Genomic DNA, 144,179 nt, shown 5'->3' on the forward strand with positions numbered 1-144,179 from the left:
TCTTTGTAGTACCCTTATGTAATTACCAACTTCCTTATTCACCTCTGCTTTACCTTCAAGTACAATGTGAGTGAAATTTATTTGAACACATATATATTACAGCTTTGGAGCCTGTTTAGAATACAAGTCACTGTGTTAACAAGAATATTTGCCACAGATTGTACCTACCATAGTATTTGGTTTACATATGCAAAGGTAACGGTGTGTCAAATAAAATAAAATAAAGCCTTAAGCAGCTTTCCATTTCAAATGCGCAACATATATTTATACCCTAGGTGTTTTTTTTTTTTTTTTTAAACTGGTTAAATTCATGATACATTCAGTTGATGTTATCTTGAAAAAGGTGTTCTGGCGTGAAAGCAAATTAACGTTTAGTGTCACGTGGGGTGGGGGACTTCAAGTGAAGAAGAAAGACCTTTTGCACTGAGTGCAAAAATTGAGAAAGTGGCAACTACTGTCAAAAAGAATTTGGTAGTTTCATTTCAAAAGCAAAGTTGCACTAAACCAGATGAAAGTTCTAAAAATTCTCGGATCGAATATAACAACTTAACAAGGCTTTTACTAAGAGCAGAGAATTTTACCTGCATTACAAAAGACAAACACATCTAATTTCATTCATAAAAACATGATCAAAAAGTTAATAGGTTCTATGAAGATGTCAATAACAGCCATTTGATGGATGGCAAAAAAGATTGTATCTTAATACCATTTTTTTCACAGAAAAACAGAGACAAAAATTTAATATTGTGTAATTTAAATGAACTATTCACTGAATTCAAAAAAGAAAATCCTGACATTAAAATTAGAAGGCCGAAATTTTGCAAGTTGAGACTGACATGATGTATTGTTGCAGGGGTGCCTGGCACCCATAATGTTTGCACTTGTTTGTATCACCAGAATGTAAGGTTGATAATAGATGGGGCCAATCTTAAAGATGACTATAAAAACCTTTTGGAAGTTCTGGTTGGCAATATTGACAGTTACAATTGTATGATCACAGAAAAATGTCAATACCGTCCAAACAGACAAGCTTTACTTGACATGGTTGAAGAACTGGATGCTTGACAATATAGAATACAAGAAATGGGTGACCAGACATGATCAAAACGGTGACAGTTACAAAACCATGAGAATAGACTTCTGAAGTGTTGGTAGCTAACCTTAAAAACTGAAAATGCATCATTTCATTGCCAAAGCTCAGGGTAAATTTCTGAAAAACAAAAAGCAAACCTTGGCACTTGACGAATGCTTAGTTCTCGCTGAGTTTTCTGAAAACTATTCCTTTGTTCGTCAAGATGTGAAAATGCATGTGATGGCGTCAGCGGTACAACAAAGTGAGCTGTCACATAAGCAAGTCTACAGTGAACCTATGAGAATCAGATCTTGACACCTCAAGAAATGTTTAAATTCTGTAAAGAACAGGTAAAAAGAGATTACCTATGTTTTTGTAAAATGTGAGGAAATACAAGAACTCTATGCTAGTGTCTTAGAGGAAAGCTCCAACACTTGCCAGATGATTAAAGGCATCCAATCTTTTCGTCGTTTTATACCTCAGTCACACAACTTGCTCAAATGTAAGTTCACATCAACATCCCCCGGTAGTGAACTTCATCAATGCAGAAAACTTGTATCGCTGACATTTCAAAGTAAGGACATAGTGGCTTGTGTTCATGGTGAACAGTGGTGGATTGTCGAAGTTGGTAATATTGATTGTCAAAACCAAGATGTGCATGTTATATTTTACCACCCACCATGACCAAGATCCTCATTTAAAAAAATTGAAAAGTATCAAGTCTGGATGCCTGTTAAAAATGTACTGAAGAAGCTGTCTCTCCTGGCATTTACAACAGCAACTGGCCAAACTTTTAACCTAATGCCCAAATTGGGTGAAGTCATTTCTCTGTTGCTCAATGAGCAATGTAGTAAAAACAAATAAGGTGAGAACAAGATAATGTAATTAGATGGCATTTTTTTAAGTGATCATATAATGTGTTTAAATTGTATAACTGATACACTTTATCCATTCGTGCTGATATTAAGAAATGTGTTTTTGGCTCATATTGGTATTTTTTTTTCGTAACTTCCCATTGAATCTCAAAGTTGAAATTTATACTGAAGTTTGATATCATAAAGTCTAGTACCTTCCGCCGCGGAAGTCGAACACGCGGCAGAACAAATGGACGTGGTCAGCCCATAGAGGACTCTGCCTCAGCGGCGGCTATTCCACGCAGTGGCTCTCGCGCAGCGAGGGCGCCACCGCTAAGCCACGTGCAGACAGCAGCCAATAGCCGCTCCCTCCGGTTTCGTATATAGGGACCCGCTCTGCCCTAGTCCAGTCAGTCTGGTACTCGCTCTGGATTTCGTTTCTATCGGCGGTACTGCGTTCTGGTCATTGCTCGTTGTTGACATTTGCCTGGCTCTGGTTCCGAGTGGATTTACGTTTGGTGTTGTGGCTTCCACAAACCTCTGTTGTTTATCTCTTCCTTGTTGTGTCGCTCATAGTCGGTCTCCGCCTGGCGGCTCCGATCCGCAGCCCGAGGTGTTCCCACTGTTGGTTGTGGTTACTACATAAAGGTCTATTAAGTGTGTAATTTTCAGATTTTTATCTGGTTCCCTAACAAAGATATTGCAGGTCAAAGAACAAAAAAATAAAAAAATTGTTTTCTTTTTATAAATAGTTGATTTTTTTTAAGTGTAAGCATCTCACCATCGATACTCTATAAAAAGTAACCATGCTGTGTAGTGTAATAGCACAAAAAATATTAAGGCTGAGAAATTATTCTGTTTTTGGAAAAACACTGTTCATGTTCAAAAAACAAGTTTAATTTGCAACCAATAACTCTGAGCCATTAAAAAATATATTAAGGAATTCATTCATTCAGCTAGGTGATCGTGATTTTAATTTATAGTCCAGTATGTGCTGAACTAAATGCTTTTTATTTGAAAAGTTTGCGGCATGAAACAAAAATGGCCACTGTTTCTAAATAATAACCAATAAATATGTTTTAAAAATATATTTGAGTCCACCAAACATGAGGGAATTTGGCCAGTGAATATCAATTTTTTCTGAAATGGTCAAGCAATCAGTGCTGCACAACTTGGAAAAGACTGACCCATCAGACTATTTCAGTGGAACAGTAAACACAACTGTATTAATGAAAACCAAAAAATGCATTTATTTCTGAACAACATTGAAACTGGGTTTAGTTCTACGACATTTTTTCTTGTAAATGAACTTGTTTCCATACTAATTTAAAACCAGTGTTCCAGTAAATCAATCAAAAATGATACCATTTAATTTAATATGCATGGGTGAAGTGTTCCTTTTACATGCATAATAACTGTGACTGAGACTGCACCATCTGTGAGCGCTGTATACGGGGCTTTACGCTTAACTTGATAGCCGCACTTTTAGGAAATTGTTCTTGCACTAACAGTAGGCTGATTTGCACACCTGTCCGAGAGTGGGCAGCACAGTTCAACATTTCTCAACATGCTTTGAGATTCTTGAGAATTTAGCTATTTTTCTCAAATTAGAGGCCAGACAAAGAACTTAACAGTTTCCAAATAAATCACTTTTAAATGCAAGTTATTATCATAAAATAATTTATTCACTTACAAGTGAATTTTTTACCTGTTCCTTTTTTTCATATTTCAGTACATGTACTTCTACCTTACAATATAAATTTTTAATAGGAACAAATATAAAAAGAGATTGCAATTTACAGGAGACAAAACCAAGCAGGTTTAACATCGCCTCCGTCAGGCATTTACTTTAGACATAACTCCAAAGAGCAAGCAGTTTAAATTAATGTTTCAGTTCACCAGGATTACTATTTCTTCCAGTTTTTCAGAATAGTATGTGCTTTCTGCAGGTTTTCATCTTTCTGAAAATTCATAAATTCACATTTATTAAATATGTACTAATACAATGATAAAGACTAAAGAAGACAGCAGACGACTGAAATATACCTTAATGAAACAGTAACGAACAAAGTTTTCAGCCAGGTTCTTGTGTTCATCAGAATAGAAAGCAGATGGTGGTATTCCTTGAAGCTTAACATTTTTCGTCATCCATTTGGTGAAACGATAATCCTTATATTTATCAGTTTCATCATTTAAATTGACTTTAGACTCTGCAATAAAAAAAATCTGAATTATTCTCACTGAACGACTTACATTACACAAGTTACAGATCAAAGTAGCTGTAGTTAAATACTCTTTATTTTTTTAAAAAAAAGGAAAAGAAGAGAGAGAGAGAGAGAGAGAGAGAGAGAGAGAGAGAGAGAGAGAGAGAGAGAGACCCACATTGTTCCAAAACACTTTGATATGTTAAATGAGATTTTACTGCACTTTTGTGTGTCCAAATTTTCAATTATTTTATGTTCTTAACAAAATATGTAACTTTAAGAGTATGCCTTGGTAGCTGAATCTGTCTCAGAGAAAGGATAACTTTTATCACTGGCAGTGCTTTGTGAATATGAGTGGATCAAGTAGGAATTTGAACCAGATTCCACACCAACTTGTAGATCCCTCTACATTCAGCTGAGGCAGCGAGGGCCAATCACCTTGAAGAGGAACACGAGCTTAATAAAGCATGGCGGTGTTCAAACAAACATTTGAAGTAAGAACTCCTTTAAAATCATCATCATCGTCCAGGTTGGTCTCCCTTAACCTTGGATCTGAGTTTGCTACCACTTGTTTCCCGTCTGTCCCTTCTTCCTCACAAAAAAAAAGAAGCTAATAGTTCTGAAAGCTATGTATAGTGTCTTTGTGCCTACTCCCCTTCCCCCACCCCATCTTCTTTCAATCTCTCTACTTGCAGTACTTGGAATTTCACTTCCAGAATGTAATTACTGATCAGCCATTCTGTCTCACAGAGACTTCACACTGTTTCTGAGTAAAGGAACAAATTAAATGATAAATGGTGAATTCCTAATGTATCCAGCTGGTGACCACAAACTTAATGACTTTTTAAGCTTGCAATTGCACATTGTGAACAAGCTGAAGACCTACACACATCAAAAAAAGTTTTGCAAAGTTTTGCATCACCTCAGTTGTGAGAGGTCCAAAACCTGTACAGGAACTTAAGACTAGAGATCAACATAAACATCACTTCTGCCCTTTTTATTGCTCATGAAAACCACACATTACATGAAGTACCACCATACAGCAAGACCTTCAGTGGTGGTGGACCAGATTGCCATACACATCAGTACCTCTAATACCCAGTAGCACATCCTCTTGCACTAATGCATGCCTGTATTCATCGTGGCATACTATCCACAAGTTCATCAAGGCACTGTTGGTCCAGATTGTCCCACTCCTCAACGGCGATTCAGCGTAGATCCCTCAGAGCGGTTGGTGGGTCACATCATCCATAAACAGCCCTTTTCAATTTATTCCAGGCATGTTCGACAGGGTTCATGTCTGGAGAACATGCTGGTCACTCCAGTCGAGCGATGTCGTCATCCTGTAGGAACTCATTCATAAGATGCACACGATGGGGGTGCGAATTGTCATCTGTGAAGAAGAATGCCTCGCCAATATGCTGCTGATATGGCTGCACTATCGGTCGGAGGATGGCATCCACTTATTGTACAGCCATTACGGTGCCTTCCATAACCACCTGTGGCATACATCAGCCCCACATAATACCACTCCAAAACATCATGGAACCTCCGCCTTGCTGCACTTGCTGGACAGTGTGTCTAAGGTGTACAGCCTAATGGGGTTACCTCCAAACACGTCTCCAACAATTGTCTGGTTGAAGGCATATGTGACAATCATCAGTTAAGAGAACATGATGCCAACCCTTAGCGATCCATTCGGCATGTTGTTAGGCCCATCTGTACCGCACTGCATGGTGTCGTAGTTGCAAAGCTGGACCTCGCCATGGACGTCGAGAGTGAAGTTGCGCATCATGCAGCCTATTACGCACAGCCTGAGTCTTAACACGACGTCCTGTAGCTGCACGAAAAGTATTATTCAACATGGTGGTGTTGCTGTCAGGGTCCCTGTACAAATTCAGTCACATGATGGTACCACCTGGGGATGTCAAACACAGAGCACTGGCCTGTTTGAGCCACCTTTATACTTCAGATTATTTCATAAAATCTCTTGCAAAGCCATGACCTGTAATTCTCTTAAATGACTCTTATGCTTTGGTATTGAATCTTTAACAAAATCTGTATAAGAAAGTGTTAAAGAGTTCTCTTCTTTCTCCAGTTACTTCCCTACTTGCCACAAGATAATAGGATATTACCTTTTATACAAGGTGTCCTGGAAGGAATGATCAATGTTCAAGGAAATGACAGGGATGCTCATGTGAAACAAGAAACATCATACGGACATACGCCCTATTGCAGATGGTATCCATCATAGCACACAGTTAATATACATATGTTTTGTCCTAATGGTGCACACACATACATGTCTAACCCTAATCACTGGATTGGGCTTCGTAGTACAGTTAACTGGTCACCAAGATCACCAGACCTTACACCATTAGATTTTTGTTTATGGGGTTAAATGAAGTCTGAGGTGTACAAACGAAAGGTGAATATGCGAGATGAACTGCCCGGTCACATCCTCGATGCTTCTGACTTCATTAGGAAGTGTACAGTGGCACTCTGACAAGCAACACGTGTTCTCCCAAAATTGTACAGATGCAATGAAGTTGATGGTGGGATATTCAGACATTTATTGTGAGCTGCACAACAGCTGTAATGTGACGCATACGATGACGCCTAGAGATGAATGTGTTAAAAGCATTTATTTTTCAATTAATACTTTGTAAAATGCATGTTGTAATGTTTACTAACTGTTTTACATGTGTAAACTTGACAATGTACTGAATAATACAGAAAATAAATAACAATTTACATTAAATATGTTCTATCTCACAAACCACTCAGTATAGGGCATACAGCTATATATATATATATATATATATATATACAAGCAGACATTGTAAAGGCAAAGAGTTTAGGCAGAGATGTCAGTCGAGGCGGAAGTACAGAGGCGAAGATGTTGTTGAGTGACAAGTGATGTACGAGGGGCGGCAACTTGAAATTAGCGGAGGTTTAGGCCAGGTGGGTAACGGGAAGAGAGGATATATTGAAGGGCAAGTTCCTATTTCCGGAGTTCTGATAGGTTGGGAGGTTACAGAAGCAAATAGCTAGAGCCACTTCCTCATCCCCTCAAACCCAGAACCTCCCAAAGAAGAACCCGAAAAGTGCCCCACGTGTGACAGGATACTTTCCAGGACTGGATCAGACCCTGAATGTGGCTCTCCAGCAGGGATACGACTTCATTGCGCGCGCGCAAGTGTATACCTGTCCCTTTTTCCCCCTAAGGTAAGTCTTACCGCTCCCGGGATTGGAATGACTCCTTACCCTCTCCCTTAAAACCCACATCCCTTCGTCTTTCCCTCTCCTTCCCTCTTTCCTGACGAAGCAACCTTGGGTTGCGAAAGCTTGAAATTTGTGTGTGTGTTTGTGTGTTTTTTATTGTCTCCTGTCAACATACCAACACTTTCATTTGGTAAGTGACACCATCCTACAACTCATACTCCCTGTCTCAACATACAAATTCACAGCTGTGGCATTTTGGTCCATATGACAAGCCATGTCAATGCATAGAATTACTATATCAGCTAAGTAATTTATTACTGGTTGATATTTCCATTATCTCGCAACATATTATTCACATAGCTTCCAAATCCCATATGTACACTAACAAACTTTGGTTAAGACCACAACTGCAGTCCTAGTTATGGAAATATGTATTGATCACTTGCTCACATTACAATGAACTACTACTGATCTACTGATGCACATCATTCAGTACCAATGAGGGCTGACCAACAAAGACTGAGACAGATTTTTTTTTCCATAGATATTTCTTACTCCGTTTCAATTTTACATGATCTTTTTTAAAGTACTACCCTCCCACTTGAATGTACTTTTCATAGTGTCTCTGTCAGCTCTCAAACACATGGTGTAGGCCATTCTTTGTCAGGTCCTTGAAAATCATTTTACTTCTCTTGAGCAATACGTCAGAGTTCTCAAATCAAATGCCCTGAAGTTTTGCCTTTAGTGACGGGAATAAAAAGCAAAAATCACTGGGTGCAAGATCAGTCCTATAAGGCAGATGCGGTACACAAATAATGTTGACTAAGCCAGAAACTGCCGGACTTAACTTCCGACATGAGGCCCTGCATTGGCATTATGAAGTTGCGACCCACTCATGAGGAAGTTCTTGTCATTTGCTTGCAATGTGCTTTCTTGGGTTAGCCAACATGTATGTATAGTATGCTGCTGTAACCATAGTATGCGGGAGGATTAGTGAGTATTTGATATGAGTTGTCGGCTTTGAGCAGTGACATAGGAAATATGTGACAAATGCCGTAAACAATATGGTGACCATTATATGATTTTATTGGCAATTTTTCAGACAGACTAAGCTACAGAGCAGTCTTATCACATTCATAGGCTTCACCAACTAACAACAGAACTGAGAATATATGCACCAAAAGGTAACATGACAGCAGCCATTAACATTATGTCACTGGTCAAAGCCGATGACTCATCTCAAACATTCCTCTTGACCCAATCATTCCATAATAGTAACAAAACTGATCATCATCACTTTTCCTGCAGATGGAACAATTTTCACCTTTTTTGGTGTTGGAAAAACTGGCGATTTCCAAACACTGTGTTGTCTCATTTTCCTTCAGGATCATAATGATGCAGCCATGACTTATCACCAGTGAGAAATCTATTACGAAACATATCCCCTCCATCAACAAAGAGACGGAGCACCTCATGGCTTGTATGAGAACGGAAAAGATACAGGACTCAGGAGATTCGTTCGGGTAAAGTATCACAACCGAGTGCAACCATTTTGAAATTGTCTCTACTGCGCACGAGCAGCTTCGTGATAGTTTGACCATCAGAACCCTTTGGCTTTAGTTGAACTGCTCGAACACACATTTGGCATGTTTCGTTGTCTGACCACCTGTACCCCTAGTTGACACCTCTGCTCTATTCACATTGCTCAAATGTTTCTCATTTAAATAATGAAACAGTGCACTGGGTACATATTTTTTTCATGCTTAGCACTATGCATTTAGAAAATTTATTCTTATTGTCAAGTGAAAATATATACATAAGTATTTTATATGTTGTTTGTATGTGTGTTGTGCATATCTAGCACTATATTGTGTTGTCTTTTCGATGTTAAGGCACTGTATTGTGACTGACTCCTACATTATGCAGAAAAACACACGCGCGCACACACTGAAATTTCACAAACAGTATGAGTGATGGTTTGCGTGTGTCTGGTTTTCTGCACAATGGAGAAGGCACAGCATGATATAACCATAAAAACACAGCTACGGTGCAAGACAGCAACACAAAAAATATTTAAGTAAAAATTTGATCATCACAAAGAGAAATTTTTGAAATGCATCATGCGAAACATGGAAAAACATGCAAGTGGTGCAATGTTTCATTACCGTATTTAAAGAATAAAATTTCCAAAAACATCAATTATGATGAATGAAATTGAGTCAAACGTTTCTGCTTCCCACTTGTGGTCAAAACTTCTTGGAGAACCACTGATACAAAACGTAGATGAGTATGTGCCAAGCAAGGTCATAAGAGATGGAAAAGAGCCACCTTGGTACAACAACCGAGTTAGAAAACTGCTGCGGAAGCAAAGGGAACTTCACAGCAAACATAAACATAGCCAAAGCCTTGCAGACAAACAAAAATTATGCGAAGCGAAATGTAGTGTGAGGAGGGCTATGCGAGAGGCGTTCAATGAATTCGAAAGTAAAGTTCTATGTACTGACTTGGAAGAAAATCCTAAGAAATTTTGGTCTTATGTCAAAGCGGTAGGTGGATCAAAACAAAATGTCCAGACACTCTGTGACCAAAATGGTACTGAAACAGAGGATGACAGACTAAAGGCCGAAATACTAAATGTCTTTTTCCAAAGCTGTTTCACAGAGGAAGACTGCACTGTATTTCCTTCTCTAGATTGTCGTACAGATGACAAAATGGTAGATATCGAAATCAATAACAGAGGGATAGAAAAACTATTAAAATCGCTCAAAAGAGGAAAGGCCGCTGGACCTGATGGGATACCAGTTCGATTTTACACAGAGTACGCAAAGGAACTTGCACCCCCCCCCCCCCCCCTTTCGTGCAGCGGTGTACCGTAGGTCTCTAGAAGAGCGTAGCGTTCCAAAGGATTGGAAAAGGGCACAGGTCATCCCTGTTTTCAAGAAGGGACGTCGAACAGATGTGCAGAACTATAGACCTATATCTCTAACGTCGATCAGTTGTAGAATTTTGGAACACGTGTTATGTTAGAGTATAATGACTTTTCTGGAGACTAGAAATCTACTCTGTAGGAATCGGCATCGGTTTCGAAAAAGACAATTGTGTGAAACCCAGCTCGCGCGATTTGTCCACAAAACTCAGAGGGCCACAGACACGGGTTACCAGGTAGATGCCGTGTTTCTTGACTTCCGCAAGGCGTTCGATACAGTTCCCCACAGTCGTTTAATGAACAAAGTAATAGCATACGGACTATCAGACCAATTGTGTGATTGGATTGAAGAGTTCCTAGATAACAGAACACAGCATGTCATTCTCAATGGAGAGAAGTCTTCCGAAGTAAGAGTGATTTCAGGTGTGCCACAGGGGAGTGTCGTAGGACCGTTGCTATTCACAATATACATAAATGACCTTGTGGATGACATCGGAAGTTCACCGAGGCTTTTTGCAGATGATGCTGTGGTATATTGAGAGGTTGTAACAATGGAAAATTGTACTGAAATGTAGGAGGATCTGCAATAAGTTGACGCATGGTGCAGGGAATGGCACTTGAATCTCAATGTAGACAAGTGTAATGTGCTGTGAATACAAAGAAAGAAAGATCCTTTATCATTTAGCTACAATATAGCAGGTCAGCAACTGGAAGCAGTAAATTCCATAAATTATCTGGGAGTACGCATCAGGAGTGATTTAAAATGGAATGATCATATAAAGTTGATCGTTGGTAAAGCAGATGCCAGACTGAGATTCATTGGAAGAATCCTAAGGAAATGCAATCCGAAAACAAAGGAAGTAGGTTACAGTACGCTTGTTCGCCCACTGCTTGAATACTGCTCAGCAGTGTGGGATCCGTACCAGATAGCGTTGATAGAAGAGATAGAGAAGATCCAACGGAGAGCAGCGCGCTTCGTTACAGGATCATTTAGTAATCGCGAAAGCGTTACGGAGATGATTGATAAACTCCAGTGGAAGACTCTGCAGGAGAGACGCTCAGTAGCTCGGTACGGGCTTTTGTTGAAGTTTCGAGAACATACCTTCACCGAGGAGTCAAGCAGTATATTGCTCCCTCCTACGTATATCTCGCGAAGACACCATGCGGATAAAATCAGAGAGATTAGAGCCCACACAGAGGCATACCGACAATCCTTCTTTCCACAAACAATACGAGACTGGAATAGAGGGAGAACCGATAGCGGTACTCAAGGTACCCTCTGCCACGCACCGTCAGGTGGCTTGCAGAGTATGGATTTAGATGTAGATATAGATATCTGAAGACATTCTTAATTATTCCCAACACCAATTTCCTCATCAACGTCTTGTTTTCTTTTATACTTTTTGATTATATGTGTACGATTAAAAAATTTGTTCAGCTTGTCTCATAGATTTTGGTAACACAAATTTTGTTGCTGATTGACAATACAGTGCAGATAATTAGTACCAATGTTAATAGACAACAATGTAGTAAATGCCCAAACATAACAAATACCAGAAATTACCAAATTTGAAGACAAATTATCATCGGTTTAGTTTGTAGGGAGGGGCCACAATGTACTCACTGGTTAAGAAACTGGCATGCAACACCTCCCCTCTAAAGTGAACCAACTTAATGTGCGTGTGTCATTTATAGCAGTGAGTATAGTATGTGACCACCAGTTATCAGCTCTTGTTATCGGATCCTTGTACAGAAGAGGGAAAATTAATTCATTTTGGAAGCAACATTAACAGAGAATAGTGAGATCCTTCTGCTTTTGATACCCCAGGCTTTATATATGGAATGCATTTCTACAGAAAAATCCCTCAAGAGAATAAAATCACATTAGCCACAACTCAAACAGCTTTCACCCAGTCACAAACCATGCGGATTGCAAGAATGCCTGTGTCGAATGCATCCACACAGTTTGCAACTGTATCTTGAACGAACCTAGGGTTTTTGCACTATCCCCACCACGCCATTCCAGGTCTAATCAAGCAAGCAATGAAAAATCAGAATTGGAAGGCCAATGGGAAAGCGCTGTTTCACCCGCGAGCATGTAAACTGTGGGGAAATTCAATTCGATTCGGGGATTTTGTGGGGATTGGCATTATGTGGGGAATATGCATGCATTTTAATATTTTACTATTTATTAATGCAGCACAGTTGTAACATCGATAATTTGATGGTTGCTGAGTTTGTTGCTGGTGTTGATTCTAATGATTTTCAAGACCTTAAGCTCAGAATGAGTTTCATGGAGATTTCAAGCAATCTTGTATAAACAGGGTAGATAAATGCTCTTTTATACACAGATATTACTTGAGTGAAACTGAACATAACAATGGCTGAGCGCATGCACAGAGCAAAGCATTGTTCTCCTTCCACATTCTGTTTGCTGGGCAATACTCTCTCGCTACTCTTCAGCTCACAGAGCATGTATTCTAACATATTCGACTGCTTACATTTTGTTTTCATTCCTTGGGAAATAAGAACAATTTTGTGCAAAAATGGATAAATGTTTGCTAAAAGTTGTAGATAAAAAAGAAGAAATTAATCCTAAGGTCGTTTACTAACTAAATTTGTTTGCATTCTTTAAAACATCTCACATATAACTTGTTCACTTTTTAATGATACCTGTGGTTATATTCCGATCTAGAGTCATTGGCGGTAATCCAGAGGTTTTCCTGCTACTTTCAAACTCCTGCCAGTCTTTACTACATATTGTTGTGTGAAGGTACATTATTAATTAATGCAGTGAAAGGTTTGTTGTTGTTGGTGGTGGTGGTGTTGGTTTTCTGGGCATTGCAAATGCACGTGATACATGATAGTGAAGAAAATGTTCATAGCACAGTATCACCATCTTGAACACCTAGAAGTTGTGTAATTCGACTGTAAAGGTTTAATAAATAAACTAACTATCATACCTATCTTACTCATTGAATATCTGTTTCAGAAATGGCTTTATCATTTTCCATGTTGCAAACAAGCACCATTTGTGAACATGACTGCCTTTGTACAGAATGCTTCCATAAAACCTTCTTAGTTCTTACTTCTGTGGATTACATAAATTTCTACAATCACAAGGCTCTTACAAATAAGGTTGGACAATAACAATTTTGCTCTCCCATTGGCTGGCTGCTATGACATCAGCAAGGAACTGTGTGTTCTAGCAGATGACACAGTCTATGTATTTATGCGGAGTTTTTGACAAAGGACTTTGTTTCCGTCAGATTACTTTGAAATGTTAAGTGCTTTTCTGCTGCTAAAATGTTACTGTTAAATCATCTATATCATTTTCGATTGTAGCTTTATGACTCACTCATCAGTAATATACCAGATCACTATCTATTCTGGTATCTTTTAAAATGATAATGTTTGGCCTTTGTCATCGTATTTGAACAGTGGACTAGTTGGAATCATAGATACTTAGGTTTAACTTAATGCCACAAGTTCCTTTTTAGATGCTCATATTTTCACTGTCATTTTCAAAGCACTTGGCAACTGTTCGAAGACGTTATAGTTAATTAGCACTACACTGTGTGCTGAGGACATCATATTGCTTATTTCCGATGTTGCAGAAAAATGGTTTGAGATCCCTGTTTTACAATGAAAACTATTAGCTTTTCACATGTGGGCAAAACTGTCTGAACACATGTTATTACTGTAGTAAACAGCACAGATCACATGAAGAATATGAGCATCATAAAATCAACTGGTCATAGTCAGTTACATGTAATTACACTTGAATACCAACTGTTACATTGAAATAAGTTCAGCAGAAGACTTTGACATACACTATGTGATCAGAAGTATCCAGACATCTGGCTGAAAATGACTTACAAGTTCGTGGTGCCCTCCATCGGTAATGCTGAAATTCAATACAGTGTTGGCCCACCCTTAGCATTGATGACAGCTTCCACTCTCCCAGGCACATGTTCAATCAGGTGCTGGAAGGTCCATTGGGGAATGGCAGCCCATTCTTCACGGAGTGCTGCACTGAGGAGAGGTATCGATGCCGGTTGGCGAGGCCTGGCATGAAGTCGGCATTCCAAAACATCCCAAAGGGGTTCTATAGGATTCAGGTCTGGACTCTGCAGGCCAGTCCATTAGAGGAATGCTACTGTCATGTAACCACTCTGCCACAAGTTGTGCATTATGAGCAGGTGCTTGATCGTGTTGAAAGATGCAATCGCCATCCCTGAATTGCTCTTCAACAGTGGGAAGCAAGAAGGTGCTTAAAACATCAATGTAGGCCTGTGCTGTGATAGTTCCATGCAAAACAACAAGGGGTGCAAGGCCCCCTCCATGAAAAACATGACCACACCATAACACCACCACCTTCGAATTTTACTGTTGGCACTACACACACTGATAGATGACATTCACCGGGCATTCCCGATACCCACACCCCGCCATCGTATCGCCACATTGTGTACCGTGATTTGTCACTTCACACAATGTTTCTCCACTGTTGAATCGTCCAGTGTTTCCGCTCCTTACACCAAGCGAGGCGTCATTTGGCATTTACTGGTGTGATGTGTGGCTTACGAACTGCCGCTCGACCATGAAATTAAAGTTTTCTCACCTCCCGCCTAACTGTCATAGTACTTGCAGTGGATCCTGATGCAGTTTGGAATTCCTGTGTGATAGTCTGGATAGATGTTTTCCTATTACACATTACAACCCTCTTCAACTGTCGGCGGTTTCTGTCAGTCAACAGACAAGGTCGGCCTGTACGCTTTTGTGCTGTATGTGTCCCTTCATGTTTCCCCTTCACTATCACATTGGAAACAGTGGACCTAGGGTTGTTTAGGAGTGTGAAAATGTTGTGTACAGTCATATGACACAAATAACACCTAACCACCTGACCATGTTCGATGTCCATGAGTTCCACGGAGTGCCTCATTCTGCTCTCTCACGATGTCTAATGACTACTGAGGTTGCTGATATGGAGTACCTGGCAGTAGGTGGCAGCACAATGCACCTAATATGAAAAATGTATGTTTTTGGCGGTGTCTGGATACTTTTGATCACATAGTGTAGTTGAAAACTACACTTCACAGGAAACAATGCTGGTTCGTATACCGTTTTTTTTTTCTTGTCGGTAAACCTGCACATCCATTACGTTAAATGTGAAAAAGTTGGCCATAGTCAGTTGTATAGATGAGATAATACCAAGAAATGTTGAGAACTATAGTTCAAACATGCTATTACAGTAACTATACAGCTTTCAATCCAGTTGCAACATTAATCAGAACTCCTGCACACATTTTGTCTATTATTAATTTTTTCAGCTCTTCACTACTGCGAAGATGAACGTCACTTTCTCGCTAATTGGCAGTGAGCTACTCAGCTTTTTGCTTTTTCTTTCTCCGACAGCTTGCGCAAATTGATGAATGTTTGCATTTTGATGCAATTTTTATTATTTCTCAATGATTCCTGGGGAAGTTCTATATGTATTATACACGAGTTCTTAAAGATACTCCTAATAAACCGTTGCATTTATGTAGTATCTGGACAAACATTAATTCGAATTTGCTCACCATTTCAAACCACATTTCTGAGGAAAAAAGGAACATTATGGTTTTGCGTCTCGTCAAACACACACATTTCTGAGGGTACAAGCATTACTGCAAGGCAAAACTTGGAGGTTGCCACTACATCGCATATGTCTCATCATGATCCGGTTGACAGAGTTTCCAGTCACATAATGCAACACCAACTAATACATATTTCTGAAACAAATAAATGAAAACGAAGAAACTGCCACGTTTGTTCCAAAAACAAAAAAAGGAGAACAACAAAGATAATGTGCAAGCCTTGTGGAGTTTTGTTACATCTTTGAGGCCGTTTTGCTGTGTATCATATGAAATAGAAATACTATGTACCAAAGACAATACAAATAAACAAATATATGAAGCAAACAAATTTTGTATTTATTTACGTATGTATATTTTCAAATTTTCATGAAAATAGGGGAACAGGGTTGAGAACTTATGAGAACTAACGATAAGATTACTAAAACTTAACAATCTATAATCTCCCAATAATGTCAAGAATGGCGGGTGACAAGCCAAGTACTCCAAATTAGTGCTGCCGGTGCCAAGCGAATAAATTTGTATGAGACGTGCAGACGGCAAAGCATTAATAGTGGCTCGATGATACACGTGTATATATTACCACATGCTCTGATTCAACCTATTGCACCATGAACAACTGTTAATTTGCTTGAATTCTGCCTGCAATATCTTGTGTAATGTGTAGTACCATAGTATAAACCAGCAGAAAAATGGTCCTGTTGGAGCACAAAAAGGTAAATTCGTTGCTACTGGAAAGAGTCTGACAGGATCACGGAAAATTTTGGCACGCAAACATATTCACTCTTTTAACACAAAGCATTCTAAAGCCAGTCCCCCTGGAGTGAAGGCTGCATACCCAGCATCTCCTTCTCATTGCTACTGACTATGTCTCTCTCTCTCACTGTCTCATTGTTTCCCACTCATTTACAGTATATCTCACTGACTCTGTCTCCTCTATCACTTACACTGTCTTCTTTTGTCTTTCTATGCCACTGCCAGTGTCTCCACCATACCCGGGCAGCTCAAAAATGGGTGGAGGGGGAGGGGGGGGGGGTGGCGGATCTTTTCCCCTGTACCCACCAGTTTAAAATTTCTCCAAGACTGTGTATGATGTTCACTGACCTCCTGCCTCCTGTCCTCCTGTTCTCATTTCCTCTGTCTCCGCTCTCTTTTCCATTCAGTGCTTCTATCTCCAGGCATCTCTCTTTTTCTTTAACTGCCACTGCCTCTCGCTGACCATGAACATTTTCTCTCTCTTTGGCCACTCACTGACCATGAATATTTCATCTCTCATTGGCTCCCACTGCTATGGTCTTCATCCATCTATCTCTCTCACACTAGCAGTTTCTCTCTCCCAACACCACTGCCTCCCCCCCCCTCTCTCTCTCACTCTCTCTCTCTCTCTCTCTCTCTCTCTCTCTCTCTCTCTCTCTCACACACAATGTCTCCTCTCCCTTCCACTGTTGCTGTCTCTCTGCTATTCTCTTTCAGCACAAAGAAGTGTGAATATGTTCACATGCCAAAATTTTTTGAGTTTGACAGAGCACTGAAAGACCTGAGTCAAAACAAGGCCCTGGGAGTAGACAACATTCCATTAGAACTACTGACAGAATTGGGAGAGCCAGTCCTGACAGAACTCTACCATCTGGTGAGCAAGATGTATGAGACATCTACATCTACATCCATACTCCGCAAGCCACCTGACGGTGTGTGGCGGAGGGTACCTTGAGTACCGCTATCGGTTCTCCCTTCTATTCCAGTCTCATATTGTTCGTGGAAAGAAGGATTGTCGGTATGCCTCTGTGTTTGCTCTAATCTCTCTGATTTTATCATCATGGTCTCTTCACGAGATATACGTAGGAGGGAGCAATATACTGCTTGACTCCTCGGTGAAGGTATGTTCTCAAAACTTCAACAAAAGCCCGTACTGAGCTACTGAGCGTCTCTCCTGCAGAGTCTTCCACTGGAGTTTATCTATCATCTCCGTAACGCTTTCGCGATTACTAAATGATCCTGTAACGAAGCGCGTTGCTCTCCGTTGGATCTTCTCTATCTCTTCTATCGACGCTATCTGGTACGGATCCCACACTGCTGAGCAGTATTCAAGCAGTGGGCAAACAAGCGTACTGTAACCTACTTCCTTTGTTTTCAGATTGCATTTCCTTAGGATTCTTCCAATGAATCTCAGTCTGGCATCTGCTTTACCAACGATCAACTTTATATGATCATTCCATTTTAAATCACTCCTGATGCATACTCCCAGATAATTTATGGAATTAACTGCTTCCATTTGCTGACCTGCTATATTGTAGCTAAATGATAAGGCATCTTTCTTTCTATGTATTCGCAGCACATTACACTTGTCTACATTGAGATTCAATTGCCATTCCCTGCACCATGCATCAGTTTGCTGCAGATCCTCCTGCATTTCAGTACAATTTTCCATTGTTGCAACCTCTCAATATACCACAGCATCATCCGCAAAAAGCCTCAGTGAACTTCCGATGTCATCAACAAGGTCATTTATGTATATTGTGAATAGCAATGGTCCTACAACACTCCCCTGCGGCACACCTGAAATCACTCTTACTTTGAAAGACTTCTCTCCGTTGAGAATGACATGCTGCATTTTGTTATCTAGGAACTCTTCAATCCAATAACACAATTGGTCTGATAGTCCATATGCTCTTACCTTGTTCATTAAACGACTGTGGGGAACTGTATTGAACGCCTTGCGGAAGTCAAGAAACACGGCATCTACCTGGTAACCCGTGTCTATGGCCCTCTGAGTCTCGTGGACGAATAGCGCGAGCTGGGTTTCACACAATTGTCTTTTTCGAAACCGATGCCGATTCCTACAGAGTAAATTTCTAGTCTCCAGAAAAGTCATTATACTCGACCATAATACGTGTTCCAAAATTCTACAACTGATCGACGTTAGAAATATGGGTCTATAGTTCTGCACATCTGTTCGACGTCCCTTCTTGAAAACGGGGATGATCTGTGCCCTTTTCCAATCCTTTGGAACGCTACGCTCTTGTAGAGACCTACGGAACACCGCTGCAAGAAGGGGGGGGGGGGGGTGCAAGTTCCTTTGCGTACTCTGTGTAAAATCGAACTGGTATTCCATCAGGTCCAACGGCCTATCCTCTTTTGAGCGATTTTAATTGTTTCTCTATCCCTCTGTCGTCTATTTCGATAATACCCTCAGACTTTAAGAAGAATATAATAATTCCAATCCCAAAGAAATCAAGTGTTGACAGATGTGAGAATTACCGAACTATCAGTTTAATAAGCCATGGCTGCAAAATACTAACACGAATTCTTTACAGACGAATGGAAAAACTGGTAGAAGCCAACCTTGGGGAAGATCAGTTTGGATTCCGTAGAAATGTTGAAACACGTGAGGCAATACTGACCCTACGACTTATCTTAGAAGGAAGATTGTTGTTGTTGTGGTCTTCAGTCCTGAGACTGGTTTGATGCAGCTCTCCATGCTACTCTATCCTGTGCAAGCTTCTTCATCTCCCAGTACCTACTGCAGCCCACATCCTCCTGAATCTGCTTGGTGTATTCATCTCTTGGTCTCCCTCTACGATTTTTACCCTCCACGCTGCCCTCCAATACTAAATTGGTGATCCCTTGATGCCTCAGAACATGTCCTACCAACTGATCCCTTCTTCTAGTAAAGTTGTGCCACAAACTTCTCTTCTCCCCAATCCTATTCAACACCTCATTAGTTATGTGATCTACCCATCTAATCTTCAGCATTCTTCTGTAGCACCACATTTCGAAAGCTTCTATTCTCTTCTTGTCTAAAATATTTATCGTCCATGTTTCACTTCCATACATGGCTACACTTCATACAAATACTTTCAGAAACGACTTCCTGACACTTAAATCTATACTCGATGTTAACAAATTTCTCTTCTTCAGAAACGCTTTCCCTGCCATTGCCAGTTTACATTTTATATCCTCTCTACTTCAACCATCATCAGTTATTTTGCTCCCCAAATAGCAAAACTCCTTTACTAATTTAAGTGTCTCGTTTCCTAATCTAATACCGTCAGCATCACCCGACTTAATTCGACTACATTCCATTATCCTTGTTTTGCTTTTGTTGATGTTCATCTTATATCCTCTTTTCAAGACCCTATCCATTCCGTTCAACTGCTCTTCCAATTCCTTTGCTGTGTCTGACAGAATTACAATGTCATCGGCGAACCTCAAAGTTTTTATTTCTTCTCCATGAATTTTAATACCTACTCCGAATTTTTCTTTTGTTTCCTTCACTGCTTGCTCAATATACAGATTGAATAACATAGGGGAGAGGCTACAACCCTGTCTCACTGCCTTCCCAACCACTGCTTCCCTTTTATGCCCCTCAACTCTTATAACTGCCATTTGGTTTCTATACAAATTGTAAATAGCTTTCGCTCCCTATATTTTACCCCTACCACCCTCAGAATTTGAAAGAGAGTATTCCAGTCAACATTGTCAAAAGATTTCTCCGAGTCTACAAATGCTAGAAATGTAGGTTTGCCTTTCCTTAATCTAGCTTCTAAGATAAGTCGTAGGGTCAGTATCGCATCACGTGTTTCAATATATCTACGGAATCCAAACTGATCTTCTCCAAGGCCGGCTTCTACTAGTTTTTCCATCCATCTGTAAAGAATTCACATTAGTATTTTGCAGCAGTGACTTATTAAACTGATAGTTCAGTAATTTTCACATCTGTCAACACCTGCTTTCTTTGGGATTGGAATTATTATATTCTTCTTGAAGTCTGAGGGCATTTCGCCTGTCTCATACATCTTGCTCACCAGACGGTAGAGTTTTGTCAGGACTGGCTCTCCCAAGGCTGTCAGTAATTCTAATGGAATATTGTCTACTCCCGGGGCCTTGTTTCGACTCAGGTCAGTCAGTGCTCTGTCAAACTCTTCACGCAGTATCGTATCTCCCATTTCATCTTCGTCTACATCCTCTTCCCTTTCCATAATATTGTCCTCAAGTACATTGCCCTTGTACTGACCCTCTATATACTCCTTCCATCTTTCTGCTTTCCCTTCTTTGCTTAGAACTGGGTTTCCATCTGAGCTCTTGATATTCATACAAGTGGTTCTCTTTTCTCCAAAGATCTCTTTAATTTTCATGTAGGCAGTATCCATCTTACTCCTAGTGAGATAAGCCTCTACATCCGTACATTTGTCCTCTAGCCATCCCTGCTTAGCCATTTTGCACTTCCTGTCGATCTCATTTTTGAGACGTTTGTATCCCTTTTTGCCTGCTTCATTTACTGCATTTTTATATTTTCTCCTTTCATCATTTAAATTCAATATTTCTTCTGTTACCCAAGGATTTCTAGTAGCCCTCGTCTTTTTACCTACTTGATCCTCTGCTGCCTTCACTACTTCATCCCTCAAAGCTACCAATTCTTCTTCTACTGTATTTCTTTCCCCCATTCCTGCCATTTGTTCCCTTACGCTCTCCCTGAAACTCTGTACAACCTCTGGTTTAGTCAGTTTATCCAGGTCCCATCTCCTTAACTTCCCACCTTTGTGCAGTTTCTTCAGTTTTAATCTACAGTTCATAACCAATAGATTGTGGTCAGAGTCCACATCTGCCCCTGGAAATGTCTTACAATTTACAACCTGGTTCCTAAATCTCTGTCTTACCATTATATAATCTATCTGAAATCTGTCAGTATCTCCGGGCTTCTTCCATGAATACAACCTTCTTTTATGGTTCTTGAACCAAGTGTTAGCTATGATTAAGTTGTACTCTGTGCAGAATTCTACCAGGCAGCTTCCTCTCATTTCTTACCTCCAATCCATATTCACCCACTACGTTTCCTTCTCTCCCTTTTCCTACTACCGAATTCCAGTCACCCATGACTATTAAATTTTCGCCTCCCTTAAGATTAAGGAAAGGCAAACCAACATTTCTAGCATTTGTAGACATAGAGAAAGCTTTTGACAATGTTAACTGGATTACTCTCTTTCAAATTCTAAAGGTGGCAGGGGTAAAATACAGGGAGCGAAAGGGTATTTACAATTTGTACAGAAACCAGATGGCAGTTGTAAGAGTCGAGGGGTATGAAAGGGAAGCAGTGGTTGGGGAGGGAGTGAGACAGGGTTGTAGCCTCTCCCCAATGTTATTCAGTCTGTATATTGAGCAAGCAGTAAAGGAAACAAAAGAAAAGTTCAGAGGTATTAAAATCCATGGAGAAGAAATAAAAACTTTGAGGTTCGCCGATGACATTGTAATTCTGTCAGAGACAGCAAAGGACTTGGAAGAGCAGTTGAACAGAATGGACAGTGTCTTCAAAGGAGGATATAAGATGAACATCAACAAAAGCAAAATGAGGATAATGGAATGTAGTCAAATTAAGTCGGGTGATGCTGAGGGAATTAGATTAGGAAATGAGACACTTAAAGTAGTGAAGGAGTTTTGCTATTTGGGGAGCAAAATAACTGATGATGGTCGAGGATATAAAATGTAGATGATGGTTGAAGTAGAGAGGATATAAAATGTAAACTGGCAATGGCAAGGAAAGCGTTTCTGAAGAAGAGGAATTTGTTAACATCGAGTATAGATTTAAGTGTCAGGAAGTCGTTTCTGAAAGTATTTGTATGGAGTGTAGCCATGTATGGAAGCGAAACATGGGACAATAAATAGTTTGGACAAGAAGAGAATAGAAGCTTTCGAAATGTGGTGCTACAGAAGAATGCTAGAGATTAGATGGGTAGACCACATAACTAATGAGGAGGTATTGAATAGAATTGGGGGAAGAGGAGTTTGTGGCACAACTTGACTAGAAGAAAGGATCATTTGTATGGCATATTCTGAGGCATCAAGGGATCACAAATTTAGCATTGGAGGGCAGCGTGGAGGGTAAAAATCGTAGAGGGAGACCAAGAGATGAATACACTAAGCAGATTCAGAAGGATGTAGGTTGCAGTAAGTACTGGGAGATGAAGAAGCTTGCACAGGATAGAGTAGCATGGAGAGCTGCATCAAACCAGTCTCAGGACTGAAGACCACAACAACAACAACAACAACAACATGGGAATACAATCCTCTGGTAAACTTGTGAATGGCTATAGCATGAAATTTAATATTTCTTTCCTTAAAGAGATTAATGTTCTGTAAGTCAAGAGAACAACAAAGATGGAACAACTGTCATTTTACATTTACCAGTAATTATTTAGCAGAACTAACACCTTGATGAAAATATATATTTAGCTCCTCCTGAATATATCACAAATGTGTTTTAGCCCTGCGTATGCTGTTACTTCAGACTGGTGTCAGATTTGTCATACCGTGAGTTAAACCAAAACTTAATGTAAACTTCTCAAAAAGAAATTTTGCACCACTTGCATATCTTCAAATGAGTGAGTGAAATCTTAGCTTCAAGGAGAGCACAGAATAAAGAATTAGCCCTGTAAAACTAACAGACATAATTTTATTTTAAAATAAAATCAAAACAATATGCAAAATAAAGGCAATCTGTTCAAAGTGCAAATCTATGAAATTAAAATCTGCTGCCGAGTTACATTCAGTACTAAGTTGCTCTCTCTATCAGCCTCCAGTGCATTGTAACAAGATTAGATACCCCTTAGAATGCTGTCCACAGGGTGGCTGATACACCGCTCCTTGAAACTGTCCCCCACTGACTGTGGCCCTCTCGATGTCATACAGCTTTTCTCCAACAATGTACTGCTAGTTTCAATTGGTCTTAGCATGCTCAGCTGAGTTTATGTCAGCAAGCCATTCCATTAAGCTGATTCCTGCCTCTTGGAGGAAGATGATGATGATGATGATGACGATGATGATGACACAGGCACTTTACGCTCACACATTGTCATTACAAAGACAAATCCAGTGCACAGATGTTGACTGTAGAGCTTGAGAATAAGTTAGTGGACACTTTTCCCAGTATCACACAGCCCTCAAATTACCTTCAATAGCTATGAGAAGCACCCTGAATCTGTACGTAATATTGACCCAAAACTTGACAGACCCATTCAGCAGACAACTTCCCATGCTAATACCCTTATGGCAGTACAGTGACAATGTGTGTATAGTCTAAGCTTGAAATGGTACAGCAAAGAATGTTGATAGACTGAACACAGTACTTAAGCCACTTTGTCCCATTCACATTTGGAGAGAGAGTGCTCTGCTGAACTGCATTGAGAATGTAGGTTTACTTTTACTTCCGCTACCTATGTGGTTGTACATAGCAATTTCCTGTGGTCAAAATCATATTGAAGATGGAAGTTTCCAATAAAAAACAATTATGAAAGTCATGAGGGTGATACAACACATTTTTCAGCAATTAATGTTTGCACAAAACCATAAATTAATTTACCCAAGGGTGACCAGTCAGCAATCATGAAGTATCCTCCTTCTGGAATAGTTGGATTCATACCAACTTCAGACAGGAACTTTGCCATATAGTCTCTCTTTGTTACAAGCTCAGCAGCAAGACTTTCAAAGTAACACTCAGGTGATCCCATTCGTTCAATTTCTATTTCAAATCCTTTTGCTACTGCTTCCTAAACATGCAAAGAAAAAGAAAAAAAGATGTGAGAAAAACAATTTTAGAGCAAACTATGGATAACAAGGTAGCAATTTAAGTTGCTACATATGCTGTTATCAGTCACAATTAAATATTTACAGAGGAAAATACACAGGTCATAAAATCAAAAAGCATATGCTTCTGCCTCCATGACAAAATTTATGTCTTTACTTTCCAAGGATAGTTTGGCTGTACTAACATCAATAAGAAAGCACAGTACTGAAAAATCAACAGATTTCAGAACATATCCAATGAAGCAGCACCATAGTTCTGAGTCCACATTAAACTGTATGTCCCCCTATAAATGGCTTGGTAACACATTTCAAAGGGCAGAGGTAGGCAGGGACGTATCACCTCAAATAGGACCATGCCTGTGGTGTCCAAATGAACTTCTGGGTTGATGGCAGCTTTGTGTACACAACAAAGAACTGTTACTGTGACATTAAGCAGTGTGACTCTCCATATTAGATGTGACAACGAACAGAACATTCACATTTGCCATTACTTACTGAAATTGGGTACTCAAGAAAAATGCTGATATTGTTCAGTGCAAATATTTAAGGACTGATAACAGATCATAAGTTAAAAATGTGTAAAATGAACTGTAACATGTTGAAAAGTGCAAATCATTTCATTAAATCTACTTCTACCAGAGTCATTGACATGATAATGAAAACTTCTCGATGAAATATGAACAATGGTACTAGAGCATTGACCACTAGATAGGAACACACAGACAACCACATGCACAAACGCATTATTCCTTTTTACCATGTCATGTGTGAATTACAGTTAGTTATTTTAAATATTACCTGCAGTGGTGTTGAGCAAGTGTATACACTGTTCTGATGGACTGCTTGGAGATTTTTCATAAGTGGGGCTGGACCATATGCCCATCCAATTTTCCAGCCCGTAACACTAAAAGTTTTTCCAGCTGAACCAATAGTAATTGTTCGTTCCCACATACCCGGAAGTGATGCTGCAAAAAGTACATATGAATAATAATACATTATTAACACCAACAAAAAATATGTAAATTAATGGATTGCATTTAGAGTAATATTTTCCGAAGTATAAAATTTCAGGAAAAATTTCTTCTCTTGAATTTTATCATCTATTTTGTGAACAATGAGCCCCAAAAAATTTTCCCCTATTTAACTAAATTTCACCAGCATCAGGAACAGATGTGTAAAGTCATTAACCCCTGGGCACAGAAGACCATTATTCAAACATGGAATAGAATCAATCATTTAGGCTACACAAGGAAGTCTATAATTTGAAAAATGGAAGTCTCATTTATCAAACAATGGAAACTCCCGGTACGAATATCAACAATGTAGGAAAAGACAGATTGCTAATTACAATAAAGAAGACACGTCAAGTTGCAGACAGGCACAATTAAAAGACACTTACATAAAGCTTTCAGTCACAGCCTTCATCAGTAAAAACACACACACACACACACACACACACACACACACACACACACACACACACACAAAAGCAAGCACACTTCACGCACACATGGCCACCAACTCCGAGATGCTGGTGTTCGTGCTCATGTGTGCATGAGGTGTGCTTGCTTGTGTGTGTGAATGGTGGGTGTGTCTCATTTTACTGATGAAGGCTGTGACCGAAAGCTTTATGTAAGCGTCTTTTAATTGTGCCTGTCTGCAACTTGATGTGTCTTCTTTAGGGTAATTAGCAATCTTGTCTTCCAATATTGTTGAAGTCTCATTTATGATACATTCATTAGGGATGGAACACTAGGTCAAATGGGAAAAGAAATGGGTTTCTGGCTTTGTTAAAGAAACCATTCTGACTATAGACATGGTTAGATGTCTTCCACAACAATGAGGTTCCAAGTCACAAATATAGCTTATACTCTTGATTCTGAAAACACTCAATCGATGTTATGCAAGCATGCCAAAATCGTGTTATTCCAACAAGTTGTAAAATGTTAAGGAACCAGATAGTAATAGTAAGAGCTATCTTTGGACATAGTGTCTAGACTTCTGTGGCATTCAATTTGAACACAACTGCCAGCAAACTGAAGTAATGCCTTAACAAAGCTACATGACAAAGTTACACAAGTATACAATACACATGCCACAGTGGTTCTTTCACAATGTAAGTCACTGACTGTTTTGTGGAATATCATCATCTTTAAGACCATGCACTTCTGTAATCACTGACTTATGGATACAATTCATCAGTAGTCAGGGAAGACAATGAACAGATAACACAAATGATATTAAAATGTTAAGACAATTAAGAAACTTTTTCTAAGATTAATTTAGTCTCCTGTCACGAGGAGCAATGTCTCTGAACATGTCTCGTCATTTTATGTGCACGATGAATTCTTAGCAAGTCAACTCAGTGCATGTCACAGTTACAGGAAATGAATTATGTGTAGCACTCAGCCATGGTTTTTTTCACCCAGTCATATCATCATTCTCATAGATCTATCCCAAGTTCTGTTGGATGCAAATATTATGAAATGTCAAAAAGGATTCACCTATCTTCTGAGACAGATGTGATGTTCGAATGACTCTGTGAGACTGCCAGAAAAGTTAATTTAAAAAATCTAACTTCCTGTGGGTTGTTTTACAAGGTAAACACCATAGTTTGAACTGTTAAAGCTGAATAAATAATACACACACACACACACACACACACACACACACACACACACACACACTCTATAAGTTGCCATTTTGTTGTACATTCTTCATTTATTTGTAATCAACGTGGAATGTAGTTTTTCAGTAAAGTGAATACAACCTTTTGAAATGGAATAGTTTGTGACAAACATCTAGGTAAGGTTTTTGATACTGAACTATTGCAGTGCAGTGATGTAGCATGTCCACATGCTGACCTTGTAAACCGTTCCATTCCATTGTGGTTTAATCACTTCATTAAAATTCAACCAACTGTTCACACAAAAATATTAATAATTTTATGTTATGAGCAAGTGGATCTTCATCTCTACACTAACAACAGTTTTAAAGCATAAAGAAAACTGAACACTGTACCAATTCGTATATGTTTATTTGGTTTGTAGACAAGCCACTCATAAACTTCATCAGAAATGCATAAAACATTCCATTTCTTGCACAGTTGGGCAATAAGTTCCAGTTCTCTCTGACTGAAGACCTTTCCAACAGGGTTATTAGGAGTGTTTAATATTATTGCTTTAGTTTTGCTATTGAACAGGCCCTCCAGTTCTTTTTCATCCAGCACCCAATCAGAGGAGCTGACTGTACCCTCAGCTTTTTTCTGAAGTGGAAAGAAAAGACAGAAAGAAAATGAATAAATAAAATATACTGAACTGGTATCAATGTTACTGGAAATTCATATTTTGGCAAATGACACACAACAGATACTATAAATCACTTAAAAGCATTTTAAAAGTAATCATCAGTAACAAATACATATATTATGTAAGTACAGGGCCAGCTCTAGGGTAGGGGGCTTGGGAGTTGGGGGAGTGAACTGTGCCACCATCCAGTGTGTTAGGTTTTTGGGGGTGGCTAAATCTTAAATTTTAATATGGTGCCTAAAGGACAAATTAAACAAGGCAATGAAAGTTTTTTTTTTTTTTTTAATAGATGAAGAAGTGTGAGGATAATTTGAAAACCGAAATCATTCACAAAATGTGTTGTCTTACTGGAAACCATCTACAATACTGTGAAACAAATGACAAACAAAAAGGAAGGAAGACTGAGTTTAATGTCCCATCAAATGACAAAGAAAGTGCTGGAGTTGGTCACCTTGGTTGTGTCTTTCAATATAGCAAAGATTTCTGCTGGCAGTGTTGGCAACTCTATTTCTACCATGTGCCTGTACAACAGTTGAAATGTCCTACATCTGCTGGGAAGCTATTACAGAAGCGAAAAAATTCGTAACATGGAAACAAAGATAGATGTCAGCATATGATAGCATACAATTTTTTTTTTTAAATATCTATACAAGTACTTCCAAGAAAAACATTTTGTAATAAAGAGAGAAAGAACAAGTGAAATAAGCACTGCCCATCATATGCCTTTGTCTTTTGAATCTAGTCATTGTGAGTAAGGGGAATTTATGCATGGAAAGATGTATGACATCCTTCCTCCACCACTCCCTCCCCTTTGAATATGCCATTAATGACATTTACATTGCTGTTCTTCTTGTAGATGTTAATATTTAAGACATTACGGAAAAAACCTGTCAAACTTTATATTGGAGCTGAAGCAACTAAAATGCATTGTATGAACTATTTATCCAGTTCCACATCTACATCTATACTCTGCAAACCACCGTGAAATGCATGGCAGAGGATACATCCCATTGTACCAGTTATCAGGATTTCTTCCCATTCCATTCACGTATGGAGTGCAGGAAAAATAATTGTTTAGATGCCTCTGTGCATACTGTAATTATTCTAATCTTATCCTCACAGTCCCTATGTTAGTAACATAGAGGGGGTTGTAGTATATTCCTAGAGTCATCATTTAAAGCCGTGTCTTGAAACTTCGTTAGTAAACTTTTCAACACAATTTACATCTATCTTCAGGAATTTGCCACCTCACTTTCCTCAGCATCCCAGTGAAGCTCTCCCACAATTCAAACAAACCTGTGACCATTTGTGCTGTCCTCCTCTGTATACATTCAATATCCCCTGTTAGTCCTATTCGGCACAGGTCCCGCACCCTTGAGCAATATTTTAGAACCAGTCGCACAAGTGGTTTGTTAGCAATCTCCTTTGTAGACTGACTGCACTTCACAAATATTCTATGAACAAACTGAAGTCTACCACCTGCTTTACTCACAACTGAGCCTATGCGGTCATTTAATTTCATATCCTTGCGAAGTGCTACACCCAGGTATTTATACAAGTTAGCCAATTCCAACAGTAACTCATTGATATTACAGTCATAAAATAGTATGGTTTTTTTTGTTTTGTGAAGTGCACAGTTTTACATTTTTTAATGTTTAAAGCAAGTTGCCAATCTTTGCACCACTTCGAAATCTTATCAAGACCTGACTGAATATTTATGCAGCTCCTTTCAGACAGTACTTCATTATAGATAACTGCACCAAATACAAAAAGGCTGAGATTACTATTAATATTGTCTGCAAGGTCATCAATATACATCACAAACAGCAAGGGTACTGTCACACTTCCCTGAGGCACACCCAAGATAACATGCTGTGCCCTTCCCACCAAAAGTCATCAATCCCATCCAAATTTTCACTTGATATCCCATATGATTATACTTTTGACAATAGGGGTAGGTGTAGTACTGAGTAAAATGCTTTTCAGAAATTAAGAAATACTGCTTGTACCTAACAGCCTTGATCCAAAGCTTTATACATGTCATTTGAAAAAGTGCAAGCTGGGTTTCGCATGATCAATGTTTTCAGAATCTATGGTGGTTGGCATGGAGGAGGTCATTCTGTTCAAGATACCTCCTTATGTTTGACGTCAGAATATGTTAATATGTTCTACAATTCTACAACAAATCAATGTCAAGGATATTGGACTGTAGTTTTGGGGATCATTTCTGGTACCCTTCTTGTAGATGGGTGTGACCTGTACTTTTTCCAAGAATTTGGCATGGTTTTTTGTTAGAGGGATCTATGAGTGATTAAAGTTACAAGAGGGGGATAACTCAGCCACAAATTCAATGTAGAATCTGAGAGAGATTCCATTGTCCTCTGGAGCTTTGTTCAATTTTAATGATTTCAGCTGTTTCTCAACACCACTGAAACTAATACTTATTTCACTCAGCTTCTTAGTGATACATGGATTAAATTGGGCCAATTCTCCTGGATTTTACATTGTGAAGGAGTGTTTAAAAACAGAGTTAAGCATTTCAGCTTTTGTTTTGCTACCCTCAATTTCAATTCCTACCTCATTAGCTAGGGACTGGACACTTAACTACCGTGCTACAAACAGCTTTTACACATGACCAGAATTTCTTTGGGTTTTGTGAAAGATCATTTGACAATTTCTGTTATGGTAGTCATTGATGACTTTACAAATTGTTCTCTTCACAGTTGAACACATTTCATTCAGCATCTACCTATAGCCCTATGCTTTGTTGTTCTGCTAAATAACATTGTTGGAATGCAAACCATGTTAGCTGCAACAGGCAGAAGATGTGCTTTGTTGGTGCTGCACATTTTAGTGATTTTGTCTGAGATAAACTCATCCTGTAATGTACTTCAGCATTCCAGTGTAGAAGTTGGCACAGAAACAGCTAAGTGAAAAGGTCATGTAATTCAAACATTTATGCAACAGTCTTTGTTCTTCCAGAAGTTTTTATACAGTGATTGTATATCAAGGAGGATGTCTCCCATTACGAACTGTTTTACTGGGTCACCTGGTGGGGGAGGGGGTAGGGGTTGCATTCCTCTCAATCTCTCACTGATAGTTCTGGATTTCCTATAGCTATAGTTATCTGGATTGGATGGAGAGTTGCCTAATCTAAAATACCCTTGTGTGCACCCCATACACTCTCAGCTACCTGAGTAGCAGCCTCTGATGTGTAGTGCACACCTGACCCATTCAGGGGGACCTTCTCAACCCTATGGAGCACATTCAGGAAGTCGCAGCCTAGCTTGTCATGGAAACTTCGAAGTCTTAGGTTCGGTCCTTCCACTCAGCCCACAAACTAAGGGCCACTATCACACCTGGGGACAATGCTGCAAATTGTAAGCTTTTTTGAAACTCTACATGCAAGGCTGGTCTTCTCAACCTCGTCTTCCAGTTGCTTGAATGACCCAAGTATGACCTCAGAGCCCAGGCAACAGACATCATTTGTTCCAACATGTGCCACAATCTGCTGTTTGTTGCGCCCTGTTCCCTCAATGGTAGCTGGAATAGTCTCTTAACATGTTGAATAAGGCCCTAAGGCATACGCCCTTAGTGCACCTGGTGTCCTTTCCTACCCCTTGCTGCCATTTCCCTAATGGGTACCACCATTCGTCATACGTTCGAACTGCCAACAGTTAAAAGATCCCTACCCATTTGTGTTTTCTTCCTCTTGACACTGGACAAAACATGTTTCCCCAAAACTGGTAAAATTAGTCCCACTGGCTCAGTTTCAATTTCAGTGAAAGATGACACCTCAAACTTGTTGGCCAGGGGGATTGGTACAACATCCTGAGTCCTTCCTGGTCCCTGTCCACCCTGTACACGACACCTAGCTCTATGACTGAAACACCACTCGCATTCAGGTGAAAGAGTAATGACAGATCACGTACTTCCTACAGAGGAGACAGGATCCACATGAGCGGATAGTACTTGAGGTAGAGGTACCTTTGGTAACACTACCACAGGTATATGACTCTGGGGAGCTCTTTCAACACGAGAACTCGCAGCAGCAGCTGCCAATCATTTGACAGTAGTCAGGATGATTTCCAAATGCTTACAAATGTCAACTAACTCATTCCATGTTCAACAACAGCATTCACAATGGGGCTGCATTTTATCTGGTGCAGATGTATTACAGGACACAGAACAAATAACTTTAAATTAAGCACCCAATTATCTTTTAATCTGTTGAACTAAAAAGTTGCCTTACAAGGGGAGACCCAAAAGTAACCAGAATCGCAATGCTGCACATCGTGTACTTGTAGTAGCAGGTTGCGCCGCCAGAGGGTTGTAGTAGGAGCTCCGCTGAGTCATTCTGCCACGCGGCGTCACCCAACAATAAGAAGTGTGGTTTCTTCGGCAATTCTTTGAGTGTGCATACAGTGCAGACGTGACACGAGGAAATGGCTAGTTCTTACGAACAACATGCGGCAGTGAAGTTTTGTTTCTTGCTCGGCAAGAACGCAGCAGAAACTGTTGCGATGATTAAGACAGCTTACAAAGACCATGCTCTCAGTAAAACGCAAGTGTACGAATGGTTTTCTCAGTTTAAAAAGGGAGAAATGGTGGTTGAAGACCAGCCCCGTTCCAGTCGACCTTCAACTGCTCAAAGCAAAGACAACATCGACAAAATCCGTGATCTCATCAGTGAAGATCGACGCAGGACAATCGACCAACTAAAGAACCTGTCCGGGTTGTCCTGGAGCTCAATTCAGCGCATCTTGACCATCGATTTGGCGATGCATTGAGTGGCAGCAAAATTTGTGCCGAAGCTTCTTACCAGAGAGGAAAGGGATCGTCGCGTTCAAGCCTGTCTCGAAATGAAGGACGCATTCAAAGATGATCCACATTTTTTCAACAAAATCATTACAGTTGATGAGTCATGCTGCTATGGGTACGATCCAGAAAGTAACAACAGTCATCACAATGGAAGTCACCTGGCTCATCTCGACCAAAAAAAGCTCGACAAGTGAAATCAAACGTGAAATCGATGTTGATCTGTTTTTTTGACATCAAAGGGATCATACACTCTGAATTTGTCCCTGAAAACCAGACAGTAAACTAACAATTCTATTTGGAGGTTATGAAACAGCTTCGCAGAAGTTTGTCGCGAAAACGTCCGGCTTTGTGGGATTCTGGCATGTGGTTCCTGCATCACGGCAACGCTCCCGCGCACACAGCTCTCAGTGTTCGCCAGTTTTTGGCCTCAATGAAGATGACTACCTTGTCCCACGCACCCTATTCGCCGGATTTAGCACCCTCAGACTTCTTCCTATTCCAGAGGATGAAAAGAGACTTGAGAGGGAAGAATTTTGTGGATGTGGAACACGTAAAACGCAATGTCATGAAAGTGCTAGCAGGTATCAAAGAGGATGAATTTAAAAGGTGCTTCGAACACTGGAATGAATGTTTGGACAAGTGTATTAATGCTAATGGAGAGTACTTCGAAGGAGAGTAAGGTTGTATTTGAAAACAATAAAGTTTCTTCTAGAAAGTTCTTTCTACAAAGAAATTCCGGTTATTTTTGGGTCCCCCCCCCCCCCCCCCTTCGTATAAGAACTGAAGCAAATACAGTTCTAGCAAACTTGAAAACACAGTTACTTTGCAATAAATGTAGATAATATAAAGGTCTAACTCTTCTTTAAAGGAAAACTAGATGTAACAAAATACATTAGTTAGAATATCTGCTACAACAACTAAATCAATGTTAATTTACTACAGGTTACATTATGCACAGGACAACGGTAGCTTCCGAAAATTCTCAAAAATGCATGTTTATTTGGGTTGATATACAATTAAATTCAGGTGTGATCTATTTTTTGGCATTAACTGTGAACGATAAAGGCTTATTTGCTATGAAATAAGTTACGTATCATAAACAGGTAACAGTACAGGTAACCTACGAAAATATAGTTCCATAAGCATCCAAAAATTCTCAAAAATACCACATTTTTCACATAATCATACAATGAAATTAGAGAATGATTGTTTTGAATGAGGACGGGCCTTCTGCTCTCATAAATTTTAAAAGTGCACAAATAAGTTTAACATTATGAGTTTACCAGGGCACTCACGAATGTTCAAAATTTCACAATATATCACAATACAAACAGGTACTGATAGAGGCAATGAAAGATTATGCAGAAGCGATGTGAACAGTAAAATTTGTGAATCTAGAATTTCAAATCCACACACAAATCTTTTACATATAATCTCACACAAAGTAAAATTCTGAAGTCGGCTTTTTGAGAGGTGTTAGTATTAATCGAAAGAAGAAAAATAAGTGCAATAAATGTGGGTCCAGAAATACATACTTTCTGTGATAAACTCATGTTTACAGGAGGTGTTCAATGTGACATCTACTCATGACAATGCACCCCTCTGCCCTCCGGCGTAAGGAACGACCCACCCTTTGAAGTATACCCTGTTGATGACGTACCTGGTGGCACGCATTGAAGACATGATCCTGTAGTGTCCATACCTCATTGATTGGCATGGCATATACCAATTCCTTCATATGTCCCTGTAACCGAAAGTCTATAGGATTGAGGCTTGGGCACAAGCAGGCTAAGGTGTGAGCCTCCCAACCACAAAAGTGTGCTGGTGTGCCACCAAGCATGAACCGCATTTGTATTTGTTGCAGCAGTGGCACAGCTTCCAGCAATGTAGGCAAAATATTAATGAGAAAGTCCACATAGTGTGTGCCAGTTAACCTTTGTGGTAGCATATATGGCCCTATTAATCAATTGCCATGTATGCCTGCCCATATGTTGAGTGAGGATCTGTTTTGATGCCCTATTTCCTGAATTGCTAGGGGATTTACATCTGACCATATACACTATGTGATCAAAAGTATCCGGACACCTGGCTGAAAATGACTTGCAAGTTCGTGGTGCCCTCCATCGGTAATGCTGAAATTCAATACAGTGTTGGCCCACCCTTAGCATTTATGACAGCTTCCACTCTCGCAGGCATACGTTCAATCAGGTACTGGAAGGTTTCTTGGGGAATGGCAGCCCATCCTTCACGGAGTGATGCACTGAGGAGAGGTATCGTTGTCGGGCAGTGAGGCCTGGTACAAAGTTGGTGTTCCAAAACATCTCAAAGCTGTTCTATAGGATTCAGGTCAGGACACTGTGCAGGCCAGTCCATCACAGGGATGTTATTGCCGTGTAACCACTCCATCACAGGCTGTGCATTATGAACAGGTACTCGATCATGTTGAAAGATGGAATTGCCATCCCCGAATTGCTCTTCAACAGTAGGAAGCAAGAAAGTGCTTAAAACATCAATTTAGCCAGTGCTGTGATAGCACCATGCAAAACAACAACCGGTGCAAGCCCCCTCCATGAAAACCATGACCACACTATAACACCACCACCTTCGAATTTTATTGTTGGCACTACACACGCTGGCAGATGGCATTCACCAGGCATTTGCCATACCCACACCTCATCATTGGTTTGCCACATTGTGTTCCGTGATTTGACACTCCACAAAATGTTTTCCCACTGTTCAATCATCCAATATTTATGCTCCTTACATCAATCAAGGCGTCCTTCGGCATTTACCAGCATGATATGTGGCTTATGAACAGCTGCTCGACCAGGAAATCCAAGTTTTCTCACCTCCTGCTCAACTGTCATAGTACTTGCAGTGGATCCTGATGCAGTTTGGAATTCCTGTGTGATGTTCTGAATAGATGTCTGACTATTACACAATATGACCCTCTTCAACTGTTGGCGGTCTCTGTCAGTCAACAGATGAGGTCGGCGTGTACATTTTTGTGCTGTATGTGTCCATTCACGTTTCCACTTTACTATCGCATTGGAAACAGTGGACCTAGGGATGTTTAGGAGTGCGGAAATCTTGCATGCAGATGCATGACACAAATGAGACCTAATCACCTGACCACATTCGAAGTCTGTGAGTTCCGCGGAGTGCCCATTCTGCTCTCTTACGGTGTCTAATGACTAGTGAGGTTGCTGATATGGAATACCTGGCAGCACAATGCACTTAATATGACAAACGTGTGTTTTTGGGGTTGCCCAGATACTTTTGATCACATTGTGTATGCTGGTTATGGAAATCCACAATACCAAAACTCTTGGGGACCCTGCCCCATCAGTAAATAAAATCTCGGATGTGAACAGTGGATCTGCGGCACACTTCTGCCACAGCCATTGACAGAACTGCCATCTGCCATGATGATCCTGTGGTGGCCTTAGGGCCTGAACGCACTGTAGATGACATAGTACAGCAATTGTTCATGAAGTACTCCCCCCCCCCCCCAAGATAAGAGAGAGAGAGAGAGACATGCCTTCTGCTGCTGCTGATGTTTGCACACTAGTCCCAGGGATTTATTTCACCAAACGTAGCACACGCTCCTGCATGTCAAGCGTGTGTTCAGTGCGGGGCCTTCCACTGTCAGCCTTCCGATGTGCAAGGCTACCTGTGTGTCTTGGATGGTAGAAAACTCTGCTGAACAGCTTATCAGAGGGCACTCTGTGCTGCAGATATTTTTCAGCATAGAGGGCATGGCTTGAAGGCAATGTACTTTTGGTAAACCATAGCAGAACATCATATCCGCATTTTCCCTTGTCGAATGGTAGGTTTCCATTGCTAACAAGTGGTGTAAGAGAGAAAATGCGAATGTACTACCCCATTTGTTCATACAAAAGAGCAATAACAGTAAACACGTAAGTGTATCTGCATTTGGAAAAAGGTAAAACACCATAATACATACTCAAGGTTGACAGTACTGTACAATAAAGCACACAAACATGACGAAAACTAACATAACCTACAACATGACTTGAACCACACAACCTATTGCAGACCAGCTAATGGTTGGCAAAGTACTGTGAGTAAGACATTGTAATACCCTGCCGACAAATTTGTCAGAGCATCAATGCAATGACTGTGCTAATATCTGAAACCGAGCATTGCACAACCCTTCCTATAAACACGTTTATCTCAGAAAATATGCGTTTCCAGACCCATGTTTAGTTGACTTATTTTTCCTGTTTCAATGAGTACTACCACGTCTCAAAGTATGCGACACTATTTTTTAACATGCTGTATACAAATAAATGTCTGAATTACATGGATTTTTCACTTAACTGTTTCTGTGCCAACTTCTACACTGGCATGCTGAGGAACACTACAGGATGAGTTTATCTCAGTCAAAATCACTAAAATGTGCAGCACCAACAAAGCACATCTTCTGCCGGTTGCAGCAAACACAGTTTGCATTCCAACAATGTTATTTAGCAGAACTGTTAGTTTTCATTACAGTAAATGAAACTGCTTTCAAAACTACTTGCTTTGAGCCATAAATCATTGTCACGGCATGTCAGAAAGCACACCTTCTTGATATTTGACACAGCCATTTTTCCTTTATGTACTATGGACATTCTAGACAGGCAATGGCAGTTTATACACTTCTTTACAACAAATAATGCATTTATATGTAAGTAATTCACTGTCGTATAACCTTCAACTTTTTACAGCATAAGAGACAATGGTACTGTTGACAATGTAGTACTCAGCTGTGCCAGTTGCTACAGGTCTCGCACCCCCCACTACCCTCTGCTCTGGGAGTGAAAAAAATTAATAGATTGTTGTTTTTGTTGTTGTTGTTGTCTTCAGTCCAGAGACTGGTTTGATGCAGCTCTCCATGCTACTCTATCCTGTGCAAGCATCTTCATCTCCCAGTACCTACTGCAACCTACATCCTTCTGAATGTGCTTGGTGTTTCATCTCTTGGTCTCCCTCTACGATTTTTACCCTCTACGCTGCCCTCCAATACTAAATTGGTGATCCCTTGATGCCTCAGAACATGTCCTACCAACCGATCCCTTCTTCTAGTCACGTTGTGCCACAAACTTCTCTTCTCCCCAATCCTATTCAACACCTCCTCTCATTAGTTATGTGATCTACCCATCTAATCTTCAGCATTCTTCTGTAGCACCACATTTCGAAAGCTTCTATTCTCTTCTTGTCTAAACTATTTATCGTACATGTTTCACTTCCATACATGGCTACACTCCATACAAATACTTTCAGAAACGACTTCCTGACATTTAAATCTATACTCGATGTTAACAAATTTTTCTTCTTCAGAAACGCTTTCCTTCCCATTGACAGTCTACATTTTATATCCTCTCTACTTCAACCATCATCAGTTAATTTGCTCCCCAAATAGCAAAACTCCTTTACTAATTTAAGTGTCTCATTTCCTAATCTAATACCGCCAGCATCACCCGACTTAATTCAACTACATTCCATTATCCTCATTTTGCTTTTGTTGATGTTCATCTGTCAACACCTGCTTTCTTTGGGATTGGAATTATAATATTCTTCTTCAAGTCTGAGGGTATTTCGCCTGTCTCATACATCTTGCTCACCAGATGATAGAGTTTTGTCAGGACTGGATCTCCCAAGGCCGTCAGTAGTTCTAATGGAATGTTGTCTACTCCCGGGGCCTTGTTTCGACTTAGGTCTTTCAGTGCTCTGTCAAACTCTTCACGCAGTATCATATCTCCCATTTCATCTTCATCTACATCCTCTTCCCTTTCCATAATATTGTCCTCAAGTACATCGCCCTTGTATTGACCCTCTATATACACCTTCCATCTTTCTGCTTTCCCTTCTTTGCTTAGAACTGGGTTTCCATCTGAGCTCTTGATATTCATACAAGTGGTTCTCTTTTCTCCAAAGATCTCTTTAATTTTCCTGTAGGCAGTATCCATCTTACCCCTAGTGAGATAAGCCTCTACATCCGTACATTTGTCCTCTAGCCATCCCTGCTTAGCCATTTTGCACTTCCTGTCGATCTCATTTTTGAGACATTTGCATTCCTTTTTGCCTGCTTCATTTACTGCATTTTTATATTTTCTCCTTTCATCAATTAAATTCAATATTTCTTCTGTTACCCAAGGATTTCTAGTAGCTCTCGTCTTTTTACCTACTTGATCCTCTGCTGCCTTCACTACTTCATCCCTCAAAGCTACCCATTCTTCTTCTACTGTATTTCTTTCCCCCATTCCTGCCATTTGTTCCCTTACGCTCTCCCTGAAACTCTGTACAACCTCTGGTTTAGTCAGTTTATCCAGGTCCCATCTCCTTAACTTCCCACCTTTGTGCAGTTTCTTCAGTTTTAATCTACAGTTCATAACCAATAGATTGTGGTCAGAGTCCACATCTGCCCCTGGAAATGTCTTACAATTTAAAACCTGGTTCCTAAATCTCTGTCTTACCATTATATAATCTATCTGAAATCTGTCAGTATCTCCGGGCTTCTTCCATGAATACAACCTTCTTTTATGATTCTTGAACCAAGTGTTAGCTATGATTAAGTTGTACTCTGTGCAAAATTCCAACAGGCTGTTTCCTCTCATTTCTTAGCCCCAATCCATATTCACCCACTACGTTTCCTTCTCTCCCTTTTCCAACTACCGAATTCCAGTCACCCATGACTATTAAATTTTCGGCTCCCTTCACCATCTGAATAATTTCTTTTATTTCGTCATACATTTCTTCAATTTCTTCGTAATCTGCAGAGCTAGTTGGCATATAAACTTGTACTACTGTAGTAGGCATGTGCTTCGTGTCTATCTTGGCCACAATAATGCGTTCACTACGCTGTTTGTAGTAGCTTACTCGCATTCCTATTTTTTTATTCATTATTAAACCTACTCCTGCATTACCCCTATTTGACTTTATATTTATAACCCTGTATTTGCCTGACCAAAAGTCTTGTTCCTCCTACCACCGAACTTCACTAATTCCCACTATATCTAACTTTAACCTATCCATTTCCCTTTTTAAATTTTCTAACCTACCTGCCCGATTAAGGGATCTGACATTCCACGCTCCGATCCGTAGAACACCAGTTTTCTTTCTCCTGATAACAACGTCCTCTTGAGTAGTTCCCGCCCGGAGATCTGAATGGGGGACTATTTTACCCAAGAGGACGCCATCATCATTAACCATACAGTAAAGCTGCATGCCCTCGGGAAAAATAACGGCTGTAGTTTCCTCTTGCTTTCAACTGTTCGCAGTACCAGCACAGCGAGGCTGTTTTGGTTAGTGTTACAAGGCCACATCAGTCAATCATCCAGACTGTTGCCCCTACAACTACTGAAAAGGCTGCTGCCCCTCTTCAGGAACCACACGTTTGTCTGGCCTCTCAACAGATACCTCTCCTTTGTGGTTGCACCTACGGTACGGCTATCTGTATCGCTGAGGCACGCAAGCTTCCCACCAATGGCAAGGTCCATGGTTCATGGGGGGGAATAGATTATAGTTATATAATCTGTGAGTGACACTAGTTATATAAGCTGTGAGTAACACATCTTTATTCTGATTGCATAATTTATTTTTGAGTTATAACTCAAAATGTATTATATGGTTTACGTTTCACTTCTGTTTCAGTGACTAGTAGACTATATTTGAAAATGTAAGGAGGGGACAGACCAGGGGGAGGTAGGGGGGGGGGGAGGGGTGACCTTGAAAATTCCGCATAGGGAGGCAAAATTCCTGGAGCTGTCCCTGCATAAGCACACTGTTGGCCATTAAACTGCAACACCGGGAAGCATAGCAAATAGAGAAATTTTACTCAATTTGCATATACAGTATAGTAGGAAGAAAACATGATCAAATTTGCACACAATTTGGGGGTAGGCAGGGAGCAAAATTCTGTGCACGGAGCTGTCATCTCTGGCAGCAACAAGGGCTCTAACTTTCCTGGGCATCAAAACAAACTGAGCTTTGAAGACAAATGTGTGTGTTACTCCATGCTGCTTCAGCACTATGCCAGAGTTCATCAATTGCAGTGGCTGGAGAGTAGTGGCATGCCAGTCTCTTAGAAATCCACAGCCAGAAGTTTTCAGTGGGTGCTAGATCTGGAGAAGGCACTGGCCTCGGTAACAGTCAAACACCCTCTGTATTGAGGTAGGTCACAATAGCATGAGCATCATGCCATCTTGCATTTTCTTGTTGAAAGACAATACAATGTCATGGAGGCCTTGAAGATAGTGCAATACCATGGCCTTTGCATACCAGAAATATAATGGTTGCTGTCCAAAGTACCAGCTATGTGAACAAGAGATGATCGTGTTATGTACAGAATGGCACACTGTACTGTCACGCCAGGTGCTGGGTGTTCGTTCTCCTTGGAACCTCCACGCAAGGACACATCACTCCTGATGCACTACACAGAGACAGGACTAAGACAAGATAACATGGTGGCACTTCTGTGTCCAGAGATGTCATTAGATGTATTACTGTGGACTGGTCCCTCACTGTTGCTGTTTCGAGAGAAGCCACAACAATGTTCTCCACACTCACAGACCACAGTGCTCCAGATGTAGCCGCATTGTCCGTGTGGACAGTTGTCTTGCTGCAAACAAGATCATTCCCTATCTCAAGGTATGTAATGTGGCTGTACAATCCTGCATCGCCGAGTAAACATTATGTCTGTCCTCTAGGGTGCTAGTCATGTAAAGCTATTAAAACGCTGCACAGCATATCTGAGTATGGCACTCGTGAATCCATCAATTCTGTATTAGCACCACAGTCATGGGATCTCGATCGATCCAAGCAGCAATATTGAGGAACAATAACCAGTAGTCTCAATAGGCCACAATCCTGTCACCACAGAATTCTGACACACGCTACTAGACATTTCTCCGTATTACACATGATATAACACAATCTTCTCACAAACAACCAACACTCTAACATGATTTATAATTGAGAAACACTCTGTGTAATTGACCATTGTGAGCAGAACATAGATGGCATTACTCCTGCCTACTTCATGTAGTTATGCTGAAATGCTTATCATTTGCATATCCAAACATGTAATGCTAATATGATGTTTGTTGCATGCTGTCTTCAAGGTGTTGCAGTTTCAATGGGCAGCAGTAAGTGATAGTGATTATGGGAAAGAAAACTAAAGTAGGTTTGCTGTATAATCACCAACAATACAGACAACATACCAGCATGTGTTTACACAGTAGCAATCAATCAATCTCTTTATTCATCCATTAACAATATACACTGTATGGATGTAGTCAATTACAATATAGTTTCTTATCTTTAATTTGTTTCAAAAACTTGGATAATAAATACAAATATTTTATATCAGTATATATAAATAATATTACTTTTCCATATTCAGACGTTCTTGAATGTTATAAAAACTACGTGTTGGTAAAAATTGTTTAAGGTCTACCTTTAATTTATGAAATTCTTTAATTTTCTTTATTGTAGAAGGCAATGCACTAAAAAGTATTTTGGGCAGGTGGTTTACACTTTTTTGGTAGAGTGCTCCTTTGTGGGTGTGTCTGCGAAATCACCCCTGTCCCTTGTTTCATAATTATGAACCTGATTATTTAATGTTGAAAATTCCTGGTGAGTTTTCAGAAAGCATACACATTCATAGATGTATAAGCTAGGAAGAGTCATTATTTTAAATTCTTTAAATATTTCCCTGCATGACTCTCTGCAGGGAACCCCTTTCATTATTCTAATAGCCCTTTTTTTGAAGTTTGAAAGCTTGTTTTGCCATACTTGTATTTCCCCAGAAGATCACACCATATCTAAGCAAACTGTTCATGTAAGCATAGTAGGCACACAGCAATGATTCAGTGTTGCAACATTCCCGAAGCATTCTTAGCACATAGCAGCATTTACTTAATTTTTTACTCAAAACTTTTAGATGCTTTTCCCATCTCAAGTGCTCATCCACCCATATACCGAGGAATTTTGTGTATGGAGCTTGTGCAATAACATAAGTTCCCTAACTCAGCTTTTACTCTTCTTCTAGCTTTACTTTTAATATTACTGAAATTCATCAATACCGTTTTATTCTTATTTATGATCACAGCATTATCACTAAACCATTTTCCTGTTTCATTTATTGTCCTAGAGACACTCTGCTGTAGATAATCCTCAGTGTATCCTTTTATAAAAATCTTAGTGTCATCAGCGAACATCATTGTTTCTGCAACTGTCAGATGGTTTGTCAAATCGTTTATGTACACCAAGAACAACAGAGGTCCTAACACGGAACCCTGGGGAACTCCATAGCTAGTTTTTTTGAAATCTGAAAGATACTCTTTGCCTTCATGACATATTTGTACTTTCTGTTGTCTATCAGAGAGATAGGACTTGAACCATTTGAAATCAAGTCCCGGACTCCATAAAATTCTAGTTTCATAAGCAATAAGTCATGGCTGATTAAATCAAACGCTTTAGATAAATCTAAGCATATCCCACAGCTTAATTCGTTCTTGTCCATGGCATTTAGAACCATTTTCATGAATTGGAAGACTGCCATTTCTGTGGATCTGTTCTTTCTAAACCCATTTTGATCATTAGTCAGTATTTTATTTTTATTCAGGAAGTCAGCTAACATTTCATACATTACTCTTTCAATTACTTTAGAGAAACCTGACAATAGTGGCACTGGCCTATAATTATTTATGTCAGCTGTACTATTCTTTTTGTAAATTGGCTTTATTATGGAGTTTTAGTTTGGATGGGAACACCCCCGTCCTGAAAGAAGTATTAATAATGTTAGTTAGGTGAGTATCTATACCTTGTCCGTCAATACCACAAGACATTTTATTTTTTAGTTTATTAATAGCATTTGTAACTTCACATTCTGTTGCTGGGTACAGAAACATTGTCTTTTCACAAGTTGGTACTTTTATACTTTTGTTGTTTGAGTTGCACAGACTTTTAATTAGGTTCGGTGCTATGTTCACATAATGTTCATTGAATATATTGGCTCACTTTTAATTTTGAAATTATGGGTCTTGGTTTTAAATTTTCCTATGCTATTGTTTATAACTTTCCAAATTGATTTTGATTTATTGCTTCCCTTATTAATGTATGAATCATTGCTTAGCCTTTTTGCTGCCTGTAAAACTTTCCTATAGACCCTTCTATATTTCCTGTAGTATGGTTTTATTGTTGTATTTATTTTAGCATGTTTGCTTAGGATTCTAAGGGTGGTTGCTGATATTTTAATCCCTTGTGTTACCCATGTGTTTGTCTTCTTACAGACTTTAATTCTTTTTAATGGGAATGCTACATCGTAGCAATATTTATAATCGGTGAGAAAACTGTCATACTTTTTGCCTGCATCATCAGTTTGTTCTATGGCCCACTGCACCCTTTTTAGCGTACTATTAAATCCCCTTATGTTGTTTGTATAAAGTCTTCTTTGCACATATTTTTCAGTGACTGTGTATTTCTTATTGTTCTCATTCCTTACATAATTTTTAAAGCCATATGGTCAGAAAAGCCTGTATCTGCTACTTCAACACTGTACTTACAGCATTGTTGGTAAATATCTGATCAAGTGTTGTTTCAGATCCATCCCCATATCTGGTAATTTCCTGCACTGTAGGTTGCATGTTGCATTTGTTAAACAGATTTAGTAATTGTATCTTGTTCTTATTACTTTTGTTAAAATTAATGTTAAAGACACCAAGAACTATTGTGCATTTTGACCTGCCTCTCAATTCATTTAAAACATCATCTATATAATATAAGAATTGGGTAAAGATACCTGATGGGGACCTATAGATGCAAGCAATGATAGTTTGACAGTCTGTAAGTTCACAAATACAACATTCAAAATCTTTTTCTGCGCACTTCACCTTGATAAGTTTTACCTCCTTAGATTTAGCATTACTTCTAACATAGATGAAACTGTTAGAGTTACCCATATTGCAACCTTTTCTATGAGTGTTGCAAATTAAATAAGATCTTGTCCTAAACCTCTAAGTACTTCAGTAATCCCCATATTGATTGTTTTGGATTTTTATCAAGCAAATTCTGTACAACAGTTTCACATGATTCTTGATGATCAGTGTAAGATGGATTTACATATCACACAATCAATGAAAAAAAAAGAGACACAATTTTTGGTAAACATGTTCTGTTAAAGCAACTTCCAAAAATACAAAACAGTTTCAATGACTTCTTCTTTCATTTGAAACATTAAATAACTCTACAATGGCAATGTGCATTACCTCATGCTATTTTTGAAATTATACACAACATAAAAAGTGCACACTACCTTAAGGGTTAATTCTCTCAAATAGTCTGACTGGCTGGTGGCCAATCACTGTAGGAAACAGACAGTACAAGGGTGAGTATAAAAGCATAAAGAAGTTGAAAAGGCCATGTGTGAGGCTGACCTACTGTTCTGGGGCAGCAAGGTAGCCAGTTCAATCTCTAGCAACATTTTATCTGTGGTGAAAACAGAGAGAGAGAGTGAAGGTAGAACAGCCTTAAAAAGACTAATATACATCGAGGTGTGGCAAGTGCACATGTCCAAAATAGATGCATGTCCCCTGAGGCTTGTCTTGCATTGCAACGACAGATTCCCAGATTCCATACCTGACAGGGAGCCCGCCCACCCGCTGTAAAAATGTAGAAGACAGGCTGAATACACAAGTCACAGAACACAGAATGGTAAAAAAAAGTGAAATGAGAAATTTTGAATGAAAGGATAAATACAAAATCATATTAAGTTTGAAAAGATCCCAAGTCAGGATGAGTGCTGGTCAGAACTAGACTGCCAGTTGAAAATTTAGGTAATAACAACAAATTCTAACAAGGAAGAAGGAGCACTCTAACAGTATACGGACCATCAACAGAGGGGCATCACAATGAAAACAGGTTAGGTCCCCTTCCCTGTGGATGTGCCCTTGAGTCACAAAGGAAAGACCAATACAGATCCAGTAAATCACATTAGGTTCTCTTTCGAAGGGGTACATTGTAATTGTGGCCTCTTTTATTGTTTGCAACTAGTTCATAGTGACCACAGCATACCACTCCCTGTTCCAAGCCTCCAAAAGCTAAAGATGCCATACCGCCCACTGCAAGTCTGATCCTGGTATCCCCATCTAAAGTTTTCATCTTTCTTAACCAATTAACGATGTTGTTCACCAAATTCCTGACATGACTTGCGGTCCAGAGAAATACAATAGAGCTCCCAATACCATGTACCATGGAGATCAGAAAGATCAAATGCAGCTGAAACCAACAAGTTGCGAGTATAGCGTTTGCTTGTGGTCTGTATAATGCTTAGATAGTGCACATTAGGAAACTCTTGTGAGCTCAAGTGTAAGTATAACAGAGGGCTTGGATGACAGCCACTAATTCTGCTGTAAATACACTACACCCATACAATAGGGAGAGTTGTTCATGACTGCATTAATGTGTAAAGGTATAGCTGATGTGAACGTTGATCTTTGAGCCATAAGTATCTCCATCTATATTCCAGAAGTCACTATATGGTATGTGACACTGGGCACTTCTGGTAGCACTATCATTTCCCCTTCCCTGTTTCACACAAGGTGTGTGAGGTAATGACATCAATTTGGGTACCTATATCTAAAGAATTCTTAATTTCATGGACAGACAGAGTGTGCTGTGTTTATAGAATCCACATTGATTTTTATAGACGAGATTTTTGTTCCCAAAAATGTTATAAGGCATGAGCATAAAACATTCCATAACTGTACAACAGACTGACATCATCACTATACACCTGTAATTAAGTGCATGTGTTCAACAAGCCTTCTTGGAAATGGCAATGACCTGCACAATTTTCCCATTTGATCAGTACCCTTCATTGCTCCACCAATCTATAAAACTGCCGCTAGAAGATGACTTTTGTACTACCAGATTCGCCCAGAACTGAGAGGAAAAAAAATGGCACAATGCAGAGTGATCTACTATTTACATTGGCCCAAAGAACAGATCTAGACAGACCTACAAGTGAAATACACACTTCAAGCATTTAGGCTCACTGTGGACATATACTGCATAATCAGTCTTAAGTGGTGGCACCAGATCTGTATGGAAGGCCTCCCAGCTTTTACCAGAAGACTTTCCACAGGGCTCGATTGAAAGGTATGAGTTGCAAGTCAGATCCTGACATGGTAAACCATATATAGTTGCTGTACTAGTGATGCAGTCACCAATCGATAAACCAGGCTCCCATACTGCAGTCAAGGTAGAACAAAGTCTTTGTAAAGATGCCACAGGGTAGAGTCTTCTGCAGGAGATGTTACTAAACCAGGGGGAGTTACATATTTCAATAGACACTTTATTTTAAGTTGGTAACAGATGGAGCCACATCAGCCATATATCAAATAAAAGTCCCACAAAATTAGACACCTACCATAGCGAGCAGTTTAGTTTGAAGGTAAAGTTTTGGATGTGGATGAACAGTTCTTCATCAGCAGGAATTAATAACAAGTTCTGGTAGTGAAAATTGGTGCCCTTTAGTAGGTATTTAACAACATGTAAGTTGAAGAACTGTTATAATAAAAAGGTCACTGACATATAAGGACAGTAAGACTGCAGTTGTAGGATGCATTGGTTCAAAAGTGAAATAACCAGAGAGAAAATTTCAGATAAAATAGCCGTAAAACAGCGTCTGAAATCCCACTCATACAGTGTGGGAAGGGTGTGGTAACACCATTACATGACAAAGGCCTTTCTTAAGTCAAAGAAGACAGGGATGATGATGGGCAAAACCCATTGTTATAACCAACTCCAAATGAATTAGGTGGTCAGTTCGGAGCAGCCTTTCCCTAATCTCAAGAGACCAACCCAGCCACCAGTTTACCATTAAAATATTTGTGAGGCTGATTCATTCATTCACCCAACCCCTCCCTTCTCCCTCGACACATCCCCTTTGGGTCCCTCCCCTTTTATTCTATTTGTTTGTTTATTTATTATACTTTATCTGCATAATTGCTTCCTTCTGCCATTTTATCCTCTACATGCTCTTTTCTCATCTTTGAGCTGAAGTTGGCACAGCACTAACTGACTTACTATCTTTGCTCCCTTTATCCTCATATCTTATGGGCCCTCCTTAACCAGGGTTCCGAGCAACCTGCTTCTGACTGCCTCTCCCACTTCCCAAACATGTCCCCATTTTCTCTCCTAGAGAAAGAACACCTGGTTCCTGGAAAGTAGGAGACCAATTTCTAATACAAAACAAATGGGTACATTACAGGAATGACTACACTGTCCTGGTGCTGCAGCTCAACTGTGAAGACCTTCAACATTTTCAGTCTTTCTTATATGCCTGTCAACCATTCAATGCCCTTACTATATGGTATGTGGTTACCTTTATTCTTTCAGGTATTTTTATTTCACCATAAACTTTGCAGCACTGTATTTACTAACGACTTGTTTATTCTTTTATAAGTGTTTCTATCATCTGTATTGAGAGTTTTCTGTCCTGAAAGTAAGCAATCAGCAGGCCTCCTGTCTCTCTGTAAATTTAATAAATTTCTGAAAGGGATTTCTTTTTTTCTTAGTTGTAGAATAGAAAAACATTAGAGAAAACATACCAGCATTCAGATAACAACAGACAGCTAGTTAGCAGGGGTGACTGAAGTGCAAAACCTCACCAGTACACACATGATTATTAACACTCAAGTTATTTGGAATACACCACACTCACAAAAAAAACATTGGTACCAACAAACCAGACACAAGCAGAAGGGTGGGTAGTTGGAGCAACTGTTGATGTTAAATGTTCCAGTTATTCCATTACTCAGAAAATTAATCTAACACGCACAAAAATAGAAGTATACTACACTAGTACTAATTAAGGGCAGTTACAACATTTATAGCATACTCACCGGCCTAAGAGGAATGAAGCGTGGTACACCACCTCCTGCACGCACCATTGGCACATAGCAGTCAAAATATGGTTCAATAATTATAACTTCATCACCAGGGTTTGTGTGGCCAAGTATAGAAGCAAACAATGCTTCATATGCTCCACATGTAACAAGAATTTCACTCTGAGCATCAATACTTCTTCCAATTAACTTTGAATACAGTTTGCTGAGAGCACTTATTAGACGTGGATGTCCCTTCAAATGAAAATTCACAATAAGCAACAGAAAATTCACATACTTTCATGTAAATGTAGTAAATTGTGTTCTATGGTATATTTATCGCAAATTAATTTGAAAAACACGTGATCTTTAAAAATAATGTACTGCAATATTTGCACATTATCAAGTAACAGAAATTAACCATCCTTCATAAAATCACAACCAGCCAGAAACTTTCATATTTCAGTAAATGTCTGCTCTCATCTGGTCATACTTGCAGGAATTGTTCCAACCTGTTATAGTTGGTTTATTTGCACAATCTAGTACACTTCACAGTGCCTCTCTTTCATAAAACTTTTATTTCAGTTTAATGCTTAGCTCTAGAAGAGATTCCCCTTCAACACTATATCCCACCTTTCTTCTTGCTCCACTTTTGTTTCAACACATGCTTCCATTGTACTTTACTCATCATCATCATCATCATCATCATCATCATCATCATCAACAACAGCAGGGTACCCGGAGCTCCCTCGAACTTTATGTTTCCTTGTTGTTACCTCCCGCAACAGGTTAATACAAAAACACCCTGAAGGAGGTCACTTGCAACAGTGACCGAAACGTCGGAAGTTTTAAATATAGACAATGCGGTCACAAATCCAGAAAAATTTTATTGACAGATTAATACATTGTTAACTTTACACTTCTCTCAGAAATCGAATACAATAGGTATTATAACTAACATTACTCTGGACTTTTATTTGGGAGGACGGCAGTTCAAATCCCTATCCAGCCATCCAGATTGAGGCTTCCACATGACCAATGTTCCTCAGGTGGTAGATAAATAAATACATAAACTCCATACACCTAAAGAGGACTGACAGCTTGCAGCACTATTGCCAGCTTTCTACTGTGATACCAAAATTGTGCGACTGTTGAGCTGCAGCAACATGGAGGCACTGCTGTAGTGACACATACAAAATTTTGTTACACGACTGGTAATGGTTGATGTGTGAAGCAGCCACACTAAGTCCACTTTAACTGTCAGTGCTCCTCTTCTGCAGTATGGACTGTAGCTCTTTAACTCCTTCAAGGTGGACTGGAAGCATACATGCTTCATACATGGTCTGTTCCATACTATCAAAGTGGTCCATTAAAAAATTAATTCATACCAGTGGTTCTGAGACGTTAAGGTATCTTTCAGATCCACAAAACACAATAAGTCATAGTGACAATTTGTGTAATAAAAGGTGCCCCAGTAATATTGTGATGTATGACATGATGATACTGATACATGGTATACCATAAAACAAGCCATGAGCAGTGGATGGTCTCTCTCCACTGGTGGGCATACATAACATCAATATGATGTTCATGTATGGTAATACTGGATGTACAACAGTTACCTATACTGGTAGTATGCCACTGAAGAGACTTATGGCAATGTCTCCTGCTGTTGAATAAGCAGCTTTGGATGGTCAGCAGTGGTCCATGGTGACAGTGTTAACTCTGCAATTCTTTAGTTCAGAGTGTCCAGTCTATGTTCAATTAAATTTAAGTCCACAGAGTGGCCTGCCATTGTAGACTTGAGGCATTTTTATATTTCATGTATTCGTCCACTTGGCCCACACGTTTTTGGTCTGGCACTAGCAACATTGCTAGCTTTCAGACGAATCCTTCTTCAGAGCCACTGAGTACACATAAACGAACACTCACAAACACACAAAAACTTACACCTGCACAATTATGCTGTCATAGCCATACAGTTGTATGTTTCACTTTTTGCCTGAAATTACTCTGGGAAACCAAATCAGAGCGAATGGATAGAGCAAACTCCATTCTCTTGAATATCTTTAATCCTTGAATTACTTATATTCCACCAATGACTTATTTGTAATATTCATACAATAAAAATGGAATTTTTACATTATAGGAATAAACAGCTTATGCATTTCTGATACTGTCATGCTTATACACTGTTTCTATTAATTCCTGATTCTGAAATAGTTTTCCATATGACGGCTTTTGCTCCATATGGAAGGAAGCAAGATTTAGATGAAGCTTGTGTATAAAGTGGAGTGGTGCCTCAAAGTGAGCAATGATAAAAACCTGCTACCTCTGCCTCCCCCCCCCCCCCCACCTTCCCTCACCCATGTGGATATCCCCCACAACTTTTTCCATGAATTGAACTGAGGCATTTTTATCCTTTTGTTGAAAAGTTCCCAGCAAAGGTAAAAACTTAACCAGGATAATATCTAATCATGGTATACTGATGCGACACACTCACCATTAATACTAAACTGTAACAGGAACACGCCCAGAATATTGGCCTCACTGACAACATCATACAAATATTAGCAAAATTCATATGCATATGAGGCAAAGGACATTCACCTTATAAACAATCTAATAGATATGCCACCCTACTGATTACACTGTGCAACAATGAAAATGTAAATCAAATTAAAATAGCCAATTCCTATCAATTCTAATGTGCTGATCGCGAATATCACAAAGACTATTCAAAAGCAGCTTTAGTTTTCATTTTACACTATTTTGTTACAGTGAGATCATTGTATAAGGATTTTATTTTAAGTTTAAAATCAAATATTATAATTGTTAAAAAAAATGGTTCAAATGGCTCTGAGCACTATGGGACTTAACATCTGAGATCATCAGTCCCCTAGAACTTAGAACTACTTAAACCTGACTAACCTAAGGACATCACACACATCCATGCCCGAGGCAGGATTCGAACCTGCGACCATAGCAGTTGCGCGGTTCCAGACTGAAGTGCCTAGAACCGCTTGGCAGCAGCGGCCAGCTATTATAATTGTTTGTCAAAGAATAATAACTAGTAACATTGGATTATATTATTGTCCCTGGCCTTACTTGTGTGCAATACTTTGGATATAAATGTTTTGATACCAATTTTAGTAATCTTTTTGTCTCCCTCCTCTTCAACTTCAGTGATTTTATTAATGCACATAATAATTTTTGCAAATTTGAAAATGCCATGAGTTTGTGTTAACAGTGCTGCCATATTTTGCTATGTGTGTGTGGAGAAGTGACATTTGCTTCACAAAAACAGCAAAGAACTCCATTTATTAAAAAAGCTTAAAGTTGTTATTTTGGGTGCAAAATAGGTGATCAGGATAGACCCTGGGCACCACATGAGATCTGCAACACTTGTGCCAGCAACCTCATGAATTGGATGCATGGGAAAGGATGTTCAATGCCCTTTGCAGTGCCCATGATCTGGCATGAGCCACCTAACCATGTCAGTGACTGCTAATTTTGTATGGTTCCTCCTATCAAGAAGGGAATATCTCAGAAAAAGAAGCGGACTGTGATCCATCCTAACATTCCATCTGCCATACATCTAGTTCTACATGGGGAAGGATTGCCAATACCTGAACCACTGACAGAGTACGAGCTTACTTCTGATGGGGATTCTGAATGTCCTGAATCATGTACATCACAAGATCCAGAGTTTCTTCTAAATATATCATAAACTGACGATGCACAAAACTCAAAATGAGTTAAGTGATCTCATTAGAGATTTGGAGCTCTCTAAAGCTAAGGCTGAGAGTTTAGGATCAAGATTGCAGCAGCGTAATTTTCTGGAAAGCAATGTAAATGTTTCATTCTACCACAGAAGAGAGCAGCAATTCATTCCTTTTTTTTACCATGCAAGATGCAAGGCTCTCAGAATTAATTACAACCCTGATGAGTGAAGACTTTCTATTAATTCGTCACAGTTGAGCTTAAAAGCAGTGCTTTTACATATTGGCAATGAGCTTCCTTCTATTCCAGTTGGGCAAAGTGAGCATATGAGAGAGTCATACCAAAACATCAAAACTTTACTAGAAGCCATCAAGCATAATGACTCTCAATGTCAGATTTGTGGTGCCTTGAAAGTGGTTGCACTGCTATTAGATATTCAGTTAGGGTATACTAAATATTGCTGCTTTCTCTGTGAATGGGATAGCCGAGCTCATGCATCTCATTACAGTAAACATGAATGGCCCACCAGAAAATCTCTTCAGCCAGGTATAAAGAACATTAAGAGTGAACTTCTGGTAGACCCTAAAAAGATTCTGCTCCCACCCTTGCACATCAAGTTGGGTCTCATGAAAAACTTTTTTTTAAGGGAATGAACAAAGATGGTGACATGTTTAAGTACTTAAGGCAAAAATTCCCTTACTTAAGTGATGCCAAACTAAAGGAGGGCATCTTTGTAGGCCCACAGATTCGAGAGCTTTTTGGAAATTGTATATACTGTACATATGGACATTTAACATTTGTAATTCTTTATATACATTTGTGCCCAGTTAATTTATATATTTTCTTTTGTGCTTTGCATAGTGTCGCAGAAGAAGCTGAGTAGCACAGTCACTGTGGTGAAGTGGTTATGATACTACACTGTTGCATGGAGGGTCGCGAGTTCAGAACTCACCTGAACTGTAAAATTTTAATTTCTATATTCGGTTCAAGTACATTCTAGAAGTATCCACAAATGTCAGGAATCATTGTACTGGAATGTTCTGTAACTGTATATATATCGTATGCATTCTGGCTGGAGGCAGTTTGCCCCGTGCTCTTGTATGTGCAAGTGCTGAATAAACCTTCGTTAAGTGAAGTTAAGTGTTCATCGTTCACCTTATTACACCTTCTTCTACATGACATTATTCTGGTGGAGGTGCCGGGTATTGGAACTTGTGATAGTGCACATCATCGACGACACAGTGGCTCCCATCAGGCCACGACAGAGCCATTTATGTGGCGAGAAAACTGAGTTGGAGCCATATTCATCAGATCGCAATCTATCAGAGACGGAAGAAGAAGACGACGTTACGATGACAGCAACTGTGTGCCACCACATGAGTCATCCTTCTGGGTTCTCCGGGGCCAATGGCCTAGATCCAAATAAGTGGCTGAAGGTAAACGGGCGTATAGCCAAATTTGACAAATGGGATGACACTGTGTGTTTGGCTCACATATTTTTCTACTTGGAGGGCACTGCCAAGCAATGGTATGAGAAGAACGAGGAGAAGTTCACAAGCTGGGAAGTATTCCAGGTGGAACTGCGAAGGTATTTCGGGGACACACAACGACAGACGCGCTTGACTGAAGATGAGTTTAAGTGCAGGGCACAGCGTCCAGGAGAAACTACAGCATCCTACATCCAAGACATCTTGCAGCTGTGTAGAATAGTGGATCCTAGAATGAAGGAGGAAGATAAGGTTGCACATCTCATGAAGAGTGTTTCTGAGGACATGTATCAAGCCCTATTCCTGAAGGAGGTTTCGACAGCAGACAACTTCAACTTCATAAAATGGTGCCAGTATATTGAGACAATGCATCAAAAAAGAATTACATGCAAGAAGTTTGGACAGCTTCCAAACATTGTATCGATGTCTGTGATGGATGAAGAAACTGATTTCACAAGTGTTCTTCAGCAGATAGTGAGAGAGGAAGTCCAGAAGGCACTTGGATTGCACAGCGAGCAAAAAACAGAGACGCTTCAAGAGGTCATAAGGGAGGAAGTGGAACAGACATTGACCCCCAATCTCTCGTCCTTCATTTCCCTTTAAAATAGTGAAAAAGTCACGACCCAGGTGAAGTTACGTTCCTACAATGCCGCATGAGGAACCTGTTTGGGCACCAAGGATGACTGATGTCTGGAGGACCCAGGATACCCAACCAGTATGTTTCCATTGCGGATGACGGGGACATGTGGTGTGCTATTGTCAAGAAAGGCAGCGGATATTTTATAATGCCTGCACCAGAAGACAGCAGACTGATCTTAACCGACGCCAACTCTGGGACAACGAAGATGAACAAGAAGATGTGGGTGCAGGATGACGTAGGTTACCATTGCCACAAGGTAGCCACTTGAGAGGCCGCTCCCCAACACGCTGATCAGGGTCTCCATTGCCATTCAGAAGCTCCAGTCGATCACCTAGCTGCCGCAACCTGGAAAACTAAAGGGTGTGACCTTCCTTGGAGGTGAGACCCGATGAGAAAAATTCTCTGCCGTCAATAACTACAAAAATGATAGGAAACTACGTCAATATCCTCATGGATGGCTGACCAGCCCAAGCTCTTGTGGACTCTGGAGCATTATATTCTGTCATTTTCGAGAAGTACCGTCGTCAGTTGCAGAAAATCGTATTCGTCAACAGCAAAACATCTCTGCTGAAGGTGGCTAATGGGAAATATGTAAAACCTACATGAAGATGTGTCAGTCGTGTGGGTATAAGTGGCCATACACTGCCCTTAGACTTCATCACCTTACAATAGTGTAGTGGTGGTGGTAGTTAGTGTCTAACGTCCCATCGACAACGAGGTCATTAGAGACGGAGCGCAAGCTCGGGTTAGGGTAGGATTGGGAAGGAAATCGGCCGTGCCCTTTCAAAGGAACCATCCCGACATTTGCCTGAAACGATTTAGGGAAATCACGGAAAACCTAAATCAGGATGGCCAGAGACGGGATTGAACCGTCATCCTCCCGAATGCGAGTCCAGTGTGCTAACCACTGCTCCACCTCGCTCGGTCTACAATAGTGTAGTCATGACATCATTCTTGGATGGGATTTTTTGAAAGCTTCTCAGGTAATTATAGCTTGTAGTGGCTCGAAGATTATGCTAGACTAGATGAGATACTGTGGAGAGGAAGATGCGCATCTGAGTGTGTGGAGACTGTGTGTGCTGGATGAAATGATCATTCCTGCAGTCAGTGCTAGAAAGGTAACTGTCACGTGTGATGCCATGCATCAACCCATGGATCTTGTAGTGGAATATAAGAGAAGCATGCCACTGAGGAATAACTTGGTCACCCCAGCCTCTGTCATCTCGTTTAAGAACAGATTCAGTGAATTGTGGATAGTTAACTGTTGCTGAGAACAACAGATCCTTCCATGATACGTGTGTAGCAAATGCTGAGCTGTTAATTGCCAAACAGCTGAACGTCACAAACTCCCCCCCCCCCCCCCCCCATGCCGAGTCTGTGGGCAAAATTGGCACTACCACTACAAAACAAGATCTTCTAGCTTGACTGTCACCAAATCTCATTAAGGAACAACAGAAGAAGCTACTTGCCATTCTTCAAGAGTTCTCTGAATGCTTAAATCCACAGGTGAAGAGCAAATTAGACACATTGACGGTGAAGCACTGGATGAGCACTGGAGACCATCAACCAATAAGCCAGAGAGCATACCGTGTGTCAGCAACGGAACGTCGAATAATTTGCGATGAGGTAGAGAAAATGATGAAGAATGACATCATTCAGCCTTCGCAGAGCCCATGGCCATCACCAGTGGTTCTCGTCAGGAAGAAAGATGGCAGTTGGCGCTTTTGTGTTGATAACTAAAAATGACATTTACTCCTTCCACGAACTGACAATACACTAGATTGTCTGAAGGGGGCTAAGTTTTTCTCAACCATGGACATGTACTCGGGATGCTCGCAAATCGAAGTAAATGAGGCTGATCATGAGAAAACTGCATTCATCACCCCTGAAGGCCTGTATGAGTTTAAGGTAATGCTGTTTGGTTTCGGTAATGCACCAGCAACTTTTAAATGGATAATGGATAATCTTCTAAGTCACCTGAAGTGGATGACGTGTCTTTGTTATTTAGATGACATTATAGTGTTCTCAGAGACATTTGATGAACATATAAAAAGACTGAGGGCCACTCTTAAGTGTCTCCAACAAGGTAGACTGAAACATAATCAAAGAAAGTCTCTCTTTGGAGCAAAAGAAATCAAAATACTTGGACACCTCGTGTCAAACGAAGGTGTGCAGCCAGACCCAGAAAAGGTGAAACCTATAATGGAATTTCCTATTCCTAACAGTATTAAAGATGTGAGAAGCTTCCTCGGATTATGTTCTTATTACCGTTGTTTTGTCAAAGACTTTTGTATCAAAGTCATGCCACTTCAAGAGTTGTTAAAAGCCAATGCTAAATTTATCTGGTGTGGTGCTCAACAAGATTCTTTCGACGTGCTGCGAAAAGCTCTGATGACTGACCCTGTACTTTGTCTGTATGATGAGAGAGCACCTATAGAACTACACAAAGATGCCAGTGGGTATGGGATCGGTGCTGTTCTGGTTCAAATTTCAGATGGAAAAGAGAAAGTTATAGCCTATGCTTCTAGGACACTTACAAAAGCCGAGAGAAACTACTCAACTACAGAAAGAGAATGTCTTGCTGTGATCTGGGCCATTTGCAAATTTCGACAGTATCTCTATGGAAAGCCATCCACAGTTGTTACAGACCATCATTCACATTGTTGGTTAATAGGTCTTAAGGATCCGACAGGACGACTCACCAGGTGGGCACTACGTCTTCAAGCACATGACATTACCATAGTGTACAAAAGTGTAAGAAAACACCAAGATGCCGACTGTCTCTCAAGAAAGCCTGCGCAAAAACATCAAGACTTTGATGAAGATAGTGACTGTCTCGCTGCACTCCAGGATCTCTCTGCTGAGCAGAAGAAGGACGCCAAGATATCTCAAATTATGCTTGCATTAAATCGGTCAGAGGATGTGAAAGGACAATTTAAGGTGGTTAATGGATTACTTTGCAAGAGAAACTTTGATCCGTTTGGAAAAAGGTGGCTACCAGTGATTCCTAAACACGTGCGCTTAGATGTTCTACAGAAATTCCATGACACACCTGAGGCCGGACATTTAGGATTTATTAAGACATACGATAGCATCCGCAAGAAATTTTTATGGCCAGGTTTATTTAGGAGTGTCCATCACTATGTGTCACACTGTTGAGAGTGCCAGAGGAGACAGGCAGTTCCTCAGAAACCACCTGGCCGACTCATACCAATTCCACTAGCCGAAACGCCTTTCCAGCGTTCTGGGACTGACCTTCTCTGACGATTTCCAACGTCTGCTAGTGGCAATAGATGGATTATTGTTTGCACTGATTATCTGACATGCTATGCCATTACAAAAGCCATGAAAACAGCCGAAGCATTCGAGGTAGCCAAATTCATTGTGGAAGACATTGTATTAAAACACGGTGCCCCAAGGTCGTTAATTACGGATCGAGGGAAAGTTTTTCAACCGAACCTTGTGACAGATAAACCATCGGTGCAATGTTACTCATCCACAAACTAACAGGCTTACTGAATGCCTTAGTAAGACCTTGGCTGACATGCTATCAGTGTTCGTAAATGTTGAGCAGAGCAACTGGGATGAGGTGCTACCTTTCGTTACGTTTGCCTACAACACCGCCAATCAAGACACCACACAGGATTTACGACATTTTTCCTAGTGCATGGGCGTGAGGGGACTACGACGATGGACACTGTGTTCCCGTTACATCCTAATGACGTGGATGACGACTACATCCAGGTGTTAACCAGAGCTGAGGAAGCTTGGCGGCACTTAGCTCGACTCCGCACGCTGCAGGCTCAAGAAAACGATCGCTGAAGGTATGACGCAAGCCACTGCCCTATTGTCTACCAGCCTGGTAACCTTGTCTGGATCTTCACTCCTGTTCGGAAGGTTGGTCTCTCTGAGAAGCTTTGGACCTTATAAGGTTGTAAAACAGTTGTCTGCTGTTACTTATGAAGTTCAATATTTCAACCCCGACACAAGACGGCGAAAGATCAGAGATACTGTCCACGTCCTTCGAATGAAGCCCCATAAGGATCCTGCAACCCAGGGTAAATTTGAAGCTCCAGCGACAGGCAACAAGCAGAAAGGTGACTAAGAGTATAGTGGCAAAGGATGTTCTAAGAAGACCACCACCAGGGCGAACATCAGTCATCGGGAGTCGAAGTATGCGGGACCGATGACTCATTCCTGGACTAGGAGGACGTCACACCGAGACGCTGTTCTCTTAAGGAGGGAGCAATGTTGCAGAAACTATGGTGTAGTAGGTATGATACTAGACTGTTGCATGGAGGGTCGTGAGTTCAGAACTCACCCGAAATGTAAAATTTTAATTTCTATATTCAGTTCAAGTACATTCTAGAAGTATCCACAAATGTCAAGAATCATTGTACTGGAATGTTTTGTAACTGTATATATACTGTATGTGTTCTGGTCGGAGGCAGTTCGCTCCGTGCTCTTGTATGTGCAAACGCTGAACAAACCTTCGTTAAGTGAAGTTAGTGTTCGTCATTCATCTAATTACACCTCCTTCTACGTCACAATAGTTCTGGTACACAGTAGACTTACAAAGTATTTTCATTCATGTAATATTATCTTCATTTTTCTTAATAGTTTACTTTTGTACTTCCAGAATGGCACTGAAATTTATCAATGCATAACACATAATATAATTCAAGTAATTATTCACTTAAAATTTGTTATGCTGAATCTTGGAACATGAATGCATATTTATTTAGTGAGTTATTTATACAAAAATGTAGACTACAATAAAAAACTAGAGCTAAATATTTATGAAGATGATGATTTTGTATCATTTTATACTGAAATAAACATAACTAACTCAAAATCATGAAATTTACACACTTTCACTTCGAATTTGTTGTTCAGTGTTATAAGTGTAAACTGGGAAAATTATCATGAAGAGTAAAAGAGATTTTTGACTTCTGCATATTTGCTCTAAAAACCCCAGCCATCTCACAAAAACCTGCTTAGTTACTTTTGAAAAAACTGTTTTCATATTGGAAGATAGGAATACCTCCAGCTCCAGTGTAGAGTTCTGAGAGGCCATCTTGATACATAATTATAATATTTCAAGTCACCCAAAGTATATAAGCAGTTCTTCTTACCATACTCTATCTAAAAATGGTATGGTGGTAGTAGTATTACTACACAGGGTGTGTTCTTGAATAAAAATTACACTTTGCTAAAAGTAAAACAATAGCTTGACAAATAACACAGTGTCCGCCATATCCTTAAATACTCTAGTAATTTAAGTACAGTTTTCGGGTGTGTAGCACCAGGTTTCCTTGTTGATCATAAATTTCTACAGCTTTTGGTCAATCATTGTTTTTTGCAATAGAAATCCACACTGGAAGGCAGTAACTAAAATGCAAATTTGTTGATATTTTCCGCTACGAAAACAGGAAAGGGTAAGGACAGATCAGTTGTAGAAAACAACAAAGTGTGTTCATTTATTTTCCAATAATTGCAAATATGTTTAGCGCAAAAGTCTTGTTTATGAAGTTCTAATATTTCTCTCCTCAAATTTAAGTCTTCATCGATACACACATCCAACAAATACTGAGGATTATGACTTACTTCTTAACTCTTGCCCGTGGTTCAAATACATCACAGGCACAGAATGTAATACACTGTACTTTTTCTTTTTTTAATGAGGAAGACCATTTACCACATTAAAGTTATATAAAGAAATTAGAACAATTCTGTTTTATGTGAGGTCATAAAAGCCTATCTTATAATACTAATTGACTACAACCATACAAGAAAGAAAAAAATAAATAAATAACGTTAAGGCTCAACAGCTCACTGAGGTTGCAGTTACAGACATATACTTTCTCAGTTAAGAAGGACAAAGAAATAAACTGGTCTTGTCTTTTGCTTGAATTAATCTGGTATTTGTCTGTAGTGTCCTACTGAAACTACAGAATACCTAAATCAGAATGGATGAACAGTGAATTTTAATCCTCCTCCTTCAGAATGTGAGTCAATTATCTTAACCTCTGTTATCTTAACCTCTTCGTAAATCACAGAGATACTAATAAGCTACTATTGACCATGACTTAGAGTTTTATTTTTCAATCCCAATTAATTTTGTCCAGAAATTACATTTTCTGAGCACTCATTACACAATATATTGACAAAATGATTTAAAAACAAACTTCAATTGCTGTCTGTAATATGAAACCAAACATTTACACATCTAAGAGTTTAGGATTCAAGTGAAGTCTCATGCTATAAGAAAGCTGTTTCTGATATATGCTTCATAGAAAGTTAAAATACCCCAGAGTGTACTCACCAGATGTTTGTTATGTACTACATCATTCTAACTCAAAAGGAGGGAAATTCTGAAAATTTGATCTCTAATCAATGTAAGCTATGCAACGTATGAACACCTCATGATTAACAAATGTTTATCATGAAATTACTTACACACCTTGTTAAGCCATAATTCTCGTTGTAGTCTGTTGGACATCTCAACATATTACAAATATTACTCAAATCACAAGATTAGAAGGTGGTATATAGCAATGATTTGGAAGAAAGCTCGAAAACTGTCATTTCAACCTAAGTCACCACATTAACCTAGCTTGTCCAAAGGTCAATAGAAAAATAAATGTTGGAGATAGGAATAAATGGATCACCAGAGATATCAAGAATGCCACGGAAGATTTGAGGGATTCATATGAAAGAAATAAGGAGAGAGAATAGTTAAACATACTGCAGCAAGCAAAATCGAGCTGTTATAAACATCAGATTGGTACATCATCAAATATTTCTATGACAGTATGCTCACATATAAATACAAATAGAAATGAATCAAATAAGAGAAAAGATTGGAACATAGTACTTACAGCATAAGGGAAAGAACTGACTGATCCATGTGAAATGTGTTTCACTTTAAATCAGTATTATGAAAATATAATTCTGGAGCTAATGAAACAAAATGAAAAATAGACTGAGAAGATTAAAGCCCCACCAGAAATAACATAATTTCTATTCCTATTTCCAATACATGAAACAGAAGTTACAAATATAATCAGATCACTGAAAAACAAAGATACAGCGAGCAAAGATGGAATATCTACAAAAGTAATCAAACACTGGTCACAATATCAACTGCAACCAAGCAGTTTAGAAAATACAAAAGCACTTCCAAGTTTTCAAAACAAAACAGAGAGTACTTAAAAACAGCATGTTTGTACAGTGTTTAAGAACATTTTGAGATAAATCCAAAAGAATTAGAAAGATTTTGCAGTACTAAAGCAACAGCTTGAGACCCTTGCAACATACACTGTTTCAGTGAAAAATAAACTTGAAATTTTTTCTTAGTCTCATCAACTGCAGCAGAAACAAATTGGTTGCCCATATGTAGTAAGTTAAATTAATATTAAAAACTTTGTTGTACTTGTTTTCATTAATTATTTACATATATGTGTAAGTACTGAAACTGCAATCTGCACTGCAGCTGAAATTGTAAATGTATACTGACATATCCAACCAGTGATCAAATGCTGAATAAAAGATTGGCTATTACTTAATTTTGTGTCAACATCAGAGGGTTAAATTACACATGAGAAGTATCTTAATACCGATAAGTATCTTAATACGAGTCGTGTAGTTTACTTACAAATCCTCTTGTGTACTGGTTTAATAAAACATTGTCACTTAGAGTTGCATCTGATAAAGCTTTCGTCACATAGTCTGGGGCGGCGAAATCTGGAAAACCTTGTCCCAGGTTCAGTGGTTTGTGCTCAAGTGCAAGCTGTATATATTCGACCCTGTTGAACAAAAATTGCAAAACATCTAAACGAACCATCGCCTACCGGGGAATCATTGCGGATGTGTTATAGATTTCCTTAAAAGCGTTAAATCAGGCAGTTCGGCCACGGACTCACAATAAATACACATTTGTATTAACCGCAAATGACAAATCTTAAAAAAAAAAAGTTAAGTTATGCGGGTATGCTTACCAAACGCTTTTTTCTGATCCGTGATATCGTGATGGCAAAGCGAACTTTGCGTAATCCATTGCTTTTCGTATACAAACTGAACTCAAACCGTGGAACGCAGTTTCGGAAACTCTAAACAGCTGATTTCCTTGTCTGACAGCAAACATCTGGAAGACGTTAAAAATGGTTACTTTCACATGTACAATATTTGCTAAGTTAGATGGAAAGTACACTTCGCAAACGAGTGAGTGAAAACGTTTATCAGTTTAGGTTATGTTTGATTCACACAACATCCGTACATCTCTTATTTTTCGCGAGATAAAAAGGGCTTTACCCAGGACACGCAGATCACGCGTGTCTCTGACGCAACAGGCAGTACAGTTTCAGGTGTCGCTTGTGTACGGTGCAGTTTCCTGTATTAATCCAGGAATGCCTAAGTAGTTTTGTTATTTAGCAAACTGTTTCGTTGTAGCAGACAAATCGCTACAGCATAGTTTAGGCGAGTTTCCGAAACGTAACGGCACAAGGACGTACAAGTAAATAATTCTATCAAAAATGCGTAAAATGTAGCACGAGAGTCTAACTCCCACCTTATCAGGAATCACTCAACAGTCAACACTACCAATAACAAAGGGCATACAGTAGTATAGCGCACCTCACCATTATTTCGCGGCCGTCAAGCTACAAGTGTCTCATATCTAACATCTGCATTATGATTCTGTCTTTCTCATATTTTCCAAACTTACACTGATATGGCACTTTCAAATGCAAGACCGTCAAACGAGGAAGTTATGTAATTGCAACAGAACATCTCACTGGCTAGTTGTAGACGCTGCCACGGTTTAATTAATTAAATGGTCTTATCAGATGGATGCCTGTTTACTGCGTTAACGTTAATAGGGCATGAGATCTAATCTTCAATAAACTTTACTTTTAGGGTCTCTTATTGAAACCAAGACTTTTTTTTATTTTTTTAAACGTGAACTAGCGGTATAGCCGAAGTTCTTTCGTATTCCCATGGATCATTAATTCGGCGTCTGAAAGCGTTACACACCGTACTGTATCTTTCAAGACAATATATCTCTTTAATACATTATTGTGTTTCGTATTTTACAAAGAGAAATCGTTTCCTGTGTGATTTTCTTTCCTGGTTATGTAATTATTTTATTTCTGCACTCTCTACGTTACTTATTTCATCTGGAATTTATCGAAGCGTTATTTCCTCGTGTTAAAGGAAGATTATTTTTTAAGGTGATTGGTTGCCGTTCAGTTTATATATATACACAACAAAGGCATTTTCGAGGCTCTTTTGCTTCTGATACCGGTGGATTTCTTATGTTAAACCGCACGATGCCCCTTCCCTAGTGCGTAATCGCAGACGCACGGGAATAAAAACGCATGCTCAAAAATTTGTGGAAAGAACGCATGTACGCATGTGCGTTCTTGTGTCTACAGTCTACACGTTGCCTCATTCAGGGTTGTGATATCCAAACAGCGCGATTCTCGTACCAACCTCATGAAATTCTCGTATTTTAGTATATATATATATATATATATATATATATATATATATATATATATATATATATATATATATATATCGATTCTCGTAGCAACCTCATGAAATTCTCCTATATATATATGATATATATATGATTATAATAGAGGGAAACATTCCACGTAGGAAAAATATATCTAAAAACAAAGATGATGTGACTTACCAAATGAAAGTGCTGTCGACCTGCCAGCTCTTTCATTACAAAACCTTATTTACAAATGAATAAAACTATGAACAAGAATTTGTAATTATGAAACAAATTCGATGTCTACATCTTCTTCTTCCTGTTTCGTTTTATAAAGAATGTCAGACGTCATTTTCTCGTACATTTCGTGTGTTGGCTCAAAAGTTACTCATGTTCCGTTGTTTCCTGGTCGTTCTTTAATGCATTCAGAGGCAAGAAGTGCTCCATTCAGTGTACTGGTTTGGAGTCTGTTCCTAATTTTGGTTTTCATTAGGTTTACCTGAAGTTGAACATGAAACTTCAATAACCTGACAAGTATGAAATCATATTATTAACTAGCTATTAGCTTCATTGCTTTACATACCTTAGAAAAAAACTTTTTCGCAGTCTACATTTGAATGAGGTAAACTCAAAATTGAGAGAGCGAAAACGCTCAATTCCTTAAATTCTTCAGATTCGTTATTTAATATATTCCACATTTTATCCGGTGATTGTTCCTTTTGTAGTGAGTCTAGGAGACAAGCCAAAACCAGAGGGAGACGCCTCCACTGGTCATCTGTGGTTTGTGCTAAATCGAGATCTGAGGGAGGAATTATAAGTGGCAACAGTTCCATTAAAGGCATGAGTGAAGGCGCTGTATCACGGAAACTTTGTGACAGGGCATTTGTAGGTTTGAGTGCCGCTAGTTTGGACAGCACTTTATCTCCCATATCATACCGTAATTTGATCTAGCACGAAGCTGTCTGTAATATTTGAGAATTAATAGCTCTCATTAGGTATGCCACACATAAACACACAAATGTATAGAAAACAATAAAACACAAATTATATATGATTTCAGGCAAACGAGGTGTACTCACCACAAGAAAGTTCCTGCATCGATGATAAAAATCCTTGATAAGATGTGGGTGATTCTTTATCTCTGGTGTGCCAACGTTCTTCAGAATTTTAACACCCAAATACAGTTGTGAATCTTCCAGATGATGAGCTGCATTTTTTGGGTGAACATCACTGAGATTTTTTCCCATGACATAAGTGCGTTTCATGAAATACAGAAGTATTTCTGTATATAGAGCTCTAATCTCCTCATGAAGGTCAACAATTACTACTACGGAGCTGTTAAAATGGCGTCTGTAACGGATGTGCGTTGCAAACAACGGGCAGTGATCGAGTTTCTTTTGGCGGAAAACCAGGGCATCTCAGATATTCATAGGCGCTTGCAGAATGTCTACGGTGATCTGGCAGTGGATAAAAGCACGGTGAGTCGTTGGGCAAAGCGTGTGTCATCATCGCCGCAAGGTCAAGCAAGACAGTCTGATCTCCCGCGTGCGGGCCGGCCGTGCACAGCTGTGACTCCTGCAATGGCGGAGCGTGCGAACACACTCGTTCGAGATGATCGACGGATCACCATCAAACAACTCGGTGCTCAACTTGACATCTCTGTTGGTAGTGCTGTCACAATTGTTCACCAGTTGGGATATTCAAAGGTTTGTTCCCGCTGGGTCCCTCGTTGTCTAACCGAACACCATAAAGAGCAAAGGAGAACCATCTGTACGGAATTGCTTGCTCGTCATGTGGCTGAGGGTGACAATTTCTTGTCAAAGATTGTTACAGGCGATGAAACATGGGTTCATCACTTCGAACCTGAAACAAAACGGCAATCAATGGAGTGGCGCCACACCCACTCCCCTACCAAGAAAAAGTTTAAAGCCATACCCTCAGCCGGTAAAGTCATGGTTACAGTCTTCTGGGACGCTGAAGGGGTTATTCTGTTCGATGTCCTTCCCCATGGTCAAACGATCAACTCTGAAGTGGATTGTGCTACTCTTCAGAAATTGAAGAAACGACTTCAGCGTGTTCGTAGGCACAAAAATCAGAACGAACTTCTCCTTCTTCATGACAACGCAAGACCTCACACAAGTCTTCGCACCCGAGAGGAGCTCACAAAACTTCAATGGACTGTTCTTCCTCATGCACCCTACAGCCCCGATCTCGCACCGTCGGATTTCCATATGTTTGGCCAAATGAAGGACGCAATCCGTGGGACGCACTACACAGATCATGAAGAAGTTACTGATGCAGTACGACGTTGGCTCAGACATCGACCAGTGGAATGGTACCGTGCAGGCATACAGGCCCTCATTTCGAGGTGGCGTAAGGCCGTAGCATTGAATGGAGATTACGTTGAAAAATAGTGTTGTGTAGCTAAAAGATTGGGGAATAACCTGGTGTATTTCAATGCTGAATAAAACAACCCCTGTTTCAGAAAAAAAATGTGTTGCATTACTTATTGAACTGCCCTCGTACCTCGAATAAAACATAATGTTTACCATATTTCCACACGATCGGACGTAAAATAAAGTCTATGAGATATAAAATGCTACAATACCTGAAATTCCTTGAACTCTGCCTGCCTCTTCTCACTGAGTTTGAAAAAACCATAAATATTCCTCGCCATTTCCTCACAAGCTCTTGGAAGGTTCTTGCACGTCTCGCTTACGCATATATGCACCGAATGACAAACACACTTCATTACCAAAATTCCGGGGCAGCTATCTCGGAATCTGCTTGCTACAGAATTATGAACTCCCATCATAGTATTGCAACCATCTGCTCCAAAGCCAATAATATTGGCAAATGGAATGTTATGCTGTTGAAACTTTTTTACTACACCATTGTAGAGATTTTCTGCAGTAGAAGGTTTCTCAACATTTAAGTCTCCATCTTCATAAACTTTATTTAGCTCCCAAAACTTACTTTCAATACAACCTGTAAAATGAGAAGTGATACAAAGTGGTAACTTACCAGGAAAATTTATTTTAGAATTAATTTGGTTATTATTTCAAAACTAGCTCTTATTATTACTCACCTGAATCTTTGTCATAAAAGCGGATCGCCACGCAGGAATTTTTCACAGTTTCGATATCGGTGGACTCGTCCGTCATTATGCTAAATTTGTCGTGTTGTAGTTTTTTCGCCAACACTTCTTTGTGTGACGTCCCAATAACATTAGAAACAAGAAGTCATTGCCCTTGCAATATCCGAATCTGGAAAAATATCTTTTAACAAACCGGATAAATGGTCAGCAGCTAAAAATGCCACATTATGTTCTGCTAAGAATGCTGATAATTTGATTACAGTTTTATCAACCTTTCTCTTAACTGTTTGTGCGTTTGTGACAAACTGAGCAACTGAAGGCTGTCGCACGGTAGCAGACTGCACCATGTTTAGGTGCTTCTTACTTCTGGAATGGTTTTTAATGTTCTGGATTTCGGAAACCATGCTGGTATTGCAATATCTGCATCGCCCCCTGAGTGGATCACTATCGCGCACCAGCCAATTACGTAAACCTGGCATATGTAGCCACTCATCACGAAATTTTTGTTGTCGATGGACAGGCCGTTCTGTCTTCGAGATTTCACCTCTTTTTAGACGATTTTTCTCCGGCGTGCACGAAAGTTTCGTGCTCGTGTTTTCATATTCACTGTCACTTCCCATTTCTCCACTCACAGTAACCCGAAACACTTACAAAAAGAAACTACAAAGTAAATGAATTCAGCTAAACGTACTCGTAATGACTATACGCGAAATACGCATTGTTAAGAGTGTCGTTTGTTGAAGACGAAACAATACCGTCTGATGAAATGTCTTTCGTTTGTACTTAACAATTCCACAGTATTGTAGGGTAATTAGGTCTACTGTTAATTGCTTTCCAATAATATTCGATTAAAGTTCCATTTAGTGCTTTGAGATTCGTTGGCCGCTCTATTTCTGAAACTTAACAATTCGAACTGAGTGAAATATGACATGCAAAGCAAAGTGATTCTTTATTGTTAGCTTATTTAATTTATTTTCTAGGGCCAGGCTTTGAACTAAGCCTCATTCTCGACTTTAATCGTTTAGTCATATCCATAGTTTGGCGCTCTCTCTCCTGCCTGAAATTTGTTGATTGACAGAGACTGCATGGATTCGTAACAGTTTCTAATCATTTTTAAAATATAACAGATGAATTGATTATTTTCCAAACAAATGTGTATAATGTATATTTGGTAAAAAATTTGGACCCGCCTCCATAGCCACACGACTTGGTGTGGTGTCACGAGCCACGAGCCCGCAACTACTGAGGTTCCAGTTCCGCCGTGGGCATGTATGTTTCTGTGATGTCTGTAGACTAAGTTAGGATAGGATAGGGTAGAGTAAATCGTCTGTAACGACTCCAGTTATCGATCGGATTAAACGCTAAAAAAAAAAAAAATTGTACGCAAAATTCTCGTATGTTGGTGTACGATATTCACTTTTGCCTCGTAAATCGTACAATTGACGAAATTCTCTTATGCGTACGAGAATTCTCGTACATATCGCAACCCTGGCCTCATTGCACAGTCTGCAATGGATTCCCTTCTTTGCTTGGGAGCTGGCGCTGCGTTTATTATGACGAAAAGGCTACAGAAAATGAACGCAAAAGTGATTGTAGATAAAGAAGTATCTAAATATCGAAGATACGAGAAATACAAAGTGGCATCGTTTTATTCGCAAATTTCAGGAGGTCACAGCGAGATTTTCGATTTTCTGCTTGGGAAACTGTACCTATAATGGTGGCAATAACATTTCGTTGGGTAGTGAGCGACGTATATACGAGTTTGGACCATTAATTTCACATTCCAAAACAAGGCAGCATTTCAGTGTTTATTCCTGAAACTGAGAAATACTTAAGGCAGGTTCTTAGTCGTCATGCGAAAGTTAAATTACCTTTCAATGCGTCATATGTATTTTATAAAAAGAAGTTTTTTACGCAATTGTAATCATGAAAGGTTGTATGTAGATTAACATCGTCGTACTCGACAAATATGGGAATTTTATACTTTTCATAAATTTCTCGTGTATTCTTCTCTGTTTTCCTACTTCGAAATATACGGTATCTTATTCATTACAGATATCTGATCGGGGAATTTTTATCCAACACTTGACGCTCAGGGCGTCACATCCTTTTTTTTTTTATAATCATTAAGAGTGGCATTCCATACCACTTTTCTTGTTTGTAATAATCTATAAATTTAAGTGTGCTTTCTTTGGAGTCAACAGACATTATTGCAAATAAATCGCTTCACAGCATAACCTCAACACAGAATACATTTCACAATGAAACACACATGGGCCCAAGCTGCCTATCGTCTGCTAAAAAGCGCAAAGATTTCCACCAAAGGCGGGAAGCAATGCGCCTTACGCACAGCCTCAATTCCCAGGAGGTTACGCCTGCACAAATGCGCATGCGTAGTTGGATATTTATGCGCATGTGCAAACTTAAAAAGGCTTCTTGCGTACCTGCTTTCTTCACACGTAACTGTATCCTTGCTTCTGCCCGAAGACTCGTTTGACGCAGCTCTCCATGCTACTCTATCCTGTGCAAGCCTCTTCATCTCTGAATAACTGCTGCAACCTACATCCATCTGACTCTACTGACTGTATTCATCTCTTGGTCTCCCTGTATGATTTTTAACCCCCACACTTACCTCCAACACTAAATTGGTGATCCCTTGATGTTTCAGAATGTGTCCTACCAACCGATCCCTTCTTCTAGTCGGGTTGCGCCACAAATTTCTTTTCATCCCAATTCTTTTCAGTACTTTCTCGTTAGTTAAGTGATCCACCAATCTAATCTTCAACATTCTCATGTAGCAGCTTCTTTCAAAAGATTTTATTCTCTTCTTGTTTACAATGTTCATCGTCCCTGTTTCTCTTCCACACATGGCTACACTCCATACAAATATTTTCAGAAGAGGCTTCGTAACACTCAACATCGAATATAGAGTTAAAAAAATCTCTTCTTCAGAAACGCTTTTCTTGTCATTGCCAGTCTACATTTTATATCCTCTTTACTTCAGCCATCATCCGTTATTTTTCGGCCCAAATAAAAAAAAGCACATCTACTACTATAAGTGCCTCGTTTCCTAACATAATTTCCTCAGCATCACCTGATTCAATTCGACTACTTTGCATTATCCTTATTTTTCTTTTGTTACTGTTCATATTATATCCTCCATTCAACTGCACTTCTGCTGTCTTTGACGGAATTACAATGTCATCGGCAAACCTCGAAGTATTTATTACTTCTCCCTGCACTATAATTCCTAGGGCAAATTTTTATTTGATTTCATTTATGCTTGTTCAGTGTACCAGTACAGTTTGAATAACATTGCGGATTAGGCTACAGCACTGTCACACTCCCTTCTCAACCACTGCTTCCCTTTCATGCCCATGGACTCCTATAGCTGCTGTCTGGTCTCTGCACAAGTTGTAAATAGCCTTTCGCTCCCTGATTTTACCCTTGCTATCTTCAGAATTTCGAAAATAGTTCTCCAATCAACACTGTCGAAGGCTTTCTACAAATCTACAAATGTTATAAACATAGGATTGCCTTTCCTTAACATATCTTCTAAGATAAGTTGCAGGGTCAGTATTGCGTCATGTGTTCCTATATTTCTCTGGAATCCAAACTGATATTCCCCAAGATAGGCTTCCACTAGTTTTCCATTCGTCTGTAATGAATTCATGTTAGTATTTTGCAACCATAACTTATTAAACTGATACTTCTGTAATTTTCACACCTGTCAGTACCTGTTTCCTTTGGAATTGAAATTATTCTATTCTTCATGAAGTCTGAGGGTATTTTGCCTGTCACATATATCTTGCTCACCAGATGGAAGAGTTTTGTCATGGCTTGCTCTGACGGAATATTGTCTACTCCTGGGTCCTTGTTTCGACTTATGTCTTTCATTGTTCTAACAGATTCTTCTCTTAGGGTCATATCTTCCATCTTATCTTTATCTACAATATTGCCTTCAGGTTCATCCCCTTGTATAAGCCTTGTATGCTTTCCTTTCTCTGCTTCGTACTGGCTGTCCATCTGAGCTTTTGATATTCATACAGCTGTTTCTTTTTTTTCCAAACGCCTCTTTAATTTCCATCTGAGCTTCCGGCATCTATCTTTCCCCTAGTGATAAATGCTTCTAAAACTTTACATTTGTCCTGTACCCATTCCTGCTTAGCCATTTTGCACTTCTTATCAGTCTCATTTTTTAGACGTTTGTATTCCATTTGACCTGCTTCATTTGCTGCATTTTTATATTTTCTCCTTTCTACGGTTAATTTCAATATCTCTTGTGTTATCCAAGACTTTCCACGAGGCCTTGTTTTTTACCTATTTGATCCTCTGCTGCCTTCAATATTCCCTATCTCAAAGCTTACAGTTCGTCTTCTACTGTAGTCCTTTCCCCTGCTGTAGTCAGTCGTTGCTTAATTCCCATATTAACTATCAGCAGTTGACACGGTATGGAAACCTCTCACAGAATTACTGTTGTTCTTTTTTTTCCATTTAATATTTGATTCTTTACCTTGTCCTACGTTGCAGAACAACTTTTGTACAGAATGTAACTTAACAGGACACAATAAAAATTAAATCAAATCATATCACTAAAGAACGCTTGCACAAGTGTCCTCATTCTTGGTACACACGTTCAAGTAAGCACACAATTGAATGCTTGCACATAATCGAAATTCAAAAGGGCATCAAGCTTGGCCGCCCAGGGTGGCCGAGCGGTTCTAGGCGCTACAGTCTGGAACCGCGCGACCGCTACGGTCGCAGGTTCGAATCCTGCCTCGGACATGGATGTGTGTGATGTCCTTAGGTTAGTTAGGTTTAAGTAGTTCTAAGTTTTAGGAGACTGATGACCTCAGATGTTAAGTCCCATAGTGCTCAGAGCCATTTGAACCATTTTTTTGGCATCAAGCTTCTTGTACAGTGTTGATGCTTCCGCAAATTTATCCTACACACGGCCAGGCAACGCTTGCGCATACGTTATCTTCAAGCATGCAGTTGTGTGTGTAGGAGTAGCCACATATTTGTTTATAATTAATCTTATTTATGTTTTGAGTGGTATAAATTGGTTAGGTAGACCTTGATGCTTGTGCTGTGGATCTTATGCGCGATAGCTTGTGATAAAGTTACGGAGTAAGTAGATCAGATAAATACACTCCTGGAAATGGAAAAAAGAACACATTGACACCGGTGTGTCAGACCCACCATACTTGCTCCGGACACTGCGAGAGGGCTGTACAAGCAATGATCACACGCACGGCACAGCGGACACACCAGGAACCGCGGTGTTGGCCGTCGAATGGCGCTAGCTGCGCAGCATTTGTGCACCGCCGCCGTCAGTGTCAGCCAGTTTGCCGTGGCATACGGAGCTCCATCGCAGTCTTTAACACTGGTAGCATGCTGCGACAGCGTGGACGTGAACCGTATGTGCAGTTGACGGACTTTGAGCGAGGGCGTATAGTGGGCATGCGGGAGGCCGGGTGGACGTACCGCCGAATTGCTCAACACGTGGGGCGTGAGGTCTCCACAGTACATCGATGTTGTCGCCAGTGGTCGGCGGAAGGTGAACGTGCCCGTCGACCTGGGACCGGACCGCAGCGACGCACGGATGCACGCCAAGACCGTAGGATCCTACGCAGTGCCGTAGGGGACCGCACCGCCACTTCCCAGCAAATTAGGGACACTGTTGCTCCTGGGGTATCGGCGAGGACCATTCGCAACCGTCTCCATAAAGCTGGGCTACGGTCCCGCACACCGTTAGGCCGTCTTCCGCTCACGCCCCAACATCGTGCAGCCCGCCTCCAGTGGTGTCGCGACAGGTGTGAATGGAGGGACGAATGGAGACGTGTCGTCTTCAGCGATGAGAGTCGCTTCTGCCTTGGTGCCAATGATGGTCGTATGCGTGTTTGGCGCCGTGCAGGTGAGCGCCACAATCAGGACTGCATACGACCGAGGCACACAGGGCCAACACCCGGCATCATGGTGTGGGGAGCGATCTCCTACACTGGCCGTACACCACTGGTGATCGTCGAGGGGACACTGAATAGTGCACGGTACATCCAAACCGTCATCGAACCCATCGTTCTACCATTCCTAGACCGGCAAGGGCACTTGCTGTTTCAACAGGACAATGCACGTCCGCATGTATCCCGTGCCACCCAACGTGCTCTAGAAGGTGTAAGTCAACTACCCTGGCCAGCAATATCTCCGGATCTGTCCCAACGTGCTCTAGAAGGTGTAAGTCAACTACCCTGGCCAGCAATATCTCCGGATCTGTCCCCCATTGAGCATGTTTGGGACTGGATGAAGCGTCGTTTCACGCGGTCTGCACGTCCAGCACGAACGCTGGTCTAACTGAGGCGCCAGGTGGAAATGGCATGGCAAGCCGTTCCACAGGACTACATCCAGCATCTCTACGATCGTCTCCATGGGAGAATAGCAGCCTGCATTGCTGCGAAAGGTGGATATACACTGTACTAGTGCCGACATTGTGCATGCTCTGTTGCCTGTGTCTATGTGCCTGTGGTTCTGTCAGTGTGATCATGTGATGTATCTGACCCCAGGAATGTGTCAATAAAGTTTCCCCTTCCTGGGACAATGAATTCACGGTGTTCTTATTTCAATTTCCAGGAGTGTATTGCAGATGCTTGTATTGATTCATCTACAGGTATGATTAACTGTAGCCCTAATTATCCCACACATTGAAACGATTTTAAGGTTTACTGATATGAGGCAGAACATATACCCTTTGAGAAATGCATCTATAGTGCAATGGGAGTTATGACGAGCTATTTACACTCTTGGAAATGGAAAAAAGAAGACATTGACACCGGTGTGTCAGACCCACCATACTTGCTCCGGACACTGCGAGAGGGCTGTACAAGCAATGATCACACGCACGGCACAGCGGACACACCAGGAACCGCGGTGTTGGCCGTCGAATGGCGCTAGCTGCGCAGCATTTGTGCACCGCCGCCGTCAGTGTCAGCCAGTTTGCCGTGGCATACGGAGCTCCATCGCAGTCTTTAACACTGGTAGCATGCCGCGACAGCGTGGACGTGAACCGTATGTGCAGTTGAGGGACTTTGAGCGAGGGCGTATAGTGGGCATGCGGGAGGCCGGGTGGACGTACCGCCGAATTGCTCAACACGTGGGGCGTGAGGTCTCCACAGTACATCGATGTTGTCGCCAGTGGTCGGCGGAAGGTGCACGTGCCCGTCGACCTGGGACCGGACCGCAGCGACGCACGGATGCACGCCAAGACCGTAGGATCCTACGCAGTGCCGTAGGGGACCGCACCGCCACTTCCCAGCAAATTAGGGACACTGTTGCTCCTGGGGTATCGGCGAGGACCATTCGCAACCGTCTCCATGAAGCTGGGCTACGGTCCCGCACACCGTTAGGCCGTCTTCCACTCACGCCCCAACATCGTGCAGCCCGCCTCCAGTGGTGTCGCGATAGGCGTGAATGGAGGGACGAATGGAGACGTGTCGTCTTCAGCGATGAGAGTCGCTTCTGCCTTGGTGCCAATGATGGTCGTATGCGTGTTTGGCGCCGTGCAGGTGAGCGCCACAATCAGGACTGCATACGACCGAGGCACACAGGGCCAACACCCGGCATCATGGTGTGGGGAGCGATCTCCTACACTGGCCGTACACCACTGGTGATCGTCGAGGGGACACTGAATAGTGCACGGTACATCCAAACCGTCATCGAACCCATCGTTCTACCATTCCTAGACCGGCAAGGGAACTTGCTGTTCCAACAGGACAATGCACGTCCGCATGTATCCCGTGCCACCCAACGTGCTCTAGAAGGTGTAAGTCAACTACCCTGGCCAGCAAGATCTCCGGATCTGTCCCCCATTGAGCATGTTTGGGACTGGATGAAGCGTCGTCTCACGCGGTCTGCACGTCCAGCACGAACGCTGGTCCAACTGAGGCGCCAGGTGGAAATGGCATGGCAAGCCGTTCCACAGGACTACATCCAGCATCTGTACGATCGTCTCCATGGGAGAATAGCAGCCTGCATTGCTGCGAAAGGTGGATATACACTGTACTAGTGCCGACATTGTGCATGCTCTGTTGCCTGTGTCTATGTGCCTGTGGTTCTGTCAGTGTGATCATGTGATGTATCTGACCCCAGGAATGTGTCAATAAAGTTTCCCCTTCCTGGGACAATGAATTCACGGTGTTCTTATTTCAATTTCCAGGAGTGTATTTTCAAAAGGAATGTAACTATCTATTGGGCTTTTCAGACCTGTGGGTAAATAACGAAAAATTTTTACAGCTCCGTACTTCACCTCTTTCTGCTCCATGTTAATGCTGAGTAGAGGCAAGCATTGTCCCTTTTCCCTTTCATTTTATGGTTATGAAAGTAAATATTGTTCTATGGGTGTGGTTGACAATTGCATAAAAAATCTTCATCGTAATAATTTAACGCCCTAGGCGCGTAATGTGTTGGTGGAATGTATATGTTCTAAAGAGGAATACACTAGCCACGCAATCGTTGTTGCCAGTCGCCAAGCTGACTTCACGGTATCTGGTATATAGCTAGACTGAAACAATCAAAACAGAAAATCAGCAGTAGAAACACTCTTTATATGAAAGAAACAGTGAAAACATAGCACATTACTTCACTGGCTAAAATATTAGTCAGTACGTTAAAGCAGCACACGAGTCGCTTTCTAATGCTGGATGGTGTAGAAATGGCACCAGGCAGTCATGCGATGCTTCACCCCTGACATAAATAACAGTAGTGATGCGGTGTGAATGTGGCAACGGGAGTCTGCAGCTCGTGGTCGTGCGGTAGCGTTCTCGCTTCCCGCGCCCGGGTTCTCGGGTTCGATTCCCGGCGAGGTCAGGGATTTTCTCTGCCTCTTGATGACTGGGTGTTGTGTGATGTTCTTAGGTTAGTTAGGTTTAAGTAGTTCTAAGTTCTAGGGGACTGATGACCATAGATGTTAAGTCACATAGTGCTCAGAGCCATTTGAACCATTTCCAACGGGTTTTATGTAATCAGCGTAGTAAAATAGGTTGACATGGAGAAGTGACAGAATGACCGAACGGAGCTATCGTATTTGGAAGTGCCAATGACCATACTATGAATGATGTAGTCAGATTTGTTTGTGTATAAATGGGGACTGTCCAACGTGTGTACAAGACGTACCACGCATAGCCATATAACACAGTGTAAGGACAATGGTTGTAAAAAGATCCTAACTGGCAGAGACTGAAGACGAGTGTCCGGCCTTGTCAATGACATTCAGTTTCAAATCCAACAGGAATTTTGTCAGTGAGCGCAGGTCCATCTCAACCAGTTTGCGATCGACCACTGCGAAGGGAACTGTGTGCAGTGGACATGTGGAATCCAGTACTTCTCAAAAGGCTGACAGTAGCATGCCTTCAACGGGCCAAGCAACACAGATACTAGACGGTAGCTTACTGGAGGTGTGCTGTGGTCCGATGATACGCAGTTTTGGATCTTCTCAAATGATGCAAGACATCGAGTGCACCGACGGCTTTGGAAGTGGTTCTGTGGTATTTTGGATGTGGTTTTCTTCCATGACTTGGGCGCACTTATTCACATTACTGTGAACATGAACCAGGATCTCTATTTCAACATTCTCTCTAATGAACACACTTTGTGCACCGTGATCACTATATAGACACTTTTATTGTTCCGAGACGACCAGTTTCAACAGTCTTATGCTGCCGTTATCTGATTTTATGGAACTTGCTATAAAACTGCCATGTTACGTTACATGAAGTCAAAGCATAAAAAATTCTGTTGATAAAATGCACACAGATAGTAAAATGCACACAGTTAATAAAATTCTCATATCATCCATGCTCGTTGGTGCCAAACATAATTCTCACAAGCATGCTGCACTGTCATTGTCCTTCTGGTAGATGCCATTGTGCCGAGGAAAAACACACTGCATCTAGGGATGGACATGGTCCCAAAGGATAGATGAATACTGTTTTTGATCCATTGTGCCTTCCAGAATGACGAGATCACCCAGTTAATGCCACAAAACATTCCCCAGACCATGACGCTCCCTCCTCCGGCCTGAATCCTTCTGACGATTGTTGCAGGGTGCTTGCTTTCAGACGTTTCACGACTTACACGCCAACGTCCACGTGTCCAATAGAGTATAGAAAGTGATTCATCTAAAAATAACACCTGTCGCCACTCAGTGGACATCTTGAACAGCAGTCAGCATGGCTACATAAACTAGGCGCCTGCTGTGGCGGCCCATACACAACAACGTTCACTGAATGTTTGTTGAGGAGATACTGTTGGTTCATGTGAGCAGCCAGTTGCTCAACAGTTGCATACTCGTACACATCTCCGCAGCCCTCATTCAGCCCTGTCATCTGGTACACCACAGTTGCTTCGCTGCTGGTTTTTGGTAGTGTCACTTTGCCACGCACGGTCTACTGTAACCATTGCAGCATACAAACATTTTACCAACTTAGCTATTTTGTTAATGCTTCCACCCTTGATCCAAATTGGAGTGATCATGTCCTTTTGGGCGTCAGATAACTCCTTCTGTTTCATAAATGGTTCAAATGGCTCTGAGCACTATGGGACTTAACTTCTAAGGTCATCAGTCCCCTTGAACTTAGAACTACTTAAACCTAACTAACCTAAGGACATCACACACATCCATGCCCGAGGCAGGATTCGAACCTGCGACCGTAGCGGCCGCGCGGTTCCAGACTGTAGCGCCTTTAACCGCTTGGCCACCACGGCCGGCTTCTGTTTCCGCATTACGACGACGACTGCACTGTTACCCGTACCTCCCAACACGTGGACGTTGAACATAGCCGGTTGTCACATTAATGTGACTGGACCGTGTACATTACGATGTTTTTCAACTTTTACTCGAATATTCTTAATGTTTTTACAGTGCATTGAAGTATAGACAGGTACCGACTAGCATGTGGAAATACACCAAACCATCCCTGCTCCGTCTCATTTCTGATAATGGGCCACTAGTATGGACTGCATGCTGAATCCCGATTTTAAACGACAGTTTTGCAAAACTTGCATTTACATACACTCCTGGAAATTGAAATAAGAACACCGTGAATTCATTGTCCCAGAAAGGGGAAACTTTATTGACACATTCCTGGGGTCAGATACATCACATGATCACACTGACAGAACCACAGGCACATAGACACAGGCAACAGAGCATGCACAATGTCGGCACTAGTACAGTGTATATCCACCTTTCGCAGCAATGCAGGCTGCTATTCTCCCATGGAGACGATCGTACAGATGCTGGATGTAGTCCTGTGGAACGGCTTGCCATGCCATTTCCACCTGGCGCCTCAGTTGGACCAGAGTTCGTGCTGGACGTGCAGACCGCGTGAGACGACGCTTCATCCAGTCCCAAACATGCTCAATGGGGGACAGATCCGGAGATCTTGCTGGCCAGGGTAGTTGACTTACACCTTCTAGAGCACGTTGGGTGGCACGGGATACATGCGGACGTGCATTGTCCTGTTGGAACAGCAAGTTCCCTTGCCGGTCTAGGAATGGTAGAACGATGGGTTCGATGACGGTTTGGATGTACCGTGCACTATTCAGTGTCCCCTCGACGATCACCAGTGGTGTACGGCCAGTGTAGGAGATCGCTCCCCACACCATGATGCCGGGTGTTGGCCCTGTGTGCCTCGGTCGTATGCAGTCCTGATTGTGGCGCTCACCTGCACGGCGCCAAACACGCATACGACCATCATTGGCACCAAGGCAGAAGCGACTCTCATCGCTGAAGACGACACGTCTCCATTCGTCCCTCCATTCACGCCTGTCGCGACACCACTGGAGGCGGGCTGCACGATGTTGGGGCGTGAGCGGAAGACGGCCTAACGGTGTGCGGGACCGTAGCCCAGCTTTATGGAGACGGTTGCGAATGGTCCTCGCCGATACCCCAGGAGCAACAGTGTCCCTAATTTGCTGGGAAGTGGCGGTGCGGTCCCCTACGGCACTGCGTAGGATCCTACGGTCTTGGCGTGCATCCGTGCGTCGCTGCGGTCCGGTCCCAGGTCGACGGGCACGTGCACCTTCCGCCGACCACTGGCGACAACATCGATGTACTGTGGAGACCTCACGTCCCACGTGTTGAGCAATTCGGTGGTACGTCCACCCGGCCTCCCGCATGCCCACTATACGCCCTCGCTCAAAGTCCGTCAACTGCACATATGGTTCCCGTCCACGCTGTCGCAGCATGCTACCAGTGTTAAAGACTGCGATGGAGCTCCGTATGCCACGGCAAACTGGCTGACACTGACGGCGGCGGTGCACAAATGCTGCGCAGCTAGCGCCATTCGACGGCCAACACCGCGGTTCCTGGTGTGTCCGCTGTGCCGTGCGTGTGATCATTGCTTGTACAGCCCTCTCGCAGTGTCCGGAGCAAGTATGGTGGGTCTGACACACCGGTGTCAATGTGTTCTTTTTTCCATTTCCAGGAGTGTAGAATATCACACCATATGGTAACAGGCTATTCACATTTGCTTTGTAAGTACATAATACTTTTTTATACTGTGGTAGTCCTTAATCATTCTTAAGACATAACAGTATTTACTGAAGCTTTTGTTCGGTAGTTCAACTTGTATAGACAGACACTGATCAGCATGTCGGTGCGTAGAAGTACCCCACTTAATTTATGTTTATGGGTCACTAGTACGAATTGGATGAAAATCAGAGGATTAAGGTTTGTCTGGAGGACACAGTAGGTTATCCAAGTTCCTTTTAGATGGTGGTGGTGGTGGTTAGTGTTTAACGTCCCGTCAACAACGAGGTCATTAGAGACGGAGCTCATGCTCGGGTTAGGGAAGGATTGGGAAGGAAATCGGCCGTGCCCTTTCAAAGGAACCATCCCGGCATTTGCCTGAAGCGATTTAGGGAAATCACGGAAAACCTAAATCAGGATGGCTGGAGACGGGATTGAACCGTCGTCCTCCCGAATGCGAGTCCAGTGTGCTAACCACTGCGCCACCTCGCTCGGTCCTTTTAGAACCTATGTCCTTGTACAACAATATTTTGGTGGATTCAACTGGTCAGGAAATAATAGAAAAACACCGAACACAGATGCATTTTATCCTGAGAACACAAGTACAAATCCAACATTGTATCCACTTTTCCATGTGTCTTAGCAATAATAATAAATGCTAATAATGTACACCAGCATAATGACAAAGCAAACTGTGACCTAAATCTGCATCCTTTGGGATGTTGGCTAAACATTTGCAGAATAGTATGCCAGAATCCCAGAAAAAATAATTACCATTAATAAAATAGTTTCGGGTTTCAAGTTACATGGTTAACTGCCCACGATCTTCCGGCAGAGATCTTCCGACGCCAGTGAGAGTCACTGGTACTCAGTCCCTCACCATATATGGTAATGTTTTGGTGGTGCGACCGCCGCGCCCCCTTCAATTCCCCAGCCACAGGATCCCAGGCTGAACTCAGGTGCAATCTACCGACTTTATTGAGGGTACTGTCCGATATTTTGATCTCTGTTAAATCGTTTATTAAACTATCCCCGAAGCCATTAGTTCGTTTAATAACAGAAATATCGTCGAATGCAATTCGTTCTTCGTTTTCCAGTGCATGTCCTGCTACAGCTGATTTTTCGGCATAGTGAAAGGGGCCTGTAGCCACCTTTCATTGCCAACTCTCGCAGTGGTCAAGTCGGCAAAGAGGTTTCCGCTACTTGTGAGAAATCCACCTGCGTTAGGTTGGTGGCGGAAATGGCATCCTGGGGCTTTCCGGTCCACGCGGAACGTGGAAGAGGCTGGAGAAGCGGGAGGCGGTCTGCCGCCGATACGGGAAGCGTACACAGCTGTGCTCCAGTCGAAGAAGGGTGAGTTGGACTGACCGCGTGGCGCGTTGTCACATAGAGAGGGGAGCTTTTGGCTTTTGGTCTCGAATTTCGTCTTATAAAGATTTACTTGCTGGGTTGCAGCAGGGAATGCAAGGCTTTTGTAGACTTTCAGTTTGATTCCCAATGCAGTCTTGACTTTGATCCGTGAGAGGAACGCAGCACATAGGAGTTGCATATGTTGAAGTGCCCTCGGTTCAGTGTGAATGTTTATGTGCCTACAACTGTGTGTGTATGCTTCTAATCTTTTCCGGATCTTGGTAATTTTTGTGTATTTGTGAATTTTCTTTGTCTCATGTGATTAAAATTTGGCCACGGTCCATAGAAATTGTCTCCGCGGACCGAGTGGGCACGCGAGTCTGTTATGAAACGTATAGTATTTCACAATCAATTGTACATAGTTAGCATGCAACAGCAGTCTATAGATGCACTACATCAATGTTTTAAGGAATAAATAATTTTGCCTTCAATCTTATCTTGTGTACCGATGTTACGTCGCCGTTACCTTCGCCATTTACCTTGTAGTTTTCCTTGTTGGCCCACCTATAGCGTTTCCATGTGCACAGGTGTAGTGATTAGTGTCCCTTTTTTTATCTGAAACAAATGCTCTGGAATAGATCGTGTTTTCACGAATCTTGCTGCAGGCTGCACTTACGCATGGTGTTCACACCCTATTTACTTTACTCAATATTTGATTCACGGGAAGAATGCCTGGATCATATTAATAACTACATCCCATTCTTTATCAATGACTTTACAATGAATGTTCTTTTGTGAGTTTTTCTTATTAATAAATTAAGTAATTTTCCGACTCAGTGCTACCTCTTCTTTGTCGTGTGGCTAGAGTTGGTGGCGACCCTATCTTTTATATTGACTTCAGTGTCAAATAGCATTTTCTTATTCAAAGTGCGCGTGGCTCTTTTAGCTATCAGGATACATTCAAAGGGCGCTTCATGCTTCTTGCACATAGCGTCCTTTTATTCACGCTACTTACACATGGCTTACCCTGCTCACGGATTTCGGTAAACCAGAGATTTTCTGAAGCACAGTGAGGATTAGTTATTTTCGGTTGGATGTGCTAATTGGTATATTGTCTTTCTGCGATACAGAATTTACGTGAATTTATGATATAGGTGTGCATTTTCTTACATGTTTTATCTTGTACACTCCTGGAAATGGAAAAAAGAACACATTGACACCGGTGTGTCAGACCCACCATACTTGCTCCGGACACTGCGAGAGGGCTGTACAAGCAATGATCACACGCACGGCACAGCGGACACACCAGGAACCGCGGTGTTGGCCGTCGAATGGCGCTAGCTGCGCAGCATTTGTGCACCGCCGCCGTCAGTGTCAGCCAGTTTGCCGTGGCATACGGAGCTCCATCGCAGTCTTTAACACTGGTAGCATGCCGCGACAGCGTGGACGTGAACCGTATGTGCAGTTGAGGGACTTTGAGCGAGGGCGTATAGTGGGCATGCGGGAGGCCGGGTGGACGTACCGCCGAATTGCTCAACACGTGGGGCGTGAGGTCTCCACAGTACATCGATGTTGTCGCCAGTGGTCGGCGGAAGGTGCACGTGCCCGTCGACCTGGGACCGGACCGCAGCGACGCACGGATGCACGCCAAGACCGTAGGATCCTACGCAGTGCCGTAGGGGACCGCACCGCCACTTCCCAGCAAATTAGGGACACTGTTGCTCCTGGGGTATCGGCGAGGACCATTCGCAACCGTCTCCATGAAGCTGGGCTACGGTCCCGCACACCGTTAGGCCGTCTTCCGCTCACGCCCCAACATCGTGCAGCCCGCCTCCAGTGGTGTCGCGACAGGCGTGAATGGAGGGACGAATGGAGACGTGTCGTCTTCAGCGATGAGAGTCGCTTCTGCCTTGGTGCCAATGATGGTCGTATGCGTGTTTGGCGCCGTGCAGGTGAGCGCCACAATCAGGACTGCATACGACCGAGGCACACAGGGCCAACACCCGGCATCATGGTGTGGGGAGCGATCTCCTACACTGGCCGTACACCACTGGTGATCGTCGAGGGGACACTGAATAGTGCACGGTACATCCAAACCGTCATCGAACCCATCGTTCTACCATTCCTAGACCGGCAAGGGAACTTGCTGTTCCAACAGGACAATGCACGTCCGCATGTATCCCGTGCCACCCAACGTGCTCTAGAAGGTGTAAGTCAACTACCCTGGCCAGCAAGATCTCCGGATCTGTCCCCCATTGAGCATGTTTGGGACTGGATGAAGCGTCGTCTCACGCGGTCTGCACGTCCAGCACGAACGCTGGTCCAACTGAGGCGCCAGGTGGAAATGGCATGGCAAGCCGTTCCACAGGACTACATCCAGCATCTGTACGATCGTCTCCATGGGAGAATAGCAGCCTGCATTGCTGCGAAAGGTGGATATACACTGTACTAGTGCCGACATTGTGCATGCTCTGTTGCCTGTGTCTATGTGCCTGTGGTTCTGTCAGTGTGATCATGTGATGTATCTGACCCCTGGAATGTGTCAATAAAGTTTCCCCTTCCTGGGACAATGAATTCACGGTGTTCTTATTTCAATTTCCAGGAGTGTATATGTATTACTGTATAGATATTGTGATTTAGTATTCAATTGTGTTACAGGTGTGGGTTGACTCTTGTCCTGTGGCGTGTATCGGTGTCATATAGTAAATCTTGGGTGCTTTGTGGGGACTGTGAGTCCATTAGGAGACTTTGGCATTATTCTTGTTGTATTTTGGAGCACGGAGTAACTATCCTTATGATGGAGACGCGTAACTGTTCAGGGAGCCGCGATCGGAAAAACCTGCCAGACAATAACCCTGATCAAGGACGAGGTCAAAACGTCGAGTCCGACCAGGAACGAAACGCGGAAAAACGCAAGTACAAGAGTTGTCCATCCTGAGCCCACCGTAGTGATTTCGAATCATTCGATAGATGCAAATTCATTACAGCCTATGCTACGACAATTACTAGACAGTAATAGGAGACATATCGAGGAAGTGAATAAAAAACAAGCAGAAGAAAATAGGAGGCATATCGAGGAAGCGAATAAAAGATTGACTAGTGAAATAGTACAGGGTGTTGGGGAGAAACTGGCGATCATTGACCAACGCATCTCCGCCTTAGAAGAGGGGCACCAAGTCATTAGCAAACAGGTGATGGAGCAAGAAGAAAGGTTCGCTGGGAATATACGTATACTAGCAGAACAATGCCAGAGTGAACAAGCGGCTCTTGAGTCCCGAGTAGGACGAAATTCCGCCAGGGATCTCCGCGCGTTAGCAGAACAATGCCAGAGTGACCACGCGGCTCTTGTGTCCCGAATAGAGGACACTGCGGCTAAGTGCCCGGTCCACCTTAGCGCGCAGGTAGAAACCCTCAGCCAGGCGATAATAGCTCTCGAGTGAGAGCAAGGGCTTACGCAAACAAAACAAGACACGGCCCACCGAGAGATGCGAGAAGAAATAGCCAGGATCTCAGACGCAGTGGCGCGTAAGTCTGACAATAATAGGGAAACGATTACCTCGTCATCAGCGGATGCAGACGAAATACGGTCGATAACGAAATGTCCGCGTGGACAGCGTGAAATAAAAATACAACAAAGAGGGGTTACCGAGGGAATATGTGAGCGCATGGCCTGTTTAGAACTTCACCTAAAAGGGTTAAAGGCCCATGAAGTTGAAAGAAATGAACGAAGGGACCATTATTCCGACGATGATTCCGGGAACGATGGCGAATTTGATCATCGTCATGATCACGGATCTCGTACCAGGTGGGAACGGCGCGGATCCCCTCAGGAACGTTCGCCAAGGGAAACTCACGAATTTGACTTTAAACATTTTCTGACCGTGAGGAAGTTTGAAGTCTTCCGTAACTCGGCTACGGGGATTCACCCGCGGGCCTGGTTACAGCAGTTCGAGTTCTTCCTCCCTCCTACGTGGCCCAGTGCGCACAAAATAGAGTATATGTGCGGCTACCTCGAAGGTGAGCCAGCGGCGCGGATGAGGTCAATTGCACGCAATTGCTACGCTGTTGGGGAGTTTCGTCAACACTTCCTGTCGATATATTGGTCAGTGGCAGCGCAAAGTCGTGTAAAACACGGACTCATTATGCTACCAGAGTTAAACAGGTCAAAATTCTCCAGCCCTGTGCAGATGTTCGAGCACATGCTGCAGGCGAATGAACATCTTGACGATCCTTATGGACCTGCGGAAATTATTCGTATTTGCCTGGGAAAGTTTCCAATGCAGTTGCGGCACGTTATCCTTGCAGGGCGATGTAAGGATGACGTAGAGGGGTTTCGCAATTTCCTTTTAGAGCTTGAGTGCGATGCGAATGGCACCACGCAGAATTACGGTCAGAGCGCCTACGAGCAGCGGCCGCGCGAGCGAAGCCGCAGCCGTAGAGACAGGTGGCACTCCAGACGTAACGGGTCGCCTCAGAGTTACAGGGCGCGCGAGCGTTGGCAGCGTCGCGACTCCTCACGGAATGCGGGCGGAACGAACGATGCCAATCGTCATCATTCGCCGAGAGTAAATCAAAGACACCCCAGGGAGTTTAGAAGATACGGTAATGAGCAGAGATATTGGAGTAATTATAGCGGACCTAGGAACGGTAGTCGTGACCGACCACAGAATAATTTTCGAACAAGCAACAACAGGGGTGCTGTAAACAGTACGGGTGGTCCGCCATTGGGTGTTGAAATTCGTCCCGCAAACCCGCGTCACAATCCGCCACATGACCCTAATCAAAGGGATCAATGACTAGCGGCTGACTCGGTTGGCGACAACTTAATGAGGACCAGTGATATTGACGTGCATTTGATAGAGGAAGACGATATTAGGGAAGATTTGTTGAGGGAGGACCACAGTATTGGTGTGCCCGCGGTAAACCCAGTCGTGTCTGTTTACATTCGGGGAGTCAGTCTTAGATGTGTACTCGATACAGGCAGCCCCTTTTCGCTGATTAGTGAGGCGGCGTTTCGGAAGTCTGAGGAAACGGGGAGTTGGCCAACTTTCCAGGTGAGAGGAACCACAGTCAGTGGCGCGATATATGGAAAAAGTGTTAAAATTAAAGTTCAGACTCGAGTAAACTTCGTCTGTCAAGGACATGAGTTTGAATTCAATTTTTTTGTGATGCCGCTTGTGGTGTCACCGCCAGACGCCACACTTGCTAGGTGGTAGCTTAAATCGGCCGCGGTCCATTAGTACATGTCGGACCCGAGTGTCGCCACTGTCAGGATCGCAGACCGAGCGCCACCACAAGGCAGGTCTCGAGAGACGTACTAACACTCGCCCCAGTTGTACGACGACTTTGCTAGCGACTACACTGACGAAGCCTTTCTCTCATTTGCCGAGAGACAGTTAGAATAGCCTTCAGCTAAGTCCATGGCTACGACCTAGCAAGGCGCCATTAGTTACTTTATGAATCTAAAGAGTCCCACTTGTATCATCAAGAATGCTGTATACCAAAGGACGATATAAAAGTTAAGTGTTCTAGTAGCTACGTTCTTTTCTTTATCACATTCATCACGTATCCTGTTCCAGACTTCGCGCCAGTCGGCGTGTGTGTACGTGTGCCCTTTCGGCTACCCGTCACTGTGGACTGGCTGCCTTAACAGTCCACTACACCGCTGATGAGCGTGGCGATGATATTGGGGACTGACTTCATGAATGCCCACCGCGCCGTAATCGACGTGGCTGGCGGTGTTATGACTATCGTTGCCGGGAGCAACCCTGTCAGTCTAATTTTCGAGGAATGTGTTTTGCGCAAGGAGTCTGAGGTGAGCTGTCTGAAATTTCACGTTAGGACTGAGTCGCGACCTGGGCAGGAGGTTTTGGTCAATCTGATTAGTGACCTAGATTCACAACCTAATGAGTATGGTAGGAACGATGTTTTCACGAGCGCGGTGAAAAGGTGTATTGCTGGTGCGGGAGCCCCGGAAGCGAATCGTATGGAACTGTGTCGCGTTCTGAGAAGCCATTCCCGAGTATTTTCGGATTCACCGGGGGCAATTGATGGATTTCTGTACCGCTTTACGGTGCGCGAGCATCTTCCTTTCTTTGTTAAGCCCTACCCCATCCCACTGGTGCACAAGAGCAGTGTGGAAGCCGAAATAAGTAGGATGCTGGAGCAGGGTATAATAGAGCGAGCTAGGAGTTCATACAACTCGCCATTACTCGTTGTGCCAAAGCGGGACAAGTCCGTGCGTTTGGTGTTGGACTCGCGGCAAATAAATACGGTAATCATGTCTGAGACAGATAGGCCAGAAGGATTGGAGGAACTGCTGCAAAGGTTTCATGGCGTGAAAGTTTTGTCATCCGTTGACCTCCGAAACAGCTATTGGCAAATTATGCTCGATTCGTCTTGCAGGCAATACACTGCCTTCCTCTGCTATGGGAGCTGCTACCAGTTTAAACGTCTCCCTTTCGGGTTGAATGTTTCTTCAGCCGCCTTCATAAGAGGCCTGAATAGCATACTACCTGACGACCTAAGAGCGCGCGTAACTGTGTATGTGGACGACATTCTAATTGCAGAGAAGTCATGGGAGGAACACAACCGGGTTCTAAATCGATTGCTCCGGATCCCGAAAAAATTTCAGCAATTGCGGAGTGCGCAACGCCCACGTCAAAGCGTCAGCTCAGGGGTTATTTGGGGCTTTGCAATTTCTACAAGAGATTTATAAATCTCGATGTTTTGTCCACCCCTCGTTTATGTGCACTGACGGGTAAGAACACCGTTTGGATGTGGGACGAACAAGCACAGAGCGAATTTGACGAATTAAAGAATGCACTCGTTAACGCTCCATTGCTCGCCCATCCGGATTTGAATCAGGAGTTTTGCCTGATGACAGATAGTTCACTGACGGGGCTGGGACGGTGTTGTTCCAGACGGATGGTGGAAAGGACCCGTCCACCTGGAAAACTATCTCGTTCGCCAGCCGTGTGCTCTCGCGGAGTGAACGGAACTACTCTGTCACGGAGCTTGAAGCCCTGGCGATTGTCTGGGCATTCAAGAAATTCCGTTACTATTTGTTCGGGCGCACGACCAGGATGTACAGTGACCACCGAGCACTACAATTCCTAATGAGCGCCAAAATCAATCACGGTAGACTCGGACGGTGGACGGTGTTCCTCCAGGAATACCACTTCACGATAGAGTACATTCCGGGGCACAAGAACATCATTGCTGATGCTCTATCTCGGATGCCTATCGGGCTCACCCATGCTGAGGATAACGCTATTGATGAAAACAATTTCAGTGTGTTATACCTTCAAAATGTGGCATTCGAGAATTTTGTCACTACGTCACTAGGCAATATCGGGGCGGAACAAGACAAGGACGAAGTCTTGCGTGACATCAAAGAGAAATGGCATGATAAATCCCACGCGGCCATCAGGCAGTATTATATTATCCGGAATGGCATCCTATTTAAGAGGCGAGCTCTGGATGACTCCAGGTGGCTGTTAGCGATTCCGGAGGAACTGGTGAACAAGCTCGTGTGGTACGTGCATTTGAGCTACGGTCACTTTGGTGCGAGGAAATGCGACGTGGGACACGAAACTAGCCGATTTCCAGAACATACTAAATGAGTTGCCAAATTCCTCGACGACGTTGCCACCGATTCTGGTCCTGAAAAACAAGGAGCCTCCGAGTAAAATAAAAGAGGTGGTTCCCTGGCCAGTAGAACCCAGGTTACGAAGATCTGCAATTGTGGAGCTTGCCCTGAAAAATATAAAGAGTGCCGCCGAGGCTCGGATAAGAACCTACAAAAAGAAGGTGCGGAATATAACTTTTCACGTGGGCCAGAAAGTACTTGTACGCTCGCACAAGCTCTCTAATAAACGGGCTGGGTTGTCAAAGAAGTTCTTCTTCTTATTCAACGGGCCATACAGAATCAAGCGGATTCCACATCCGAATGCGCTTGAAGTAGAAACACTCCGCTCTCGAAAGTCGAAGGGCCTGCACCACATCTCCAACGTAAAACCTTACATTGAATAAGAAGCAGAAGATCTTGCCCCTCAGAGGTCGGAATGACGTATTGCCCATATGCTTTTTCGCACTCATTCTTTTGTGAGTAAAATTACAGTGCATATTTTCCAATGTTTTGATACACACTGGTGTGATTAAAATTAAAGTGTATATTTTCTGTGTATTGTAAAGGGTCCCCCAATATGTGTGTAGTTATTTCTTCCAGTCGAAGAAGGAAAGGAGTAGTGTTGTGCAGTTTCAAAACATCTGAATGTGAATGATTATGAGGCTCATATGAAGCGTTTCCTATTACAGTAAGATGGCTTTCGTTCTTTGATGACTAAAAAGGTATCGGGTGTGTTGGCGTGGCGAGTCAATGGTCGTAAGGTAATTCTTGATGATAAATTACAGTTTTAGTGTTCTTATTCCCCTTAGGTGAGCATGATTCAGTGAGTTTTTCCAAATGTACTGCGATGTTAATGAAGCAACTTGGTAACTTGTAGGTGAAGGACTTGTGTATGAAGGGAGATTAATAGTGTTTGATTTTCAGAGTTGCCATCTTATAAGATATTTGGCCACCCCATGAACCATGGACCTTGCCGTTGGTGGGGAGGCTTGCGTGCCTCAGCGATACAGATGGCCGTACCGTTGTGGTTGCACCACCACAACGGAGGGGTATCTGTTGAGAGGCCAGACAAACATGTGGTTCCTGAAGAGGGGCAGCAGCCTTTTCAGTAGTTGCAGGGGCAACAGTCTGGATGATTGACTGATCTGGCCTTGTAACATTAACCAAAACGGCCTTGCTGTGCTGGTACTGCGAACGGCTGAAAGCAAGGGGAAACTACAGCCGTAATTTTTCCCGAGGACATGCAGCTTTACTGTATGATTAAATGATGATGGCGTCCTCTTGGGTAAAATATTCCGGAGGTAAAATAGTCCCCCATTCGGATCTCCGGTCGGGGACTACTCAAGAGGACGTCGTTATCAGGAGAAAGAAAACTGGCATTCTACGGATCGGAGCGTGGAATGTCAGATCCCTTAATCGGGCAGGTAGATTAGAAAATTTAAAAAGGGAAATGGATAGGTTAAAGTTAGATATAGTGGGAATTAGTGAAGTTCGGTGGCAAGAGGAACAAGACTTTTGGTCAGGTGATTACAGGGTTATAAATACAAAATCAAATAGGGGTAATGCAGGAGTAGGTTTAATAATGAATAAAAAAATAGGAGTGCGGGTTAGCTACTACAAACAGCATAGTGAACGCATTATTGTGGCCAAGAGAGACACAAAGCCCATGCCTACTACAGTAGTACAAGTTTATATGCCAACTAGCTCTGCAGATGATGAAGAAATTGATGAAATGTATGACGAGATAAAAGAAATTATTCAGGTAGTGAAGGGAGACGAAAATTTAATAGTCATGGGTGACTGGAATTCGTCAGTAGGAAAAGGGAGAGAAGGAAACATAGTAGGTGAATATGGATTGGGGGGAAGAAATGAAAGAGGAAGCCGTCTGGTAGAATTTTGCACAGAACATAACTTAATCATAGCTAACACTTGGTTCAAGAATCATAAAAGAAGGTTGTATACCTGGAAGAATCCTGGAGATACTAATAGGTATCAGATAGATTATATAATGGTAAGACAGAGATTTAGGAACCAGTTTTTAAATTGTAAGACATTTCCAGGGGCAGATGTGGATTCTGACCACAATCTATTGGTTATGAACTGCAGATTGAAACTGAAGAAACTGCAAAAAGGTGGGAATTTAAGGAGATGGGACCTGGATAAACTGAAAGAACCAGAGGTTGTAGAGAGTTTCAGGGAGAGCATAAGGGAACAATTGACAGGAATGGGGGAAAGAAATACAGTAGAAGAAGAATGGGTAGCTCTGAGGGATGAAGTAGTGAAGGCAGCAGAGGATCAAGTAGGTAAAAAGACGAGGGCTAATAGAAATCCTTGGGTAACAGAAGAAATATTGAATTTAATTGATGAAAGGAGAAAATATAAAAATGCAGTAAATGAAGCAGGCAAAAGGGAATACAAACGTCTCAAAAATGAGATCGACAGAAAGTGCAAAATGGCTAAGCAGGGATGGCTAGAGGACAAATGTAATGATGTAGAGGCTTGTCTCACTAGGGGTAAGATAGATACTGCCTACAGGAAAATTAAAGAGACCTTTGGAGAGAAGAAAACCACTTGTATGAATATCAAGAGCTCAGATGGCAACCCAGTTCTAAGCAAAGAAGGGAAGGCAGAAAGGTGGAAGGAGTATATAGAGGGTTTATACAAGGGCGATGTACTTGAGGACAATATTATGGAAATGGAAGAGGATGTAGATGAAGATGAAATGGGAGATAACATACTGCGTGAAGAGTTTGACAGAGCACTGAAAGACCTGAGTCGAAACAAGGCCCCGGGAGTAGACAACATTCCATTAGAACTACTGATGGCCTTGGGAGAGCCAGTCATGACAAAACTCTACCATCTGGTGAGCAAGATGTATGAGACAGGCGAAATACCCACAGACTTCAAGAAGAATATAATAATTCCAATACCAAAGAAAGCAGGTGTTGACAGATGTGAAAATTACCGAACTATCAGTTTAATAAGTCACAGCTGCAAAATACTAACGCGGATTCTTTACAGACGAATGGACAAACTGGTAGAAGCGGACCTCGGGGGAGATCAGTTTGGATTCCGTAGAAATGTTGGAACACGTGAGGCAATACTAACCTTACGACTTATCTTAGAAGAAAGATTAAGAAAAGGCAAACCTACGTTTCTAGCATTTGTAGACTTAGAGAAAGCTTTTGACAACGTTAACTGGAATACTCTCTTTCAAATTCTGAAGGTGGCGGGGGTAAAATACAGGGAGCGAAAGGCTATTTACAATTTGTACAGAAACCAGATGGCAGTTATAAGAGTCGAGGGGCATGAAAGGGAAGCAGTGGTTGGGAAAGGAGTGAGACAGGGTTGTAGCCTCTCCCCGATGTTATTCAATCTGTATATTGAGCAAGCAGTAAAGGAAACAAAAGAAAAATTCGGAGTAGGTATTAAAATTCATGGAGAAGAAGTAAAAACTTTGAGGTTCGCCGATGACATTGTAATTCTGTCAGAGACAGCAAAGGACTTGGAAGAGCAGTTGAACGGAATGGACAGTGTCTTGAAAGGAGGATATAAGATGAACATCAACAAAAGCAAAACGAGGATAATGGAATGTAGTCAAATTAAATCGGGTGATGGTGAGGGGATTAGATTAGGAAATGAGACACTTAAAGTAGTAAAGGAGTTTTGCTATTTAGGGAGTAAAATAACTGATGATGGTAGAAGTAGAGAGGATATAAAATGTAGACTGGCAATGGCAAGGAAATCGTTTCTGAAGAAGAGAAATTTGTTAACATCGAGTATAGATTTAAGTGTCAGGAAGTCGTTTCTGAAAGTATTTGTATGGAGTGTAGCCATGTATGGAAGTGAAACATGGACGATAACCAGTTTGGACAAGAAGAGAATAGAAGCTTTCGAAATGTGGTGCTACAGAAGAATGCTGAAGATAAGGTGGGTAGATCACGTAACTAATGAGGAGGTATTGAATAGGATTGGGGAGAAGAGAAGTTTGTGGCACAACTTGACTAGAAGAAGGGATCGGTTGGTAGGACATGTTTTGAGGCATCAAGAGATCACAAATTTAGCATTGGAGGGCAGCGTGGAGGGTAAAAATCGTAGAGGGAGACCAAGAGATCAATACACTAAGCAGATTCAGAAGGATGTAGGTTGCAGTAGGTACTGGGAGATGAAGAAGCTTACACAGGATAGAGTAGCATGGAGAGCTGCATCAAACCAGTCTGAGGACTGAAGACCACAACAACAACAACAACAACAAGATATTTGGAAAATGTAACTTGCCGTCACATACTACTAGGTACGGTTGAGGACACCAGGGTGTGAAACCCCAGAAGATGTATATGGAAACAGCTTATAAACTCAAGCAGCTTGATATTTAATAGAGAATCAATGCGACTACCTCCAAGCTAAAATAACATGACGGTAGGTGAGGACCCCTGGGGACATGTGGTGAGTAAGTGTGTAATCATTATGAGTATCTTATGATAGCAGTAGGTTGGGTTCTCATGGCCCTGGACAATGGATTTCTTTTGACAGTATTTTTTTATGTACTTATAGGACGAAGTGTTTATGTGTTTGCTAATAGGATAGGATGATTTTTATTTTCATTTTTATGCCCACTGACCTTTTGCATTAGTCTGATGAATAGATGTTGAAACTTTTACCATTCCAGATGTGACTTGAATGAACCTTCTGTGTCTCATTAATCATAACTTTTATTATGCAATGTCCATAGAAAAGAAGTCTCGGAAATTTTTCACAGATCAGCAGACATGTTCTGCAAACCTTGGAGGAGCAGTGAATGAACAACGATATGGGTATTGGTGTTGAAAGGAATATTTTGTTTATATGTGGGAATTGTAGTCGGGCTGTATGGTGATGGTGACTAGTACGAGCTGTGTAGATTGTGTGGGAGAGCGTAGTTAGGAGCAGGTAGAGTTTTGTGTCTGTAGCTAGCAGCGGCGCCAAATCCTATCCAAATCCTGACCAAACCTTGTACAAGATCTACCCTGAATGATTGACAGCAGATGTAATGCTGGAACTATATTTTATAAAAAGGATTTTTTGTTTGTTTGAATATTGGTTATTTAATTTTCTTCATTTTTTTTATTAGTAATGTTAAGAAGGCCCTTTTTGTCAAGTTAATTTTGGGCACTATTCCATGTATTGATCAGGAGTGAGAAACTCCGAAGATTTTGTGGTAATCTGTACACATGATATTTTGTAACGATCCCTGTGAGCGCAGTTCTTAAGTGGGTGCAAGGCCGCCTAGGGAGCCTCCGCATCAGAAAGCACAGGGCGTGGTCCACCGGCAGGCGTTGCCGAACCCTGGTATCAACGGCGAAGCAGTGATGCGGCGAGCGGTCACAGCTGTTTCCCCGTCAGAGGGGAGGGGATGCTGGTCTTCCCCCAGGCGCAGGCTCACACCGGAGCCCGCAGGCGTGTCACCACGGCAGCGCCAGCTGATGGCCGGCGTTCCACCCCATGCGCTAGTCATCTGACAAGCGAAAGGGAAAGTATGACGCACACCAGGCGAGGCCGCCGATCCCTGAGCGCCGCTAGTCCAGACGGCTGCTGCGGTGAGGTAACGCCCACTGCCCGGAGGGACGCGGGTCCCACCACTGACGCATCAGCTGAGACGGTGCAAAGAGGTGATAAGCGGGTCTCAAGCCCGACACCCGCACGAGTTTACGTCGACCTCGATGCGACGCAGAAGAGCGCGTGTCTCCCCATTGACACGACAGGAGACGGGGGCGTGTGTCGGTAAAACACATTCCTCCACAACACACGGACGACGACCGCCAAGCCGCCTTCTCGATGATGAGGCAGGGCCCACAAGTGGCGATGTCCTGCAAATCTGCAACGCCGAACCATCCCACAGTATGGACGCAGAGGGTGGAAACGGGCACGAGGCAACGTCGCGGGGTGTTGTCTAGGATGAACAACCTGGGTTACAACGGACGTTACAATCAACGCCGCTGCGAACTCCCCAGTTCAGTGTTGTGGTCCCCTAGTAGCTTATCCTCCAAGTCGCCTTTAGAAGAGACGCCCACCCCAGCACCTAAAGAGAATACCCAGTGAAACAACCATGTGGCGAAACTGAAAAATGACAGCGTGTCAACGAGTTGATTTCTGGATGTGTTTTTGTACTCATGTCTTATTTTCCATAGGTGATTATTTACCAGCTGTCATACCATTGGGTTCATTAATGATTTTGTATCACTGTATTTGTTGTGAATATTGTATTTTGCACTTTCACTTGCATGTTTTTATATATGTCAGCACCAGATGATACTGCTTTGGTTCGTGATAATGATTTTGCATCATTGTATTTGTTTATATATTTATATATACTATGTACCTGTTCACCTATGTCTCTATGTTAACTTTTGATAGTTGGTTAAAGCAATTTTAAAATAATATCTCATGGTTGTGGTCGTAGTAGGTCAGATGACATGATGTTAGCGTAGTATATCACGCTTAATTTAATTTGTTCTGTTTGCTTTGCGGACCGCATGAGGTCACAATTATTGACTAAGGTCAGATAAAGGTCACTTGGATATAAGAGATTAATCAACTCCTTTGTGCTGCTGTTTACTGTTGCAATTGTTACTCGTTAGGGTATGTTTGTTTCGAAGACTGTTGGCGAATCTCCTAGCATGGCGAGAAAATTCGCGGCACAGTCTTCTCCGGGACGTTTGGGGTGATGAAAGGGTCCTGTAGCCACCTTTCATTGCCAACTCTCGTAGTGGTCAAGTTGGCAAAGAGGTTTCCGCTACTTGTGAGAAATCCACCTGCGTTAGGTTGGTGGCGGAAATGGCATCCTGGGGTTTTCCGGTCCACGCGGAGCGTGGAAGAGGCTGGAGAAGCGGGAGGCGGTCTGCCGCCGGTACGGGAAGCGTACACAGCTGTGCTCCAGTCGAAGAAGGGTGAGTTGGACTGACCGCGTGGCGCGTTGTCACATAGACAGGGGAGCTTTTAGCTTTTGGTCTCGAATTTCGTCTTATAAAGATTTACTTGCTGGGTTGCAGCAGGGAATGCAAGGCTTTTGTAGACTTTCAGTTTGATTCCCAATGCAATCTTGACTTTGATCCGTGAGAGGAACGCAGCACAAAGGAGTTGCATATGTTGAAGTGCCCTCGGTTCAGTGTGAATGTTTATGTGCCTACAACTGTGTGTGTATGCTTCTAATCTTTTCCGGATCTTGGTAATTTTTGTGTATTTGTGAATTTTCTTTGTCTCATGTGATTAAAATTTGGCCACGGTCCATAGAAATTGTCTCCGCGGACCGAGTGGGCACGCGAGTCAATGAAACGTATAGTATTTCACAATCAATTGTACATAGTTAGCATGCAACAGCAGTCTATAGATGCACTACATCAATGTTTTAAGGAATAAATAATTTTGCCTTCAATCTTATCTTGTGTACCGATGTTACGTCGCCGTTACCTTCGCCATTTACCTTGTAGTTTTCCTTGTTGGCCCACCTATAGCGTTTCCATGTGCACAGGTGTAGTGATTAGTGTCCCTTTTTTTATCTGAAACAAATGCTCTGGAATAGATCGTGTTTTCACGAATCTTGCTGCAGGCTGCACTTACGCATGGTGTTCACGCCCTATTTACTTTACTCAATATTTGATTCACGGGAAGAATGCCTGGATCATATTAATAACTACATCCCATTCTTTATCAATGACTTTACAATGAATGTTCTTTTGTGAGTTTTTCTTATTAATAAATTAAGTAATTTTTCGACTCAGTGCTACCTCTTCTCTGTCGTGTGGCTAGAGTTGGTGGCGACCCTATCTTTTATATTGACTTCAGTGTCAAATAGCATTTTCTTATTCAAAGTGCGCGTGGCTCTTTTAGCTATCAGGATACATTCAAAGGTCGCTTCATGCTTCTTGCACATAGCGTCCTTTTATTCACGCTACTTACAATAGCATAGACGGAAACACCTTTCATGTTCTATGTTACGCTGTTCAGTAGTGTGGACAGTCTGGACTGACATACACTGAGCCACAAAACGATAAAAACGCAATATTCTTCATGTCTTCTTCGGAAGCATTCTGCTTTCATGGCTTATATGAAACTGTTTGCGAAATTTGTCTGATTTTGCAACTGTTTTCCTTGAAGACTTTACGTAAGTGGCTCAGTTCCCCCGGCAGGTTTTCGGCGAGACGGTTTCAGCTCGATGTACCAGGATCCCCAGAACAGACCAGTTCTGTGCTGTGTGTTGGTAGCTGACGGCGTGCAAACACCGACCCGTGTGGGTGGGCTTGCGGTGAACACAGTGACCGAGACACCCATTCGGTTTATGATGGTCGAGGACGTCCAGGAACGGCCAGGAACCATCCTTCTCAAATGGTTCAAATGGCTCTGAGCACTATGGGACTCAACTGCTGAGGTTATTAGTCCCCTAGAACTTAGAACTAGTTAAACCTAACTAACCTAAGGACATCACAAACATCCATGCCCGAGGCAGGATTCGAACCTGCGACCGTAGCGGTCTTGCGGTTCCAGACTGCAGCGCCTTTAACCCCATCCTTCTCACTTCCATCGTGAACTTCGTGTGGTCGTGGATGTTGCTGATGCGTTCAAGGGACTTTTCCAACTTTTCATGTGATGTAGCGATAAAAACAACTAGGTTTTGTAGGAGCCATGCTCAAGGTGACGTCCTTGAAATTCTCAGTAACAAGGAAGAATAGCCGGCTCCTGAACATACATAAAACCGACACAGTTTTCAAGTTCCCAGCAAAGATCCGGCAACTAATCAAACGTGTGAAAGACGATGCAGGCCTCAGAAGATCTGGGATATACAGAATACCGCGTGGGCGTGGACAGTTTTATGTCGATGAGACTGTCTGCACTTTTGAACAGCGCCACATAGAACATGAAGGTGTTTCCGCCCATGGTATCCCGAAAATCATCTGTAGCAGAACATTCACTGGGAAATGGACACTGAATTGCATTTAACGAGACCTCTGTTATTAAACGGACCAACAACTTCTGTGCCGGCCGGTGTGGCCGAGCGGTTCTAGGCGCTTCAGTCTGGAACCGCGCGACCGCTACGGTCCCAGGTTCGAATCCTGCCTCGGGCATGGATGTGTGTGATGTCCTTAGGTTAGTTAGGTTTAAGTAGTTCTAAGTTCTAGGGGACTGATGACCTCAGATGTTGAGTCCCATAGTGCTCAGAGCCATTTGAACCATTTGAACAACTTCTGTGATAGCACAACATACGAAGCAATAGTGATCAAAATATCGGACAACAGCCTCATTAAAGACAGTGGACTGCAGCTGAATACGATCTGGGATCCTATAATCAGGGAGTTGAAGCGGGCGCGGCAGGCGCGACACCTAAAATTACCATGTATTATGGTAAGGAACTGAAGTACTAGTTACGTCACTGGCGACGCCGCGGCTTTATAAGCACAGCAGCGGCATCCACACGACAGTAGTGCGAGTTCTGGATGTTGATGCGAAGAGCGCTATGTTAGCGGACGCGGCTTCTGTCGCGCACGCAGAGGACGCAATCCTTAACTCAGTGAGTGTGCTGGGCGGGGGTTTGCTCCCAAACACCGTATCACGCGTTTTAGATGTAGGGGGAGGCCACTGACGTACCCTGGCTGTTTTCCGGTGATACCTGCCCCCTGCACCGCCAGTGCGAGCACAAGCTACGTCGCGGACGAAACACTTGTCTCACAGGCGAATGGTGCAGTTACTAGCTGCACTGGCGTCTCAGAGGCTTCTGCGACCACAGCTGTGGTCAGTGAAAGTCTGGCGTTCATGAAGGGGTTAATCCCGGCTGAGATACATGCAGAGATGGAGGTGGACACGACCACGAGGGGACAACCTGACGCGGACGCATCCTCGAGGAAGCGCCCTGTGGCGTCTTCTTAGAAGATCTCCGCTAAGAAATCTGCCGCCTCAGAAAGCAAGGCGCCTAAGGTTCGCACAAAGAAGAAGTCCTCTGCAGTGGGCACGAAGGCCGCCAAGGGCGACCCCCCCTCCCCCCCCCCCCCCCCCCCCCGAGGGCGGTTTCGAAGTGCCGATCAGGGAGCACACTGCCAGAGCAACTGCGCTCACACATGCACAGCCGTTACCGACTGCAGACAGATATATCACATTCACTGACGTGCTAGCTGATGACAACAATGCACAACCAAATAGACCAAAGACGGCCGCACCTCCTCCCATTGTTATACAATGGTCGAACGATTTTAAGAGCTTTCGACAGCTTTTAAATAATGTGCTCCAGTCTAAGTCTTCTGTCGCGATCAAAACAGCGGGCCGCGACACGAAAAGGCAATCGTGAAGTCGCGTGAGGATTACGATGCAGTTATGGGTGTGGCTAAGACCCAAGGTCTACCACACTATACCCACTCGTCTGAGCCACTCAAGCTGCTCAAGGTAGTCTTCCGCAAACTACCTTTCGAAATGGGTCATCCCACCTCAAAGAGGAGCTGGAAGAATTATGTTTCGGCATCAGAGCGGTCTCTCGCATGAAAACGCCGTACACAAATAAACAGACACCGATGTTTATGGTTATCTTGATCTTCAACATAGAAAATAGGAAAGCATTCCAGTTGAAGAACATTGCGAATATCACTGGAATACAGGTTGAAAAGTTTCGCGGCAAGGGCCAGAGGGCGCAATGTTTTCGGTGCCAAGGCTAGGTTCTGCACTATGCCGCCCAAATGCGTAAAATGCGCTGGGCCGCATGAAAGTAGTGAGTGCAAAGCAAAGCCAGAGGAAACGCCCCAGTGTTGCAACTGCACCCAAAATCACGCTGCTAACTATCGCGGGTGTAACACTTTCCGAAAGGCTGAAGCTAAGCGGCGCGCCAGTAACACTCAAGCCAGACGAGTTACTCCTGGCTTTAGTTTTAGTAATGTCATGAGGGGATTTATTTATCTACTTCATTAACAGAACAAAGTAACTCACCGCCTTGAAATGTGAGCTGGGTCGGATGCTTCTAAATCTAACAGCAAAGACTTCTCATTGTTACAATCTTATTGGTATACAGTTGTTAATGCTTTTTTTATAAAAAATTACATAAAAAACATGATATATTAAGATTTCTCTAAGGTTAAAGGGAATTGAATGCTTAACAATTGTTAAAATGGCTCCATATAATTTGTTTCTGCCTAGTTGATGATAATATAATTTATATAATGCAAATGTCAAAGAAAAATAAAAAAAGAAAATCTAATACAACGATTGTGGTGAAAATAATTTACAGTATGTAGAGGGAAGTGATATACTATATTTGGATGTGTATTGTAGTCTAAGTAGCATGTTGGTGGATAATGGCCTATTTTTACCTATTTCAGATGAGAAGGTCAAGTAGAACCTCGAGCTATTCTCATCTGAAATGGTTTGTGCTTGTGTACGTTTACTGTGTCTGTGTGTCTGTGTGTATTGGTATGTTACTGGGAGTGTTGCAGATCAGGACACTACATGATATTCAGCGGCTGTTTGTTTGTCGCATTGTTGGTAGTTGTGGCATATTCTATGTGACACCTTAGATACAACACCTGGTATTATACAGATTTAATACTGATTGAGTATTTCATACATGGAATAAATGAATTACAGCTTTACATGAGAAATACACTTACGTTTGTAAATTTGTTAGTAGAAATAGAATATAGGTTAGTTAGGTTAGTGTTGTTTTAACGTCCCGTCGACAACGAGGTCACTAGAGACGGAGCACAAGCTCGGATTAGGGAAGGATGGGGAAGGAAATCGGCCGTGCCCTTTCAAAGGAACCATCCCGAGAAATAGAATGTAGTTCATTGCTATGTGAACGTATTATTCCTTAAATAACTCAATACGTTACATTTTCAGTTTTATAATACTTTATACAGACAATAAGACGAGTAATTCATTATTGCTTCTGTGTAGTATACTTCAAACACTATGGAGTATGTCGTTTGGGAGGAGGAGCCTCGGAATAAAAATTCTTCGAGCCTTCTCCTCCCAAGCGACGTTACGTTATTACTAGTCTTAGTATGTGGTGCCGGTGTTTGTTTGTTTCATGATGGTTACTGCCTGTTGTGTTGTTTGTGACTGTGTTGTGGCATGCAGTGTCATGCGTTGTTGGTTTGGGTCCCTTACGTGTTGATCACTTCTGAGTCATGTTCACTTAGTGTTCCTTCCTTGGTTTCGGAATCTGTGGTTGTGTTTGTGTCCTCCCATGTGGTTTGTTGTGTTGCTTGTGCTTGCCTGCGCCTTCTATCATATGGGGTTTGGCGCTTGTATTCTTCATGCAGAATGTTCGATGCAATATCGGCTACGCTATTTATTGTGTTCCAGTCATTGGGATTATGTATTATTCTGGCGATGTCGTTATGTATAGGTTTCGCTTGTGTAAGCGTGTTGCATAACAGAGTGACATGTTCTGGTGTCCAAGTTTCTCCGCAAACCCATACTTCGTCGTTAGTTAGTCCCATGTGGTTTAAGTGTACCGGATATGGCCCGTGGCCTGTCAGCAAATGGACCATCCCCCGGCTTGGGTCGACATTTTTCAGTTGTTATCTTTAGCGTACGTCAGGAAAGAAAGAGTGTACTGGGCGACCCTTGTCGGGTGCACCCCACTCTCTCTGCCATGTTTGAATCCGCCATTGTTTGATTAGCGTTTTGTTCATAATGTTGATTCCCGTAATTTCGGCGACTTTATCGATCATGTCCCTCTGAAGGCAGTAATGTGCAGCTCTATAACGTGTTGTTATGTCTATAGGGCAGGTCCCCATCACAACGCAAAGTGCCTCTAGTGACGTGGTGTTGAAGGCTCCTCTCATTCTCAGGAGTACACTACGTTGACCTCTTCTTGCTATTGTCTTGTTAGTCTGTATGTTCAGTCTGTGAGCCCAAGCACTTGCAGCGAAGCATGCGATGGATTCAAATATCGCAATGTGGTAGTTCCTTATCGTCTTAATAGGTAATTTGTGCTGAGTTGTGTTGAGTCTTGCTAGTTTGTCCATAATTTTGGAGGCTTAGTCAATAGTCAATTTGATACGATGATTGAAAGTCTATTTTTCGTCAAGATGCAGTCCTAGATAACGTGTGGCTTGCTTCCTCTGTATGCTTGTATTGTCTGATTTTAGAATTGGATTCCTCTGTAGTATCCCTCTGAGTAGTAAATACACAGTTTTGTTGGGAGCTATTTTTAATTTATTTTGTTTGCCCCAACTGTTAATTTTCTGAAGCAGTTGCGTGCCTTTTGTCTCTAGTGCTGGTCTCGAGTTGGCTGACACCACTACGAGCAGGTCATCTGCGTAAATCACCACACCTCTTACCCTGTCGTCACTGTCCAGGGCGTTCAGCAAGGGCTCGATTGCGATATCCCACAATATTGATCCGCAAATCGATCCCTGTGGACATCCCTTTGTTATTTTCTTGACAACCTTTCGTGTACCAGCCCTCCACTACGCCACTCTGCCCCTGCAGTAGTCGAGGAGGCTATTGTAGAGGGAAGCAGATAGCCCCATTTTCCTTAACCTGGCAAGAGGGACGGCCACCACAAGTTGTGAAAAGCTCCGGCTATGTCGATTAGTATGACGGCCACATATTTATCGCTGATGCTATCTGTAACTGCCAGTGAAGGTTGACGGCGTCTTCTATTGATCTACCTTCCCTGAAGCCGAATTGATGGGGCGTTTTGCTATTGTGATGTAACGTAAGACGAGCCCTGAAATCTTCCCGCCTCACAGAAAAGGTTCGTAGACACAGGCGATGTCTGCTTTTGTTTCTTCTAAGAGCCTACCTAGTTCCATGTTTACTCGGGTACTGACCTGGCAGTTTAGTTGTATTACTTTCAGAAGGGATATCTAGTGAAGGGAAAACACTTGGGTATGGCTTCTTTAAAATCCAGTAACACACGTCCATGTGCTCTCAGGAAGTCCTTGTACACTTTCTCTAGGTTTAGGTCCTCTCCCATTCGCGCACATGCCTCCACTAAAAGCTTACATAGTTCTTTGGGGTTCGTTGGCGGATTTTCAACTCTTAGGATCATCCTGTCAGTTTGTTCTGCAGTTGGGAAGCAGATTTTATCCCCGTTTTCATGCTCAGTTAGTATTACATAGCGAGAGCTGTTTGAAATATATCCTTGTTTTCTAGTTTGCTAAGCCGTAGATTAGCCTCTAAGTTTTCATAGTTCACGTAATTAACGGTATTCAGCTTGGGGTCCTTGGTCGTGTCTGGTTGGCATTCTTCACTGTTTGTTTGTTGCTCCGATTTCGAGTAATTTTGTAGTGCAGTACGTCTTTCCTGGTTTATCGTTTCTGGTAGTGTGGAGTTTGATGTGTTTTCGCTGAGCATTTCCTCTGTTAGTGACTTGTTGTTTTTGATCTCTACCGGGGACTTGTTTGTGAAAGGTTACTGTTGTATGTCCTTTTCTGCGGTGGCTGTGCCTGGTGTTGTGCCGATGGAGGATGTGTCTTTCTGTTCAGCTACCTTACTGTTTTGTTTTTCGTAGTGACTGTGTGTGCTACCCCTGTAGATAAAACGAACTGGTGTAATATAGGGTCTACATTTGGTTGTATCATATTCCGCTTGTTGCGCAGGTAGTGTGCAGTTGTCCTTGTTTGCGTTTGCCTGTGGTGTTGGATTTCTTGTGAACTCAGTGACATCTTTTTTCTCAGCATGTTCAAGGACGTCATTACATTTGTCTGTACTACCTCGCAGTATTTCGTCTTCCAGTTCGTCAACTCGTAAAAGGAGACCAGCCTGGAAGATGGCTCAATCAAACATGTGATGTTTCAGGAGCCTGGCAACTTCATATTCATTTGTGCCCAGCATGCACATATCGTCTATATAGTCGGTAATGCTGAAGTACCTAAACTGAGGCATTACGTTAGTATTAGTATCTGCATTTGGGAGTTGTAGTATCCCCATGTGTTTCCGCCAGGCAACGGCTCGCCGCCAGCCTCTCATCCTAGTCGACGGCGATTTGTACCTTTGCCTGTTTGTGTTATTGGTTACGTCTGATCCTGCGTGTGTTAGCAGGGTGGGTTTCTGACAGTTAGGCCCGTTTCACACTGGGACACTGGTGACGGTCGCCAGTGATGGTCACCGGTTTCTGTGGCGAACACTCTCGGAGCACTGGTGTCGGATATCGCGGATATTGCCAACTGATTAATTAGTGAAATGGACTCGTACAGGAATAGAAACTAAATTTCGCTAGCCTTTTATGGTCCGAAAAATAAAGTATTAAATTTGAGAAAAGAACATACTACACACAAATTTTATTTTTCTTATCCATGCTCTTTTCATTGAAATCAGGAACAAATTTCGTTACAATTTCTTGCCACTCATTCGTTTTCATCACTTTCTTGTTATAGTCATCGCTTTTCAAATCCCAAATAGCAGGACGGCTTTCTATTTCACTTAAAAGGTCTTCCGTGTTAATGAAATCAAAACTCATGGATACAACTTGTACAGTATAATGTACAATGCATATTTCGCGTCACTGTCTCAGAAATGACTGCCTGCCGGTTGGCAAATCTGCAGCGCTGTGTCTGTTATCAGCGTCCCAGTGCGAACGCTCCAATTAAAACTAATGCGTGTCAGGTGGTCACTGCTGTGAACACAGTGACCTTGTCCGTCACACGTGGAGAGAGAGAGACACTGCTGTGTCACAGTGGCTCGGTGAGGCAGTGTAGTGTCCTGGTGTGAATGCTCCAGTTCAAACGAATGTTTCTCTGTCGGTGACCGTCGCTGGTGACCGTCACCAGTGTCCCAGTGTGAAACGGGCCCTTGTGGTAGCACTCCTTATTAATGGATGTCCAGAACATCGTACTCGGTGCGCCCTATTTGTCTTTCGTAGAGTTGTTTATATGTAGGACAGTGTGGCCCCCCTGCCTTATCGCATGTTCTGTTTCTGTGTTTATATGGTATACAGCCTACATGATTCTCCTGCCTGCATTCGGACTTTTTGTGCCCCCGTTTGGCACCTCTCCCGCATACTGGATGCTTGTCGCAACGCTTCGATGGGTGACCGAAGCCCCAACAGTTAAAACATTTTTGGACAGCCACAAAGTCGTTGGCATACAAAGATTCAAATTGAATAAAAACCCTTTCTTTTTGAAGCAGCAGTAATCGTACTCTTGGTGACACTTCTAGAATATTGTTTACTGTCTTTTTGCCTTTGGTCCTGTTTTACATTTTGTTTTAACCTCGCTATCGAACTCGTCTTTAATAATGTGTTAACTGAAGTTTATTTCGTAGAGCTCTTCTAAGAATACTTGGTCAGTTAAATATGTTGAGACATGGTGCACTGCCAGCGGGGGTCTGAACTTCTTGGGTTCTTCACACCTAACGTCCTTAAGCTATGCTGTTTTTTCTATTATCTTGTTCTTGTCTACTTGTGATTCTGTTTCAATTATTACGGTGTTTGCTGTTGACCTGATTGATTTTATTTTTAATTTCTCTTGCTTTGGGTTAATTGTTTTAGTGAATTTTTCTCTAATGGTTCTCGCATCTTGGTTGGTTTCTCATTTAAAGAAAAGTGTGCTGGACTGTTTAGCTTTCGTTTGTTGAATGCGTTCTTGTACTTTGCTTTTAGGTTTAGCAATCGGACCGGCAGCCACAACCGTTGCAAATAAAAGTGAGAGGATTTATTTTCTGACTTAAGTCTCTGATTTTCGGATTTGAGTTCCGATATTTCTTGTTCCAGGCGCTGAATGCGTTCCTGGGCATCTCGTGCGTTTGCAACCACTAGCTCTTTTCTGAGTCTGGCGTTTTCAGTTCTGAGCTCTTCATTTTGTCCATAAAGCCTTGCTTGATCTAGTGCGAATGCCCTAATCTTGTCTCTAACCTGCGATGTAATTGTGGTTGACATCCTTTTTTGTTTTAGTTCATTCTGGAACTCCGCTAAGATCTCATCTGCAGCGTTTATCATTTTATTTTCCATTTTCTTTCTTTTGGGAATTAACGCTACCTTACCACAAATTGCAAATTTTTTTCCTGCCAATCGGAGTCGCGTCACTGTTTCGATGTCCTCTGACTGATGTTTAGCTCACTTAGATTCCGGGAGCACGTTCCGCATTTTGGAAAGTAGCAGCGGCTGCCGCCAGCGTGGACCAGGTTGTATGCTCCAGTGTCCGCGTATATTCGGGGACTTGGAGCTCAACTTAGTCAAAAGCCGATGCACACGTCCCAAATGCTTCACAAAGTGAGGCAAAGAGAGCGCGCACCGGACGAAATTTGCTGTACGGCAGCCGATTCCCAAATTCTGGATCCGTTGCGCATGTAGTTCGTCTCTAAGCCGAATTTAACCAGTTCCGTTAAACGCAGCACGCTCTGTGATTTGTTCCGCAGTTCGCCGCGCTGTTACTCTGTAACGCCAGGAAATAAGAGCCACACGCCAGTTGAAAGTACCCGCTGCCAGCTTTCGGTTGACGGCGTCTGCCGAGTCGACCGCTGCTGTCTGGACGCCTGACGCAACGAACAGCTGTGGCTCGCGCAGTCAGCCCGCCGCAATCCGCGCTGTCAGCACTGTCCGCGTCTGACGTCACTGCAGCCCGCTGCACTCCGCGCCGTCAGCAGAAGGTGCAACGCGTCGCAGCCCACAGATAAGGCAATGGCCTCCCGTTCCGCCGACGAAACTTACCACACGGCACGCAAGAATACATTCACTATCACGGACAAAAGACCTCTCACGGCCAAACTACAGTCTCCGAACTGGTCTTTAATGCGTAACATGACAGATTACGCCTTTAGCTATCCACGCAGAAACTTGCTCTGCACTCCGGTCGCTTTTTTCCCAACACAAACGCGAAAACAAGCGGAGCGTTCGCCGAACACGTCCGCACGCCACGCCACTCACGAAGCACACGGTGGGAGGGGGTACCGCACCCCCTCCCCCCCTCCCACACCCCTCAGACTTTACCGGCACAGCTTAGTGTGGAACAGTGTGCAAATAGTCATTGCTCTCGTATCGACGTAAATCACGTCGGCCAGAGCGCTGAAATGATTGCCGCAGACACCTCCGCTAAGGAAGTCTTTAGCGAGCGCGGACCGAACACTGCCGTCGTAACTTCATAAGGCCTCGGTGTGACGTAGGTTAAGCAGTCTGTACTGCTGTTGCCACAGCTGTCTATGGTGTTTGTTTCTTCTCTTTTCGCTTTTTCTTCTCGGTATCACTGATTCTTGGACCTCTTCGCTCCTTTAGCTGCTGGTGCGTGTTTGCTACTTGCGCAGCAGGTCCTGCCAGCGTGTAGTCGGCCGCCAGTGGACTTGGTTTCCCAGTCCAGTGACGAGTTGATTTTCGGACTACCTCGTTGCCGCGTAAAATCTCGTAGCTACTTGCCGGATGCGCTGTTTTAGTGGCGATATTCCGGCAAGTTGGTGCAGTTCGCTCGTGGAAAAATCTCGTGGCAGATGAAGTGCTAGCCTGAGGGCTTTGTTCTGCACCGTTTGGAACAACTTCACTGATGTGTCGGTCTCGTTTCCCCAGACTGCAGCGGCGTATTCCAACACTGGCCTGATGAGTGTTAGGTACAGCGCCCTGCCGCAGTCTGGGGGTGGTGTCGTCTCTGGGTTGAGCAGCGGGTACAGAGGCGCATCCTGGCAAGCGCCTTTGCCCGCACCTCCAGGATGTGCACCTTTCACGACAGGCGCCTGTCCAATATAACGCCGAGGTACCGAGCAGTGCGTGACCAGTGGATGGGGCCACCCATGATCTGCACCGGCCGGATGTCCGCTAGCACGTTCCTCCGCGTGAGTATCACTGCCTCGCTCTTGCCTGCGTTGAATTTGAGTCGCCATTTGGTGGCCCAAGCTCCAAGCTCGTCGCAGGCGAGCTACGAGCGGCGACGCAGTGATAGTGCGTTCATACTCTTCGCGAACAGCGCGGTGTCGTCCGCGTAAAGAGCCAGGCGTACCCTCGGCGGTTTTAGGACGTCGGCTGTGTAGAGGCAATACAGTACGGGGCTGAGGACGGACCCCTGTGATACTCCTGCTCGGATGGGACGTGCTGTTGATGTACCGTCGTCGGCTCGCACATGGAAGGTGCTTTCTTGTAGATACGGTTGGAGCAGGCAGACGTGCGACACTTGCTCCCCACGCACAAGCAGCTTGTACAGAGGGCCGTTGCACCACACATAGTCGAAGGCGTTGGCCACGTCCAGAAGCACCGCCGCTAGGTACTCGTGACGCTCCTGTGTCCCAATCGCATGCTCCACGAGCTGCAGCAGCTGCTGTTGCGTAGAGTGCCCTTTGTGGAACCCGAACTGCTCGTCGGGAAGCAAGCCTTCTTAACTGATATGGCGGCGCAACCTCTTCGCGTAGAGACGCTCAAAGATCTTCGATGTGGACAGCAGCAGGCTGATCGGTCTGTAGTTCTGGGCCAGCCTGGTATCCTTCACTGCCTTTGGAATAGCCCCCACCTCAGCATGCTTCCAAGCCGAGGGATAGCGGCAGCTCTTCAGAATGGTGTTGAAAATTACCGCCAGGACGCGCACTGCGTCAGGTGGCAGTTGTTTCAACAGCGCGTTGTTGGTGTCATCGCAACCACCTGCCCTCCTGGTTGGCAGGAAGGCGAGCTGTTGTTGAACTTCTTCTTGTGTGATTTCTTCAATCACATTATCTTCAGCTCTGACGGCCAGGAAGGCAGGCAGCCGCTCCTCCACCAGGCGAATGTGGTCGTCGTCGATGACGTCTTTCACCGGCGTGAATTTAGCCGCAAGCGCGTCTGCTAACACGCTGGCTTTGGTGTCGGGCTCTGCGAAGACGTCACGCCCACCTGAAGCGGCGTAATGCGTTGGCGACGTCTCAGGAATCTCTCGGTGGTTTTCCACGCGCTGCCGTCGTCAATCCTGAGCTTTGGGATCAGGCCCGCCCATTCTCGGTTCCGGTGGTCGGCTACAGCGGCCGCGATGTGACGGTGACGTCGGTTGAGCTCTCATTTCACTGCGAGGTCTCTCGTGACCTGCCTCTCACGCAAGAGCCGGTTCTTCTCGCGGATGGCTCTATTATGTCAGAAGGCAGATGGAGGGAGTGGTCCCGTAGCTTCCTAGGTCCTTGCGGCGTGGCTGCGTCTGCTGCGTGCAGGGTGTAACGCCTGAAGGCCGCAATGGCCGCGCCTATTCCCATTACATCCGAGTCGGGCGTGGCGGCGACCGTCGGTGCCCCAGTGCTCCCAGTCTACGACGCGCAGCGTCCTGCGGCTCTACGGTGGTGCTACCCCGTCTGTATCTAAATCGCATATCACTGGCAAGTGGTCGGATGACAAGGCACAGCGGGTACGCGCGACTGCGTTGTGGGCGGCCCCCATGATGATGGCGACGTCGAGGACGTCAGGGAGGCTGCGTCGTGGGTATATGGTAGGGCCATAGGACCCTACCACAATCACATCGTAGTTCCTGGCCGTCCGGAGTAGCCGCCGTCTGCTGTTGTTCGTTACTCGGGAGTTCCACTCCTAGTGTTCTCCGTTAAAGTTGCCGCCGACGAAGAGGTTGCCGCACATTGCCGATAGCGCTTCGAAGTCTGCAGGTTCTTGTGTCCCTCTCGGCGACCGGTATGCTGCAATGAACGTAATCTTTCCCGCTGATGCCCTGACAGCGACACCAGTCGCCTCCACCGTCGCCAGATCCAGAAGATGTACAGGGTGGCGCTGCAGCGATGTCTTGACATACACCGCCGTCCCACCGCCCGCGGTTTCTCGGTCTGTGCGGTAGCAACGGTAATTTGCTGCCCACACGTTGACACCAGGTTTTAGGTGAGTTCCCGTGATTAGACATACGTCCACTCTCTCGTTGCGCAGAAACTGCTGGAACTCGCCTCCCTGGGTGTGAATGCTGTTTGCATTCCAGAGGCAGGCTATGATCCCAATATTGGTGTGTTAGCCGTGTCTGGGCGTTGTAGATGCTATTTTGGTGTCGGCCTGGGTGGCCACTTGCACTGCAGCCACGATACGCTGCGGAATCTGCATGAAGAGCTATTTCAACTCATCTAACCCTTTCTGCGTCTGCGATTCCAAATGCATCATTAAGTATTCCTGGACTTTTTGAGCTTCCCAATGTTTCAATGATACCTTTTGGCATCGCTTCACGTAGTTCCAAGTTTGGTCAACAGATCACAGTGGCATTTGTTTTCGTGACTCGCCGTTTGTTTGAAGTGCAGAACAGAGAAGTGTCGCGAGTTGTGCTACTGCATTTGTGAGTGAACAATGACTGTTGTGTTTAGTTTTATTCTGTGTATAGTGAATTTCTTGGTTGTGGAACCAACTTTACGTAGTTCCTCAAGGGCAAGGGAAAGAAGTACGGTAAGTTCACAATACAGTTACGTACGCATTTTTTTGAGTCATTATTATGTAATTTCTAATGATGCCATTTGGAATCATTATTTTATTTATTAACCAATAGCTTCAAAAGAACTTTTGCGATGGATATGGCATATGTGCAACATGTACAGTAAATATTCATCACAAAAACGTTTTCCTCAATTTTTTTTCTAAATGTGACGCACAAAGGGTTAACAGCGCCCTTAGTTCTGCAGCTTCAGTTGTTGCAGCAGGTTTTCTGGTGCAGTGCCGTGTGTTGGACTTCATCGGTTGTTTGTGGGTCTGTGGCGGTCTGTGGTGGCCGTTGTCCCCGCCTACCGCGGCCCTGGCCGACGCCGGTTGCTCCACCTGTGGTCCTCTCCCGAACGCGTCTGCCGCTATAGGAGCGTGCTCCGTCCGACGTCTGCGGCAATGGACGTCTGTGGCGACGTTTGGACGTTGCTGGCTGGCGTTGGTCTCGTTGCTGTTGCTGCGGCGTAGCTCCTTCCCTGCTGTACTGGCTTGGAAGTGGCCGACCATCCTCTTCGGTTTGCGGCTGCGCGTTTGAAGGCTCTGCAGCATCGGTAATTCGCCAAGTGTTGCTCCTGGTAGGTGCAGCATCGTGGTGGGTGTGTCTTTGGGATAGTGCAGTGCCGATTGCGGTGTGCGTCCGCACACTTCACGCATTGTGGGTGCATCTGGCAAAACTTCGCGATGTGGCCGTTAAAGCATTGCACAGGCGCCCTTCTTCTGCAAAGTTTTTCTACCGTAACTCCGACACTGCCCACTCGCTTGACCTGGAAAATCTTCCTATTTTCCACGTTGTCGTCCAGGATGGCCAGGAAGAGTGGTGTGTCAGAGTTGTCTCTGTTCGACTTCATTCGTGAGGTAGCGCAAATATTGTAGCTCATTTATTCTAGCAGCTTTTTTTTAAGTATACTGGATCCATGCTGAAGGGGAGCTTGCGGAAGACCGTCTTGATCGTCTTCACTGGCTCCAAAGAGTAGGTGAAGAAGTGCAAGCCCTCCTTCTTCATGAGGTCCATGAGTCCTTTGTAGTCTTCGGTAGTGTGTGTGACAACTTTGTTAGCGTCGTGTCATGCGAATTTTGAAGTTGCGCTTCACAACAGATTTTATCTTCTCTTCGAACGTTTTGATGACGATAAGCGGAGGTAGGGGTGTCTTCTTCTGCTGTGGATCTCCATATTCGCCCCGCCTTCCTCAGTGAGGTCGGGAAATCGCTTGATGGTGTTGATGTTGTCGGCTGTTGCGAGCGTCACCGCCCTGGAGGTGTGTTTGCGTCCCAGCTTCACGCTTCTGGCATGTATGGGGCCCTGGTCCCCTTCCTTGATGCCTTTTGCTGCGGGTCACACGCTTCCACAGCCGAGGCTGAGGCCGCACAACGCCGCTCCCATTCAGTAGTGGCATTCTCCGAGTCCATGCGCTGGTCCATCGTAGGTAGCGGGAAGGATGAGACCTCCAGCAGAGCAAGCTTTGCTCAGTGGCGATCCACTACAGAGTGAGCTCTGCCGGACGGCGATCCACCGCCTCCTTCGTTTCTTCGTTACGACCTGCACGGGAAGGCATCTCAGCATCGAATGACTCCCAGCTGCCCCCACCGCTACTGGAGTCTACAGCGGGCGCGAACCGAATAGGGAACGCCCGGCTGCCAAAACAAACTGTGGTATACGTTCACGGGAACGGAACAGAGAGGGAACGCCCGCGAAACGTAAACGTTTCAGCAAGTAAGGAAACTAGTGCAAACCACGAAGATTTAAGAGATGAGCTCCCGCTCTCACATAAAAATAGTGAAAGAGTTGCTCCAGACTCTTCCCAGCGTCCTCCTGACGGCAATGTGGACGGCCCTGGCGGCCGACCAACAAGAGACAACACAAGTGCACCATGCCTAATACTGTTTACGGCCTAACCATGTGCACATGGAATGCATGCAGCGTATGTCCCCAGGTAGGAGCGTTCTGTAATTCCCTCGTGACGCGGCAGTTGACATCTGCCTCGTCCATGAAACCTTCCTAAGACCTGGCATCCATGCGCGGGTGGAAAATTTCATTTGTCACCGCACTGATAGGCCTACAGCAAGGGGTGGCACTGCTGTCTACGTTAAGACCTCGCTGAAACACCATGTCATACAGTTCCCACAACTAGCAACAATTGAGGCCACTGCTGTTGCGGTGGAGACAATGTCAGGTCGGATGACATTTATCTCAGTTTATCGCCCATCTGGAAGACCACTAGAACCCAGAGATGCTGAAGTATTACTGTCTCTCCACTGTAAACATTTTATTGCGGGACTCTCTAATGCAAAAGATGCGGAGTGGAATTCGAGAGTAACAAATAATAATGGTTGCCGCTTATTGCAGCACAATACGGTAGTTGTAGGGCCATATAACCTGACGCATGTGAGTTAACGAGCATTTCACTCTCATTTAAGTATATGGCAGAAAAGGTCAGCCATCAGAAATTGTGAAACGAACATCTTCGCCATGAGATGGGGAAACCGTCTATTTTGCTGAATGAGGTCTAAGCGCTGTAGTGTGCGAGTGAGACAGACGAGAACTTACGTCACAGGGAAACCCAGTAGAAGTCCTTTGTGGCCGAGGAAATGTAGCAGTGTTTAATATGGTGGAACTAAGATCGGCTATAAAGGGAAACATTTATGGAAACTATTTAATTTTGTAGTAATGCAGGGAATTAAGGCACAATTATTTTCATCTACCATCCTTCATAAATTTTCATGGTGATCTCAATAAAACTTGAATATTGATCATATCTATAATAGTTTTGGATTTACTGTTAAAGTGAAGTTAACAGGTTTTGTAACAAAGACATGAATGCTAAAATCTGAACACTTTGGTCGAGAGAAGCGCACCATTAAAATGACAAAATGGTTCAAATGGCTCTAAACACTATGGGACTTAACATTTAAGGTCATCAGTCCCCTAGACTTAGAACTACTTAAACCTAACTAACCTAAGGATATCACACACATTCATGCCCGAGGCAGGATTCGAACCTGCGACCGTAGCAGCAGCGCGGTTGCGGACTGAAGCGCCTAGAACCGCTCGGCCACAGCGGCGGGCTTAAAATGAAAAATGTTGTAAATATGAACCCTGTAACTTTATTTGTTTAAAAGATATAGTAAATTTAAATTATCAGTATTTTCAGTTAAGCATCAGATCATCATTTCCTCCACACAAAACACATTGAACGATGACAGCATGACACCTTATTGATTCATTAGGTAACAGAATGTTTCTTGTAAAGTTTAGTGCATAATAGTTACTCTTGTTCTGTATTTATTTATCAGAAAGCACAGTGGTGCAAGGCTGCTGGCCGTGACATTCAAAGTTAAGAAGGAAATTGTATTGGTTTTATGTAAAAGAATTTAACGTTTATTATATAATGGATATTATTTTTACTTTATTTAGAACGTGAAAGTGGTCAAGCTTTGATTATTTAAATATGTTAAAATGTAAAATAATGTAGAATAAGCTGTAGCCAATGTGATGGACGGCTTCAGGAAAGGGAGCTGCGCTAGTCAGCTGAGCGAAGATGTTCGGCGCACGGGAAACGTTGTCGGAGACGGGCAGAGGTCAGTTCTGGTCTAGACACCAAAGAGTACAGTTCACCTGGAGACACCAAAGGTGAGAAGCGAAAGCGTACAGTCGGTTTTTAGGCAGCTAGGAAGCGAAATGACTTAGAAAATCTCGCGGTGTGTGGTATCGCGGGACTTAATCACTGAGCGGTAAGCAGCCACGCGCCTGGTGTGAACTCAAACTTTTCGCATAGTTAACGAGATGGAGTAGTAAACTTGTATTTCGCGATGAGATTGTGAACGATCGAACTGTGTCAAATGGACATGCGCTCGAGTGTAACAGTAACTCTAAATACGATCACTTTCGCAATTAGTTTGCTTTTTGAATAAACATTATTCTAACTAAATCGTAACTGTGTGGCCTGATTTAGGGGTCGTTAATTTAGTTCCCGATATTACTATTGCTCTTATTATATGTCATATTAACTTCATACAATTTCGAAAACTTACCATCAGCCAGACAATTTAACGAAAGGGTCACAAGTGTCTAATTTTGGGCGTTAATGCGACACGTGTGGTTCAACCCCTAGACGAGTTTGAGCCAAAACGTTTCGATGAAGGGGAACAGCATGTGAGCCCAAACATCTTTGGGATGTTAGCTCACACGCACTATCCAAACAACGCACGCTGTCGCCCTGACGTGCTCGACATCGCGGTGGTGAGGGGAGTCGGACACCTCACTATTACCACAAGTCGAGTGGCTCTCTCGTCGGACCATCTGTCGGTCATTTTCGACGTAGACATTGACGGCGTGGAGTCACTGAAACGACGACGGCAGCTACGAAAGGTTAATTGGGAACAGTTTAGAGAGGAACTACAAGGCTCTCTTGCTGCCATTCCAGATTCTGAAATCGTCGGTGCAGACGAAATTCTGTGGCAGCTAACAGTGGACATTCTCTGGACTGTAGACGCTGCTACACTCAGAGGTACACAAAGGCCTCATGACAGATCACGACAGCTCCCCACTGAGATATTGCAGGCCATTTCAGATAAGAAAAGGCTTTTCCGCAAATGGCAAATTACACGCCGTACTGCCACCAAACGCCACCTAAACGCGAGATAAAGGTGGCCGTGAAAAATCGCAGAAATCAAGACTGGGCAGGCAAAATAGCTATGCTTCGCGTTTCAGATGGCTCTGCCTGGCGAATAACCAAGCAGTTTTTAAGGAAAGGCAACGTCTTCCTCCTCTGCAAGTCGACAGAGGGGTTGTCTGCGAATATGACGCGAATGATAATGTCTTGGCTGACAGCTTTGCGAATAACTTCACGCCGATAGAGGATAATGTAGACGAAGGGCACATAGAAACTGTGCAACAACGGCTGCCCATTTTCCTTGCAGACAACGCAGGTGATGTTATTGAACCTGTCACTGAGGGGAAAGTAGACGTCCAACTTCGCTCCACAAATATCAGGAAGACCTGCGGCTGTGACCAGATGAAAACTCTTATGCTGAAACTACTGCCACCTGATGCACTGCGGCCCATCAAAAATGCCTTCAGCTATGTTTTACGGACTGGCAGCTACTCCTCTGGTCACACGCGGGCCGGTCGCAGTGGCCGAGCGGTTCTAGGCGCTTCAATCTGGAACCGTGCGACCACTACGGTCGCCGCTTCGAATCCTGCCTCAGGCATGGATGTGTGTGATGTAATTAGGTTAGTTAGGTTTAAGTAGTTCTCAGTTCTAGTCGACTGATGACCTCAGATGTTAAGTCCCACAGTGCTCAGAACCATTTGAACCATTTTTTGAAACACGCAGAGATGGTTACCATTCTCAAATAAGGCAAAGACGCGAGACTTCCACAAAACTATCGGCCGATAAGTCTGCTCCCTGTTCTATCTAAAGTATTCGAAAGAATCTATATAAACGGCTCATGGAGCATGTGAACAGGGAGAGGCTGAATCCCGCAGAACAGTTTGGTTTCCAGCACGGCCACAGCACGCAACACCAAGAACTGCGTGTTGTAGAGGATTGGATGTGAGCTCTGGAGCGTCGAGAGTACTCAGGGGCGGTATTTCTTGACGTCTCGAGGGTTTTTGACTGCGTGTGGCACGAGTGCCTCCTCTACAAACTGTTTGTGCTGGGGGTTCTGTCTCCACACGTCAGACTCACCGCGTCATATCCGCGTAACCGGACTTTTCACGTTCGTGCCGAAGACGGCATCTCAACAAATAGGCCTGTACGAGACGGTGTGCTGCAGGGGTCGGTTCTCTGTCCCCTGCTGTATTCCATAGATCCAATGTACCGCGCGCCGACAGGGTATCCCTTGCACTGTATGCGGATGACGCTGCACTCTACGTTCGTTCCCTAAGGACTGACGTCCTTCACCGCCGCTTACAGGAGGCATGCGACGCTCTGAGAGCCTGGGCTACGAAATGGCGCCTTAAGTTCAATGTCACTAAAGGCCAGGCTGTCGTAATAACGCGATGTAGAGTGCCCATGGACCTTCAGCCACTGCGAATCAAGGACCATCCATTTGGGAAAATTACCTACAATGTATCTATATATATTCTACTATATTGATCATGAATGTAAAAGAAGGTAAATTACCCATCTTTCGAGTATTTTCAACATTTTTAAGGATTTTGCATCTTCTTTCAAGTATTTTCACCGATAATTTCGAATGTTGGTATCATCTATCGAAAGATTTTTCATTGGTTTTTCATATATTTGAAAGAATAATGGTCAAATTTCAAGCATAAAGTCTAGATATAAGAGTTTCAAATCAATCCTCATTTTTAGTTTAATAATTCTATCTCGTGATGTTCATTATAATCTCCTTGATTTTTCCTTCCTTTATATCTCAGTATAATATTTTCATCATCAAAAAACTGAACTTCGATCCGTGTACTAGTTTCAGATATTTGTTTGACAAAATAAATTTAAAATTCATTATTGAGCTACATACAAATTTTTTCTCCATATTTTGTATTTAGACAATTACATCCAATAATGTTATATAAAACGTCTACTTCTAACTCATTAATTTTCTAAAACAATTTATTATTGCATACATTGTTGATTTTTTAAGCAGAGACTCCATTTATATAGAAACAATATTTAATAAAGAGAATATAAATTTATTTATCGCTTTGATATTTCTCTAGAAATTTCTGTATATCATAAAAGTAAAAATATATTTTTAAAAAATTTATTTCTGATATACAGACTCAAAAAACAACAGCAAAGATGTAGTAAGAAAAATATATACAACTGAAGAGATAACAAATATGATATGCAAAATGTAGACAGTTTTCAGTTATCTGAAAATGAAGATAAAAACCTAAAATTTCCAAGTTTTTATGACGAAGTTTAAGAATGCAATAGAAAGAGATTAAGAGTAGATGATAAGTTAAAAAATGTAAAAAATTAACAAAAAATTTTAAATCTTAGATAATATTCTATGTTGTGTGTGTCATATGTGAATTTCTTTTCTCCATACTTAATTAGATACAAAATTCTATCAGCTAGTACTGTTTTACTGAAAGTAGCACACAATTTCAATGTCGTTTTCTGTGTTGCTACAATATTTTTTCTACATGACATGTTTATTATATAAATTGGATAACCTGTAATAAGATAATATAGATTTATTTCAGTATCGCCTTTTCATTGTTCAACTCATGTATAATCAGAAAATGAATCATAAGCTTTCAAAAATTTATCTGGTGGCTTTAAATTCAACATTTCTGGGGGAAATATTTCATTTCTTCCATTTTTCAAATTTGATGTACATAATTTAAGATGATCATATAGTGATGAATAAGTCAACTAATTATTTTTACGACTAGTTTGAAACACAACAGAAATAAAATGAGCCACATCAAATTCCATTGAATTATATTAATTTATGAAATCAATCTCAAAATTTTTATTACCACTTAATCCTGCTAGTTGTATAGTTGTAACTCAAAAAAAGAAATTAGTACCTTAGGATTTTTATTATAATTTCTCGTTCTCCAAGCTCATTATTTGGTTCATATGTAACAACTAGACCTCGAATTTCCATATTTTAAATTACAATTTTTGCTTCTCTTGGTAAAGTATCTTTTATTTTTACTCTACTATTATTAAAAGTGGCCCAATGGAAAATAACACCACTCAAATTCGACTCCCAAGTAACAATTACAGTTACATCTCCTTCCACATTACTTCTTTATAATCTTTAAAAAAATCCACCAGCAACCTCCAGTAGATATAAGACTTCATTTTTCTTCCTCATTATCATACAGTTATTAAGTATATGTCCTAACATGCAAATTTTATCAATAAGAGACTAGGTCAAAGCTATTAAAACTAATGATGAAACAAAAGTATATTTGATTTTAGATAAAATATTATTTCCTTTCTTTATGGTAATAAAATACAATAGTTTTCTTACATATTTAGCAATAAATTTTTTATTTAGACTTTCTTCATACCTCAGATAATCTCTTCCATCATTTGTAACAAATTTAAAATTAATGTACAACTGAGTATGTTTTGAATTTAGCCACACATAACCAAAATTTATGTTGTATTCTACATTTTTGTTATGCATATTAAAGTTATATTTTACTTTCCTCATTCGCTGGAAAGAATAAAACTGATAGCTCTAAAAACTATTCACTTATATAGAATAAATTTAATTAATTTATTTCTGAAATAGTGCTGCAGTAACACCATTAAAATTAATCATATTATTTTCATCAGTAATATTTATTGATAAATCTTGAATTTTGTCATGAATTGGAATATAAAAGAATAATTCGATTCATAAATTAGTAGCCTGTCAAATTCAACATTAGGCTTAAATCAAGTGGTAACATTAGTTTCTTGATGAATATAATCACCAGTTTTTTCAAAAATTCCACCAATAAATTAAAATTAACATTAATTCATTCAAATGGTGTAATTTCCAAAACATTGTTTGTAATACCTTTTTATTAATTTCAATAATTTGATTATTAAAACTTAACACTCTTTCTATACTATTTTTTATTGCCATATACAATTTCAGATCGCTCTCAATAATAACGTGATTTAAATTTTCATCTATGTTAATGTACGATATTGGTTTTTTTTGTATGAAGGGATTTTGTAAGTTTCGTAAACGATACTAAACAACTGGAATTTTAATTGTTTCTCCATCGCAATACAGTTTATTATTTGTTAATGTAGCATTTGGAGTTGAAAATGTTGGAGAAAAACTAACTAGTGCAACATTTTTATTACTATCTCTTACAGTTAGAGTTAATCTTTTTTGGAAATTGATAAATCCCCACTTAATTAAAATAATTGTTTCATTTATTAATAATAAACACAATAAAATTTTACACAATTCAATTCGATGCACAGTAAGTGCTCCAAGCAGATGTGGATAAACCACATTAATGATCGATAATTCTATTTGGCTCTAGGACAGTTAAACTGGGATAAAACTAATCATTTATGTTTATTTTAAAGATTCGACCAACTAAAATTTCAAGTGAACATTAAAATGTTTGAAAAGTTACAGAGAGATTGCTACATAATCTTAATCATTAAACATAGAGAACATAAACATAAATGTTAACTGTAAACATAACTGGTAAACATGTTAAATGTGAACACAAATTTAAAAAATAAGTTATTAACATTCGTTACCCTAAGAATATGTAGGGAAAATATGATCCACAGTTTATGTCATTCGATAAACAAGTTGTTAAACAAGCTAAACGAAATAGATAAAAATAATTAAGAACTAAGAGAATCACTTAAAAATGGAGAAAACAACTGAGAACAGAATATGCGAAATTTAAATAAGATCAACCAGTTATTGAGGCAACTGAGAAAGTTAAAGAAGGAATCAAAGGTTTAGGCGGTGATGTGTTAATAGCTAATGAAGAAAATAGAGATATTGATAAACAAATTATTCCTTATCAAGATTTAGAATAAATTGAAGATATACCAACAATTTATTATACATCAAGACATATTCAATGAATATGAAGAAAATAATACAAATCGAAATGAAAGTAAGTCAATGACAGCATCAAACATTAAAAAAATTAATATGAATGAAAGAATGATGGAGTAGATTAATTTCAGTGAAGGTAAAGATTTAGATTAAAATCTGTTAGTATGTTTAAATATATTGCTAAATTCTCAATAAAATCTGATGAAAATATATTAATTATTGGCGAAAGAGAATATGATGGTAGAGATGGATTAAGAAATTTTTTAACTAAGAAATATCACATTAAATGAAATAAATTAAAAATTCGATTCTAACCATTTATCAAATAAGGCAAATATATTATTTGAGTTAGGAACATTATATTCTGAAAATAATCCAAATAAAATATTGACAAGTAGATGAATTAAATATAACAATTGATAAAAGCCTTTCTGGAAGCTTATTTTTCAAATGTAACACACTCAAGTACAGATCATTTAGAAAGTGAAAAAACAGGTGAAGGATTAATAAAAGAAATATACAGAAGAACTAGCTGAAAATATTTTAATGAGGGACATTAGAGATTTAATCGATAGTTAATACTAATTTATAGCGAAGAATTTCTGGAAAAATTTCATTATGAAAAAGTTGGCATATCAGAAATGTTAACTAAAAAGTTTAGTGATTTCATTATCAACATCCGAAAGGGTAAACCTTATTTAACTATATTTTAGAACAGTTTACATTTATGGTAAATGAAAATGATTTAAAAGGTTTTGTTAATACATTAATTAACAAATTACCACTTGAATGTCATGTTCTTGGTTATAGGTATCGCGGTCCAGGAGCAAAATTAGAAGGAAGACTAGCTCAAGGATTTCCAAGAATAAGTTAGATGAAGCTTGGAAAAAATTAAATATTTATAAAATATTAATTTAAGTAAATGAATAATTTCAGCATCGATTACTCTGTGCTGCCAAGTGGCAAAAGTAAACCTAATTCAATTAAATATGAATAATTACATCCTACTGATAATTTTTAACTGGTACTCAAAAAAGAAAGAGGGATCATAAAGTTGGTGGAAATTTGCTCATAACATTAGGTGTACCTATTGTACAAAAAGTATTGAATACTTAACGAAAAAGAAAGAGGGAGCTAGTATAAACAAACATGTGGGAGACTTGCCAATAATTTTATTAGCAGCATTAGGAGCTATTGGTACATTAGCTGGTGGACCAGCAGATATTTTCTAAATCAGTTCATGATAAATCAAAAATTTGTTAAGAATTAGAAGAATAAAAAATACCAATTTTAGCAGTAGAGAAGAAAGGTGAAGGACTCCAAGAACCTTAAAGAAATGATTAAAAAAATAATAGATCATTACAAAAACTTTCTACAGAGAAACTTTTTAAACAAATGTAAATTAAATATGTTCATGGTGTTAATATGATTGTCAAACTAGCTAAAACAAAACGAAAATTTTTGAATGTGAAATATTTAAATCACAGTGGACCACATTGGATTTGTCATTATAGAAAAAATAATTTAAAAATTGTTCGATTTTTATGCCAGAAACATACCATAATAAAATTATAAATTTTTTAGGAACAATGATCTTTACTATAATACTGAGAGTAAAAGATTATCATGAATTAATATATGGTCATTTATGATTACTTGTGGTAAAACTATTGTCAGATGGTACTAAATTTTATAATATTTTGAATTTATTAAAATGACATTTTTTTGAAATAAAATGAATATTCAAAGTATTGCAAAAGTAAAATTGGGAGTTAACAAAAAATCAAAAGATATTAAAATGATGTGATGCAAAAATTATGAAAACTGTTCAGCATTTTTGTGGTAAAGTGAATAACATTTTTCAAGTAACTAAAAGTTACATTGATTTTTATGATAGAAGATTAGTAGATGTAAATGATCCAACTGATGAAAAAGATGTAGTCAACAAAAGATATTAGGGAACTGAATTAAACAATATTCTTACAAAAGCTGAATAGACATGTTTATTAACACATTCTAATAAATATGGCACCAAAATTCGCCTTAATGAAAAAATAAACAGTGAATTAGAATCTTGTACAGAAGATGATGTTGATGTAGCATATGACAAGCAAATAACTGAATTTTATTTCTTGATAGGAAATGAGGAACAAATGCATAATTTTGAGTATGATAATAGACTACAAAAATTATTGTCATTGATAAAAATCTTGTCGAAGATTTAACATTGGATGATTTTGATATTACATTAAGTCTGTATGTTTATCTGTATGAAATGCGAAGTAATAAAGAATCAATAACAGTGCTATAATGAGATTTTCAAACTGTAAAATTAAACGATACAGTTAACATTGTACCAGTAGATGTAAAATTTTATTTGGTGAGGATTAGTCTGTATAAACGGACATTCTGCTTCGAACTCAGATTTTCACAGTAGGCATACTAGGTGTCTTAAGTGGAAAAAATTTCAACATATCAGCCTCTAAAAACGATAATTAAAAATGGTCAAGTAAAGATTGAAGGTATTTTTACAGTTTCTAAAACAAAAAACTAAATTTGTTATGGATATTAAGTATTCTTGAAGAAATTATTAATGAATTATATAAGCCAATGAGAAAAATTTATAAAAGAAAGAATGTTGTTTCACTAGACTTAGACAATTTATGGCAAGCAGATTTAGCATAAATGGTTTCTGGACAATTAAAAGGAACTTCAAAATGTAAGATATAAATATTGATTGACTGTAATTGATGTTTTTTCAAAATTAGTTCTGTTCTAGTTACAGATATAACAGGTAAGAACGTTTAAGAAGCTTTTGAAGAAAATTGGGTTTTAAAAATGGTAAGAAATCTTCACACATATGATGAAAGGAAAAAATATAAAAATGCAGTAAATGAGGCAGGCAAAAAGGAATACAAATCTCTCAAAAATGAGATCGACAGGAAGTGCAAAATGGCTAAGCAGGGATGGCTAGAGGACAAATGTAAGAATATAGAGGCATATATCACTAGGGGTAAGATAGATAATGCCTACAGGAAAATTAAAGAGACCTTTGCAGGAAAGAGAACCACTTGCATGAATATCAAGAGCTCATATTTAAAAGCAGTTCTAATCAAAGAAGGGAAAGCAGAAAGGTGGAAGGAGTATATAGAGGGACTATACAAGGACGATGTACTTTAGGGCAGTGTTATGGAAATGGAAGAGGATGTAAGTGAAGATGAAATGGGAGATGTGACACTGCGTGAAGAGTTTGACAGAGCACTGAAAGACCTGAGTCGGAACAAGGCCCCAGCAGTAGACAACATTCCATAAGAATAGCCATGGGAGAGCCTGCCCTGACAAAACTCTACCATCTGGTGAGCAAGATTTATGAGACAGGCGAAATACCTTTAGACTTCAAGAAGTATATAATTACAATCCCAGAGAAAGCAGGTGTTGGCAGGTGTGAAAATTATCGAACTATCAGTTTAATAAGTTATGTCTGCAAAATGCATACACAAATTCTTTACAGACAAATAGAAAAACTGGTAGAAGCCAACATTACAGAAGGTCAGTTTGGATTCCATAGAAATGTTGGAACACGTGAGCCAATACTGACCCTACGACGTACCTATGTTTCTAGCATTTGTTGACTTAGAAAAAGCTTTTGACAGGGTTGACTGGAATACTCTCTTTCAAATTCTGAAAGTGGCAGTACTCAAATACAGGGAGCAAAAGGCTATTTATAGTTTTTACAAGAACTAGATGGCAGCTATAAGAATTGAGGGGCGTGAAAGGAAAGCAGCGGTTGGGAAGGGAGTGAGACAGGCTTGTTGCCTATCCCCGATGTTATTCAATATGTCTATTGAGCAGGATCGTGTAACTAATGAGAAGGTATTGAACAGAATCGGGGTGAAGAGGAATTTATGGCACAACTTGACTAGAAGAAGGGATCGGTTAGTGGGACACATTCTGCAGTATCAAGGATCACTAATTTAGTGATGGAGGGAAGTGTGGAGGCTAAAAATCGTAGAGGGCGTCCAAGAGATGAATACACAAAGCAGATTCAGATGGATATTGGTTGCAGTAGTTACTTGGAGATGAAGAAGCTTGCACAGGATCGAGTAGCATGGAGAGCTGCATCAAAAAAGTCTCTGGACTGAAAACCACAACAAAAACATGATGGAAAAGAAACAGCTTCTGAAATACACAGCATTAAGTATTACTCGTCCTTTACAGAATTAAAAGCATCAGTTGTTGAAAAATTTAGTATAACATTGGAGGAAAAACATTTTGCTCAACAAGATAATTACGATTGAGTTGATTTTGATAAAAAATGGTTCATAAATATAATAATTCAAAATATTTGACTAAAAAAATGAAACCAAATGATGTAGATAATTTTAAAGTAGGAGAGCTTTAAAGTGAGAATAAGTAAATTGAAAGCAATTTTTGAGACAGGTTATGCAACAAACTCATGAACCCATATTTTTGAAACTGAAATGTTATTTTTTCAGCTCCAGTTACATATAAAAATTAAATCATTTAGAAGCAAGTTTTTATGTGCAAGAGATACAAAAACAGATGTAAATCTTGTTGGGAAAGTTTTGAGAAAAAAGGTGATAAGGTTTATGGTAAATAAAATTAAAGCAATAGCAGCCCTTGATCACAAAAACAAGTCTTATGCCCTAGTTTCCAGCACTGCTATGAGTGCCTTCTTCAGAAGTAAAACACTCAAACTGGCCTATAACATAATTACAAAATTATAGGAAAAGGAATATTAAGTGTAAGTACTGGCTAGGTGTACAAAAAAAACATTACTTACATGTCACATACAAAAACAAATATTAACTGATGAAGCTTTAGTCCCACAGTTTTTGAAATAGAGTACATAGAAGGCAAGCCACTGTGGGATGCTGACATGTGTCGAGCTATGTTAGCATCAGACTTATGTGCCCACATTAGCAATAGTGGGCAGGTGAACATTACACCAAGAGTGCCATCTAGTAGCCATAAATACAAACTGGCTACTTAACATTCCAAATATGGACAGACGAATGTTGTGATGAACATTATTTAGTACATGAAGTAAAAGGCAAAATTATTTTATTTGAAAGCAGCAGACATGATAACAAAGTGTATACATAAGAGCTTATAAGTACAGTTTAAAGGATGAAAACGCCATTATAGAAATACTAAGTGAGCTGAATAACTCAGCAAGCAGAAAAATGGGATAACATGAAATGTAGTTAATATAAACCATTTAATAAACAAAAAATTATGAGTCGACTTAAATAGAAAATATATTTCAATAATTGCACAAGGGAGCACGAAATCAAATACCAAGTAATAGCTTTATACCATTGATAAAGCTTTAATTTGTAATTTAGCTGCTCATTAAGAATGAGGCCATCATTTTGCGAAAGATTTTTAAAAATTTCTAATTCTTTGAGAACAACTAGTCTAAGACCTTTCTTCTCAGTGTGCAAAATGTTGATATCACAAACAGCTTTAGGCACATGACCTGTAATCAGAAGGTGGCCAGAAAAAGACAGATTTTGAGTGCTAGTGCCATTTTTTCTCAAAAGATGTTTTTCCTTGCGACTGAGGGCTGCAACTGCTTTAATTTTACTTTGTAAACGGTCGTTGACCACGCAGCCATGTTCAAAACTTTATGTTAGATGGTTAGTATTTGATAATTCACATAATCGTGGGGTAGATAAAAGTAATATATGGCATAAAAATTTTTTTGAATATAAATGGATGGTCTCATTTTTTTCTATATATTTCTTATAACTATCACGATTTGTTTTTATCCATAAAGCAATTGACTGATGAATGCGTCAGTTATTTATTTAATCTGGAAGATGATGAAATATACATTGTTTATGATTATTTGAAGAGGCAATTAAAGCAGTCTTGAATGGAGAGCGACAGACAAATATCCATAGCTAATTTTCCTCCAAATATTTCTTTACTTAAATTTAATATTTTACTCTTCTTGTGTATTAAATAACCATTATCATATAAAATCTGTTGAAAATCTTATTGTCCTATCTTTGTCAGAAAGTACTGAGTAATATTTTTTTAATGTTTTTTTATTTCTTCTTCGCTGAGATAAATTAATACAATTTTAAGAATTACCTTGCTGTTAATTTCACTTGTAATTTATTAAGATATTTCTCATGGCTCTACTTTTTGGGAATATATCAATATGTTGTCAAACATTTTATGTTTAACTTTATCATCATTTACTTCTAATTCGCTTAAGAACAAGTCATTTTCTATGACAACAAAAAAATCTAAATAATATTTTATATCATCAAATTTCATGTTATATAACTTCTATCTTTGCGACTTAAAACTGATTTAAATAATTCTTCAATAACACAATAAATAAAACAATTTCTTATGAAACAATATTAAAATTTACCATCAGGTTGTTCACCAAAATAATATGTTGATAATGAAGATTTAATTTTATCTTTAATTCTTCCACAAACTTTATTAAAACAATATATTTGTAATATTTTTATAATAACAACATATATGATATTGTGCTGTATCTTCAACATTTTGTTTATTAACTTCACTTAACATTTTATTTCTTTCTTTACTACTTGTAATTCTTGGTCTTTTGCTTGTATTTTTCTATCTTTGATTTTTAATTTATTTTCAAATTCATTGCTAGTTGCTCTTTTTCGTTTTGCAATTTAAAATCACTATATCTTCTAACCAGCAGTAAAATTACACTTTAATTTATTTTTTAGTTTTTTTAGCTTCATTTTTTACTGATAATATTACCTTTAGGCCCCCAATCTTTCTCGGGATTAAATTTTTTTCATAGTTTAATTTTATCATCTTGGTCTACATGTTCTGTAACTGAATTATCTATATCATTGCATTCTACCATTTCAGCTATATTTCTTTGCTCTAGAAGATTATTTTAATCAATACTCTTTCAGACTTCTTTATAATTATATGTAAGTTTGTTGCTGGTGATATCTATTTATTAATATATTTTTATGGGAAAATTTTTCCTTGATATTATTAATTTCTAGTTTCATTTAATTTTTGATCGACAGCTTATTGCAAAAATGTAACTGAAGAGACTTCTGCCATTGTTAGTGGTGAAAATAATATTTGCAGATAACATTGATGCAATAAAATATGTAAGTAGTATTCATTACATGGCCATTCTAGATAATTTAAAAATTCAAGTGAGTAACAATTTACTCAGATAAGCATTATGTTATTTTAGTTGACATTTAATGTTGAAGTAAATGATGAGTTAAAAGAAGATCCGTTAAATGTAATGAATTTTTCTTGATGCATTCTATAAGATTCATCTTATATTATGAAGGACAAAATAAAAAAGTTTTACAATCAACAGAACAGTATTTAATTTATGGAAAAAATATATTGGTATTAAGTTCAACCATTATATCAGCTACCCTGATATTATAATTACTAAAAAAGAATTGTTCATAAATATGAGACAGGTAATAATATTTACTGTCCAAAAAACTTAGATGGAAAAGGTAATGTGTCAACTTATACATTTCTTGCAAATATTAATAATAACCAGTAGAAGAACACTTAGGTGAAGATCACATAGTGTTTGAGGACTGATACTAATACATCAGAATATTTGATAAATCCGATTGAAGTATTAGCATATAAAATTTATTGCCTATATAGCTGTCTTTTGATCAATAAGGTATCCATGCTGTAATGGAACAAATGTAAACGTGTCTCAAAATGACATAAATGCTTTTTAAAATTTATATGGTAAACTATCAGTTCAACTGACACCATAATCTGTATTAAAACGGACACCAGTTGTATCATTTTCACCAGCTGAACCAGTTGAATCGTTAATTCAATTTGAGAATACTGACTACTTCCTATTAGTGAATGAAATTTTATATATTTTTTATCAAAAATAGATATGGATAGTTGAATATAGTTTTAAGCATGCTCTGTCACTGGCAGTAAAAACTTAAAACCACTGTTAATAAAGAATTTGCGAACTTCTTAAATCAAGTGGCATGTATGAAAAATGGATGTAGGACAGTATGTAGACAATGTTAGAACGAATACCATAAAAAATGTATAAAAGTTAACGAATTCTCTGTGTGAATGGAAAATGTTTACTAAATGTAATTACAGGGAACATTTAAAAATGTTTCTAATGTTGAACATTCAAAGATATTAATGTTATGAACAAAGCAAGTTTGATAAAAATATCTGTTTTTACTCAAATCCATCATCTAGTGACAAACATTATATCAACTGTAGAAATTGCATTTGGGGAATACCAAAAAAATATATGTGGTATTATTGGAATTAAGTTCAAATTTGTCAGAGCTTACAAAAGAACGTATTACTTGCCAACAAATTAAAAATTTTGATTCTTTGACTTAAATTGACCATCTAAACACCAACATCCAAGTAAATGTAAAAACTGTACTCTATAATGTATCAAAAACAATAAATCTCAGCGCAGCTCAAAAGCTGCTTCAGTGCTGCTAGTAATAAAAATCACAATTAAATTGATTTCTAATAATTGCTGATTAATCCTTCATTCTCATTTTTTACTTTTTATTGAAATTTTTCTCCTATCAAGAATCAAGCAGTCAGGTGATAAAAATGTCTGCTTGCAACCAATTAAAATCTTTTAAAAATCTTAAGTCTACATTTATCTTTATCTTGAAATAAATTTAATTTTCCTATTATTATGTATTCAATTAATTTATCACAATTTCTGATTTGTCATTTATATTAATCTTACATTTAATTAATTTACATGCTTAATAGTTTTTAATTTCATCTTTTTTATTTTTCTGTTAAAATTCCATCCCTTATAAATGGTGACAAAATCGAGACTGACTACATTTGGTTAACCTCATTGTGATTCCTAAAGGTATAATGTAATTAGTTTTATACTTAAACATCATAATGTTAAGACAAACATTTGAAAACAAAACCCTATATTGTAACTGTAACTGATGACAAAATTTTTCAAAATTGTGAAACAAAACAGTTGAAAGAATAATTTCCATTTTCTACTGGCTTATTTGAGAAACAAAGAAAAAGAAAAACATTATTCAATATCTAGTTAAAGAAGTGATTGAAAATAGATTGCAAACAGTTAACACAGAAATGAGTCTTAATTTCCTTAATCCAAATTTCTCTTTGAAAGTATCTAAATCAAAAATTATTGAAACAGTGAAAGAAAAGTTAAAATTACATAAAGGGTTGAAAAATAAACTTTTTGTGAAGATATTATAAATTATGCAGATTTTCAAAAAAGCAATAAGACATATGTTTTGAACATATAGTTCTAGAGTCAGGAACGTTTTTATTTGTCATTTACCACTTTTGAAAGTTCTAGAATATCTTAAAAAATCTTACGGTTTAGATCCCTCTTGGTATTTTACAGTGACTGTTTTATGTCGTGTGTTAAAAATGACAAAAGTTAAATTGAAATTATTAGTTGGTTATGATATGATGTTAATTTTTGAAAATGTATTAGAGGCACTGTTACTCAGTATTGTATAACATATGTCAAAGCAAATTATAAATAATTGAATGAATATAATTCAAGTAATAACTCCAATTGTTCAACATATTTAGATGCAAATAATTTATATGGCTGGACATTGAGTCAGTTTTTACCATATGACAGTTTCGAATGGAATGATCCAAATGATTTTCATTCTAGTATTATAAGTGAAATTTCAAATAATCCATAGTTGGATATATTTTTGATGTAGATTTAGAATATACAAAAAATTGCATATGAACATAAGGATTTGCCATTAGATCTTTAAAATATAATTATTCCTTGGACTAAAAAAATAAGTTATCAACACTGAATGACAAAAAATGGTGTCATTCAGTACAGATATCTCAGACAGTTTTCTTCTCTTGGAATGAAGGTATCAAGGATGCATAAGGTTTTAAAGATCTGATTGGTTGAAAAATACATAGATTTAAATACAGTAATCGGAACTAAAACGAAAAATGAATTTGGAAAAATTTTCTACAAGTTGTTGAAAGTTCTATATTTGGAAAAACGATGGAAAATTTTAGAAGCAGAGTGGATATAAAATTAGTGAAAAATTTAAAAAATGTGAAGAACTTACAGTAAAACGAAATTATAAAGGAAGAACAATATTTAATGAAAGTCTTGCTGTAACTCAGATGAATAACACAAATATTATGTTCAACAAACTAGTTTATATCATATATATAATCTAAAGACCTGATGTATAATTTCCACAGTAATGCTATGAAACCATAATATTGGGACAAAGGTGAACTTCGTTGACAGTTACATTTATAATATTGAAAAAGCAGATTATTAGTAAGATATGAAGAAAATCCTTGAAGAATTTCGCACAAAGGATTATCCTAATGATAATATATACATCAGTGTCAGGAGAAATGCAAGATGAATGAATGGAAAAATAATGGAAGAATTGTTTGGTTTAAGATTGAAAATGTGGACTTATATTTGTAACATTGACTAGAAAAATCAAAAGGAATTGCGAAATAGCCGGCCGCTGTGACCGAGCGGTTCTAGGCGCTTCAGTCCAGAACCACACTGCTGCTATGGTTGCAGGTTCGAATCCTACCTCTGGCATGGATGTGTGTGAGGTCCAGAGGTTAGTTAGGTTTAAGTAGTTCTAAGTCTAGGGCACTGATGACCTCAGATGTTAAGTCAAATAGTGCTTTGAACCATTTAAAATACAAAATATTTTATACAAGTTAAATGAAGCTCTCAAGGTATTGAAGATCGTTTGTTTAATAATATTGAATAATATAGAACAATGAATTTCATGAGTAATAAACATATAATTTGTTCTACTGTGGTTAATAAAACGGTTTTCTGACCTGATGATGATAAAAGATATAGTTTGAAGAATAAAATTTATGGTTAATATATTTTCAGTTTTTATAAAATTCTGATTTAATATATTCACGATTTTCATTGAAAAATTAATGAATTACACACAAGTATCTGGACACCCACAACAAAATATGTTTGCCATTTTAGGTTCATTGTGCTACCACCTATTGACCAGTACTCCATATCAGCGACCTCAGTAGTCATTAGACACTGTGAGAGAGCAGAATGGGGTACTCTCCAGAACTCACTGACTGTGAATGGGGTCAGGTTATTGGGTGTCACTTGTGTCAAACGTCTGTATGCCAGATTTCCACACTTCTAAACATCACTAGGTCCACTGCTTCCGATGCGATAGTGAAGTGGAAACGTGAAGGGACATTTACAGCACAAAAGAGTGCAGACCAACCTCGTCTGTTGATTTACAGAGACTGTTACCAGTAAACTTGTTGTTTCATTTAATGTCAGTAACAGTCACGGTAAAGCCTAACCTAAAAATGTTCGCATTTAAAGTTACAGAGACTGCCGACAGTTTAAGAGGGTTGTAATGTGTAATAGGCAGACATCTGTCCATACCATCACACAATACTTCCAAACTGCATCAGAATCCACTGCAAGTACTATGACATTTAGGCGGGAGGTGAGAAAACTTGGATTTCATAGTTGAGTGGCTGCTCATAAGTCACAAATCACAAAGGTAAATGCCAAATGACGCCTCGTTTGGTGTAAGGAGCGTAAACATTGGACGACTGAACTGTGGAAAAACGTTGTGTGGATTGACGAATTATAGTTTACAATTTGGTGATTCAATGGCTGGGTATGAGTATGGTGAATGCTTGGTAAGCGTCATCATTCAGCGTGTGTAGTGCCAACAGTAAAATTTGGAGATGGTGGTGTTATGGTGTGGTCGTGTTTTTCGTGGAGGAGGCCTGCACCCCTTGTTGTATTGCATGGCACTATCACAGCAGAGGCCTACATTGATGTTTTAGGCACCTTCTTGCTCCCCACTGTTGAATAGCATTTCAGGGATGGCTACACGACAATAACATCCATGTAATGGACTGGCCTGCATGGAGTCCTGACCTTAATCCTATAGAACGCCTTTGGGATGTTCTGGAACGCCGACTTCATGCCAGGCCTTACCAACCGACATCGATTCCTCTCCTCAGTGCAGCACTCCATGATGAATGGGCTGCCATGCTCTAAGAAACCTCCCAGCACCTGACTGAACGTATGCCTTCGAGAGTGGAAGCAGTCATCAAGGCTAAGAGTGTGCCATCACCACACTGAATTGTAGCATTACTGATGGAGAGCTCCACGAACTTTTAAGTCATTTTCAGCCAGGTGTCCAGATACCTTTGACCACATGGTGCATGTTCCTTTATTCCCAGCCATGATGATCATCTCTTAAACTCGTAACATCAAAAAAATTTGAAAATATTCACAATTAATAATCTTGGATATAGAATGTGTAACTGTTAATTAACATTTTCATAGATTTATCAAATAACACCATTGATGTTTCTTTAAAAATGTATGTAATGTTAAACTTTTCTAACTCTTCCAAAACGATGAAGAGACCAAAAATTATGGACAAATACTGCAAATGTTCGAAATTATTGGTGAAAATACTTGAGGAAAAGATGAAAAATCTTTCAAATGTTGAAAACACTTGAAAAAACGGATCTTATACCTCCATATACATTCATTATCCTTATAATAGAGTATAAAAGTATGTTATGGATAATTTTTCCTAAAAATTGGAAAAACGATGAAATTTTGAGAGAAATGTGGGAAATTTTGCGATTGTTGTCGATTTGGGAAATCTGAGCTACAACATACACTTACATTTATGTACAACGAGGTAATTCCCTACTTATAACCCAGTAGTGAGGATTATGAAAGGGACTAAGATGATGTAAGAGTTTATTGGCATAACTGGCACAGTACGTGGGCACAGTGGATTACAACTTTTGAGAGTGTCATCAGCGGCATTCTTCATGATTCTATGCTTTATGCTCCAGTAGTAATACTGTTCAGTCAAATTGTGGACAGTCTGAGTAGAGATACTCTGAAAAACACTCCTGACAGTGACCAGAAATGGGAAGAAAAAACCGAAAAGGTCATATAAATGCTTGTTAGGAAAGATGAAGCATGAAAAAGACAATATGACATGATTGTACATTCTGTAGTGTACAGGGTTGGAGACTTGTGTTAATAAGCACCCATGTTCAATCAAAAAGGCCAATAAAAAGATATAAAAGTTTCACCATGTACATTAGGGGCCTTATAAGATTGTGGCTTTGAGCCAATCAACAATAATGAACACAGTGAAAATGTAAAGAATTATTTTATCAGGTAACTGTCTCCTTCTGAAGAGGAAGAGAAGAAGAGCAGTGAAAATAATCAGTGTTATAAATGAAATGTTGACAGCGTAATAGCTATGACTGTTAATTATAATCGTAAGTGAAACATAGTTGTAATGAAATATTTGATTCTGAAAGACAGTCCTATATGGAAATAATAATTATGATCAAAACAATATAGTTAAATGTATATTGGTGTAATAGTCTGTTGCGAATATATACCTTATCAAGACTGTTTCGCATTAAAGCACAGTGAGAATAGTGCTAAGCGACAGGTGAGTGTAACACTCGCGATACGCTAGGGTGTGCAGTAAATGTGAGCAGCACTATTTTGTTAGCCACAAGAGCTGAAAGAGCATACAGCATATTTTGTTTCCTTGGTCAATTCCAGTTAAAGACAACGGAGGTAAGAATATAGTTGATTTTTTCGAAAAATATTCATCGCTTGAGTGCCGAAAAATTTGTAAATAGATAATGGTAAAAAAATTCTATAGTAAAAAATTTCATGAAATAATGAAAATATTTATTATTAACGTTTAGTGAATTTAAAGCATTTGTTGAACGATTTAACAGAACATTGAAAGAAAAGATGTGGAAGAAATTTGCTTTTCAATAAAATTATTAATGGGATGACTTAGTTTCGAAATTAGTTAGCGAATATAATAATACAAAAGTTTCAACTACAAAAATGGCCATGAAGGATGTAAATAAAGAAACTGAAAAAATTTTATTGAACACTGTCCACATAACGAATTTATTACACACTGAACGGAAATATAAAATTGGAAACAAAGTTAGAACAAGTAAACTTTAAGGACATTTTGAAAAATGTTACACAGCAAATTGGTCAACAGATATTTTCGGAAATGAAGAAGTTATTTATTTGAATCCAATCACATATAAATTGAAAGATTTAAATGTCGAACCCATAAAAGCAATTTTTTACTAACAAAAATTATTGAAAAGGAATTTTCAAAGTTTTAACATGTTGCGAAAGTTTTCAATAAGAAATATAATAAAGTTTAAGTTAAATGGCTGAATTTACAAAAATGTAGTGTACATAAAACAAATGAAATTTTTTAAAAAGCTAATATGTAAATTTTAAAAATAAGAGTTAGGTAACAAAACTTTAAACACATAAGGTATTGAATATAATTTCATTTATGTTTATTGTTTCATTAAAGAAGATAAAGTTTTAATTTGACATGCAGTTATTTGAGGATTTTGAATTATGTTGATGGAAACAAATACTGGATTAAGTAAGTTTTGTTAATTAGAGATGTGTATAAACACTTATGAATATAGTATGGAATTTAATTATTAAAAAAACACTTCGAAATTTAGTTTTATATTCCAAGAAACGTTTGTTAGTGCATTTACATCTACAGTGAATGCTACTTGCTAATAATTAAATAGTATATCGATATAAATTCGACAACAATCAATTATTAAATTTTCTAATATTAAGTTATATAAATTTACTGACTTGGTAAATAATTAATTTAAAAAAATTCTGCATAATGTGAATGCCTATACTGATATTAGCTATTTTATTTTGAATATTTTTAAATTGTGTTTGAATACTATGGTAATTCTTATTAATGTCTTAATCTTATAATCTCCAAATAACAAAAGTTGACAATAAATTTTCATCACTTAATTTATGAACAAGATGTGGTAATAATGTAGTTATATCTTCATTCCTACCATTTATTAATTTTTCTATTTGATATACTTTGGTTTTCATGTTATATTCACCATGCTTTCTAATAGAAAGTAGAATATCATGAGTAACCCATTTTCTAAATTGTCTTTCTTTTTCTTTTTAATAATAATGATAAACAAAATAATCCTGATTCATTAATTTTTTATTTTTTAGATGCACAAGTGACACCAATTGTATATAAAAATTATAATAGTTTTTGTGGTGTCACCGCCAGACACCACACTTTCTAGGTGGTAGCCTTTAAATCGGCCATGGTCCGCTAGTATACGTCAGGCCCGCGTGTCGCCACTGTCAGTGATTGCAGACCGAGCGCCGCCACACGGCAGGTCTAGAGAGACGTCCTAGCACTCGCCCCAGTTGTACAGCCGACATTGCTAGGAAAGGTTCAGTGACAAATATGCTCTCATTTGCCGAGACGATAGTTAGCATAGCCTTCAGCTACGTCATTTGCTAAGACCTAGCAAGACGCCATTACCAGTTTATATTGAGATTGTAATTATGTATCATCAAGAGCGATGTTCTCCAATTATGGATTAAAGTTAAGTATTCCAAGATCTTCGTACTTTATTTATTAGACTCAACTCCTTTAATTGTTACAGACCTCACGCCAGTCTGCGTGAGCTTAAACGCGTGCATTTCGGCCTCCTCTAGTAACACGGTGTTGGCTCTTCTGCCAACACATCAGTTTTTATGTTTTAAATTACAATAAATTCACTTATAAATGGAAAGCAAAAATTAAATTATTTTTCCACTGTGCAGTAAAGAAGAAGGAATTCATAAAGAAATTAAAATAACTAGACCTAATTTACCCTCAACATCAGGTACTAAAGATTGTCAAAGAAAGGGAAAAATGGTATTTCTTTGTTATTGATATATTAAAGCATTAACCTGTGAAGAATGTCGAATGGAAATTAAAAATTGTTCTAAATATGTTCATAAATATGATCACACAAAAGATGAGAAATTAGCTTTAAAATATCAAAAAGTTAACAAAGAGATTATGGATAACTTAAATGTTTTTGTGAAACATGTATTTGTAAATTTTATTTACAAAGCCATAAGAATTACCTTATCAGGAAAATATATTAAACTCGAATTAATAATTTTTTATCTTTTGTCTTTTAGTTTTTGTTTAATCTTCTATGCAAGTGTTTAATTCTTTTAAAGTATTATTTTTGTATCTTTTATTTTTTTGGATTTAATTTATAATGACATATGGTAATTTATTGATCCCATTTTGTAATAAATATGTCTCTCATTGTCAGAACTTAAAACAACATAATTACATTCAATTGTATATAATTGAAGTTTAAATGATCCAATAAAATTAAGTTTTCTATATCATTTTAATTTGTCATCTAAACAATTTTTATAATTATCAAAACAAATTTCATTTCTCACAACAGGTTTTTTAGCTCCTTTAGATTTTTTGTATGCTTTATCGTCTATTTTATAAGTAACATGATCCAAAATAATTTTTACAGAATTCTTTTCTTTCATTTTTCCTAAAACTTTCTTATTTACTAGTGAAAGTCCATAAATAATATCTTTTCAATAATCATTTGTATCAAATTCATTTATGATTTATTTCATGTCTTTATAAGACTCTTCAGTTCTTATACCATAAATGGAAGAATAAGTATCCATATAACATAAATTAATATTTTTACCTAATTTTGATTTCATAAGATTAAAATGAAAATCATACATTTATATTTTTGAAAAACCTAGAATACTTATTCCAATGTTGATTGGTGTATTGAAGAATATTTTAATTTTCTTCATATTAACTGCTGCTAAATGTTCTTGAAATATAGTAGTATGTTCATTTCTGTTAATACATTGAGAAATTCCCCCTTGAATTGCTTCCTCTAGAAATAGAATCACACCACAATCATCTAGTAATCTCATTCTACTATTGTCATTTTTAACATGGAATTAAAGCTAATCCTGGAACTGTAAAATATCAAAATGGAACAGGTTTATAAGATTTAATACATGTATCTCTAAAATTTTCAATACATCTGCTAAAATTTAAACATCAGATTCATTATATAATCTTGTATATTCATCTAAAATTTTAATATTGAGTTTTTTTCAACCTAGTTTTGCCTGTATGTTATCTTTATCAGAAATATTTTCTTTATTAAGTCTCGAATAGAAGCATTTTTTGGGTAATTTAGTTTCTCAGAATTCTTCTTCAGAATTAATATATTTGTATACGCAAACTTCTTTTTTAAGAAATATAAATCTTCACTTTCAAAACACTTATCTGTTTCTCTAAATTGTTATTTTGTAAGATTCTAAGATAATTTATCAATACTTCAAGGCATAAATTAAAATGTATCTAAAAATCTTGAAGTTAATCCATCTTCAACTTTTTTACTAAAATAAATATAATTTTGTTCTTATTTGGAATTGCATCAGTATCTTAATTATCAATTGCTAATTCCTTAATAAACAGATGAACATCGTAATTCGCTAAATTATGAATTCAAACTGGAATAAATTTATGACTTTTATAATTAAAATTTATCTACATTTGCAGCTCTTCGATATTTTTCTGTTAAACGGGAATGATTTCTTACTTTCATTTCTCCAAACTGAAGTTTATTTTCACAATTATGACAAATTTCAGAATTTTTAAACAGATTACATCTGCTTTAGTAAATTCATTGGAACAATTTGACTTTATATTCTAGCAATTTCTCTTGATTCTTCTTTTAACATTTTAACGAATTCTTGTGTTGCATCTTTACCTGTATCAGTAACTGGATAATTATTTTCACTATTAGAATATTTTACGTAATAACTCAATGAAATCGGTAAATATTTTTGATATTTGTTGATATAAGATGTTTCAGGATTTGGTTGGCAAGTTTAGAATGTCTTTAAAATAAACATTCGAAATCTGCATGAATTACAAAAGGAAATTGTAATGGATGACTATATTTTTTGAACCGGTTTTTTTACCCTTTAAAGGGCATATTAATTTTTACTTCTTTGTGTTCTTTACAGTCTTTTTCATGAATGTACAATTTTTCTCGTGAATGACAATATCTTCAACTTCAATCACAAAGATAAACTTAGATTTAGATAAATCTTTTATCCAACAATATTATGAATCACTTTCATTTTTGATTAAAAGGAAATTAACATCTTTTACTTGTTTATTTTGTGTATGGTAAAATGGATATATAATTTTATCTTCTTTGGTGATTTCACCTGCTTAAACATTAATTGAAATATTTGATTTCTTTTAAATTTAGAATATCTTTTGCCTGAGCAGCTAAATTAATTTTCTATTTTTTTTTAAATTTCATCTAATTCTAGAACAATATTTTTACTAACTCTTTCTGCATCTCGTTCTACATGATATAATAGAATAATGATAACATTTTTGATCGTTATTTTTACATTAATCAATTTTTTTAATTTCTTTTTGTAAATCAGTATGAGAAGAACTAAATATTCGATTGTGGCTATTAAATTTAATTCTAAATTAATTACATAAAATAAAGATAATCTAGTTTTTGCTCCTTTGCATTTCTGTCATATCCGTTAATAGTATACTTATTGATTTTTTATAATAATGTTCTAAATTGTTGTTCTTCATAATAATTGATTAGACGTTTTAAAATTCAATTCTCATGTTTCATTTTGTCTTTTAAATTGTATTAAAATTTAATATTAACTTCAACTGCTCTTCTTTGAATAAACTATTTTTTAAATTGGTGAATATTTCTTCTTTAATGTGATTAAAATATTCTTGTGGTTCCACAATTTTATCAATATTATTAACTTTGTAAGTTATTATTATTGATGCAAAAACAGAAGCTTTTCTATAAATTCGTTTTTTTTATTTGAAAAAAACCTTTATCATGTAGAAAAGTGGTACTTTTTAATTTTTTCTGATAAGTTTTGTGTTTAATTTCTTGATATTTATCTTCTAGAACTGTTTAAAATGAAATCTAATGCTGGCTGTTAATAATTTCACACTCAGATCTATTGTGTAGATCATTAATTGTTGTTTCTTAAGATTAGAATAATTTTTAAAATTTTTCTTTTTACATTTTTGATGAAGTTCTTTTCAAAGTTTTTTTACTCAAATAGTTATCGTTATTAGTTTGTAAATCAGTTCCTTTGATAAGATCTATTAATTGCCGTTTCTAAATTTAATATAATTTTTTATTTTATTCACTTACAGATTTGGAAAATTTCTTTTAATGATTTTTTATTGAATTCATTATATGTTATCATTGTTATTAATATTGTCAACAGGACCTATAGTAAGATCAATTAGTTGAGTTTTTCGAAGTTTATAAATATATTTCAGTTTACTGTTTTAGCAGCTTATCGAAGTTCTTTTAAGGTTTTAGATTTTAGAGGTGTCCTCTTTATTTCATTTATTCAGTAAATTGAAACACACTTTCTCTAGTTACATCTGAGTAACCATTTTATTCAGTATAATATTCTAAATCTTTTAAATTCAGTCCATTATTTTCCTTTACAATAATTTTCTAAACTGCTAAAGGGCTGAGCTTTCTTCATCATTTCTTCTTCCATTGTATTTTAGAGAAGGAAATTTGATTTTTTATTTTTGCCTCAACGTTTACTATTATAATGTACCTTTAAGAATTTAGGTTTGGAGTTTCTTATTTATAAAGAATAAAATTTATTAGAATTGGAACTTCTTAAATAAGGTAAAAGTCTTTTGTTTTTCGATAAGGGCAAATGATGTGCAATGGGTGTTATTGATAAAGAATAAAATGTATTAGATTTCAAATTTCTTAAATGAGAAAATGGAACCTTGGCTTTTCGATATAGGCAAATGAGATGTTTAAAATTTTGTATTTTTCTTTTACTTAGATTAAGATTTCCTTTACAATGTCCACTCGCTAGGCTGAATGGTAATGATCACACTTCCCATGCAAGTGGGCTTTGGTTTGATTTCCAGTGGGTTGGAGATTTTCTCCACACAGGGACTGGGTGTTGTGTTGTCCTCAACAACATTTTCAACCTCATCAGCAGAGCACAAGTCACCCAATGTGGCATTGACTGGAATAAGGCTTGCGTTTGATGGCCAATCTTCCCTGGATGGGGCCTCCCAGCCAACAATGCATTTCCATTTCCTTTGCAATAATTTTATAAGTTTTTTAAATAGCTCTTTTTACTTTGTCATTTCGTTTTCCATTCTGTATAGGTAAAATTTAACTTTCGAAATTGGGGGAAATTAGATTTTTAGTTGGGGGGAACTGGGAAATTATATCTTTTGTCGGCAACCTCGAAATTTGACTCAGAAATGCTCATTGTGTTTGAACTCTCATAGACATACTACTATTAAGTTTTCGCCGCAAGCCGAACGGGATAAGTGTGCAGTTCATGTTTATATTTCAATGGTCTAATCTACTGTCAGTTTGCAATTGTTCTTTAGATCGGCATCTGGTAGTGCAGCTCCACTGAGGGCTGGCTGGAGCAGGCTGTGGGTAGCAGTGAGGAGATGCAGTCTCATGTTTGCTCCATGGCGCCATGTTCAGTGTGGGATCTAAGGCAAGGGTAGTTTCTGGTTCAGACCTTGTTGGACTACCGGTGTGTAATGTTTCAATTTTCTCTCTCTCTCTCTCTCTCTCTGGAAATAGCCAGAACAGAATTCAGTTACATAATGCTAAGAAAACCTTTTCACTCCGCCGCCAACTGAACATCTGCCAATTTTATTCATTTTTAATTTTAACTGTCAACATTCTCTTCTAATGCAGTAAACTTCATTCATTATTATTTGTTATTGTTACTATTACTATAGTGATTCGTTCGCTCGGAGGAGCTTCCCTGTCCCTAGCTGGTAACTATACACTTGACCAGTAAATCTGGAAGACTGGAATGTTGAGTGTTTACCCATGCAGAATACACGGCGTAAGAAAGTGTCAGGAGATAACTCTGCATAAAAATCAAACAAGTTAGTGCCTTCCTTTTGAGCCCGTATAACACGAGAACGACAAACATGTCGCTACATAGCTGTCCCTAGCACAGCTAAGAATTAGCAACATCGTTGCAAATATTTGGCAACGCTGTGATAGTACACTTACTTCCGCATGTGCTCCTGAATCGTCCCACTAAATTCACTTGGAATCCCCTTTCCTTTCCAATAGCTTGTGCTACATAATCGTCGTGTAAGATGAGACACTGAGACAGAAAATTTAAATTTTGGACTCCATGAAATTTGTACTTCACATAAATAACAATTGTTCTTATCTTTAACATTGAATTATGAGGCTCAGTGACTAGTATTGTGATGAGAGAAACTTACTTCCAACAGTGTCTTGTCAGCTCAATGGTTCCACGTGTTCCATGTGATGCAAGGGCGGCATGAGTTCTAATTTCTAACCGCAGTACAGATCAGTTCACTCTAGGTTGTTATTTTCATTATTGTTTAATGCAGCTGAAAATTGCTAGAAGAAATTCTTTAACAAAATCTTAGGAAAACTTTTACACATTACGTCTTCTCACAAGCTCGATTCAGTAATGTGTATTAATGGTCATAGATGTCTGCTTTGTGAATGAGAGACTTCTTTATTAGGCAAACGTATCTGAACAACTTCGACTCGACTATCAAACATACGAATTTGAGTTTTGCTCACCTTGTAGAACCCATATACCTCGGGAATAGTTACAAAGTGAATATAGATCCTCTGTTCTAAATCTGTGAAACAGTAGTTAAACACCACTGGTGATGTGTGCTGACAGTGACGTTAGCAACTTCCTTCGACTCTGGATAGCTTCAAAAAAAGGCAATTTTGTTGGTTGAAATGTAATTGAGTACCTTAAATATCACTTTCGATCATCGGTATGTTCTCTGTGGTGTCACCGCCAGACACCACACTTGCTAGGTGGTAGCCTTTAAATCGGCCGCAGTCCGTTAGTATACGTCGGACCCACGTGTCGCCACTATCAGTGATTGCAGACCGAGCGCCGCCACACGACAGGTGTAGAGAGACTCCCTAGCACTCGCCCCAGTTGTACAGCCGACTTTGCTAGCGATGGTTCACTGTCTACATACGCTCTCATTTGCCGAGACGACAGTTTAGCATAGCCTTCAGAACGTCATTTGCTACGACCTAGCAAGGCGCCATATTCAGTTACTATTCTGAACAGATAATATTATGAATCATGTACCGTCAAGAACGAAGTTCATCATTAATGGATTAACGTTAAGTATGAAACTACGTCCGCTTTCTGAATTCTAATTCCTTGTCATGTTCCAGACCTCACGTCAGTTTAGTCCTCCCCTCCTAGCGCCAGCCTGCATGAGATAAAACGCGTGCATTTCGGCCTCCTCTAGTAACACGGTGTTGGCACGTCTGCCAACACAACATTGGCGATGAGTGAAAATGGTGTTCTTACCTATACTGACATATATCGCTGACCCTGCCCTGATTTAATTGTGTGATGGCTTCGCCACCATCTCCAGGTGTACTGTCCGAATTTTATCGCTTACAGAATCAGCAGACACAGGCATTACTGGATGCCCTTGGACAGCTCATCCAGGGTCAACGTGCAATGCAAAATGATGAGGCAGCCGCCGCTCCACCGCTAATGCAGCCACAAAACGCCGTTGCACCGACTTTCAGAGCTTTTGATGCTGTACTGGAAAGCTGGACGGAGTGGTCACGCCAATTTGGATTCCATCTCGCCGCCTACAGAGTTCAAGGTAACGAGCGGCAGCCTTTTCTTTTGTCGTCTGTCGGAGTGCACACCTACCGTGTGATAATCAAATTATTTCCCCGATGCGGCGTAGTAACTCTGTCCTACGACGAAATTTTGTCTGCATTAGATGCATATTTCAAACAATCAGTCAATGTAGTTGCGAAACGGTATACCTTCTTTCGTACAAAACGTATGGCAGGTCAGACTAATCGGGAGTGGGTTGCAACCTTGCAAGGCCTTACTAGGGATTGTGCTTTTGAGTGTTAATGTGGACTCCCATATTCAGATACTATGGTGCGTGATGCAACTGCTCAGAACGTTTCTGATGTTCGTATAAGGGAGCAGATTTTGAAACTAGTCAACCCCTCCCTTCAACAAGTGATGGACATATTGGATTGGCAGGACACACTTGACTTTGCTCGGGAATCATTTGAAACTTTGCCAGCCATGTGTCAGGTTAACCGGCCCGCCGGGCGAGCTGCACGGAGCAGTAAACAGCCCTCATGCCCGGCCGCGCCGCTACCGCCAGGCTCTCAATCACGTGTGCCGCGCCGGCAAGCAAATGAAGAGCTCAAATCATGCCCGCGGTGCGCTACTAAACATTCGCGTGAGAATTGCCCGTCACGCCAAGCTATTTGCTTTTACTGTAATAAAAAAGGACATGTTCAGAGTGTTTGCCAGAAAAAGTTCGGATCGAAAACTCAAAACCATTCCAGGCCCTTTGCTTCGCGCCGGAATCGGCATCGAACCAAGGATACTCAGGCACGCGAAACTTCGCCCATGGAAATTCATGTAGTTCATTCCACTCCGCCCAGTGCCACTCTCTCTAATAGTGACTGTGTTTGTCCCACAAATAGTGTGCGTCGACATCGCCGGAACTCCCGTCAAGTTCACATTGCACGAGACAGTCGCTCTTGTCATCAGCAGGACAATAAACTTTTTATAGACTTGGACATTAACGGCGAAGTGATACCGTTCCAGCTCGATACCGGAGCTGCAGTTTCACTGATCAATCACGACACTTACAAACAGCTGGACACACCTCCGCTGCGTGCTGCAAATGTTATGTTAACTAGCTATTCAGGTCAAGAGATCCCTGTGGTAGGAAAGTGGAGCGTTCTTGCAACATTCAAAGGACAAACAAAACTTGTGTCATTTTACGTCCTTCGTTCTTCTTCTGCAGTGAACTTGTTTGGTTTCGATTTATTTCAGTTGTTTAAGTTGTCTATAGTAAATCAGGTCCTATCAGTGAACCAGACTGTGCCTTCAGACAGTGTTTCTCGTCTATGTGCAGTATTTGCAGACATTTCTGCATCGGGCCTCGGTTGCACTAAGAACTATAAAGCACATTTGGAACTGAAAGTAAACGCGCAACCGGAATTTATCAGAGCGCGCAATGTTCCCCACGCATTTCGTGATGAGGTCGCAAAAACATTACACGATTTGGAATCACAAGGTGTAATTGACCGTGTGCAGGATTCTCTCTGGGCATCACCCTTAGTAGCCGGCCGCGGTGGTCTCGCGGTTCTAGGCGCGCAGTCAGGAACCGTGCGATTGCTACGGTCGCAGGTTCGAATCCTGCCTCGGGCATGGATGTGTGTGATGTCCTTAGGTTAGTTAGGTTTAAGTAGTTCTAAGTTCTAGGGGACTAATGACCACAGCAGTTGAGTCCCATAGTGCTCAGAGCCATTTGAACCATTCACCCTTAGTAATTTTGCCAAAACCTTCCGGAAAATTGAGACTTTGTGTGGACTTCTAGGCAACAGTGAATCCACAACAAGTGATTGCAACTTTTCCTTTACACAACCCGGAAGATCTTTTTGACAAACTGTGCCCGGGCAGATATTTTTCGAAGTTGGACCTCGCACATGCGTACTTGCAAATACCGGTGGACGAAGAATCCCAGCGAGTTTTGGTGTTTAACATGCATCTTGGTTTGTATCAATTTAAACGACTGCCATTCGGGTGTGCATCCGCCCCTGCATTGTTTCATCAATGTCTACAAACTGTTTGTGCGTCTGTCCCTACTGCAGCAAACTACCTGGACAATATTGTGATCTCCGGAAAGACGGAAGAAGAACATTTAGCCAATCTAAGACTATTATTTCAGGTCTTGCGACAAAATGGTCTTCGCTTACGGAAGGACAAATGTGTGTTTTTTGCTCGTGACTTGCCATACCTGGGCCATGTACTCAATGCCCAAGGCATACATC

At 40.5% G+C, this 144,179-nt stretch overlaps 1 protein-coding gene across 6 annotated transcripts; it reads right to left on the reverse strand.

Annotated features, from left to right (window-relative positions):
• Window positions 1–3,589: 3,589 nt before the first annotated feature.
• LOC126248495 (kynurenine aminotransferase) lies at window positions 3,590–63,237 on the reverse strand. 6 transcript variants are annotated; one of them, XM_049949531.1, is made up of 9 exons: window positions 63,095–63,237; window positions 62,370–62,515; window positions 62,027–62,177; window positions 48,538–48,774; window positions 27,516–27,759; window positions 25,293–25,459; window positions 24,271–24,457; window positions 3,973–4,136; window positions 3,590–3,887 (listed from the first exon to the last, which is right to left on the reverse strand). In XM_049949531.1, the coding sequence occupies exons 2-9, from the start codon at window positions 62,513–62,515 to the stop codon at window positions 3,834–3,836; spliced, it is 1,350 nt and encodes a 449-aa protein (XP_049805488.1). In that variant the 5' UTR covers window positions 63,095–63,237; the 3' UTR covers window positions 3,590–3,833. The 6 variants fall into 6 exon arrangements, with proteins under 6 accessions (XP_049805488.1, XP_049805486.1, XP_049805484.1 ...); XM_049949529.1 differs by having other exon boundaries at window positions 63,004–63,157; XM_049949527.1 differs by having other exon boundaries at window positions 63,009–63,129.
• Between the last annotated feature and the right edge of the window lie 80,942 nt (window positions 63,238–144,179).

The sequence above is a fragment of the Schistocerca nitens genome, chromosome 3 (assembly GCF_023898315.1).
Source record: "Schistocerca nitens isolate TAMUIC-IGC-003100 chromosome 3, iqSchNite1.1, whole genome shotgun sequence".
NCBI classification, from domain to species: Eukaryota; Metazoa; Arthropoda; class Insecta; order Orthoptera; family Acrididae; genus Schistocerca; species Schistocerca nitens.

Excerpts from the sequence above, each read along its gene's own strand:
- LOC126248495 (XM_049949527.1), bottom strand. Across the intron at positions 27,760-48,537 it reads GCTTCATTCCTCTTAGGCCG|AAAAAAGCTGAGGGTACAGT; the intron begins GTGAGTATGCTA and ends TTTCCACTTCAG. Across the intron at positions 3,888-3,972 it reads TTCGTTACTGTTTCATTAAG|AAAGATGAAAACCTGCAGAA; the intron begins GTATATTTCAGT and ends ATGAATTTTCAG.